Source organism: Heptranchias perlo, chromosome 10 (genome assembly GCF_035084215.1).
Source record: "Heptranchias perlo isolate sHepPer1 chromosome 10, sHepPer1.hap1, whole genome shotgun sequence".
NCBI lineage: Eukaryota > Metazoa > Chordata > Chondrichthyes > Hexanchiformes > Hexanchidae > Heptranchias > Heptranchias perlo.
Window position 1 is genome coordinate 80,741,865 of NC_090334.1, and position 144,179 is coordinate 80,886,043.

At 46.7% G+C, this 144,179-nt stretch overlaps 1 protein-coding gene across 1 annotated transcript; it reads left to right on the forward strand.

Moving 5' to 3' along the window:
• The first annotated feature begins 1,972 nt into the window (after window positions 1–1,972).
• On the forward strand, window positions 1,973–120,359 carry LOC137326797 (uncharacterized). Its single transcript, XM_067992191.1, has 22 exons — window positions 1,973–1,985; window positions 2,604–2,774; window positions 44,931–45,113; window positions 47,240–47,347; window positions 51,230–51,377; window positions 54,124–54,906; window positions 56,362–56,521; window positions 59,299–59,425; window positions 60,635–60,735; window positions 68,992–69,119; window positions 74,613–74,670; window positions 79,189–79,284; window positions 80,799–80,921; window positions 82,014–82,091; window positions 87,240–87,416; window positions 93,049–93,133; window positions 97,314–97,397; window positions 98,911–99,069; window positions 101,408–101,465; window positions 110,164–110,378; window positions 113,798–114,047; window positions 119,720–120,359. The coding sequence occupies exons 1-22, from the start codon at window positions 1,973–1,975 to the stop codon at window positions 120,357–120,359; spliced, it is 3,945 nt and encodes a 1,314-aa protein (XP_067848292.1).
• The last annotated feature ends 23,820 nt before the right edge of the window (window positions 120,360–144,179 follow it).

Here is a 144,179-nt window from a genome sequence, read left to right on the forward strand (position 1 = left end):
TCAACCTCAGGACATCCCAAAGCACTTTACAGCCAATGAAGTGTACTCACTGTTGTAATGTATGAAACGGGGCAGCCAATTTGCGCACAGCAAGATCCCACAAACAGCAATGTGTAATGATCAGATGATCTGTTTTTTTTGTGCGATGTTGGTTGAGGGATAAATATAGGCTAGGACACTACCAAACTAACCAAACCTAAAAGGGCACAATTACCTAATGAGCCACAGCATGGAGTGATCTCTAATTTGGTACTAAATTGAGACAATGGTTTGTGTAGGAATTGGCGGAATGTTACACTGGTACAGTTGGGGGCTCTTTTAAGTTTGGAGCTGAAGCACTTTGTGGACACAGAGTAATCAAAAAGGCGAATGGAATGTTGGCCTTTATCTCAAAGGGGGCTGGAATATTAAAGGTGAGGAAGTGATGCCTAGGTCAGACCCCATCTGGAGTACTGGGTCCAATTCTGGGCAGGGTCATGGAAGGGATACAGTGCAGATTCACCAGAATGATACCGGGAGCTTAAAGGGTTAAATTATGAGGACAGGTTGCATAAACTTGGATTGTATTCCCTTGAATTTAGAAGGTTGAGGGGTGATCTGATCGAGATATTTAAAATGTTGAAGGGATTCAATACTGTAATTGGAGAGAAACTATTTCCTCTGTTGAGGGAATCCAGAACAAGGGGGGTCAATTGAAATTTTCAAGACTGAGATAGATAGACTTTTGTTGGATAAGGGTATCGAGGGATATGGAGCAAAGACGGGAGAATGGAGTTAAGATACAGATCAGTCATGATCTGGTTGAACGGCGGAACGGGCTCGAGGGGCTGAATGGCCGACTCCTGTTCCTATGTAAGTGAGTTTTACTCTGTATCTAACCTGACCTGGAAGTGTTTGATGCTGACGACGGCTGTCTGAACAGGAAAAGTGTTCCATTGCCGAGCACTAACTTTGGTGAGCAAAAAACAAAACTTAAAAGGAGCACTGTGAGATTAGTGCCAAGGAATGAAAGACTCCAATTCAGGCCTCTCGCGTAGCCCTGATTTTAATCGCTCCACCATTGGTGGCCTAGGCCCTAAACTGTGGAATTCCCACCCTAAACCTCTCCGCCTCTCTACCTCTCTCTCCCCCTTTAAGACGCTCCTTAAAACCTGCCTCTTTGACCAAGCTTTCGGTCACCTGTCCTAATATCTCCTTATGTGGCTCAGGGTCAAATTTTGTTTGATAATCGCTCCTGTGAAGCTCCTTGGGATGTTTTACTACATTAAAGGCGCTATATAAATGCATGCTGTTGTTTTACATTCAGACACCCAGCGTCAACATCAAGCAGGTAAAGCACGTCCAAATGCAGTTTAAAGTTCCCTCTACTCTACCCCAGCAATGTGCCCTAACTCTGCCCTCTTCAAGTGCACCCTCCACTGTGCAAGTGTGGCCTTTATATGTCCAACCAGAGTTGGGAACCCCAGTGCCACTCTCCAACCATCCAATAGGTGTGTACGTGTATCCTGGGATGGCTGACACCTCCAATACTTGCTTTCCTTTCCCTCCCCGTGCGGTGATCATTGCACAAAATGGATTCCTATCACTGCTCAGTGCAGCAGGCGGGGGCCGTATTTGCCCTGGCTCCACGCACTGTGTTCTCCCAAAGAACCACAGCCTCAAAGCCGTTCAGTCTAAATTGCCCCTGGTTTTAATTGGAAATCACACACGGAGAAGCCACATGATATGTGGGAAATGGAAACTGACACACTGGTCCAGTGGAGGTGGGGCTTTTCTGGGGTTGGGACTGAGGCACATTGTTAGGGCAGGGTAAGGGGAGCATTACTCTGTATCTCACCCGTGCTGTCCCCGCCCTGGAAATATCTTTAATGTGTTCTATTCCATTCTCCTGCCCTGAAATCTTTCACCTTAATAAGCACAAATATTGACCATACAATAGTGTAAAAAGTATCTCTCTCCCGGCAGGCCGAAGATGTATACGTCAGGTTGATGAGAAAGCATTTTCCGCAGGTTTTTACAGGTTAGTCACCCATGTCCTCGGTCGGTGCTTCGATTAAAACCATTCAGTAAAAGAAAGGTGGAGTTTCAGCTACAATGAATCAGAGTTTGTGAAGTTTATCTCTGTCCGTGTACATGAGCAGCTCTGCAATGTTCCATTGCCCCCTGATCTCCATGGTCAAATCAGGAATATTATAATTTGAACACAAGTATGGATGGAAGTCATGAGATATCACTGAAGAAAGCACTTGAGCACTCCATAAATTCAAATATGAAGCCTGCTCAGAGCATTCGATATGTTTGATACGGAGTGGGGGTGGGGGTGGGGGGCACTTGGAATGTTCCAATGTATTTGATACGGGGGGAGGCTCTGGGAATGTTCCATGTGTTGATACTTGGTGATACTTGGAGGATTCCAGACATTGAGCAAGAAAAAGCCCTTTAGCCCACCAACCTCATTGCTTCCACGGACCATGTACAGTCAACACAATCGTGGACTCAAACCTCATTTACTTTCCCAAGAGAATTGTTTGACAGGACTTAAAAATCCAGCTTTTCAAATGTTATAGTCAGCCACAGAACTTTTTGTCTCTTGTGTTTTTTAGCTGGAGAAAAGGCCAATCCAGCAGATGTGGGAGTTAGAGTGAAGCATAAGGGTCATTTCTTTCTGCCTTCGACGGGTAACGATTATGAAGATGAAATAGAAGAATTCCCGCAGGACTCTGATGTTGAATGTGATGAAAGAGATATTCCACTGACAGCCAAAACTTCTAAATGTAGGACATAGTTTTCTAAATTCTGTTGAATGCTTTATATTTAAACCTTTAACAATATGTTTCTATTTGTGTAATCTTTCTGGCTTCCCTCGCTACGAACCCTGACTCTTCACCCGAGTTTCTCAATCAACATGAAAAGTTTTGCATGTTAAGCACACTAACTTCCTGCAACTTTCTGTGTCACACTTTCTCCTTCACACTTACTTCCTATAACTTTCCGAATCACACTTTCTCCTTCACACTCACTTCCTGTAACTTTCCTCACCACATTTTCTCCTTCACACTTACTTCCTGTAACACTTTCCTCATAACACTTTCTCCTTCACACTGACTTCCTGTAACACTTTCCTCATCACACTTTCTCCTTCACACTTACCTCCTGTAACTTTCCGTGTCACACTTTCTCCTTCACACTTACCTCCTGTAACACTTTCCTCATCACACTTTGTCCTTCACACTTACTTCCTGTAACTTTCTGTGTCACACTTTCTCCTTCACACTTACCTCCGGGAACACTTTCCTCATCACACTTTCTCCTTCACACTTACCTCCTGTAACATTCCGTGTCACACTTTCCCCTTCACACTCACTTCCTGTAACACTTTCCTCATCACACTTTCCCCTTCACACTCACTTCCTGTAACACTTTCCTCATCACACTTTCTCCTTCACACTTACCTCCTGTAACTTTAATCATCAAACTTTCTCCTTCACACTTACTTCCTGTAACTTTCAGTGTCACACTTTCTCCTTCACACTTACCTCCTGTAACTTTCCTCATCACACTTTCTCCTTCACACTCACTTCCTGTAACTTTCCGCACCACATTTTCTCCTTCACACTTACTTCCTGTAACACTTTCCTCATCACACTTTCTCCTTCACACTTACTTCCTGTAACTTTCCGTGTCACACTTTCTCCTTCACACTAACATCCTGGAACACTTTCCTCATCACACTTTCTCCTTCACACTTACTTCCTGTAACGTTCCGTGTCACACTTTCTCCTTCACACTTACCTCCTGCAACACTTTCCTCATCACACTTGCTCCTTCACACTTACCTCCTGTAACTTTCCGTGTCACACTTTCTCCTTCACACTGACCTCCTGTAACACTTTCCTCATCACACTTTCTCCTTCACACTTACCTCCTGTAACATTCCTCATCAAACTTTCTCCTTCACACTTACCTCCTGTAACTTTCCTCATCACACTTTCTCCTTCACACTTACTTCCTGTAACTTTCAGTGTCACACTTTCTCCTTTACACTTACCTCCTGTAACTTTCCTCATCACACTTTCTCCTTCACACTTACTTCCTGTAACTTTCAGTGTCACACTTTCCCCTTCACACTTACCTCCTGTAACTTTCCTCACCACACTTTCTCCTTCACACTTACCTCCTGTAACTTTCCTCATCACACTTTCTCCTTCACACTTACCTCCTGTAACTTTCCTCACCACACTTTCTCCTTCACACTTACCTCCTGTAACTTTCCTCATCACACTTTCTCCTTCACACTTACCTCCTGTAACTTTCCGTGTCAAACTTTCTCCTTCACACTTACCTCCTGCAACTTTCCTCATCACACCTTCTCCTTCACACTTACTTCCTGTAACTTTCAGTGTCACACTTTCCCCTTCACACTTACCTCCTGTAACTTTCCTCACCACACTTTCTCCTTCACACTTACCTCCTGCAACTTTTCTCATCAGACTTTCTCCTTCATTCTCACTTCCTGTAACTTTCCTCATCACACTTTCTCCTTCACACTCACTTCCTGGAACACTTTCCTCATCACACTTTCTCCTTCACAATTACTTCCTGTAACTTTCCTCATCACACTTTCTCCTTCACACTCACTTCCTGGAACACTTTCCCCATCACACTTTCTCCTTCACACTGACCTCCTGCAACGTTCCTCATCACGCTTTCTCCTTCACAATTACCTCCTTTAACTTTTCTCATCACACTTTCTCCTTCATTATCACTTCCTGTAACACTTTCCTCATCACACTTTCTCCTTCACACTTACTTCCTGTAACTTTCCTCACCACACTTTCTCCTTCACACTTACTTCCTGGAACACTTTCCTCACCACACTTTCTCCTTCACACTTACTTCCTGCAACACTTTCCTCATCACACTTTCTCCTTCACACTTACCTCCTGTAACTTTCCTCATCACACTTCCTCCTTCACACTTACCTCCTGTAACTTTACGTGTCAAACTTTCTCCTTCACACTTACCTCCTGTAACTTTCCTCATCACACTTTCTACTTCACACTCACTTCCTGTAACACTTTCCCCATCACACTTTCTCCTTCACACTTACCTCCTGTAACTTTCCGTGTCACACTTTCTCCTTCACACTCACTTCCTGCAACACTTTCCTCATCACACTTTCTCCTTCACACTTACTTCCTGGAACACTTTCTTCACCACACTTTCTCCTTCACACTTACTTCCTGTAACACTTTCCTCATCACACTTTCTCCTTCACACTTACTTCCTGTAACTTTCAGTGTCACACTTTCCCCTTCACACTTACCTCCTGTAACTTTCCTCACCACACTTTCTCCTTCACACTTACTTCCTGTAACTTTCAGTGTCACACTTTCTCCTTCACACTTAACTCCTGTAACTTTCCTCATCACACTTTCTCCTTCACACTTACCTCCTGCAACTTTTCTCATCACACTTTGTCCTTCATTCTCACTTCCTGTAACTTTCCTCATCACACTTTCTCCTTCACACTCACTTCCTGGAACACTTTCCTCATCACACTTTCTCCTTCACACTTACTTCCTGTAACTTTCCTCATCACACTTTCTCCTTCACACTCACTTCCTGGAACACTTTCCTCATCACACTTTCTCCTTCACACTTACCTCCTGTAACTTTCCTCATCACACTTTCTCCTTCATTCTCACTTCCTGTAACACTTTCCTCATCACACTTTCTCCTTCACACTTACTTCCTGTAACTTTCCTCACCACACTTTCTCCTTCACACTTACTTCCTGGAACACTTTCCTCACCACACTTTCTCCTTCACACTTACTTCCTGCAACACTTTCCTCATCACACTTTCTCCTTCACACTTACCTCCTGTAACTTTCCGTGTCACACTTTCTCCTTCACACTTACTTCCTGCAACACTTTCCTCATCACACTTTCTCCTTCACACTTACTTCCTGTAACTTTCCTCATCACACTTTCTCCTTCACACTTACTTCCTGCAACACTTTCCTCATCACACTTTCTCCTTCACACTTACCTCCTGCAACACTTTCCTCATCACACTTTCTCCTTCACACTTACTTCCTGCAACACTTTCCTCATCACACTTTCTCCTTCACACTTACCTCCTGTAACTTTCCGTGTCACACTTTCTCCTTCACACTTACTTCCTGCAACACTTTCCTCATCACACTTTCTCCTTCACACTTACTTCCTGTAACTTTCCTCACCACACTTTCTCCTTCACACTCACTTCCTGTAACACTTTCCCCATCACACCTTCTCCTTCACAATTACCTCCTGTAACTTTCCTCATCACACTTCCTCCTTCACACTTACCTCCTGCAACTTTACGTGTCAGACTTTCTCCTTCACACTTACCTCCTGTAACTTTACGTGTCAGACTTTCTCCTTCACACTTACCTCCTGTAACTTTCCTCATCACACTTTCTACTTCACACTCACTTCCTGCAACACTTTCCTCATCACACTTTCTCCTTCACACTGACTTCCTGGAACACTTTCTTCACCACACTTTCTCCTTCACACTTACTTCCTGTAACACTTTCCTCATCACACTTTCTCCTTCACACTTACTTCCTGTAACACTTTCCTCATCACACTTTCTCCTTCACACTGACTTCCTGTAACTTTCCTCATCACACTTTCTCCTTCACACTTACTTCCTGTAAATTTCCGTGTCACACTTTCTCCTTACGCTTACCTCCTGCAACTTTCCTCATCACACTTTCTCCTTTACACTCACTTCCTGTAACACTTTCCTCATCACACTTTCTCCTTCACACTTACCTCCTGCAACTTTCCTCATCACGCTTTCTCCTTCACACTTACCTCCTGTAACTTTCCGTGTCACACTTTCTCCTTCACAATTACCTCCTGTAACTTTCCTCATCACACTTTCTACTTCACACTCACTTCCTGCAACACTTTCCTCATCACACTTTCTCCTTCACACTTACTTCCTGGAACACTTTCTTCACCACACTTTCTCCTTCACACTTACTTCCTGCAACACTTTCCTCATCACACTTTCTCCTTCACACTTACTTCCTGCAACACTTTCCTCATCACACTTTCTCCTTCACACTTACTTCCTGTAACTTTCAGTGTCACACTTTCTCCTTCACACTTAACTCCTGTAACTTTCCTCACCACACTTTCTCCTTCACACTTACCTCCTGTAACTTTCCTCATCACACTTTCTCCTTCACACTTACCTCCTGTAACTTTCCGTGTCAAACATTCTCCTTCACACTTACCTCCTGTAACTTTCCTCATCACACTTTCTACTTCACACTCACTTCCTGCAACACTTTCCTCATCACACTTTCTCCTTCACACTTACTTCCTGGAACACTTTCTTCACCACACTTTCTCCTTCACACTTACTTCCTGTAACACTTTCCTCATCACACTTTCTCCTTCACACTTACCTCCTGTAACTTTCCGTGTCACACTTTCTCCTTCACACTTACTTCCTGCAACACTTTCCTCATCACACTTTCTCCTTCACACTTACTTCCTGTAACTTTCCTCATCACACTTTCTCCTTCACACTTACTTCCTGCAACACTTTCCTCATCACACTTTCTCCTTCACACTTACCTCCTGCAACACTTTCCTCATCACACTTTCTCCTTCACACTTACTTCCTGCAACACTTTCCTCATCACACTTTCTCCTTCACACTTACCTCCTGTAACTTTCCGTGTCACACTTTCTCCTTCACACTTACTTCCTGCAACACTTTCCTCATCACACTTTCTCCTTCACACTTACTTCCTGTAACTTTCCTCACCACACTTTCTCCTTCACACTCACTTCCTGTAACACTTTCCCCATCACACCTTCTCCTTCACAATTACCTCCTGTAACTTTCCTCATCACACTTCCTCCTTCACACTTACCTCCTGCAACTTTACGTGTCAGACTTTCTCCTTCACACTTACCTCCTGTAACTTTACGTGTCAGACTTTCTCCTTCACACTTACCTCCTGTAACTTTCCTCATCACACTTTCTACTTCACACTCACTTCCTGCAACACTTTCCTCATCACACTTTCTCCTTCACACTGACTTCCTGGAACACTTTCTTCACCACACTTTCTCCTTCACACTTACTTCCTGTAACACTTTCCTCATCACACTTTCTCCTTCACACTTACTTCCTGTAACACTTTCCTCATCACACTTTCTCCTTCACACTGACTTCCTGTAACTTTCCTCATCACACTTTCTCCTTCACACTTACTTCCTGTAAATTTCCGTGTCACACTTTCTCCTTACGCTTACCTCCTGCAACTTTCCTCATCACACTTTCTCCTTTACACTCACTTCCTGTAACACTTTCCTCATCACACTTTCTCCTTCACACTTACCTCCTGCAACTTTCCTCATCACGCTTTCTCCTTCACACTTACCTCCTGTAACTTTCCGTGTCACACTTTCTCCTTCACAATTACCTCCTGTAACTTTCCTCATCACACTTTCTACTTCACACTCACTTCCTGCAACACTTTCCTCATCACACTTTCTCCTTCACACTTACTTCCTGGAACACTTTCTTCACCACACTTTCTCCTTCACACTTACTTCCTGCAACACTTTCCTCATCACACTTTCTCCTTCACACTTACTTCCTGCAACACTTTCCTCATCACACTTTCTCCTTCACACTTACTTCCTGTAACTTTCAGTGTCACACTTTCTCCTTCACACTAAACTCCTGTAACTTTCCTCACCACACTTTCTCCTTCACACTTACCTCCTGTAACTTTCCTCATCACACTTTCTCCTTCACACTTACCTCCTGTAACTTTCCGTGTCAAACATTCTCCTTCACACTTACCTCCTGTAACTTTCCTCATCACACTTTCTACTTCACACTCACTTCCTGCAACACTTTCCTCATCACACTTTCTCCTTCACACTTACTTCCTGGAACACTTTCTTCACCACACTTTCTCCTTCACACTTACTTCCTGTAACACTTTCCTCATCACACTTTCTCCTTCACACTGACTTCCTGTAACTTTCCTCATCACACTTTCTCCTTCACACTTACCTCCTGCAACTTTCCCCATCACGCTTTCTCCTTCACACTTACCTCCTGTAACTTTCCGTGTCACACTTTCTCCTTCACAATTACCTCCTGTAACTTTCCTCATCACACTTTCTCCTTCACACTTACCACCTGTAACTTTCCGTGTCAGACTTTCTCCTTCACACTTACCTCCTGCAACTTTCCCCATCACGCTTTCTCCTTCACACTTACCTCCTGTAACTTTCCGTGTCACACTTTCTCCTTCACACTTACCTCCTGTAACTTTCCTCATCACACTGTCTCCTTCACACTTACCTCCTGTAACTTTCCTCATCACACTTTCTCTTTCACACTTACCTCCTGTAACTTTCCTCATCACACTTTCTCCTTCACACTTACCTCCTGCAACACTTTCCTCATCACACTTTCTCCTTCACACTTACCTACTGCAACTTTCCTCATCACACTTTCTCCTTCACACTTACCTCCTGTAACTTTCCGTGTCACACTTTCTCCTTCACAATTACCTCCTGTAACTTTCCTCATCACACTTTCTCCTTCACACTTACCTCCTGTAACTTTCCGTGTCACACTTTCTCCTTCACAATTACCTCCTGTAACTTTCCTCATCACACTTTCTCCTTCACACTTACCTCCTGTAACTTTCCGTGTCAGACTTTCTCCTTCACACTTATCTCCTGTAACTTTCCTCACCACACTTTCTCCTTCACACTTACCTCCTGTAACTTTCCTCATCACACTTTCTCCTTCACGCTGACCTCCTGTAACTTTCCTCATCACGCTTTCTCCTTCACACTTACCTCCTGTAACGTTCCGTGTCACACTTTCTCCTTCACACTTACCTCCTGTAACTTTAATCATCAAACTTTCTCTTTCACACTTACTTCCTGTAACTTTCAGTGTCACACTTTCTCCTTCACACTTCCCTCCTGTAACTTTCCTCATCACACTTTCTCCTTCACACTCACTTCCTGTAACTTTCCGCACCACATTTTCTCCTTCACACTTACTTCCTGTAACACTTTCCTCATCACACTTTCTCCTTCACACTTACTTCCTGTAACTTTCCGTGTCACACTTTCTCCTTCACACTAACATCCTGGAACACTTTCCTCATCACACTTTCTCCTTCACACTTACTTCCTGTAACTTTCCGTGTCACACTTTCTCCTTCACACTTACCTCCTGCAACACTTTCCTCATCACACTTTCTCCTTCACACTTACCTCCTGTAACTTTCCGTGTCACACTTTCTCCTTCACACTGACCTCCTGTAACACTTTCCTCATCACACTTTCTCCTTCACACTTACCTCCTGTAACATTCCTCATCAAACTTTCTCCTTCACACTTACCTCCTGTAACTTTCCTCATCACACTTTCTCCTTCACACTTACTTCCTGTAACTTTCAGTGTCACACTTTCTCCTTTACACTTACCTCCTGTAACTTTTCTCATCACACTTTCTCCTTCACACTTACTTCCTGCAACACTTTCCTCATCACACTTTCTCCTTCACACTTACCTCCTGCAACACTTTCCTCATCACACTTTCTCCTTCACACTTACTTCCTGTAACTTTCCTCACCACACTTTCTCCTTCACACTCACTTCCTGTAACACTTTCCCCATCACACTTTCTCCTTCACACTTTCCTCCTGTAACTTTCCGTGTCACACCTTCTCCTTCACAATGACCTCCTGTAACTTTCCTCATCACACTTTCTCCTTCACACTCACTTCCTGGAACACTTTCCTCATCAGACTTTCTCCTTCACACTTACCTCCTGCAACTTTCCTCATCACATTTTCTCCTTCACACTCACTTCCTGTCACACTTTCCTCATCACACTTTCTCCTTCACACTTACCTCCTGCAACTTTCCCCATCACGCTTTCTCCTTCACACTTACCTCCTGTAACTTTCCGTGTCACACTTTCTCCTTCACAATTACCTCCTGTAACTTTCCTCATCACACTTTCTCCTTCACACTTACCACCTGTAACTTTCCGTGTCAGACTTTCTCCTTCACACTTACCTCCTGTAACTTTCCGTGTCAAACTTTCTCCTTCACACTTACCTCCTGTAACTTTCCTCATCACACTGTCTCCTTCACACTTACCTCCTGTAACTTTCCTCATCACACTTTCTCTTTCACACTTACCTCCTGTAACTTTCCTCATCACACTTTCTCCTTCACACTTACCTCCTGCAACACTTTCCTCATCACACTTTCTCCTTCACACTTACCTCCTGCAACTTTCCTCATCACGCTTTCTCCTTCACACTTACCTCCTGTAACTTTCCGTGTCACACTTTCTCCTTCACAATTACCTCCTGTAACTTTCCGTGTCACACTTTCTCCTTCACAATTACCTCCTGTAACTTTCCTCATCACACTTTCTCCTTCACACTTACCTCCTGTAACTTTCCGTGTCAGACTTTCTCCTTCACACTTATCTCCTGTAACTTTCCTCACCACACTTTCTCCTTCACACTTACCTCCTGTAACTTTCCTCATCACACTTTCTCCTTCACGCTGACCTCCTGTAACTTTCCTCATCACGCTTTCTCCTTCACACTTACCTCCTGTAACGTTCCGTGTCACACTTTCTCCTTCACACTTACCTCCTGTAACTTTAATCATCAAACTTTCTCCTTCACACTTACTTCCTGTAACTTTCAGTGTCACACTTTCTCCTTCACACTTCCCTCCTGTAACTTTCCTCATCACACTTTCTCCTTCACACTCACTTCCTGTAACTTTCCGCACCACATTTTCTCCTTCACACTTACTTCCTGTAACACTTTCCTCATCACACTTTCTCCTTCACACTTACTTCCTGTAACTTTCCGTGTCACACTTTCTCCTTCACACTAACATCCTGGAACACTTTCCTCATCACACTTTCTCCTTCACACTTACTTCCTGTAACTTTCCGTGTCACACTTTCTCCTTCACACTTACCTCCTGCAACACTTTCCTCATCACACTTTCTCCTTCACACTTACCTCCTGTAACTTTCCGTGTCACACTTTCTCCTTCACACTGACCTCCTGTAACACTTTCCTCATCACACTTTCTCCTTCACACTTACCTCCTGTAACATTCCTCATCAAACTTTCTCCTTCACACTTACCTCCTGTAACTTTCCTCATCACACTTTCTCCTTCACACTTACTTCCTGTAACTTTCAGTGTCACACTTTCTCCTTTACACTTACCTCCTGTAACTTTTCTCATCACACTTTCTCCTTCACACTTACTTCCTGCAACACTTTCCTCATCACACTTTCTCCTTCACACTTACCTCCTGCAACACTTTCCTCATCACACTTTCTCCTTCACACTCACTTCCTGTAACACTTTCCCCATCACACTTTCTCCTTCACACTTACCTCCTGTAACTTTCCGTGTCACACCTTCTCCTTCACACTTACTTCCTGTAACTTTCCTCATCACACTTTCTCCTTCACGCTCACTTCCTGGAACACTTTCCTCATCAGACTTTCTCCTTCACACTTACCTCCTGCAACTTTCCTCATCACATTTTCTCCTTCACACTATCTTCCTGTCACACTTTCCTCATCACACTTTCTCCTTCACACTTACCTCCTGTAACTTTCCTCATCACACTTTCTCCTTCACACTTACCTCATGTAAATTTTCTCATCACACTTTCTCCTTCACACTTATCTCCTGTTACTTTCCTCATCACACTTTCTCCTTCACACTTCCCTCCTGTAACTTTCCTCATCACACTTTCTCCTTCACACTTACCTCCTGTAACTTTCCGTGTCACACTTTCTCCTTCATACTTACCTCCTGTAACTTTCCTCATCACACTTTCTCCTTCACACTCACTTCCTGTAACACTTTCCTCACCACACTTTCTCCTTCACACTTACTTCCTGTAACTTTCCTCATCACACTTTCTCCGTCACACTCACTTCCTGTAACACTTTCCTCATCACACTTTCTCCTTCACACTTACCTCCTGTAACTTTCCGTGTCACACTTTCTCCTTCACACTTACCTCCTGTAACTTCCCTCATCACACTTTCTCCTTCACACTTACTGCCTGTAACTTTCAGTATCACAATTTCTCCTTTACACTTCCCTCCTGCAACTTTGCTCATCACACTTTCTCCTTCACACTCACTTCCTGGAACAATTTCCTCACCAGACTTTCTCCTTCACACTTACCTCCTGTAACTTTCCTCACCACATTTTTTCCTTCACACTTACTTCCTGTAACTTTTCAAATCACACTTTCTCCTTCACACTCACTTCATGTAACACTTTCCTGATCACACTTTCTCCTTCACACTCACTTCCTGTAACTCTTTCCTCATCACACTTTCTCCTTCACACTTACCTCCTGTAACTTTCCTCATCACACTTTCTCCTTCACACTCACTTCCTGGAACACTTTCCGAACCACTCTTTCTCCTTCACACTTACCTCCTGTAACTTTTCTCATCATACTTTCTCCTTCACACTTACCTCCTGTAACTTTCCGTGTCACACTTTCTCCTTCACACTCACTTCCTGGAACACTTTCCCTATCACACTTTCTCCTTCACACTGACCTCCTGCAACTTTCCTCATCACGCTTTCTCCTTCTCAATTCCCTCCTGTAACTTTCCTCATCACACTTTCTCCTTCATTCTCACTTCCTGTAACACTTTCCTCATCACACTTTATCCTTCACACTTACTTCCTGTAACTTTCCTCACCACACTTTCTCCTTCACACTTACTTCCTGCAACACTTTCCTCATCACACTTTCTCCTTCACACTTACTTCCTGTAACTTTCCTCATCACACTTTCTCCTTCACACTTACTTCCTGCAACACTTTCCTCATCACACTTTCTCCTTCACACTTACCTCCTGCAACACTTTCCTCATCACACTTTCTCCTTCACACTTACTTCCTGTAACTTTCCTCACCACACTTTCTCCTTCACACTCACTTCCTGTAACACTTTCCCCATCACACTTTCTCCTTCACACTTACCTCCTGTAACTTTCCGTGTCACACCTTCTCCTTCACAATTACCTCCTGTAACTTTCCTCATCACACTTTCTCCTTCACACTCACTTCCTGTAACACTTTCCTCACCACACTTTCTCCTTCACACTTACTAACTGTAACTTTCGTTATCGCACTTTCTCCTTCACACTGACCTCCTGTAACTTTCCGTGTCACACTTTCTCCTTCACACGTACCTCCTGCAACTTTCCTCATCACACTTTCTCCTTCACACTTACTTCCTTTTCCTTTCCATGTCACACTTTCTCCTTCACACTTACCTCCTGTAACTTTCCGTGTAACACTTTCTCCTTCACACTTAGTTCCTGTAACTTTCTGTGTCACACTTTCTCCTTCACACTTCCCTCCTGTAACACTTTCCTCATCACACTTTCTCCTTCACACTTACTTCCTGTAACTTTCCTCACCTCATTTTCTCATTCACACTTAGTTCCTGGAACTTTCTGTGTCACAAATTCTCCTTCACACTTACCTCCTGTAACTTTCCTCATCACACTTTCTCCTTCACACTTACCTCCTGTAACTTTCCGTGTCACACTTTCTCCTTCACACTTACCTCCTGTAACTTTCCTCAGCACACTTTCTCCTTCACACTTACCTCCTGCAACTTTCCTCATCACGCTTTCTCCTTCACACTTACCTCCTGTAACTTTCCGTGTCACACTTTCTCCTTCACAATTCCCTCCTGTAACTTTCCGTGTCACACTTTCTCCTTCACAATTACCTCCTGTAACTTTCCTCATCACACTTTCTCCTTCACACTTACCTCCTGTAACTTTCCGTGTCAGACTTTCTCCTTCACACTTATCTCCTGTAACTTTCCTCACCACACTTTCTCCTTCACACTTACCTCCTGTAACTTTCCTCATCACACTTTCTCCTTCACGCTGACCTCCTGTAACTTTCCTCATCACGCTTTCTCCTTCACACTTACCTCCTGTAACGTTCCGTGTCACACTTTCTCCTTCACACTTACCTCCTGTAACTTTAATCATCAAACTTTCTCCTTCACACTTACTTCCTGTAACTTTCAGTGTCACACTTTCTCCTTCACACTTCCCTCCTGTAACTTTCCTCATCACACTTTCTCCTTCACACTCACTTCCTGTAACTTTCCGCACCACATTTTCTCCTTCACACTTACTTCCTGTAACACTTTCCTCATCACACTTTCTCCTTCACACTTACTTCCTGTAACTTTCCGTGTCACACTTTCTCCTTCACACTAACATCCTGGAACACTTTCCTCATCACACTTTCTCCTTCACACTTACTTCCTGTAACTTTCCGTGTCACACTTTCTCCTTCACACTTACCTCCTGCAACACTTTCCTCATCACACTTTCTCCTTCACACTTACCTCCTGTAACTTTCCGTGTCACACTTTCTCCTTCACACTGACCTCCTGTAACACTTTCCTCATCACACTTTCTCCTTCACACTTACCTCCTGTAACATTCCTCATCAAACTTTCTCCTTCACACTTACCTCCTGTAACTTTCCTCATCACACTTTCTCCTTCACACTTACTTCCTGTAACTTTCAGTGTCACACTTTCTCCTTTACACTTACCTCCTGTAACTTTTCTCATCACACTTTCTCCTTCACACTTACTTCCTGCAACACTTTCCTCATCACACTTTCTCCTTCACACTTACCTCCTGCAACACTTTCCTCATCACACTTTCTCCTTCACACTCACTTCCTGTAACACTTTCCCCATCACACTTTCTCCTTCACACTTACCTCCTGTAACTTTCCGTGTCACACCTTCTCCTTCACAATTACCTCCTGTAACTTTCCTCATCACACTTTCTCCTTCACACTCACTTCCTGGAACACTTTCCTCATCAGACTTTCTCCTTCACACTTACCTCCTGCAACTTTCCTCATCACATTTTCTCCTTCACACTCACTTCCTGTCACACTTTCCTCATCACACTTTCTCCTTCACACTTACCTCCTGTAACTTTCCTCATCACACTTTCTCCTTCACACTTACCTCATGTAAATTTTCTCATCACACTTTCTCCTTCACACTTATCTCCTGTTACTTTCCTCATCACACTTTCTCCTTCACACTTACCTCCTGTAACTTTCCTCATCATACTTTCTCCTTCACACTTACCTCCTGTAACTTTCCGTGTCACACTTTCTCCTTCATACTTACCTCCTGTAACTTTCCTCATCACACTTTCTCCTTCACACTCACTTCCTGTAACACTTTCCTCACCACACTTTCTCCTTCACACTTACTTCCTGTAACTTTCCTCATCACACTTTCTCCGTCACACTCACTTCCTGTAACACTTTCCTCATCACACTTTCTCCTTCACACTTACCTCCTGTAACTTTCCGTGTCACACTTTCTCCTTCACACTTACCTCCTGTAACTTCCCTCATCACACTTTCTCCTTCACACTTACTGCCTGTAACTTTCAGTATCACAATTTCTCCTTTACACTTCCCTCCTGCAACTTTGCTCATCACACTTTCTCCTTCACACTCACTTCCTGGAACAATTTCCTCACCAGACTTTCTCCTTCACACTTACCTCCTGTAACTTTCCTCACCACATTTTTTCCTTCACACTTACTTCCTGTAACTTTTCAAATCACACTTTCTCCTTCACACTCACTTCATGTAACACTTTCCTGATCACACTTTCTCCTTCACACTCACTTCCTGTAACTCTTTCCTCATCACACTTTCTCCTTCACACTTACCTCCTGTAACTTTCCTCATCACACTTTCTCCTTCACACTCACTTCCTGGAACACTTTCCGAACCACTCTTTCTCCTTCACACTTACCTCCTGTAACTTTTCTCATCATACTTTCTCCTTCACACTTACCTCCTGTAACTTTCCGTGTCACACTTTCTCCTTCACACTCACTTCCTGGAACACTTTCCCTGTCACACTTTCTCCTTCACACTGACCTCCTGCAACTTTCCTCATCACGCTTTCTCCTTCTCAATTCCCTCCTGTAACTTTCCTCATCACACTTTCTCCTTCATTCTCACTTCCTGTAACACTTTCCTCATCACACTTTATCCTTCACACTTACTTCCTGTAACTTTCCTCACCACACTTTCTCCTTCACACTTACTTCCTGCAACACTTTCCTCATCACACTTTCTCCTTCACACTTACTTCCTGTAACTTTCCTCATCACACTTTCTCCTTCACACTTACTTCCTGCAACACTTTCCTCATCACACTTTCTCCTTCACACTTACCTCCTGCAACACTTTCCTCATCACACTTTCTCCTTCACACTTACTTCCTGTAACTTTCCTCACCACACTTTCTCCTTCACACTCACTTCCTGTAACACTTTCCCCATCACACTTTCTCCTTCACACTTACCTCCTGTAACTTTCCGTGTCACACCTTCTCCTTCACAATTACCTCCTGTAACTTTCCTCATCACACTTTCTCCTTCACACTCACTTCCTGTAACACTTTCCTCACCACACTTTCTCCTTCACACTTACTAACTGTAACTTTCGTTATCGCACTTTCTCCTTCACACTGACCTCCTGTAACTTTCCGTGTCACACTTTCTCCTTCACACGTACCTCCTGCAACTTTCCTCATCACACTTTCTCCTTCACACTTACTTCCTTTTCCTTTCCATGTCACACTTTCTCCTTCACACTTACCTCCTGTAACTTTCCGTGTAACACTTTCTCCTTCACACTTAGTTCCTGTAACTTTCTGTGTCACACTTTCTCCTTCACACTTCCCTCCTGTAACACTTTCCTCATCACACTTTCTCCTTCACACTTACTTCCTGTAACTTTCCTCACCTCATTTTCTCATTCACACTTAGTTCCTGGAACTTTCTGTGTCACAAATTCTCCTTCACACTTACCTCCTGTAACTTTCCTCATCACACTTTCTCCTTCACACTTACCTCCTGTAACTTTCCGTGTCACACTTTCTCCTTCACACTTACCTCCTGTAACTTTCCTCAGCACACTTTCTCCTTCACACTTACCTCCTGTAACTTTCCGTGTCACACTTTCTCCTTCACACTTACCTCCTGTAACTTTCCTCATCACACTTTCTCCTTCACACTTAGCTCCTGTAAATTTCTTCATCACACTTTCTCCTTCACACTTACCTCCTGGAACTTTTCTCATCACACTTTCTCCTTCACACTTACCTCCTGTAACTTTCCGCGTCACACTTTCTCCTTCATATTTACCTCCTGTAACTTTCCTCATCACACTTTCTCCTTCACACTCACTTCCTGTCACACTTTCCTCACCACACTTTCTCCGTCACACTTACCTGCTGTAACTTTCCGTGTCACACTTTCTCCTTCACACTTACCTCCTGTCACACTTTCCTCATCACACTTTCTCCTTCACACTTACCTCCTGCAACACTTTCCTCATCACACTTTCTCCTTCACACTCACTTCCTGTAACACTTTCCCCATCACACTTTCTCCTTCACACTTACCTCCTGTAACTTTCCGTGTCACACCTTCTCCTTCACAATTACCTCCTGTAACTTTCCTCATCACACTTTCTCCTTCACACTCACTTCCTGGAACACTTTCCTCATCAGACTTTCTCCTTCACACTTACCTCCTGCAACTTTCCTCATCACATTTTCTCCTTCACACTCACTTCCTGTCACACTTTCCTCATCACACTTTCTCCTTCACACTTACCTCCTGTAACTTTCCTCATCACACTTTCTCCTTCACACTTACCTCATGTAAATTTTCTCATCACACTTTCTCCTTCACACTTATCTCCTGTTACTTTCCTCATCACACTTTCTCCTTCACACTTACCTCCTGTAACTTTCCTCATCATACTTTCTCCTTCACACTTACCTCCTGTAACTTTCCGTGTCACACTTTCTCCTTCATACTTACCTCCTGTAACTTTCCTCATCACACTTTCTCCTTCACACTCACTTCCTGTAACACTTTCCTCACCACACTTTCTCCTTCACACTTACTTCCTGTAACTTTCATCATCACACTTTCTCCGTCACACTCACTTCCTGTAACACTTTCCTCATCACACTTTCTCCTTCACACTTACCTCCTGTAACTTTCCGTGTCACACTTTCTCCTTCACACTTACCTCCTGTAACTTCCCTCATCACACTTTCTCCTTCACACTTACTGCCTGTAACTTTCAGTATCACAATTTCTCCTTTACACTTCCCTCCTGCAACTTTGCTCATCACACTTTCTCCTTCACACTCACTTCCTGGAACAATTTCCTCACCAGACTTTCTCCTTCACACTTACCTCCTGTAACTTTCCTCACCACATTTTTTCCTTCACACTTACTTCCTGTAACTTTTCAAATCACACTTTCTCCTTCACACTCACTTCATGTAACACTTTCCTGATCACACTTTCTCCTTCACACTCACTTCCTGTAACTCTTTCCTCATCACACTTTCTCCTTCACACTTACCTCCTGTAACTTTCCTCATCACACTTTCTCCTTCACACTCACTTCCTGGAACACTTTCCGAACCACTCTTTCTCCTTCACACTTACCTCCTGTAACTTTTCTCATCATACTTTCTCCTTCACACTTACCTCCTGTAACTTTCCGTGTCACACTTTCTCCTTCACACTCACTTCCTGGAACACTTTCCCTGTCACACTTTCTCCTTCACACTGACCTCCTGCAACTTTCCTCATCACGCTTTCTCCTTCTCAATTCCCTCCTGTAACTTTCCTCATCACACTTTCTCCTTCATTCTCACTTCCTGTAACACTTTCCTCATCACACTTTATCCTTCACACTTACTTCCTGTAACTTTCCTCACCACACTTTCTCCTTCACACTTACTTCCTGCAACACTTTCCTCATCACACTTTCTCCTTCACACTTACTTCCTGTAACTTTCCTCATCACACTTTCTCCTTCACACTTACTTCCTGCAACACTTTCCTCATCACACTTTCTCCTTCACACTTACCTCCTGCAACACTTTCCTCATCACACTTTCTCCTTCACACTTACTTCCTGTAACTTTCCTCACCACACTTTCTCCTTCACACTCACTTCCTGTAACACTTTCCCCATCACACTTTCTCCTTCACACTTACCTCCTGTAACTTTCCGTGTCACACCTTCTCCTTCACAATTACCTCCTGTAACTTTCCTCATCACACTTTCTCCTTCACACTCACTTCCTGTAACACTTTCCTCACCACACTTTCTCCTTCACACTTACTAACTGTAACTTTCGTTATCGCACTTTCTCCTTCACACTGACCTCCTGTAACTTTCCGTGTCACACTTTCTCCTTCACACGTACCTCCTGCAACTTTCCTCATCACACTTTCTCCTTCACACTTACTTCCTTTTCCTTTCCATGTCACACTTTCTCCTTCACACTTACCTCCTGTAACTTTCCGTGTAACACTTTCTCCTTCACACTTAGTTCCTGTAACTTTCTGTGTCACACTTTCTCCTTCACACTTCCCTCCTGTAACACTTTCCTCATCACACTTTCTCCTTCACACTTACTTCCTGTAACTTTCCTCACCTCATTTTCTCATTCACACTTAGTTCCTGGAACTTTCTGTGTCACAAATTCTCCTTCACACTTACCTCCTGTAACTTTCCTCATCACACTTTCTCCTTCACACTTACCTCCTGTAACTTTCCGTGTCACACTTTCTCCTTCACACTTACCTCCTGTAACTTTCCTCAGCACACTTTCTCCTTCACACTTACCTCCTGTAACTTTCCGTGTCACACTTTCTCCTTCACACTTACCTCCTGTAACTTTCCTCATCACACTTTCTCCTTCACACTTAGCTCCTGTAAATTTCTTCATCACACTTTCTCCTTCACACTTACCTCCTGGAACTTTTCTCATCACACTTTCTCCTTCACACTTACCTCCTGTAACTTTCCGCGTCACACTTTCTCCTTCATATTTACCTCCTGTAACTTTCCTCATCACACTTTCTCCTTCACACTCACTTCCTGTCACACTTTCCTCACCACACTTTCTCCGTCACACTTACCTGCTGTAACTTTCCGTGTCACACTTTCTCCTTCACACTTACCTCCTGTCACACTTTCCTCATCACACTTTCTCCTTCACACTTACTTCCTGTAAAATTCCGTGTCACACTTTCTCCTTCACACTTACCTCCTGCAACTTTGCTCATCACACTTTCTCCTTCACACTTACTTACTGTAACTTTCCGTGTCACACTTTCTCCTTCACACTAACCTCCTGTAACTTTCCGTGTCACACTTTCTCCTTCACACTTACCTCCTGTTACACTTTCCTCATCACACTTTCTCCTTCACACTTACTTCCTGTAACTTTCCGTGTCACACATTCTCCTTCACACTTACCTCCTGTAACCTTCCTCACCACATTTTCTCCTTCACACTTATTTCCTGTAACTTTCTGTGTCACACTTTCTCCTTCAAACTTCCCTCCTGTAACACTTTCCTCACCACACTTTCTCCTTCACACTTACCTCCTGTAACTTTCCGTGTCACACTTTCTCCTTCACACTTACCTCCTGTAACACTTTCCTCATCACACTTTCTCCTTCACACTTACTTCCTGTAACTTTCCGTGTCACACTTTCTCCTTCACACTTACCTCCTGCAACTTTCCTCATCACACTTTCTCCTTCACACTTACTTCATGTAACTTTCCGTGTCACACTTTCTCCTTCACACTAACCTCCTGTAACTTTCCGTGTCACACTTTCTCCTTCACACTTACCTCCTGTAACAGTTTCCTCATCACACTTACTCCTTCACACTTACTTCCTGTAACTTTCTGTGTCACACTTTCTCCTTCACACTTACCTCCTGTAACTTTCCTCGTCACACTTTCTCCTTCACACTTACCTCCTGTAAATTTCCTCATCACACTTTCTCCTTCACACTTACCTCCTGCAACTTTCTGTATCACACCTTCTCCTTTACATTTACCTCCTGTAACTTTCCTCATCACACTTTCTCCTTCACACTCACTTCCTGTAACACTTTCCTCATCACACTTTCTCCTTCACACTTACCTCCTGTAACTTTCCTCATCACACTTTCTCCTTCACACTTACTTCCTTTAACTTTCCATGTCACACTTTCTCCTTCACAATTACCTCCTGTAACTTTCCGTGTCACACTTTCTCCTTTACACTTAGTTCCTGTAACTTTCTGTGTCACACTTTCTCCTTCACACTTACCTCCTGTAACACTTTCCTCACCACACTTTCTTCTTCACACTTACTTCCTGTATATTTCCACATCACACTTTCTCCTTCACACTTATTTCCTGTAACTTTCCTCACCTCAGTTTCTCCTTCACACTTAGTTCCTGTAACTTTCTGTGTCACACTTTCTCCTTCACACTTCCCTCCAGTAACACTTTCCTCACCACACTTTCTTCTTCACACTTACTTCCTGTATATTTCCACATCACACTTTCTCCTTCACACCTACTTCCTGTAACACTTTCCTCACCACACTTTCTCCTTCACACTTACCTCCTGTAACTTTCCGTGTCACACTTTCTCCTTTACACTTACCTCCTGTAACACTTTCCTCATCACACTTTCTCCTTCACACTTACTTCATGTAACTTTCCGTGTCACACTTTCTCCTTCACACTTACCTCCTGTAACTTTCCTCATCACACTTTCTCCTTCACACTTACCTCCTGTAAATTTCGTCATCACACTTTCTCCTTCACACTTACCTCCTGTAACTTTCCTCATCACACTTTCTCCTTCACACTCACTTCCTGTAACACTTTCCTCATCACACTTTCTCCTTCACACTTACTTCCTTTTCCTTTCCATGTCACACTTTCTCCTTCACACTTACCTCCTGTAACTTTCCGTGTAACACTTTCTCCTTCACACTTATTTCCTGTAACTTTCTGTGTAACACTTTCTCCTTCACACTTCCCTCCTGTAACACTTTCCTCATCACACTTTCTCCTTCACACTTACTTCCTGTAACTTTCCTCACCTCATTTTCTCATTCACACTTAGTTCCTGGAACTTTCTGTGTCACAAATTCTCCTTCACACTTACCTCCTGTAACTTTCCGTGTCACACTTTCTCCTTCACACTTACCTCCTGTAACTTTCCTCAGCACACTTTCTCCTTCACACTTACCTCCTGTAACTTTCCGTGTCACACTTTCTCCTTCACACTTACCTCCTGTAACTTTCCTCATCACACTTTCTCCTTCACACTTAGCTCCTGTAAATTTCTTCATCACACTTTCTCCTTCACACTTACCTCCTGGAACTTTTCTCATCACACTTTCTCCTTCACACTTACCTCCTGTAACTTTCCGCGTCACACTTTCTCCTTCATATTTACCTCCTGTAACTTTCCTCATCACACTTTCTCCTTCACACTCACTTCCTGTCACACTTTCCTCACCACACTTTCTCCGTCACACTTACCTGCTGTAACTTTCCGTGTCACACTTTCTCCTTCACACTTACCTCCTGTCACACTTTCCTCATCACACTTTCTCCTTCACACTTACCTCCTGCAACACTTTCCTCATCACACTTTCTCCTTCACACTCACTTCCTGTAACACTTTCCCCATCACACTTTCTCCTTCACACTTACCTCCTGTAACTTTCCGTGTCACACCTTCTCCTTCACAATTACCTCCTGTAACTTTCCTCATCACACTTTCTCCTTCACACTCACTTCCTGGAACACTTTCCTCATCAGACTTTCTCCTTCACACTTACCTCCTGCAACTTTCCTCATCACATTTTCTCCTTCACACTCACTTCCTGTCACACTTTCCTCATCACACTTTCTCCTTCACACTTACCTCCTGTAACTTTCCTCATCACACTTTCTCCTTCACACTTACCTCATGTAAATTTTCTCATCACACTTTCTCCTTCACACTTATCTCCTGTTACTTTCCTCATCACACTTTCTCCTTCACACTTACCTCCTGTAACTTTCCTCATCATACTTTCTCCTTCACACTTACCTCCTGTAACTTTCCGTGTCACACTTTCTCCTTCATACTTACCTCCTGTAACTTTCCTCATCACACTTTCTCCTTCACACTCACTTCCTGTAACACTTTCCTCACCACACTTTCTCCTTCACACTTACTTCCTGTAACTTTCATCATCACACTTTCTCCGTCACACTCACTTCCTGTAACACTTTCCTCATCACACTTTCTCCTTCACACTTACCTCCTGTAACTTTCCGTGTCACACTTTCTCCTTCACACTTACCTCCTGTAACTTCCCTCATCACACTTTCTCCTTCACACTTACTGCCTGTAACTTTCAGTATCACAATTTCTCCTTTACACTTCCCTCCTGCAACTTTGCTCATCACACTTTCTCCTTCACACTCACTTCCTGGAACAATTTCCTCACCAGACTTTCTCCTTCACACTTACCTCCTGTAACTTTCCTCACCACATTTTTTCCTTCACACTTACTTCCTGTAACTTTTCAAATCACACTTTCTCCTTCACACTCACTTCATGTAACACTTTCCTGATCACACTTTCTCCTTCACACTCACTTCCTGTAACTCTTTCCTCATCACACTTTCTCCTTCACACTTACCTCCTGTAACTTTCCTCATCACACTTTCTCCTTCACACTCACTTCCTGGAACACTTTCCGAACCACTCTTTCTCCTTCACACTTACCTCCTGTAACTTTTCTCATCATACTTTCTCCTTCACACTTACCTCCTGTAACTTTCCGTGTCACACTTTCTCCTTCACACTCACTTCCTGGAACACTTTCCCTGTCACACTTTCTCCTTCACACTGACCTCCTGCAACTTTCCTCATCACGCTTTCTCCTTCTCAATTCCCTCCTGTAACTTTCCTCATCACACTTTCTCCTTCATTCTCACTTCCTGTAACACTTTCCTCATCACACTTTATCCTTCACACTTACTTCCTGTAACTTTCCTCACCACACTTTCTCCTTCACACTTACTTCCTGCAACACTTTCCTCATCACACTTTCTCCTTCACACTTACTTCCTGTAACTTTCCTCATCACACTTTCTCCTTCACACTTACTTCCTGCAACACTTTCCTCATCACACTTTCTCCTTCACACTTACCTCCTGCAACACTTTCCTCATCACACTTTCTCCTTCACACTTACTTCCTGTAACTTTCCTCACCACACTTTCTCCTTCACACTCACTTCCTGTAACACTTTCCCCATCACACTTTCTCCTTCACACTTACCTCCTGTAACTTTCCGTGTCACACCTTCTCCTTCACAATTACCTCCTGTAACTTTCCTCATCACACTTTCTCCTTCACACTCACTTCCTGTAACACTTTCCTCACCACACTTTCTCCTTCACACTTACTAACTGTAACTTTCGTTATCGCACTTTCTCCTTCACACTGACCTCCTGTAACTTTCCGTGTCACACTTTCTCCTTCACACGTACCTCCTGCAACTTTCCTCATCACACTTTCTCCTTCACACTTACTTCCTTTTCCTTTCCATGTCACACTTTCTCCTTCACACTTACCTCCTGTAACTTTCCGTGTAACACTTTCTCCTTCACACTTAGTTCCTGTAACTTTCTGTGTCACACTTTCTCCTTCACACTTCCCTCCTGTAACACTTTCCTCATCACACTTTCTCCTTCACACTTACTTCCTGTAACTTTCCTCACCTCATTTTCTCATTCACACTTAGTTCCTGGAACTTTCTGTGTCACAAATTCTCCTTCACACTTACCTCCTGTAACTTTCCTCATCACACTTTCTCCTTCACACTTACCTCCTGTAACTTTCCGTGTCACACTTTCTCCTTCACACTTACCTCCTGTAACTTTCCTCAGCACACTTTCTCCTTCACACTTACCTCCTGTAACTTTCCGTGTCACACTTTCTCCTTCACACTTACCTCCTGTAACTTTCCTCATCACACTTTCTCCTTCACACTTAGCTCCTGTAAATTTCTTCATCACACTTTCTCCTTCACACTTACCTCCTGGAACTTTTCTCATCACACTTTCTCCTTCACACTTACCTCCTGTAACTTTCCACGTCACACTTTCTCCTTCATATTTACCTCCTGTAACTTTCCTCATCACACTTTCTCCTTCACACTCACTTCCTGTCACACTTTCCTCACCACACTTTCTCCGTCACACTTACCTGCTGTAACTTTCCGTGTCACACTTTCTCCTTCACACTTACCTCCTGTCACACTTTCCTCATCACACTTTCTCCTTCACACTTACTTCCTGTAAAATTCCGTGTCACACTTTCTCCTTCACACTTACCTCCTGCAACTTTGCTCATCACACTTTCTCCTTCACACTTACTTACTGTAACTTTCCGTGTCACACTTTCTCCTTCACACTAACCTCCTGTAACTTTCCGTGTCACACTTTCTCCTTCACACTTACCTCCTGTTACACTTTCCTCATCACACTTTCTCCTTCACACTTACTTCCTGTAACTTTCCGTGTCACACATTCTCCTTCACACTTACCTCCTGTAACCTTCCTCACCACATTTTCTCCTTCACACTTATTTCCTGTAACTTTCTGTGTCACACTTTCTCCTTCAAACTTCCCTCCTGTAACACTTTCCTCACCACACTTTCTCCTTCACACTTACCTCCTGTAACTTTCCGTGTCACACTTTCTCCTTCACACTTACCTCCTGTAACACTTTCCTCATCACACTTTCTCCTTCACACTTACTTCCTGTAACTTTCCGTGTCACACTTTCTCCTTCACACTTACCTCCTGCAACTTTCCTCATCACACTTTCTCCTTCACACTTACTTCATGTAACTTTCCGTGTCACACTTTCTCCTTCACACTAACCTCCTGTAACTTTCCGTGTCACACTTTCTCCTTCACACTTACCTCCTGTAACAGTTTCCTCATCACACTTACTCCTTCACACTTACTTCCTGTAACTTTCTGTGTCACACTTTCTCCTTCACACTTACCTCCTGTAACTTTCCTCGTCACACTTTCTCCTTCACACTTACCTCCTGTAAATTTCCTCATCACACTTTCTCCTTCACACTTACCTCCTGCAACTTTCTGTATCACACCTTCTCCTTTACATTTACCTCCTGTAACTTTCCTCATCACACTTTCTCCTTCACACTCACTTCCTGTAACACTTTCCTCATCACACTTTCTCCTTCACACTTACCTCCTGTAACTTTCCTCATCACACTTTCTCCTTCACACTTACTTCCTTTAACTTTCCATGTCACACTTTCTCCTTCACAATTACCTCCTGTAACTTTCCGTGTCACACTTTCTCCTTTACACTTAGTTCCTGTAACTTTCTGTGTCACACTTTCTCCTTCACACTTACCTCCTGTAACACTTTCCTCACCACACTTTCTTCTTCACACTTACTTCCTGTATATTTCCACATCACACTTTCTCCTTCACACTTATTTCCTGTAACTTTCCTCACCTCAGTTTCTCCTTCACACTTAGTTCCTGTAACTTTCTGTGTCACACTTTCTCCTTCACACTTCCCTCCAGTAACACTTTCCTCACCACACTTTCTTCTTCACACTTACTTCCTGTATATTTCCACATCACACTTTCTCCTTCACACCTACTTCCTGTAACACTTTCCTCACCACACTTTCTCCTTCACACTTACCTCCTGTAACTTTCCGTGTCACACTTTCTCCTTTACACTTACCTCCTGTAACACTTTCCTCATCACACTTTCTCCTTCACACTTACTTCATGTAACTTTCCGTGTCACACTTTCTCCTTCACACTTACCTCCTGTAACTTTCCTCATCACACTTTCTCCTTCACACTTACCTCCTGTAAATTTCGTCATCACACTTTCTCCTTCACACTTACCTCCTGTAACTTTCCTCATCACACTTTCTCCTTCACACTCACTTCCTGTAACACTTTCCTCATCACACTTTCTCCTTCACACTTACTTCCTTTTCCTTTCCATGTCACACTTTCTCCTTCACACTTACCTCCTGTAACTTTCCGTGTAACACTTTCTCCTTCACACTTAGTTCCTGTAACTTTCTGTGTCACACTTTCTCCTTCACACTTCCCTCCTGTAACACTTTCCTCATCACACTTTCTCCTTCACACTTACTTCCTGTAACTTTCCTCACCTCATTTTCTCATTCACACTTAGTTCCTGGAACTTTCTGTGTCACAAATTCTCCTTCACACTTGCCTCCTGTAACTTTCCTCATCACACTTTCTCCTTCACACTTACCTCCTGTAACTTTCCGTGTCACACTTTCTCCTTCACACTTACCTCCTGTAACTTTCCTCAGCACACTTTCTCCTTCACACTTACATCCTGTAACTTTCTGTGTCACACTTTCTCCTTCACACTTACCTCCTGTAACTTTCCTCATCACACTTTCTTCTTCACACTTAGCTCCTGTAAATTTCTTCATCACACTTTCTCCTTCACACTTACCTCCTGGAACTTTTCTCATCACACTTTCTCCTTCACACTTACCTCCTGTAACTTTCCGGGTCACACTTTCTCCTTCATATTTACCTCCTGTAACTTTCCTCATCACACTTTCTCCTTCACACTCACTTCCTGTTACACTTTCCTCACCACACTTTCTCCGTCACACTTACCTGCTGTAACTTTCCGTGTCACACCTTCTCCTTCACACTTACCTCCTGTAACTTTCCTCATCACACTTTCTCCTTCACACTCACTTCCTGTAACACTTTCCTCATCACACTTTCTCCTTCACACTTACTTCCTTTTCCTTTCCATGTCACACTTTCTCCTTCACACTTGCCTCCTGTAACTTTCCGTGTAACACTTTCTCCTTCATATTTAGCTCCTGTAACTTTCCTCATCACACTTTCTCCTTCACACTCACTTCCTGTCACACTTTCCTCACCACACTTTCTCCGTCACACTTCCCTGCTGTAACTTTCCGTGTCACACTTTCTCCTTCACACTTACTTCTTGTAACTTTCCGTGTCACACTTTCTCCTTCACACTTACCTCCTGTAACTTTCCTCATCACACTTTCTCCTTCACACTTACCTCCTGTAAATTTCGTCATCACACTTTCTCCTTCACACTTACCTCCTGTAACTTTCCTCATCACACTTTCTCCTTCACACTCACTTCCTGTAACACTTTCCTCATCACACTTTCTCCTTCACACTTACTTCCTTTTCCTTTCCATGTCACACTTTCTCCTTCACACTTACCTCCTGTAACTTTCCGTGTAACACTTTCTCCTTCACACTTATTTCCTGTAACTTTCTGTGTAACACTTTCTCCTTCACACTTCCCTCCTGTAACACTTTCCTCATCACACTTTCTCCTTCACACTTACTTCCTGTAACTTTCCTCACCTCATTTTCTCATTCACACTTAGTTCCTGGAACTTTCTGTGTCACAAATTCTCCTTCACACTTACCTCCTGTAACTTTCCGTGTCACACTTTCTCCTTCACACTTACCTCCTGTAACTTTCCTCAGCACACTTTCTCCTTCACACTTACCTCCTGTAACTTTCCGTGTCACACTTTCTCCTTCACACTTACCTCCTGTAACTTTCCTCATCACACTTTCTCCTTCACACTTAGCTCCTGTAAATTTCTTCATCACACTTTCTCCTTCACACTTACCTCCTGGAACTTTTCTCATCACACTTTCTCCTTCACACTTACCTCCTGTAACTTTCCGTGTCACACTTTCTCCTTCATATTTACCTCCTGTAACTTTCCTCATCACACTTTCTCCTTCACACTCACTTCCTGTCACACTTTCCTCACCACACTTTCTCCTTCACACTTACTTCCTGTAACATTCCGTGTCACACTTTCTCCTTCACACTTACCTCCTGCAACTTTGCTCATCACACTTTCTCCTTCACACTTACTTACTGTAACTTTCCGTGTCACACTTTCTCCTTCACACTAACCTCCTGTAACTTTCCGTGTCACACTTTCTCCTTCACACTTCCCTCCTGTTACACTTTCCTCATCACACTTTCTCCTTCACACTTACTTCCTGTAACTTTCCGTGTCACACATTCTCCTTCACACTTACCTCCTGTAACCTTCCTCACCACATTTTCTCCTTCACACTTATTTCCTGTAACTTTCTGTGTCACACTTTCTCCTTCAAACTTCCCTCCTGTAACACTTTCCTCACCACACTTTCTCCTTCACACTTACCTCCTGTAACTTTCCGTGTCACACTTTCTCCTTCACACTTACCTCCTGTAACACTTTCCTCATCACACTTTCTCCTTCACACTTACCTCCTGCAACTTTCCTCATCACACTTTCTCCTTCACACTTACTTCATGTAACTTTCCGTGTCACACTTTCTCCTTCACACTAACCTCCTGTAACTTTCCGTGTCACACTTTCTCCTTCACACTTACCTCCTGTAACAGTTTCCTCATCACACTTACTCCTTCACACTTACTTCCTGTAACTTTCTGTGTCACACTTTCTCCTTCACACTTACCTCCTGTAACTTTCCTCGTCACACTTTCTCCTTCACACTTACCTCCTGTAAATTTCCTCATCACACTTTCTCCTTCACACTTACCTCCTGCAACTTTCTGTATCACACCTTCTCCTTTACATTTACCTCCTGTAACTTTCCTCATCACACTTTCTCCTTCACACTCACTTCCTGTAACACTTTCCTCATCACACTTTCTCCTTCACACTTACCTCCTGTAACTTTCCTCATCACACTTTCTCCTTCACACTTACTTCCTTTAACTTTCCATGTCACACTTTCTCCTTCACAATTACCTCCTGTAACTTTCCGTGTCACACTTTCTCCTTTACACTTAGTTCCTGTAACTTTCTGTGTCACACTTTCTCCTTCACACTTACCTCCTGTAACACTTTCCTCACCACACTTTCTTCTTCACACTTACTTCCTGTATATTTCCACATCACACTTTCTCCTTCACACTTATTTCCTGTAACTTTCCTCACCTCAGTTTCTCCTTCACACTTCGTTCCTGTAACTTTCTGTGTCACACTTTCTCCTTCACACTTCCCTCCAGTAACACTTTCCTCACCACACTTTCTTCTTCACACTTACTTCCTGTATATTTCCACATCACACTTTCTCCTTCACACCTACTTCCTGGAACACTTTCCTCACCACACTTTCTCCTTCACACTTACCTCCTGTAACTTTCCGTGTCACACTTTCTCCTTTACACTTACCTCCTGTAACACTTTCCTCATCACACTTTCTCCTTCACACTTACTTCATGTAACTTTCTGTGTCACACTTTCTCCTTCACACTTCCCTCCAGTAACACTTTCCTCACCACACTTTCTTCTTCACACTTACTTCCTGTATATTTCCACATCACACTTTCTCCTTCACACCTACTTCCTGTAACACTTTCCTCACCACACTTTCTCCTTCACACTTACCTCCTGTAACTTTCCGTGTCACACTTTCTCCTTTACACTTACCTCCTGTAACACTTTCCTCATCACACTTTCTCCTTCACACTTACTTCATGTAACTTTCCGTGTCACACTTTCTCCTTCACACTTACCTCCTGTAACTTTCCTCATCACACTTTCTCCTTCACACTTACCTCCTGTAAATTTCGTCATCACACTTTCTCCTTCACACTTACCTCCTGTAACTTTCCTCATCACACTTTCTCCTTCACACTCACTTCCTGTAACACTTTCCTCATCACACTTTCTCCTTCACACTTACTTCCTTTTCCTTTCCATGTCACACTTTCTCCTTCACACTTACCTCCTGTAACTTTCCGTGTAACACTTTCTCCTTCATATTTACCTCCTGTAACTTTCCTCATCACACTTTCTCCTTCACACTCACTTCCTGTCACACTTTCCTCACCACACTTTCTCCGTCACACTTACCTGCTGTAACTTTCCGTGTCACACTTTCTCCTTCACACTTACTTCATGTAACTTTCCGTGTCACACTTTCTCCTTCACACTTACCTCCTGTAACTTTCCTCATCACACTTTCTCCTTCACACTTACCTCCTGTAAATTTCGTCATCACACTTTCTCCTTCACACTTACCTCCTGTAACTTTCCTCATCACACTTTCTCCTTCACACTCACTTCCTGTAACACTTTCCTCATCACACTTTCTCCTTCACACTTACTTCCTTTTCCTTTCCATGTCACACTTTCTCCTTCACACTTACCTCCTGTAACTTTCCGTGTAACACTTTCTCCTTCACACTTAGTTCCTGTAACTTTCTGTGTAACACTTTCTCCTTCACACTTCCCTCCTGTAACACTTTCCTCATCACACTTTCTCCTTCACACTTACTTCCTGTAACTTTCCTCACCTCATTTTCTCATTCACACTTAGTTCCTGGAACTTTCTGTGTCACAAATTCTCCTTCGCACTTACCTCCTGTAACTTTCCGTGTCACACTTTCTCCTTCACACTTACCTCCTGTAACTTTCCTCAGCACACTTTCTCCTTCACACTTACCTCCTGTAACTTTCCGTGTCACACTTTCTCCTTCACACTTACCTCCTGTAACTTTCCTCATCACACTTTCTCCTTCACACTTAGCTCCTGTAAATTTCTTCATCACACTTTCTCCTTCACACTTACCTCCTGGAACTTTTCTCATCACACTTTCTCCTTCACACTTACCTCCTGTAACTTTCCGTGTCACACTTTCTCCTTCATATTTACCTCCTGTAACTTTCCTCATCACACTTTCTCCTTCACACTCACTTCCTGTCACACTTTCCTCACCACACTTTCTCCGTCACACTTACCTGCTGTAACTTTCCGTGTCACACTTTCTCCTTCACACTTACCTCCTGTCACACTTTCCTCATCACACTTTCTCCTTCACACTTACTTCCTGTAACATTCCGTGTCACACTTTCTCCTTCACACTTACCTCCTGCAACTTTGCTCATCACACTTTCTCCTTCACACTTACTTACTGTAACTTTCCGTGTCACACTTTCTCCTTCACACTAACCTCCTGTAACTTTCCGTGTCACACTTTCTCCTTCACACTTCCCTCCTGTTACACTTTCCTCATCACACTTTCTCCTTCACACTTACTTCCTGTAACTTTCCATGTCACACATTCTCCTTCACACTTACCTCCTGTAACCTTCCTCACCACATTTTCTCCTTCACACTTATTTCCTGTAACTTTCTGTGTCACACTTTCTCCTTCAAACTTCCCTCCTGTAACACTTTCCTCACCACACTTTCTCCTTCACACTTACCTCCTGTAACTTTCCGTGTCACACTTTCTCCTTCACACTTACCTCCTGTAACACTTTCCTCATCACACTTTCTCCTTCACACTTACTTCCTGTAACTTTCCGTGTCACACTTTCTCCTTCACACTTACCTCCTGCAACTTTCCTCATCACACTTTCTCCTTCACACTTACTTCATGTAACTTTCCGTGTCACACTTTCTCCTTCACACTAACCTCCTGTAACTTTCCGTGTCACACTTTCTCCTTCACACTTACCTCCTGTAACAGTTTCCTCATCACACTTACTCCTTCACACTTACTTCCTGTAACTTTCTGTGTCACACTTTCTCCTTCACACTTACCTCCTGTAACTTTCCTCGTCACACTTTCTCCTTCACACTTACCTCCTGTAAATTTCCTCATCACACTTTCTCCTTCACACTTACCTCCTGCAACTTTCTGTATCACACCTTCTCCTTTACATTTACCTCCTGTAACTTTCCTCATCACACTTTCTCCTTCACACTCACTTCCTGTAACACTTTCCTCATCACACTTTCTCCTTCACACTTACCTCCTGTAACTTTCCTCATCACACTTTCTCCTTCACACTTACTTCCTTTAACTTTCCATGTCACACTTTCTCCTTCACAATTACCTCCTGTAACTTTCCGTGTCACACTTTCTCCTTTACACTTAGTTCCTGTAACTTTCTGTGTCACACTTTCTCCTTCACACTTACCTCCTGTAACACTTTCCTCACCACACTTTCTTCTTCACACTTACTTCCTGTATATTTCCACATCACACTTTCTCCTTCACACTTATTTCCTGTAACTTTCCTCACCTCAGTTTCTCCTTCACACTTAGTTCCTGTAACTTTCTGTGTCACACTTTCTCCTTCACACTTCCCTACAGTAACACTTTCCTCACCACACTTTCTTCTTCACACTTACTTCCTGTATATTTCCACATCACACTTTCTCCTTCACACCTACTTCCTGTAACACTTTCCTCACCACACTTTCTCCTTCACACTTACCTCCTGTAACTTTCCGTGTCACACTTTCTCCTTTACACTTACCTCCTGTAACACTTTCCTCATCACACTTTCTCCTTCACACTTACTTCATGTAACTTTCCGTGTCACACTTTCTCCTTCACACTTACCTCCTGTAACTTTCCTCATCACACTTTCTCCTTCACACTTACCTCCTGTAAATTTCGTCATCACACTTTCTCCTTCACACTTACCTCCTGTAACTTTCCTCATCACACTTTCTCCTTCACACACACTTCCTGTAACACTTTCCTCATCACACTTTCTCCTTCACACTCACTTCCTGTAACACTTTCCTCATCACGCTTTCTCCTTCACACTTACCTCCTGTAACTTTCCTCATCACACTTTCTCCTTCACACTCACTTCCTGCAACACTTTCCTCACCACACTTTCTCCTTCACACTTACCTCCTGTAACTTTTCTCATCACACTTTCTCCTTCACACTTACCTCCTGGAACACTTTCATCATCACACTTTCTCCTTCACACTTACTTCCTGTACCTTTCCGTGTCACACATTCTCCTTCACACTTACCTGCTGTAACTTTCCTCATCACACTTTCTCCTTCACACTTACCTCCTGTAACTTTCCGTGTCACACTTTCTCCTTCACACTTACTTCCTGTAACTTTCCTCACCACATTTTCTCCTTCACACTTATTTCCTGTAACTTTCTGTGTCACACTTTCTCCTTCACACTTCCCTCCTGTAACACTTTCCTCACCACACTTTCTTCTTCACACTTACTTCCTATATATTTCTACATCACACTTTCTCCTTCACACTTCCCTCCTGTAACACTTTCCTCACCACACTTTCTCCTTCACACTTACCTCCTGTAACTTTCCGTGTCACACTTTCTCCTTCACACTTACTTCCTGTAACACTTTCCTCGTCACAATTTCTCCTTCACACTTACCTCCTGTAAATTTCCTCATCACACTTTCTCCTTCACACTTAGTTCCTGTAACTTTCTGTATCACACTTTCTCCTTCACACTTCCCTCCTGTAACACTTTCCTCACCACACTTTCTTCTTCACACTTACTTCCTGTGTATTTCCACATCACACTTTCTCCTTCACACTTACTTCCTGCAACACTTTCCTCACCACACTTTCTCCTTCACACTTACCTCCTGTAACTTTCCGTGTCACACTTTCTCCTTCACACTTACCTCCTGTAACACTTTCCTCATCACACTTTCTCCTTCACACTTACCTCCTGTAACTTTCCTGATCACACTTTCTCCTTTACACTTACTTCATGTAACTTTCCGTGTCACACTTTCTCCTTCACACTAACCTCCTGTAACTTTCCGTGTCACACTTTCTCCTTCACACTTACCTCCTGTAACACTTTCCTCATCACACTTACTCCTTCACACTTACTTCCTATAACTTTCTGTGTCACAAATTCTCCTTCACACTAACCTCCTGTAACTTTCCTCATCACACTTTCTCCTTCACACTTACCTCCTGTAACTTTCCGTGTCACACTTTCTCCTTCACACTTACCTCCTGTCACTTTCCTCATCACACTTTCTCCTTCACACTTACCTCCTGTAACTTTCCGTGTCACATTTTCTCCTTCACACTTACCTCCTGTAACTTTCCTCATCACACTTTCTCCTTCACACTTCCCTCCTGTAAATTTCCTCATCACACTTTCTCCTTCAAACTTACCTCCTGTAACTTTCTGTATCACACTTTCTCCTTCACATTTACCTCCTGTAACTTTCCTCATCACACTTTCTCCTTCACACTCACTTCCTGTAACACTTTCCTCATCACACTTTCTCCTTCACACTCACTTCCTGTAACACTTTCCTCATCACGCTTTCTCCTTCACACTTATCTCCTGTAACTTTCCTCATCACACTTTCTCCTTGACACTCACTTCCTGCAACACTTTCCTCATCACACTTTCTCCTTCACACTTACCTCCTGTAACTTTTCTCATCACACTTTCTCCTTCACACTTCCCTCCTGTAACACTTTCCTCATCACACTTTCTCCTTCACACTTACTTCCTGTATCTTTCCGTGTCACACTTTCTCCTTCACATTTACCTCCTGTAACTTTCCTCATCACACTTTCTCCTTCACACTTACCTCCTGTAACTTTCCTCATCACACTTTCTCCTTCACACTTACCTCCTGTAAATTTCGTCATCACACTTTCTCCTTCACACTTACCTCCTGTAACTTTCCTCATCACACTTTCTCCTTCACACTCACTTCCTGTCACACTTTCCTCATCACACTTTCTCCTTCACACTCACTTCCTGTAACACTTTCCTCATCACGCTTTCTCCTTCACACTTCCCTCCTGTAACTTTCCTCATCACACTTTCTCCTTCACACTCACTTCCTGCAACACTTTCCTCACCACACTTTCTCCTTCACACTTACCTCCTGTAACTTTTCTCATCACACTTTCTCCTTCACACTTACCTCCTGCAACACTTTCCTCATCACACTTTCTCCTTCACACTTACTTCCTGTACCTTTCCGTGTCACACATTCTCCTTCACACTTACCTGCTGTAACTTTCCTCATCACACTTTCTCCTTCACACTTACCTCCTGTAACTTTCCGTGTCACACTTTCTCCTTCACACTTACTTCCTGTAACTTTCCTCACCACATTTTCTCCTTCATACTTATTTCCTGTAACTTTCTGTGTCACACTTTCTCCTTCACACTTCCCTCCTGTAACACTTTCCTCACTACACTTTCTTCTTCACACTTACTTCCTGTATATTTCCACATCACACTTTCTCCTTCACACTTACTTCCTGTAACTTTCCTCACCTCAGTTTCTCCTTCACACTTAGTTCCTGTAATATTCTGTGTCACACTTTCTCCTTCAAACTTCCCTCCTGTAACACTTTCCTCATCACACTTTCTCCTTCACACTTCCCTCCTGTAACACTTTCCTCACCACACTTTCTCCTTCACACTTACCTCCTGTAACTTTCCGTGTCACACTTTCTCCTTCACACTTACTTCCTGTAACACTTTCCTCACCACACTTTCTCCTTCACACTGACCTCCTGTAACTTTCCGTGTCACACTTTCTCCTTCACACTTACCTCCTATAACACTTTCCTCATCACACTTTCTCCTTCAGACTTACTTCCTGTAACTTTCCGTGTCACACTTTCTCCTTCACACTTACCTCCTGTAACTTTCCTCATCACACTTTCTCCTTCACACTTACTTAATGTAACTTTCCGTGGCACACTTTCTCCTTCACACTAACCTCCTGTAACTTTCCGTGTCACACTTTCTCCTTCACACTTACCTCCTGTAACACTTTCCTCATCACACTTTCTCCTTCACACTTACTTCCTGTAACTTTCTGTGTCACAAATTCTCCTTCACACTTACCTCCTGTAACTTTCCTCATCACACTTTCTCCTTCACACTTACCTCCTGTAACTTTCCATGTCAGACTTTCTCCTTCACACTTACCTCCTGTCACTTTCCTCATCACACTTTCTCCTTCACACTTACCTCCTGTAACTTTCCGTGTCACACTTTCTCCTTCACACTTACCTCCTGTATCTTTCCTCGTCACAATTTCTCCTTCACACTTACCTCCTGTAAATTTCCTCATCACACTTTCTCCTTCACACTTAGTTCCTGTAACTTTCTGTATCACACTTTCTCCTTCACACTTCCCTCCTGTAACACTTTCCTCACCACACTTTCTTCTTCACACTTACTTCCTGTGTATTTCCACATCACACTTTCTCCTTCACACTTACTTCCTGCAACTCTTTCCTCACCACACTTTCTCCTTCACACTTCCCTCCTGTAACTTTCCGTGTCACACTTTCTCCTTCACACTTACCTCCTGTAACACTTTCCTCATCACACTTTCTCCTTCACACTTACCTCCTGTAACTTTCCTCATCACACTTTCTCCTTTACACTTACTTCATGTAACTTTCCGTGTCACACTTTCTCCTTCACACTAACCTCCTGTAACTTTCCGTGTCACACTTTCTCCTTCACACTTACCTCCTGTAACACTTTCCTCATCACACTTACTCCTTCACACTTACTTCCTATAACTTTCTGTGTCACAAATTCTCCTTCACACTAACCTCCTGTAACTTTCCTCAGCACACTTTCTCCTTCACACTTACCTCCTGTAACTTTCCGTGTCACACTTTCTCCTTCACACTTACCTCCTGTCACTTTCCTCATCACACTTTCTCCTTCACACTTACCTCCTGTAACTTTCCGTGTCACATTTTCTCCTTCACACTTACCTCCTGTAACTTTCCTCATCACACTTTCTCCTTCACACTTCCCTCCTGTAAATTTCCTCATCACACTTTCTCCTTCAAACTTACCTCCTGTAACTTTCTGTATCACACTTTCTCCTTCACATTTACCTCCTGTAACTTTCCTCATCACACTTTCTCCTTCACACTCACTTCCTGTAACACTTTCCTCATCACACTTTCTCCTTCACACTCACTTCCTGTAACACTTTCCTCATCACGCTTTCTCCTTCACACTTATCTCCTGTAACTTTCCTCATCACACTTTCTCCTTGACACTCACTTCCTGCAACACTTTCCTCATCACACTTTCTCCTTCACACTTACCTCCTGTAACTTTTCTCATCACACTTTCTCCTTCACACTTCCCTCCTGTAACACTTTCCTCATCACACTTTCTCCTTCACACTTACCTCCTGTAACTTTCCGTGTCACACTTTCTCCTTCACACTTACCTCCTGTCACTTTCCTCATCACACTTTCTCCTTCACACTTACCTCCTGTAACTTTCCGTGTCACACTTTCTCCTTCACACTTACCTCCTGTAACTTTCCTCATCACACTTTCTTCTTCACACTTACCTCCTGTAAATTTCCTCATCACCCTTTCTCCTTCACACTTACCTCCTGCAACTTTCTGTGTCACACTTTCTCCATCACATTTACCTCCTGTCACTTTTCTCTTCACACTTTCTCCTTCACACCCACTTCCTGTCACACTTTCCTCATCACACTTTCTGCTTCACACTCACTTCCTGTAACACTTTCCTCATCACGCTTTCTCCTTCACACTTAACTCCTGTAACTTTCCTCATCACACTTTCTCCTTCACACTCACTTCCTGTAACACTTTCCTCACCACACTTTCTCCTTCACACTTACCTCCTGTAACTTTTCTCATCACACTTTCTCCTTCACACTTACCTCCTGGAACTTTCCGTGTCACACTTTCTCCTTCACACTTACCTCCTGTAACTTTCCTTATCACACCTGCTCCTTCACACTCACTTCCTGTAACACTTTCCTCACCACACTTTCTCCTTCACACTTACTTCCTTTAACTTTCCATGTCACACTTTCTCCTTCACACTTACCTCCTGTAACTTTCCGTGTCACACTTTCTCCTTCACACTTAGTTCCTGTAACTTTCTGTGTCACACATTCACCTTCACACTTCCCTCCTGTAACACTTTCCTCACCACACTTTCTCCTTCACACTTACCTCCTGCAACTTTCCGTGTCACACTTTCTCCTTTACACTTACCTCCTGTAACACTTTCCTCATCACACTTTCTCCTTCACACTTACTTCCTGTAACTTTCCGTGTCACACTTTCTCCTTCACACTTATCTCCTGTAAATTTCCTCATCACACTTTCTCCTTCACACTTACCTCCTGTAACTTTCTGTGTCACACTTTCTCCTTCACATTTACCTCCTGTAACTTTCCTCATCACACTTTCTCCTTCACACTCACTTCCTGTAACACTTTCCTCATCACACTTTCTCCTTCACACTCACTTCCTGTAACACTTTCCTCATCACACTTTCTCCTTCACACTCACTTCCTGTAACACTTTCCTCATCACACTTTCTCCTTCACACTCACTTCCTGTAACACTTTCCTCATCACACTTTCTCCTTCACACTCACTTCCTGTAACACTTTCCTCATCACACTTTCTCCTTCACACTCACTTCCTGTAACACTTTCCTCATCACACTTTCTCCTTCACACTCACTTCCTGTAACACTTTCCTCATCACGCTTTCTCCTTCACACTTACCTCCTGTAACTTTCCTCACCACACTTTCTCCTTCACACTCACTTCCTGTAATACTTTCCTCATCACACTTTCTCCTTCACACTCACTTCCTGTAACACTTTCCTCATCACGCTTTCTCCTTCACACTTAACTCCTGTAACTTTCCTCATCACACTTTCTCCTTCACACTCACTTCCTGTAACACTTTCCTCACCACACTTTCTCCTTCACACTTACCTCCTGTAACTTTTCTCATCACACTTTCTCCTTCACACTTACCTCCTGGAACTTTCCGTGTCACACTTTCTCCTTCACACTTACCTCCTGTAACTTTCCTTATCACACCTGCTCCTTCACACTCACTTCCTGTAACACTTTCCTCACCACACTTTCTCCTTCACACTTACTTCCTTTAACTTTCCATGTCACACTTTCTCCTTCACACTTACCTCCTGTAACTTTCCGTGTCACACTTTCTCCTTCACACTTAGTTCCTGTAACTTTCTGTGTCACACATTCACCTTCACACTTCCCTCCTGTAACACTTTCCTCACCACACTTTCTCCTTCACACTTACCTCCTGCAACTTTCCGTGTCACACTTTCTCCTTTACACTTACCTCCTGTAACACTTTCCTCATCACACTTTCTCCTTCACACTTACTTCCTGTAACTTTCCGTGTCACACTTTCTCCTTCACACTTATCTCCTGTAAATTTCCTCATCACACTTTCTCCTTCACACTTACCTCCTGTAACTTTCTGTGTCACACTTTCTCCTTCACATTTACCTCCTGTAACTTTCCTCATCACACTTTCTCCTTCACACTCACTTCCTGTAACACTTTCCTCATCACACTTTCTCCTTCACACTCACTTCCTGTAACACTTTCCTCATCACACTTTCTCCTTCACACTCACTTCCTGTAACACTTTCCTCATCACACTTTCTCCTTCACACTCACTTCCTGTAACACTTTCCTCATCACACTTTCTCCTTCACACTCACTTCCTGTAACACTTTCCTCATCACACTTTCTCCTTCACACTCACTTCCTGTAACACTTTCCTCATCACACTTTCTCCTTCACACTCACTTCCTGTAACACTTTCCTCATCACGCTTTCTCCTTCACACTTACCTCCTGTAACTTTCCTCACCACACTTTCTCCTTCACACTCACTTCCTGTAACACTTTCCTCATCACACTTTCTCCTTCACACTCACTTCCTGTAACACTTTCCTCATCACGCTTTCTCCTTCACACTTAACTCCTGTAACTTTCCTCATCACACTTTCTCCTTCACACTCACTTCCTGTAACACTTTCCTCACCACACTTTCTCCTTCACACTTACCTCCTGTAACTTTTCTCATCACACTTTCTCCTTCACACTTACCTCCTGGAACTTTCCGTGTCACACTTTCTCCTTCACACTTACCTCCTGTAACTTTCCTTATCACACCTGCTCCTTCACACTCACTTCCTGTAACACTTTCCTCACCACACTTTCTCCTTCACACTTACTTCCTTTAACTTTCCATGTCACACTTTCTCCTTCACACTTACCTCCTGTAACTTTCCGTGTCACACTTTCTCCTTCACACTTAGTTCCTGTAACTTTCTGTGTCACACATTCACCTTCACACTTCCCTCCTGTAACACTTTCCTCACCACACTTTCTCCTTCACACTTACCTCCTGCAACTTTCCGTGTCACACTTTCTCCTTTACACTTACCTCCTGTAACACTTTCCTCATCACACTTTCTCCTTCACACTTACTTCCTGTAACTTTCCGTGTCACACTTTCTCCTTCACACTTATCTCCTGTAAATTTCCTCATCACACTTTCTCCTTCACACTTACCTCCTGTAACTTTCTGTGTCACACTTTCTCCTTCACATTTACCTCCTGTAACTTTCCTCATCACACTTTCTCCTTCACACTCACTTCCTGTAACACTTTCCTCATCACACTTTCTCCTTCACACTCACTTCCTGTAACACTTTCCTCATCACACTTTCTCCTTCACACTCACTTCCTGTAACACTTTCCTCATCACACTTTCTCCTTCACACTCACTTCCTGTAACACTTTCCTCATCACACTTTCTCCTTCACACTCACTTCCTGTAACACTTTCCTCATCACACTTTCTCCTTCACACTCACTTCCTGTAACACTTTCCTCATCACACTTTCTCCTTCACACTCACTTCCTGTAACACTTTCCTCATCACGCTTTCTCCTTCACACTTACCTCCTGTAACTTTCCTCACCACACTTTCTCCTTCACACTCACTTCCTGTAACACTTTCCTCATCACACTTTCTCCTTCACACTCACTTCCTGTAACACTTTCCTCATCACGCTTTCTCCTTCACACTTACCTCCTGTAACTTTTCTCATCACACTTTCTCCTTCACACTTACCTCCTGTAACTTTCCGTGTCACACTTTCTCCTTCACACTTACCTCCTGTAACTTTCCTCATCACACTTTCTCCTTCACACTTACTTCCTTTAACTTTCCGTGTCACACTTTCTCCTTCACACTTACTTCCTTTAACTTTCCATGTCACACTTTCTCCTTCACACTTACCTCCTGTAACTTTCCTCATCACACTTTCTCCTTCACACTCACTTCCTGTAACTTTCCTCACCACACTTTCTCCTTCACACTCACTTCATGTAACACTTTCCTCATCACACTTTCTCCTTCACACTCACTTCCTGTAACTTTCCTCACCACACTTTCTCCTTCACACTCACTTCATGTAACACTTTCCTCATCACACTTTCTCCTTCACACTCACTTCCTGTAACAGTTTCCTCATCACACTTTCTCCTTCACACTTACTTCCTGTCACACTTTCCTCATCAAACTTTCTGCTTCACACTTACTTCCTGTAACTTTCCTCATCACACTTTCTCCTTCACACTTACTTCCTGTAACTTTCCTCATCACACTTTCACCTTCCCACTTAGTTCCTGTAACTTTCGTTATCACACTTTCTCCTTCACACTTACCTCCTGTAACTTTCCGTGTCACACTTTCTCCTTCACACTTACCTCCTGTAACTTTCCTCATCACACTTTCTCCTTCACACTTACTTCCTGTAACAGTTTCCTCATCACACTTTCTCCTTCACACTTACTTCCTGTAACACTTTCCTCATCGCACTTTCTCCTTCACACTTACTTCCTGTAACTTTCCTCATCACACTTTCTCCTTCACACTTACTTCCTGTAACTTTCCTCATCACACTTTCTCCTTCACACTTACTTCCTGTAACACTTTCCTCATCACACTTTCTCCTTCACACTTACCTCCTGTAACTTTCCGTGTCACACTTTCTCCTTCACACTTACCTGCTGTAACTTTCCTCATCACACTTTCTCCTTCACACTTACTTCCTTTAACTTTCCATGTCACACTTTCTCCTTCACACTTACCTCCTGTAACTTTCCGTGTCACACTTTCTCCTTCACACTTACTTCCTGTAACTTTTCATGTCACACTTTCTCCTTCACACTTCCCTCCTGTAACTTTCTCTTCATACTTTCTCCTTCACACTCACTTCCTGTAACTTTCCTCATCACACTTTGTCCTTCACACTTACTTCCTGTAAAACTTTCCTCACCAGCCTATTTCCTTCACACTTACTTCCTGTAACACTTTCCTCATCACACTTTCTCCTTCCCACTTACTTCCTGTAACTTTCCGTGTCACACTTTCTCCTTCACACTTACTTCCTGTCACACTTTCCTCATCACACTTACTTTCTGTCACACTTTCCTTGTCACACTTTCTGCTTCACACTCACTTCCTATAACATTTCCCTTGTCACACTTATAATGATAACGCCACTACATTTATAAAACAGCGTAGCCTCCAACTGATCATAAGCAATGCCATGGGAGATTTGTTGGGAATTAAATAGAAAAGTCCAGTTCACTCTCAGCTAGTCAAACCCTCTGCCAGGAAAGGATAGTGAGATATCATGAAGTATTTCTTTATGCAGAGGGCAAACAGCTGGTGCAGGTTGCCAGAAAGGGCAGTGGAGTCCAGGATGCAAATCATTTAAGAGACAAAATGGCAGAGTTGGTATTTTGCTGGGATGAGATCCCATGAATTAAACTGAACCTATCTTGAGACCTTGCAGACTTCAGTGTGACTTCCTCTCTCTGAAGATTACAGTGCTCTGGGTGGGTAGGGAATGTCTGTATTGTGATATATAAGGAACTGTATGGGACAGGCTAGAGGGACTAGTTGGTCTTTTCCTATCAGACATTTCCATATGTTCCTCATCTGTCATGAACTTCTGTGAAGGTGATTTATGTTTTAATTGAGAAGTTTGCTGGTAACGCTAAATAAAGAAACTTCTTCTCTCCCTCCCTTCACCCTGCAGGGTTTCAACAAAAGCTGCTTTTCCCTCGTACAACTCAGGTCGTGATTGAGGATCACTTTGGAAGGTGGGTCCGTCGGTTGCGTGAGCCTTGGGACCTTCACGGCCTGTCCACCAAGCGGAATGGACAACTGACCTGCTGGCCGCATGAGTGCGAGGTGATCAAAGAGCGCATTCGGCACATTGGTGAGTCCGGCTGGAGACTGGGAACGTGTCGGGCTATGGGTTTTCAGGAGCCTATAAATCCTTGGATCCAATCCAGAGACTCGAGCACATAATCCAAGCTGACGCTCCCAGTGCAGTACTGAGGGAGTGCTGCACTGTCGGAGGTGCCGTCTTTCGGATGAGATGTTAAACCGAGGTCCCATCTGCCTTCTCAGGTGGACGTAAAAGATCAGACGGCAATAATGGAAGAAGAGCAGGGGAGTTCTTCCTTTGGGACGTCCTGAGGTCGTGAAAGGCGCTACATAAATGCAAGTCTTTCTCTGATTAAAAACAGGAAGTTCTGCAAAGATGAGAGAGAAAAGACAGACTAATGTTTTGGGCTGCCCCTTCACCAGATCTCTCTTCACTACTCAGGTGGAGATGGATTCGTTGTGCATTTCCAGCACATCCTAGGGCAGATTTGCCTCTTACTGAACCTGGGTGTAAAGGACGGCCTGGGTCGAGGATGTAGAAGAAAACTGGGAGAGACGGACCCCACATGTGTGGTAGAGTCCACTGATTTTCCGCTCGTTTAAATTAACGAATGGAAAATCTCCTGGGCTCTGCGTCCGGCATGTGATCCCCCCTGCCCAAATTTCCTCTCTGCGCTCTGACCAGGAAATCCAATTCACGTAGGAGCAAGAACAGGAAAATCCTCCCTCTTTTTGATTTCGGATTTCCATATTTGCAGCATTTCCGGAATTCTGTTCCAGGTCCGAGCTCCCTTCCTACTGAGCTGTTATTTTGAGCTGATATTACTGCCTTTTAACCCCTTACCCGAGCTGGCATTTGGCTTCGCAATCCTGCCTCTGAGTCAGAAAAGTGGATGGTTCAAGTCCCGGAGCTCTGGCTCTGAATTCTGGGTTAAGATCCAGTGGGATATTTGTGTCTGGTGGGTGTGGGTGGCCCCCTCCCCACACTCCTTGTATGGGTTGTGGGAGCCCATAAAACCCTCTTGCTGTCTAGGACTAACCCCCCTCGCTATCGGCTGGCATAAAGATATGGAAGGTGTCTTCAAAGAGCTGGCACAGAAATGTTGGGCCGAATGGCCTCATTCTGTGTTTTAAGCTTCTTTGGTTCTCTAGCACCACAGTAAGAGGGGAGGGACAATCGATACCAACAAAGAAAATAACTGGAAATCACTAGGAGCAAAGAAACAGTCAATAAATAACAGCACCACCCACTTTCTAAGCACACATGAAGGTTTGCTGATTGAGGGAGCTGTGGACGATACCTTTTTCACTTGTTCTTAGGATGCTAGCATAGCCCTATCACAAAGCTGAGATAACCCTGCCTCCTCAAAGCATTCCTCGGCAGCAGAGGGAACAATTCCGGATCCACAGCTTCGTCATACGGCTATGGATGGAGGCCCAGAGCCTAGGGTTGCCAACCCTCCTGGAGGCTCCAGGAAATTAAGATTTACCTCCCGGGAGAAAAAAGCATGGGGAATTCTCAAAATGAGTGCTGAATGGTGAATCGGATTCATCTTGTTGTCAGCCTCTCGTTAGCTTTGTAGATTCCTAGAGGCTCTATAGTCCAGTCGGTGTTCGAAATATCATGGCAACTCGAGTCTCCCTCTCCCAACCATCTTATTGCTGCGACCTACAACACTACCTTAAGGTGAGTGCTGCAATGCGATGAAATCTCCTGGTAAACGTCCAACCAGAGTTGGCAACCCTACTAGAGGCACATAGAGCAGCGGGCCTGCATAGGGCCGCAGCTGAAAGGAGATGGACAATAGGTGGCTCCTGAGCTGCATTCCATTATTCTACAGAATACAATCAATTTAAATCGTTGCCTGTTTTCCTGCTTTGGCTGTGCTCAGTGGGAGCCCCATTCATCGCGATGTAATGACGGGTTATTGCAACCCTATCGTGGCGTAAGCAAGTAAGGATCACACCATCAGCCGACCAGTAAAAGTTCTGCTTCTCTCTTGTTTGGACGCTACAACGGGCATGATCTTCCTCAGCGTTTCCGCCCAAGTTATGTCGGCAGAGCGGAAGAAGCCCCAAGGAAACTCACCCCCAATGCGGCCCATATACTTTGAGTAGAATACAGTGCACAGCCTTCTGGTGATTCTCGACTGTTCTCTCTCTCTTCTTTTACAGTGGGTGTTTCATTAGGTCCAGAGCCTTTGTACAAAGCAACGGGGTTGGAGCGAACACCAATTTACACAGGCCCTGAAGAGGGTGAAGTGGTTTACACTGCCAATAAAGGTACGGTAATTTGAGATGTGTTCACAGTCTGTATAGAGAAGCAATGTTAAAATGTAAACAATGAAGTACTAGTACTCCAGTTTATTTACAAGGAGCTGTTCTTAGATTCTGAACTGGTCAAATAAAAGCCGATAATTTGCATCGATGTTAGGCATTGCCTGTCTCAGTGGGTAGGTAGCACCGCTGTTCTCAGTGGCTGTGGTGGTACAGGGCTTCAGCAGGGTGTTTAGTGCAGTCCTGGGCCTGTCGGGGCGATCTCCAGTTTCTGCCAGGAACGGGTATAAAGTCGGCAGAGTTGACTCATTACCCTAGAGTTGCCAACTCTGGTTGGACGTATTCCTGGGGGTTTCATCACATGACCTCCCGCCTCAAACCGCCCCGCCCAGTAAAAGAGTCTTTTCTTAAATCGCGAATATTTTTATAACCAATAAACAAAAGTGTTCAAAGAAAATGTCAAAAACACACAATTATTTTTTTTTTAATGCCCCTGTGATTTTTCTCCCTGGGCGATGCTCGCAGCAGTGTCCTGGAGATTAATCTTTAATTCCTGGAGACCCTGGGACAATCCTGGAGGTTTGGTGACCCCCTGGACTGCCTCGGTGTCAGCGTGAGGCTGGAGCCATTCCATTAATGAGGCCTCATTAACACGCAACCGACGAGCTGCAGGAGGCATGGTCATCGGTGGTGGGAGGGCGGGAAATTGGCCGGCTCCCGCTCTGAGCTGGCCGGCAGGGTGACCCAGTGAGGGCTGTTTTTAGAGCGGCCTCCAGCAGCCCCTTTAAGAAACACTGGCTAGGCCGCTCAACGCCCGGTATAACTGGGCGATAGTACCCGCGGAGCACACTCTGCCCATTTGTACCTGAGAATAGAGGACCCTGATCAGTGTATTTAAACAGCCTCAAGCCTGCTTCAGGTGGCTCGCCTGTTTACAGGCCCATCTGAAAATTGCATCAGGCAGGCTCTGGGCCTCAATAGGGCGGCCAAGGCCCTCCTCCCCGATTATCAATTGCTGGCTGAGAAACGGGTGGCTGGCAGTTGACAATCACCCCCTGATAATCGACCAAAGAGGGAAAAGGAGGCTTGCATTTATACAGCACATTGTCACATCTCTCAGAAAAGTCTCAAAGCTCTTCACGTATAATGAATGACTTTGAACTGCAGTCACTGTCGTTTTCTCTGCAAATATGGTGACCATTTTGTGCACATCAAGATCCCACAATCAGCAATGAGATGAATGATCAGTTAATCTGTCTTTTGCTGGTGTTGACTGAGGGAGGAATGTTAACCAGGACACCGGCCAGGAAGACTGCTCCTCCAGTAGTCCCATGAACTACTGAAACAGGCGGAGAGGACCTCGGTTTAACATCTCATCCAAAGGACGGGCCTATGACACTCCCTCAGTAATAGGCCCGGTTCCAGAGTGGGGCTCAATCCTGTCGCCTTCTGATTTACTGGCAAGTGTGTCACCAACTAAGCCAATCAGACCCAGGGAACATGTTCACATGAACACTGCTCCTGTTCTTCTTCAGCACTCAAATAATAACAACTTACACTTACATAATGGTCCTTGGATGAGGGAACATCTCAAGGGGATGGGGAGCTGGGCACTGAGCAGGAAGTGAGGCATTCTGAAGGCGCAGTCAGAGAGACACGGGTTTTTAGGAGGCTTTTGAAGGCAAAAGTGAAGGTAACAAGTCCAAGGGGCTTTGTAAGATAATTCCAGAGAGCAGGGACATAGTGGCTGAATGTCAGCCTCCATGGTGGAGCAGGGAACAAGCATTAATGTGGAGTTAGGGGAAAGGTAAAGTTTTGGCTGGGATGTAAGGCTGGAGAAGGTTATCCAAGTGGGGTGAAGCAGTGGAAAGATTTGGAAACAAGGGAGACGATCTAGAAGCTGATTTGCTGGGGTACAGGATGGGTGATGGATGCGTGGAAGGGACCCTGAGCTGCAGAGTTCTAGACGAGCTTGAGTTTGTCAGGGTTTCAATTAGCAAAGAGAGCATCAGAGAAAAAGATTCTTGAGTTGATGAAGAAATGGACATTCAGCAACAGAGGAGATGTAGTAGGGGGAAAAGCGAACAATAAAACTACTGAATACAACTGCTAAATGTGTCCATAACTCAAACTAGATCAAGGTCAGCATAGTGAAAGGATTTGAAATTTAGAATTCTATGACTGAGGTCTCGCCAATATCGATCTGCTTAATTGGTGCAGATGGAGTAAGCCATTGGTTGCACCTCTTTGAGATTCCTGATTCGCCGTTATGCTCCCTGCGATGTATTCAAATTACTTTTCCAAGAAATTTTGGAGTAAGTTTGCAACAGGAAGATCGGGGCATGAAATGGTGTGATTAAAGGCAGGCGTACCATTCCGGGAAATCCTGGGCCAATAGGTGAAATTGGATCTTGTCTCGTCCGTTTCTCAGGCGCGAAATGGGGGCAAAGGTCCAATTGCACGTGACTGTTTCCCGCACCCTGAGGGCGCCTGAAATAGATTCGACGCCATGCTGCCTCGGGCGATATTTATTGACGTCCCTGGCGACTGCCTTAAACAGGCATTCGGCCCCTTGCACATGCTAATGAGGGGCCTAACACCTGTTTGAATTCCTCTCTCTGAAATTGGTCAGAAACCGAGTGGAGCATGTGCCGGGGCCTGCCGAGTCTTTAAAGAGAGTGCTCCTCCTGCCCCAGGACCTAGCCGAGGGCCGCCGCCTGTGTCACAGCTGTCCCAAATTGGTCCAGAGGATACCAGCAAGCTCTCTCAGGAGTCCCTACAGGGGCCCGCTACTCTCTGGAATTATTCAGACCAGGCCCAATTTTGGATGAGCCTCGGTCGTGAGCGCACCGACCATTTTGGGCCTGAAAGTGGCCTTAATGAATTCCTTCCCCACTCTGACTTTTATCAATGGCAGGTGCAAGTTCTCCAGTGCCTTACACTGTGCACATAACATACACTAAACCTAACACACAAGGATGGGTTTTAGCTAAGAATTAAATATATCAAGAAAGAGCAGAGGTTTTATTTTACTTTAATCAATTATTTTGAATTCATGAATTTAAATAAATTCACCTGCGTCGTTATTCTTCAGTCTAAGCTGCTGAGGCGAGAAAATCGGTGTAAATTCAGGAAATTTGCCATCGCCGTTTCGGCAAGGGTATTGGCGGAGCGGCGCAAAAGTCTCGGGAAATTTTGGCGCCGCGTGAGTGATGACGTAGCTCACCAACGCCATAATTTCCTGAGACCTTTACGCTGTAAGGCGAACCCCAATGCCGTAGATGCGCCAATCCAAATGGTGCGAGCTTCCAGGAAACTCTGGGCCAATGTAATTAGCCATGTACCCGAGGAAAATTAGAGGGTTCCAGTGCCTGATTGGTATCCAGGACATTAGGTGAGGACGGTTTCAGGCTCGGCTGTGATCTCACCCCAACTCCCTCCCTGCGCGCCCCCCCCCACTGCTCTCGCTCCCCGTGGTAAAAAGCGCCTGCTACCAACAAGGTGAGCACACGACTGATAACCACTTGGGTGAGGTAGCAGACTGTGGCCAGTACCTTTAGGAGTGGAGCGGACAAAAATAATTGAGAGGGAAGGCAAAAAAAAAAGAGAATTAAACTGATTGCTTTTATGCTTTAGGGCAAATTTTCTGAGCACACACTCCCGGTTCGGAGCATTGCCTGTGGGGGAGCAGTGGGGGGGGGGGAGCATGTCAGGAAATTACCGGTGCGCACAATGGACCGAAAATCGCCGCTGCACGTGTAGAGATTTTTCGACGTGTGCTCCCGGCAGACGATGCTCCCCACCGGGTGCTTGCAATCGCAGAATTTGCTCTTTCATGTCAAAATAGAAGGAACTGAAAGTAAAGCCTGTGATGTGTTTATCTTGCAGCCTATTTGGAACCCTACTTTACCTATTCCCGAGTGAGCGGCAGTCCCCAGCCCCTGAAGCAAGCAGCCGTTAACCTCGACAAGCAAAAAAACACACTGATATTTGAGGCCCGATTTGAGAGTGGGAATCTGCAGAAAGTTTTTAAAGTGTGCGTAAGAATTTTCCATAGACCGCGAGGGGAAGTATTGACCTCTGGTACCTAAGCGCATTGAGGTCTGCAACGTACGCCTTCCCCAAGTGGGGTTGAAACCCACTGTAGGCCAACGATTTGTGTTATGGGGCCTGTCAAACTCCCTTCATGTGCAACTTCCGACTGGAAGCCCAGGTTAGGGCGACTTATCTTTGAATATCCGTGTGTCAACCGTGGCTCAGTGGGTCGCACTCTTGCCCCTGAGCTGGAAGGTCATGGGTTCTAAGCCCTGCTCCAGAGGCCGGGCTGTTACTCCAGTGCAGTACTGAGGGAGTGCTGCAGTGTCAGAGGTGCCGTCTTTCAGATGGGATGTCAAACTGAGGCCCCATCTGCCCTCTCAGATGGATGTAAGAGATCCCACGGCACTATTTCGAAGAGGAGCAGGGGAGTTCTCCCCAGTGTCCTGGCCAATATTTCACCCACATCATTAAAACAGATTATTTGGTCATTGCTGGTTGTGGGATCTTGCTGTGCACAAATTGGCTGTGGCATTTCCTACATTACAACAGTGACTACACTTCATTGGGATGTCCTGAGGTTGTGAAAGGCGCTGTATAAGTAAGATTTCTTTCTTTCCTCCACTGGGGAAGGTTGCAGTTTAGGGGTTGTGGTTGAATCTTACAGTAAGTTGTGTCTCTGTGGTTTCATTGTTGTGCTCCTGGGGTAATATTTGTGTAGGGACAGTGTGGCTGTGTGTCTGGGAGCATATCGCATGTGCGAGCCCAGGATCTCCTGTCCATGCCTCAAAAACGGTGGGCAGGGCGCTTCGATTTTTAGGAAATGTGCTTTCGGGTGGGTATGGCTTCCTGCTGCCTGCAGGACTTGGACAACTACCTGCACAGTGTGTGTGTGTGTGTGTGTGTGTGCCTGTTGAGATCGGGAGAGTACAAGACAAATTCCATGCTTCCAAATGGGATGGAGCTCTCCGGAGATAAGGTTAAAGCGCTGTAGCCCTGATTGCTATACCACTGTAGCCCTGATTGTTATGCACTGGAGCCCTGATTGTTATGCACTGGAGCCCTGATTGTTATGCAATAGAGCCTTGATTGTAATGCACTGGAGCCCTGATTCTGCAGCACTGGAGCCCTGATTCTGCAGCACTGTAGCCCTGATTGTTATGCACTGGAGCTCTGATTCTGCAGCACTGTAGCCCTGATTGTTATGCACTGGAGCCCTGATTCTGCAGCACTGGAGCCCCGGTTGTTATGCAATGGAGCCCTGATTGTTATGCAATGGAGCCTTGATTGTTATGCACTGGAGCCCTGATTACTGCAGCACTGGAGCCCTGATTGTTATACCATAAAGAGCAAAAGAATAACTAAGGAAAGAGTAGGGCCTATTAGAAACCAAAAAGGTAACCTGTGTGTGGAGGCAGAAGATGTGGGTATGGTTCTCAATGAATACTTTGCGATGGTCTTCACAAAAGAGAGGGACAATGCAGAGATTGTAGTTAAGGAGGAGGAGTGTGAAATATTGGGTGGGATAAACATAGTGAGAGAGGAAGTATTAAAGGGTTTAGCATCTTTGAAAGTAGATAAATCGCCAGACCCGGATGAAATGTATCCCAGGCTGTTAAGAGAAGCAAGGGAGGAAATAACGGAGGCTCTGAGCATCATTTTCCAATCCTCACTGGCTACAGGCATGGTGCCGGAGGATTGGAGGACTGCTAACATTGTACCGTTGTTTAAAAAGGGAGAAAGAGATAGACCGAGTAATTACAGGTCAGTCAGTCTAACCTCGGTGGTGGGCAAATTATTGGAAACAATTCTGAGGGACAGCATAAATCGTCATTTAGAAAGGCACGGGTTAATCAAGGACAGTCAGCACGGATTTGTTAAGGGAAGGTCATGTCTGACTAACTTGATTGAATTTTTTGAGGAGGTAACAAGGAGGGTCGATGAGGGTAACGCTTTTGATGTAGTCTACATGGATTTTAGCAAGGCTTTTGACAAGGTCCCACATGGCAGACTGGTCAAAAAAGTAAAAGCCCATGGGATCCAAGGGAAAGTGGCAAGTTGGATCCAAAATTGGCTCAGTGGCAGGAAGCAAAGGGTAATGGTTGATGGGTGATTTTGCGACTGGAAGGCTGTTTCCAGTGGGGTTCCGCAAGGCTCAGTACTGGGTCCCTTGCTTTTTGTGGTATATATTAATTATTTGGACTTGAATGTAGGGGACTTGATCAAGAAGTTTGCAGATGATACAAAAATTGGCCGTGTGATTGATAGTGAGGAGGAAAGCTGTAGACTGCAGGAAGATATCAATGGACTGGTCAGGTGGACAGAAAAGTGGCAAATGGAATTCAATCCGGAGAAGTGTGAGGTAATGCATTTGGGGAGGGAAAACAAGGCAAGGGAGTACACAATAAATGGGAGGGTACTGAGAGGCATAGAGGAACCTTAGATTCCTTAGATATTGTGTATCTAACCACCATTCAATTTGGGCAAATTGCTAATCACGACGAAAGTCATTGGCCTTTGCAGTAAGCGAGTTTTGGTGGACTAATGCTTAACACGTTTGCTTGCAATTCCTTTATCTGCGCCATCAAACTATTTATTTTGAACTAGTTATTTTAACACCTCCGGCAAATGAATGTCACTGAGAGTTTGTTGGCCCATATTCGCACAGCCTAATTTCTTGGCCTTTGTGCGCTCAACTTTTTTACTGCCTCTTAATCTGCTGGTTGTTTTCCCTTCTACTTCTGCAGAGGGAACCGTGAATACAACCTGATCTTACGCACGGATCTCTACACGGCAAAGCACACTCAGTGGTACTACTTCCGGGTGCAGAACACGCGCGTGGCCGTCCCCTACCGCTTCACCATCATCAACCTGATGAAGCCCACCAGCCTGTACAACATGGGAATGAAGCCCTTGATGTACTCCACCAAGGAGGCCAACCTGTGCCAGGTGGGGTGGCGTCGGGTGGGCAGCCAGATCAAATACTACAAGAACAACTACGGCGATGAGAAACGCCAGTATTACTCGCTCACCTGGACGTTCCAGTTCCCTCACGATGCAGACACTTGCTACTTCGCCCACTGCTACCCTTACACCTACTCTGATCTCCAGGACTACCTGATGGACGTAGCCAACGATCCAGTCCGGTCCAGTTACTGCAAAATCCGGGTGCTGTGCCGGTCACTCGCGGGGAACATGGTTTACGTCCTGACCGTGACCAATCCTTCCGAGACCCCCGAGGCAGCGGCGGGAAAGAAGGCGGTGATCCTGACCGCCCGCGTCCACCCGGGCGAGACCAACAGCTCCTGGATGATGAAGGGTTTCCTCGACTGCCTGCTTGGCAATTCGGTGGACGCCAAGCTGCTGCGGGACGTGTTCATGTTCAAAATCGTGCCGATGCTGAACCCCGACGGGGTCATCGTAGGGAATTACCGGTGCTCGCTCTCCGGTCAGGACCTAAACCGGAAGTACCGGTCCTTTTTGAAGGAGCACTACCCTCCTGTGTGGTACACCCAGAAACTGATCAAACGGTGAGAGGGAACGATGCGTGTACTGTGCGTTAGAAGATGGAGGGTAGCTCCATCACCACTCCCCCACCCCCTCCATCCAGCCCAGGTCATATTTCAGCTGGTAATGGTAAAGGCATTGTCCAGTGTAGAATTGACCATTCAGACCAGGAAGGTCTAAAGTACAACTGCTGGTCCGTGCTCGAGCTGGCCAAACTCAGCTGAGGGTGGTGCCATTGGGAGGGAATGTGCTGGCCTCAGCCCGATGGGGTTCAGGCTGAATTGCGGCCTGTACAGCAAGGGACCATAGGAGAGATACAGAGGCAGAGCATGGTATGCAGAGAGAGAGAGAGAGAGGGACAAAGTGGTAGGGACAGTAAGAGAGCAAGTTGGACATAGTGAAACAAGGAGAAAGTACAACCCAGCTCTGCCTCATGGCAGGGGCAATGCTGCAGGAGGTGCAGTATAAAAAGTACATCACCTTTTTATAAAAAGACTTTCAATTTCCTACCTCAACAAAGATACTCCATTTTGGGTCTGATCTCCTCCAGGATGCTCTGGTGACATCACTGCCTCATAAAACACTCTCAGGGAAGGTACAGCACGGGTTAGATACAGAGTAAATCTCCCTCTACACTGTCCCATCAAACACTCCCAGGGCAAGTACAGCACGGGTTAGACACAGAGTAAAGCTCCCTCTACACTGTCCCATCAAACACTCCCAGGGCAGGTACAGGAAGGTTAGATACAGAGTAAAGCTCCCTCTACACTGTCCCATCAAACACTCCCAGGGCAGGTACAGCACAGGTTAGACACAGAGTAAAGCTCCCTCTACAAACACTCCCAGGGCAGGTACAGCACAGGTTAGATACAGAGTAAAGCTCCCTCTACACTGTCCCATCAAACACTCCCAGGGCAGGTACAGCACAGGTTAGATACAGAGTAAAGCTCCCTCTACACTGTCCCATCAAACACTCCCAGGGCAGGTACAGCACGGGTTAGATACAGAGTAAAGCTCCCTCTACCCTGCTGTAGCCTTAAAAGAGCATTGTCTGCTGGACCAGTATGATATTTCCCACACCCCACACCAGCCATCAGATGTTCAACTTGCGAACCGGGTGTAAACCCGGCCTTGTGGATCGGACGCCCGTTATACGAACCGCCTGATAGTCCTTTGCACTGCAATCGATAGAAATGGAAATCGGATGGTTCCAAAACAGGCGGCCGATCAGATCCAGGCAAGTTGAAGATCCACCCTCGTGTGTCCTCTCCAAATTAGATTGCCTTTTAGTACCTGATGAGGAGTAGTTTTTTACAGTGACCCCAAAGCCACTAAGAACTGGGCTGAAATTTCCCAAACCTGGAGCCTTTTAATGCTAGACGGGGTGGGCGGTGGGTGGTGGTGTTTCTGGGGTGGGGGGGGGGAGAGGTTTGGCCTGCTCCATTCCCTCTGTTCTTACCATTCTGGCTTATTTTCAGGTTGGTTGCGGAGCGGACGGTTTTTCTTTACTGTGACCTCCACGGACACAGCAGGAAGCAGAACATCTTTGTGTATGGCTGTCAGAGAAGGCACTCGGTATCATCATGTGTTAAGCAGCGAGTCTTCCCTCTCATGCTCAGTAAGAACTGCTTTAACAAGGTACAGTCCAACGATGCCCGCTCCTCTTTGCCGGTTTTTCATGCCTCCCTTTCCACCTATCCCCCTTTAGCTACTCACACTGTGTCTCGTACATGAAACAATATCTCAGTGAGTGAGTGGTCAATCTATGGGACAGGCTCCCTAGGGAGAGGGTGGAAGCAGATGATTCATTCAAATACAAATTTTGGGATATGAATAATTTGAAACATGACATGCAGTATTAAGGAAGTGCAGCATTTTTCAAGTTCTGTCCTTCAGACGGGACATCAAACTGAAGCCCCCCTGCCCGCCCCCCCGCCCTCCCCCCCCCTCCCCGTCTGCCTGTCCCACGATCCAGGTTGATGTTAAGGATCCCATGGCACTACTTGAAGAAGAGCAGAGAGTTGTCCTGGTGTCCTGGGCCAACCTTCCTCCCTCAACCAAACAAGGCAAGGGAGGACACAATAAATGGGAGGATACTGAGAGGTGTAGAGGAAGTGAGGGACCTTGGAGTGCATGTCCACAGATCCCTGAAGGTAGCAGGACAGGAAGATAAGGTGGTTAAGAAGGCATACTGGATACTTTCCTTTATTAGCCGAGGCATAGAATATAAGACCAGGGAGGTTATGCTGGAACTGTATAAAACACTAGTTAGGCCACAGCTTGAGTACTGCATACAGTTCTGGTCACCACATTACAGAGGAGATTTACGAGGATGTTGCCAGGACTGGAGAATTTTAGCTATGAGGAAAGATTGGATAGGATGGGGTTGTTTTTCTTTGGAACAGAGGAGGCTAAGGGGAGGTTTAATTGAGGTGTAGAAAATTACGAGGGGCCTAGATAGAGTGGACAGGGAGGACCTATTTCCCTTAGCAGAGAGGTCGATAACCAGGGTGCGTTGACTTAAAGTGATTGATAGAAGGGGAATTGAGGAAAAAAAATTTCACCCAGAGGGTGGTGGGGGTCTGGAACTCACTGCCTGAAAGGGTGGGAGAGGCAGAAACTCTCAACTCATTCAAACGGTGCCTGGATCTGCACCTGAATTGCTGTGACCTACAAGGTTACGGACTAAGTGCTGGAAAGTGGGATTAGGCTGAGTGGCTCATTTTCAGCCGGCGCGGACACGATGGGCCGAATGGCCTCCTTCCATGCCATAAATTTTCTACGATTCTTTGACCACCAAAAATCAGGGTCATCTCATTACAGTTTGTGGGATTTTGCTGTTTGCAAAGATACAAATTTGCCTGCATAATAACACTCACTGCACTTCAAAGTTACCCCTTGTACATGAATTGCCTTGGGGCATTGCTGGGAGATGTGATAAAACACTTTGGGGGTCATTTTGACTTATGGAAATAAAAATCAGGAGAGGTGTATACCCAAAGTCAAAATGACTCCCAATATCAACACAAGTCTTTTTGTTTCCATCAGGGACCAGCTGAAGGATTAATTAATCTTTCTGAATACAGATTCCAGATTTTCATCAATCACAGTTTTTTCTTTTTATCTCAAACATAGAAGCCACATGGGGTAAAAAGAGAAAACTGCAGTGCAGGGATGGGAGCAGTACTGGTTCACACTTCAGGTCAGGGCAGGCTGTTGGAGTAGTTCCTTTCCTGCACTGTACCTGGCACGCACTGCTAGGTAATCGCACTTACTTAATTAGGGTACGACAGTGGTTATGTTACTGGACTAGTGATCCAGAGGGAGTGAGTTCAAATCTTCAGAACTTGAATTCAGTTAAAGATCAATCAATCAATCTGGAAATAAAAACAAAAGCTAATATCAGTAGAAGTGACCATAAAGCTGTCGGATTGTTGTAAAAATCCAACTGGTTCACTAATGTTCTTTCGGGAAGGAAATCTGCCGTCCTTACCCAGTCTGGGCATATACGTGACTCCAGTCCCACACCAATGTGGTAAACTCCACCCTCTGAAGTGGGCTAGCAAGCCAAAGTTGTATGAAACTGCTACAAAGAATAAATGGACGACATTGGTTCAAGAAGAAGGCCTGTTACATCACCTTCTCAGGGCAACTAGGGGTGGGCAATAAATGCCCAACTAGGGGTGGGCAATAAATGCCCAACTAGGGGTGGGCAATAAATGCCCAACTAGGGGTGGGCAATAAATGCCCAACTAGGGGTGGGCAATAAATGCCCAACTAGGGGTGGGCAATAAATGCCCAACTAGGGGTGGGCAATAAATGCCCAACTAGGGGTGGGCAATAAATGCCCAACTAGGGATGGGCAATAAATGCCCAACTAGGGATGGGCAATAAATGCCCAACTAGGGGTGCCCAAGAATGAATTTTTAAAAAGCACTGGTTGCCACCCCACCCTTGATAAATACAAAATAGGACTGGAACAAATGGTCTGGATCAAGGCCAGGTTGGCTAATGTAGAATATTCAATGTGCTTAAAGTTAACTGCTTTCTTTAGCTCACTGGTTGACATGGGAAATTAGAAACAGGAGGAGGCCATTCAGCCCCTCAAGCCTGTTCCGCCATTCAATTAGATCATGTACCTCAACTCCATTTACCCGCTTTTGCTCCATGTCCCTTGATACACTTGCCTATTGAAATATCAATCTCAATTTTGAAAGCTTAATACTCTGAGTTAATTTCCCGTCTATGCTCTGTTACTGCAAGCTGCTTATTTGAAACCAGATAGTGATTGCGTTAAAATAACACGGGTGGGAGTTTGCTAAAAACTGTCCACATTGAACCTTCAAATGTTTCTTCCTACAGTCTGATCATAGCACAAGTGTGATCTTTTACCTGCTGGCTGCTTTTCATTCTAGTTCTCCTTACAAAGCTGTAAATTCCACGTTAGGCGGGAGAAGGAAGGAACGGGCCGTGTGGTGGCGTGGAGGATGGGCGTCACTAACAGTTACACACTGGAAGCGACTTTCTGTGGCTCCACGTTAGGTAAGAGCAGTGTGTCGGAGCGGAACCTCCTCAATTTGTTTATGGGATTAGAAAGCAGGGGTATCGTAAATCTGAGGGTAAAGGGATAAAGGGGCGTGTGAAGGGAGCCTGAGGATAGGGAGGGACAGATATACTAATTTATACAAATATACCATTATTACATAATTATAGAGTAGACCTGGGACCATTTTCTCTAGAAAAGAGAAGGCTGAGGGGTGACCTAACAGAGGTCGTTAAAATTATGAATAGGTTTGAGAGGGTAGACATAGAGAAGATGTTTCCACTCTAGGGGCCATAAATATAAGATAGTCACTAATAAATCCAGTAGGGAGGCTAATTCAGGAGAAACTTCTTTACCCAGAGAGTGGTGAGAATGTGGAACTCGCTCCCACAAGGAGCAGCTGAGGTGAATAGCAGAGATGCATTCAAGGGGAAGCTGGATAAACACATGGGGGAAAAAGGAATAGAAGGATATGCTGATAGGGTGAGATGAAGTAGGGAGGGAGGAGGCTCGTGTGGAGCATAAACACCGGCATAGACCAGTTGGGCCGAATGGCCTGTTTCTGTGCTCTAAATTCTATGTAATGTTAAGCCTGGTCTCAGCATAGTGGGGTCGATTTATAACCCCAACCACCTGGGGGAAACCTGACAGGTGAGCAGTTAAAAACAAGCAGGTTACTGACCCGCTCAGTCCGTTTGTGACATTAACCTGGTTTTGCAAGTGGAAGAGATGAGCGCCTAAAGCAGGTGGGAGCCTCATAAATTAATGCAAATCGGGGTCCTATTATGTCAATACACCGTGGCTTTCTACCCCCCTACTAAATATTCGGGGGAGTTCTTCCCCCCCCCCCCCGCCCCGGTCTAGACCCCTAGATGGGCTGCTCTTCTGCTGCTATCGACCAGGTACACCTGATGAGACTCAGGGTACTTGTGTCGATGGAACTCCTGACTGAGGGCCGAGGAGCAGGAGCTGCTTGCCTTGAGGAGTCCCTGCCCTTGGCCCTGACCCCATTATGTCAATGGCCTCGTAGGAGTACAGGAAACTCACAATTAAGGCCAGGACCCGGAGTATCTGGATCATGGCTGCGTTTGCAGCTGTTCCGTTTAGACTGCCAGCGAACATATGGTGGGAGGCCCACCCCCACCCCGAGCAAAACCAGATACTGAAGAGAAGCTGCGCGAGTCTTTACTCCGATTGTTTTATTCCAGGGAACAGGAAGAACATTCATTTCAATGTAAACGATCTGGAGTTGGTGGGCTTTCAGTTCTGTGACACCCTGTTGGACTACTGCGATCCTGATCCATCCAAGGTAACATTGTCATTTGAAGAATGAAAAGGTGTTAATGTAGCCTGCCTGTGGAGATTAAATTAAAGGGGACGTGCATTCTAAGCTTCTCCATATTCCTAAATGTTACAAAGGGAGGTGTTTGTCTATTTATTGGACTTTCTTCATTGCCCATCCATGTTAGGTTTAGGATTAAGTCTTTTTACCCAGAGAGTGGTGAGAATGTGGAACTCGCTACCACAAGGAGTAGATGAGGCGACTAGCATTGATACATTTAAGGGGAAGCTAGATAAACACACGAGGGAGAAAGGAATAGAAGGATATGCTGATAGGGTGAGATGAAGTAGGGAGGGAGGAGGCTCGTGTGGAGCATTAACACCGGCATGGACCTGTTGGGCCGAATGGCCTGTTTCTGTGCTGTACATTCTATGTAAGTCCAGAGAGGATAAAAATAGTCTCTCTGTCTAATGGACCTATTAAATGCTACAGTGTGTTAGAACAGATATTGGACCTGTCTTTGAGCATAGAGGCAGTCTGCCTGGTTGAAGCCTGCTCTTTCACCTCTGAATTTGGACGTAGCCTAATGTCTCCTGATCTGAAATAATTTCCAGTCCTCTGTGAAATGAGTTTGGATCTTCTAGTTTTCAGTTAATAAGGGTCCACTACACAGACTGAGCACATGGTTTAGAGGGTGAAACTGCTACACTGACTGTATAGGGTTTTGTTGTAAGGTTAGGTTTTAGGGAACCATATTGTTGAGACGGCACGAGTGACATTCAAATGGTGCAACATACTTCCAACCGTCTCAGGCCTCAGCAAAACTGAAACTATCACCGCGTAAAGTTGGAGAAGGAAATGAAGGATGAAGTTGGGAGTGACCAGCCATGGCAGAGAAGGGGAATGCTTTCGTAGAACTAGATGTCCGCTTTGACTCAGTGGTAGCGCTCCTACCTCTGAAGGTTTGGGTTTAAGTCTCACTCTATTGACTTGAGCACATAATCCATGCTGACACTCCAGTGCGGTACTGAGGGAGTGCTGCAATGTTGGAGGTGCCGTCTTTCGGATGAGACGTTATGTCGAGGCCCCGTCTGCCCTCTCAGGTGGACATAAAAGATCCCACGGCCACTATTCGAAGAAGAGCAGGGGAGTTCACCTGGTGTCTTGGCCAGTATTTTTCTCTCAACCAACATAAAACAGTTTATCTGATCATTTATCTCATTCCTGTTTGTGGGATCTTGCTCTGCACAAATTGGCTTCCACGTTTCCTACATTACAACAACGACTACCCTTCAAAAGTACTTCATTGGCTATAAAGCGCTTTGGGATGCCCTGACTCTGTGAAAGGCATGATATAAATCCAAGTACTTTCTTTCGTTAACAGTTCCATGTAATTGAAATGTTGATTAATGACACAGAATGAACATGCGAAAACAAAGAACGTGGAAAGATTATTCCTTTCATTAAGTCCCTTTCCATCATTGACCTTCTACAATCCCCTTGCTCACAGAATCAACCCAATACACCTATCCTCTTATTCAAAATATTTTCCCCAAAAATTATAACCTCTTTTCCTGAAGGGACTGACTCATGCTCAGCTGCTGAGTGTCCTCTAGTAGCTCACCGCAGACCCTCCAACCTCACATCCCAATATCTACCCAATCTCACACCCCAATATCTACCCAATCTCACACCCCAATATCTACCCAATCTCACATCCCAATATCTACCCAATCTCACACCCCAATATCTACCCAACCTCACATCCCAATATCTAATCAACCTCACATCCCAATATCCACACAATCTCACATCCTAATATCTACCCAATCTCACATCCCAATATCTACCTAACCTCACATCCCAATATCTACTCAACCTCACATCCCAATATCTACCCAATCTCACATCCTAATATCTACCTAACCTCACATCCCAATATCTACCTAACCTCACATCCCAATATCTACCCAACCTCACTCACATCCCAATATCTACCCAATCTCACATCCTAATATCTACCTAACCTCACATCCCAATATCTACCTAACCTCACATCCCAATATCTACTCAATCTCACATCCCAATATCTACCCAAACTCACATCCCAATATCTACCCAAACTCACATCCCAATATCTACCCAAACTCACATCCCAATATCTACCCAACCTCTCATCCCAATATCTACCCAATCTCACATCCCAATATCTACCCAATCTCACATCCTAATATCACCCTAACCTCACATCCCAATATCTACCCAATCTCACATCCCAATATCTACCCAATCTCACATCCCAATATCTACCCAATCTCACATCCTAATATCTACCCAATCTCACATCCCAATATCTACCCAATCTCACACCCCAATATCTACCCAAACTCACATCCCAATATCTACTCAACCTCACATCCCAATATCTATCCAATCTCACACCTCAATATCGACCCAATCTCACATCCCAATATCTACCTAACCTCACATCCCAATATCTAACCAACCTAACAACCCAATGTCTACCCAATCTCACATCCCAATATCTACCTAACCTCACATCCCAATATCTACCTAACCTCACATCCCAATATCTACCTAACCTCACATCCCAATATCTACCCAATCTCACACCCCAATATCTACTCAATCTCACATCCCAATATCTACCCAACCTCACATCCCAATATCTACTCAATCTCACATCCCAATATCTACCCAATCTCACATCCCAATATCTACCCAATCTCAGACCCCAATATCTACCCAATCTCACATCCCAATATCTACCCAAACTCACATCCCAATATCTACCTAACCTCACATCCCAATATCTACTCAACCTCTCATCCCAATATCTACCTAACCTCACATCCCAATATCTACCCAAACTCACATCCCAATATCTACCCAATCTCACATCCCAATATCTACCCAACCTCACATCCCAATATCTACTCAACCTCACATCCCAATATCTACCCAATCTCACATCCCAATATCTACTCAACCTCACATCCCAATATCTACCCAACCTCTCTTCCCAATATCTACCCAATCTCACATCCCAATATCTACTCAACCTCACATCCCAATATCTACCCAACCTCTCTTCCCAATATCTACCTAACCTCACATCCCAATATCTACTCAACCTCACATCCCAATATCTACACAATCTCACATCCTAATATCTACCCAATCTCACATCCCAATATCTACCTAACCTCACATCCCAATATCTACTCAACCTCACATCCCAATATCTACCCAATCTCACATCCTAATATCTACCTAACCTCACATCCCAATATCTACCTAACCTCACATCCCAATATCTACCCAACCTCACTCACACCCCAATATCTACCCAATCTCACATCCTAATATCTACCGAACCTCACATCCCAATATCTACCTAACCTCACATCCCAATATCTACTCAATCTCACATCCCAATATCTACCCAAACTCACATCCCAATATCTACCCAAACTCACATCCCAATATCTACCCAACCTCTCATCCCAATATCTACCCAATCTCACATCCCAATATCTACCCAATCTCACATCCTAATATTTACCTAACCTCACATCCCAATATCTACCCAATCTCACATCCCAATATCTACCCAATCTCACATCCCAATATCTACCCAACCTCACATCCCAATATCGACCCAATCTCACACCCCAATATCTACCCAATCTCGCATCCCAATATCTACCTAACCTCACATCCCAATATCTACTCAACCTCACATCCCAATATCTACCCAATCTCACATCCCAATATCTACCCAATCTCAGACCCCAATATCTACCCAATCTCACATCCCAATATCTACCCAATCTCACATCCCAATATCTACCCAATCTCACATCCCAATATCTACCCAATCTCACACCCCAATATCTACCCAACCTCACATCCCAATATCTACTCAACCTCACATCCCAATATCTACCCAATCTCACACCCCAATATCGACCCAATCTCACATTCCAATATCTACCTAACCTCACATCCCAATATCTACCTAACCTCACATCCCAATATCTACCTAACCTCACATCCCAATATCTACCCAATCTCACACCCCAATATCGACTCAATCTCACATCCCAATATCTACCCAACCTCACATCCCAATATCTACTCAATCTCACATCCCAATATCTACCCAATCTCACATCCCAATATCTACCCAATCTCAGACCCCAATATCTACCCAATCTCACATCCCAATATCTACCCAACCTCACTCACATCCCAATATCTACCCAATCTCACATCCTAATATCTACCTAACCTCACATCCCAATATCTACCTAACCTCACATCCCAATATCTACTCAATCTCACATCCCAATATCTACCCAAACTCACATCCCAATATCTACCCAAACTCACATCCCAATATCTACCTAACCTCACATCCCAATATCTACTCAACCTCTCATCCCAATATCTACCTAACCTCACATCCCAATATCTACCCAAACTCACATCCTAATATCTACTCAACCTCACATCCCAATATCTACCCAATCTCACATCCCAATATCTACTCAACCTCACATCCCAATATCTACCCAACCTCTCTTCCCAATATCGACCCAATCTCACATCCCAATATCTACTCAACCTCACATCCCAATATCTACCCAACCTCACATCCCAATATCTACCCAAACTCACATCCCAATATCTACCTAACCTCACATCCCAATATCTACCCAAACTCTCATCCCAATATCTACCCAACCTCACATCCCAATATCTACCCAAACTCACATCCCAATATCTACCTAACCTCACATCCCAATATCTACCCAAACTCATATCCCAATATCTACCCAAACTCACATCCCAATATGTACCCAATCTCACATCCCAATATCTACCCAAACTCACATCCCAATATCTACCCAATCTCACATCCCAATATCTCCCCAATCTCACATCCTAATATCTACCCAAACTCACATCCCAATATCTACCCAATCTCACATCCCAATATCTACCCAATCTCACATCCTAATATCTACCTAACCTCACATCCCAATATCTACCCAATCTCACATCCCAATATCTACCCAATCTCACATCCCAATATCTACCCAAACTCACATCCCAATATCTACCCAATCTCACACCCCAATATCTACCCAATCTCACACCCCAATATCTACTCAATCTCACATCCCAATATTTACCCAACCTCACATCCCAATATCTACCCAAACTCACATCCCAATATCTACCCAATCTCACATCCCAATATCTGCCCAAACTCACATCCCAATATCTACTCAATCTCACATCCCAATATCTACCCAAACTCACATCCCAATATCTACCCAATCTCACATCCCAATATCTACCCAAACTCACATCCCAATATCTACCCAATCTCACATCCCAATATCTACCCAAACTCACATCCCAATATCTACCCAAACTCACATCCCAATATCTACCCAACCTCACATCCCAATATCTACCTAACCTCACATCCCAATATCTACCTAACCTCACATCCCAATATCTACCCAAACTCACATCCCAATATCTACCCAATCTCACATCCCAATATCTACCCAATCTCACACCCCAATATCTACCCAACCTCACATCCCAATATCTACCCAATCTCACACCCCAATATCTACCCAATCTCACATCCCAATATCTACCCAACCTCACATCCCAATATCTACCTAACCTCACATCCCAATATCTACCCAAACTCACATCCCAATATCTACCCAAACTCACATCCCAATATCTACCCAATCTCACATCCCAATATCTACCCAATCTCACATCCCAATATCTATCCAACCTCACATCCCAATATCTACCCAACCTCACATCCCAATATCTACTCAACCTCACATCCCAATATGTACCCAATCTCACATCCCAATATCTACCCAACCTCACATCCTAATATCTACCCAACCTCACATCCAAATATCTACCCAACCTCTCATCCCAATATCTACTCAACCTCACATCCCAATATCTACCCAACCTCTCTTCCCAATATCTACCCAACCTCTCTTCCCAATATCTACCCAACCTCACATCCCAATATCTACCCAATCTCACATCCCAATATCTACTCAACCTCACATCCCAATATCTACCCAACCTCTCTTCCCAATATCTACCTAACCTCACATCCCAATATCTACTCAACCTCACATCCCAATATCTACCCAATCTCACATCCTAATATCTACCTAACCTCACATCCCAATATCTACCTAACCTCACATCCCAATATCTACCCAATCTCACATCCCAATATCTACTCAACCTCACATCCCAATATCTACCCAAACTCACATCCCAATATCTACCCAATCTCACATCCCAATATCTACCTAACCTCACATCCCAATATCTACCCAACCTCACATCCCAATATCTACCCAAACTCACATCCCAATATCTACCCAACCTCACATCCCAATATCTACTCAACCTCACATCCCAATATCTACCCAAACTCACATCCCAATATCTACCCAACCTCACATCCCAATATCTACCCAACCTCACATCCCAATATCTACCCAAACTCACATCCCGATATCTACCCAACCTCACATCCCAATATCTACTCAACCTCACATCCCAATATCTACCCAAACTCACATCCCAATATCTACCCAACCTCACATCCCAATATCTACCCAACCTCACATCCCAATATCTACCCAAACTCACATCCCAATATCTACCCAAACTCACATCCCAATATCTACCCAATCTCACATCCCAATATCTACCCAATCTCACATCCCAATATCTACCCAACCTCACATCCCAATATCTACACAAACTCACATCCTAATATCTACCTAACCTCACATCCCAATATCTACCTAACCTCACATCCCAATATCTACTCAATCTCACATCCCAATATCTACCCAATCTCACACCCCAATATCTACCCAAACTCACATCCCAATATCTACCTAACCTCACATCCCAATATCTACCCAAACTCACATCCCAATATCTACCTAACCTCACATCCCAATATCTACCCAAACTCACATCCCAATATCTACCCAATCTCACATCCCAATATCTACCCAAACTCACATCCCAATATCTACCCAAACTCACATCCCAATATCTACCCAAACTCACATCCCAATATCTACCTAACCTCACATCCCAATATCTACCCAAACTCACATCCCAATATCTACCCAATCTCACATCCCAATATCTACCCAACCTCTCATCCCAATATCTACCGAACCTCACATCCCAATATCTACCCAAACTCACATCCCAATATCTACCTAACCTCACATCCCAATATCTACCCAAACTCACATCCCAATATCTACCCAAACTCACATCCCAATATCTACCCAACCTCTCATCCCAATATCTACCCAACCTCACATCCCAATATCTACCCAACCTCTCATCCCAATATCTACCCAACCTCACATCCCAATATCTACCTAACCTCATATCCCAATATCTACCCAACCTCTCATCCCAATATCTACCTAACCTCACATCCCAATATCTACCCAACCTCTCATCCCAATATCTACCTAACCTCACATCCCAATATCTACCTAACCTCACATCCCAATATCTACCCAACCTCTCATCCCAATATCTACCTAACCTCACATCCCAATATCTACCCTAACTCACATCCCAATATCTACCCAAACTCACATCCCAATATCTTCCTAACCTCACATCCCAATATCTACCCAAACTCACATCCCAATATCTACCCAATCTCACATCCCAATATCTACCCAACCTCACATCCCAATATCTACCCAATCTCACATCCCAATATCTATGCCTTATACCCTTACTATTCATTTCAACATCTATCTCATCTCATATTCTTCACCCTCAAGACCATCCAACCTCACAACCCATATTCTTCATCCCGACACCTATCAAACCTCACACCCAACACTTTCATCCTGAAATCTATCCAAACGCATTTCCCATGCTATTACCCCAATATCTATCTTACCTGACATCCAATGCTATTTTCCCATCTGTCTAATCTCTCTTCCCACATCAACAACATCCATCGACATTCCCTTATCCACCACGCTAGTGACCTCCTCAAAAAATTCAACTGGATCACACCGATGGAAAAGAATATTATGTTGGGTGTAAAACAGGCTGCCAATTCGTTATCACCCGTTTTGCGCTATGGTTGAAGACCATTTACACCCTCATTTAATTGATTCTGTGTCTCCTCTCCAGTACATCCAATGCACCAAACAGTTGCAGAATCAAATAAAAGAAGATATTGCTTCCAAAATGGAGATTCCTTGTGCTGGATATGATTCTGATACATCGCTCAGCAATATCCTGTCCTGTATTGAATCCAGGTACATGACTATATTTCTTTACTGGTTACGGTAATGACTTGATGGGTAAGGTCTCCTTCACTTTCTGTACATTTAACCTAATATTATTCACCGCTGTTTTGCAAAGGGTAACAATATCAACCAATGCCTTCGTCTCAGGAATTATAGAGTGCTTTGTACCATGTATTGATGGGTTGCCAGTCTGCACGTATGATCCCTCACACAGTGAGCTCCTGATTTCCATCTTGCCAAGTGACAGTCCAGGCACATGCCGTGTGGAAGCTGGTATTACACTGTTTCCGAACAGTAGTCTCTTGCCTATTTTTCTTGCTGGAGAGTAAGAGAAGGAGAAGGAACAGCACCTGATCTCGGCCCGATGAACATCCTGCCCCAGGCACATGGTTGGTGCTTCAGTATCATGTTCAAAAATTTAAAAAGTTTAACACCTTGGAAGATCTTTAGTGTACAAAATCTGTCCTTGCCCCGTACGGTCACTCATAGAGTCACTCACCAGCTTAGATTTATCTGAATTGAAGGAAAAGGTTGTCTGGGGATTTGTACTATGTCGGGTATTCTGTCCTTCACAAACCTGCTGCCAGCTTAATATTTTTTGTAGTTGAGAATTCCCCGGTGAAGGCCCGAGGCTCCCAGTGCAGGACACCAACAAGGGCTAAAAAAAAAGTAAAAGAGAAGACGGGAAAGTAGTGGTTAGATGGCGGCAAGTTTGGGTTTCAAAGAGCTGTAGATTGTGGGGGGAAGGATTGACCGAGGGAGGTGAGGAGTTCCACGGCTTCTGATCGCAGGAAAGAATGAATTACAGTAGGAATCGGTGCGATGGGTTTTGATTTTAACACAGCGAGGATGCATGAAGAATGTTCCTCCATATCCCTAGATATGCATGCATGTCCTGACATAGAGTCATAGAAATTACAGCACAAAAGGAGGCCTTTCAGCCCATTGCATCTGTGCTGTTACTAACTCTTCAGCTGAATTTATCTCTTCGAATCCCATTTCCTTGCCTGTTCCCCTTTTTACTTTTATATTCTTCATTTTCAAATACTTATCCAGTTCCCTTTTAAATGATTGTAAACAATTTTACAACACCAAGTTATAGTCCAACGATTTTATTTTTAATCCCACAAGCTTTCGGGGGCTTTCCCCTTCCTCAGGTGGTGTGGAAGTGACCACCTGAAGAAGGGGAAAGCCCCCGAAAGCTTGTGGGATTAAAAATAAAATCGTTGGACTATAACTTGGTGTTGTAAAATTGTTTACAATTGTTAACCCCAGTCCATCACCGGCATCTCCACATCATGGCTTTTAAATGATGTTCCAGTCTCTTGCTGCAAGAGCCACTTGTGATAAAGTGTTCCCTGTTTCTTCTAATGTCCCCCTCCTGATAATCGTCAGTCTGTAACCCCTTCTAATGTCCCCCTCCTGATAATCGTCAGTCTGTAACCCCTTCTAATGTCCCCCTCCTGATAATCGTCAGTCTGTAACCCCTTCTAATGTCCCCCTCCTGATAATCGTCAGTCTGTAACCCCTTCTAAGGTCCCCCTCCTGATAATCGTCAGTCTGTAACCCCTTCTAAGGTCCCCCTCCTGATAATCGTCAGTCTGTAACCCCTTCTAATGTCCCCCTCCTGATAATCGTCAGTCTGTAACCCCTTCTAATGTCCCCCTCCTGATAATCGTCAGTCTGTAACCCCTTCTAATGTCCCCATCCTGATAATCGTCAGTCTGTAACCCCTTCTCATGTCCCCATCCTGATAATCGTCAGTCTGTAACCCCTTCTAATGTCCCCCTCCTGATAATCGTCAGTCTGTAACCCCTTCTAATGTCCCCCTCCTGATAATCGTCAGTCTGTAACCCCTTCTAAGGTCCCCCTCCTGATGATCGTCAGTCTGTAACCCCTTCTAATGTCCCCCTCCTGATGATCGTCAGTCTGTAACCCCTTCTAATGTCCCCCTCCTGATAATCGTCAGTCTGTAACCCCTTCTAATGTCCCCCTCCTGATAATCGTCAGTCTGTAACCCCTTCTAATGTCCCCCTCCTGATAATCGTCAGTCTGTAACCCCTTCTAATGTCCCCCTCCTGATAATCGTCAGTCTGTAACCCCTTCTAATGTCCCCCTCCTGATAATCGTCAGTCTGTAACCCCTTCTAAGGTCCCCCTCCTGATGATCGTCAGTCTGTAACCCCTTCTAATGTCCCCCTCCTGATAATCGTCAGTCTGTAACCCCTTCTAATGTCCCCCTCCTGATAATCGTCAGTCTGTAACCCCTTCTAATGTCCCCCTCCTGATAATCGTCAGTCTGTAACCCCTTCTAAGGTCCCCCTCCTGATAATCGTCAGTCTGTAACCCCTTCTAATGTCCCCCTTCTGATAATCGTCAGTCTGTAACCCCTTCTAATGTCCCCCTCCTGATAATCGTCAGTCTGTAACCCCTTCTAATGTCCCCCTCCTGATAATCGTCAGTCTGTAACCCCTTCTAATGTCCCCCTCCTGATAATCGTCAGTCTGTAACCCCTTCTAATGTCCCCCTCCTGATAATCGTCAGTCTGTAACCCCTTCTAAGGTCCCCCTCCTGATAATCGTCAGTCTGTAACCCCTTCTAATGTCCCCATCCTGATAATCGTCAGTCTGTAACCCCTTCTAATGTCCCCCTCCTGATGATCGTCAGTCTGTAACCCCTTCTAATGTCCCCATCCTGATAATCGTCAGTCTGTAACCCCTTCTAATGTCCCCCTCCTGATGATCGTCAGTCTGTAACCCCTTCTAATGTCCCCCTCCTGATAATCGTCAGTCTGTAACCCCTTCTAAGGTCCCCCTCCTGATAATCGTCAGTCTGTAACCCCTTCTAATGTCCCCATCCTGATAATCGTCAGTCTGTAACCCCTTCTAATGTCCCCCTCCTGATGATCGTCAGTCTGTAACCCCTTCTAAGGTCCCCCTCCTGATGATCGTCAGTCTGTAACCCCTTCTAATGCCCCCCTCCTGATAATCGTCAGTCTGTAACCCCTTCTAATGTCCCCCTCCTGATGATCGTCAGTCTGTAACCCCTTCTAATGTCCCCATCCTGATAATCGTCAGTCTGTAACCCCTTCTAATGTCCCCCTCCTGATAATCGTCAGTCTGTAACCCCTTCTAAGGTCCCCCTCCTGATGATCGTCAGTCTGTAACCCCTTCTAATGTCCCCCTCCTGATGATCGTCAGTCTGTAACCCCTTCTAATGTCCCCCTCCTGATAATCGTCAGTCTGTAACCCCTTCTAATGTCCCCCTCCTGATAATCCTCAGTCTGTAACCCCTTCTAATGTCCCCATCCTGATAATCGTCAGTCTGTAACCCCTTCTAATGTCCCCCTCCTGATGATCGTCAGTCTGTAACCCCTTCTAATGTCCCCATCCTGATAATCGTCAGTCTGTAACCCCTTCTAATGTCCCCCTCCTGATAATCGTCAGTCAGTAACCCCTTCTAATGTCCCCCTCCTGATGATCGTCAGTCTGTAACCCCTTCTAAGGTCCCCCTCCTGATAATCGTCAGTCTGTAACCCCTTCTAATGTCCCCCTCCTGATAATCGTCAGTCTTTAACCCCTTCTAATGTCCCCCTCCTGATAATCGTCAGTCTTTAACCCCTTCTAATGACCCCCTCCTGATAATCGTCAGTCTTTAACCCCTTCTATCCTGTACCCTTTCCATTTCTCCATCTCCATCCTATAATGGAGTCATTTCCTATTTTCCTTTTTACTACCCTTCTATACACTTTTATTTTTGCTTTAATCTCTCGATTTACCCATGGAACTGCTGCCTTTGATTTGCTCCTAGTCACCCGGAATATCCTGGAAAATGTCAGTGTAACTATTGTAAACAATTTTACAACACCAAGTTATAGTCCAACGATTTTTATTTGAAATCTACAAGCTTTCGGAGGTTTCCTCCTTCCTCAGGTAAATGTTCAGGAGCTCCTTGAAGCCTACGCATTTATAATTGTAAACAATTTTACAACACCAAGTTATAGTCCAGCAATTTTATTTTAAATTCACAAGCTTTTGGAGGCTTCCCCCTTCGTCAGGTGACGAAGGGGGAAGCCTCCGAAAGCTTGTGAATTTAAAATAAAATTGCTGGACTATAACTTGGTGTTGTAAAATTGTTTACAATTGTCAACCCCAGTCCATCACCGGCATCTCCACATCATGACTACGCATTTATACATCACAGAACAATACATGGTGTTTACAGACTGCCCCTGCAACTGCCCGTTGCCAAGGCAATCACCGTGTTCAGACAGAGAGGTGTCACCTGCAGAACCCCCGAATACACATTCAACAAGAAAACAAACAGGAATAAAAAACAGGGAGAGAGAGAGAGGCAGAAACGTCCGGAAGGCAGAGAAAGCCAGCAAATGACCCGTTATATTAAAAACAGATAGCTTTTGTTCGCTAGTGGGGTAACGTGTAGCGTGACATGAACCCAAGATCCCGGTTGAGGCCGTCCTCATGGGTGCGGAACTTGGCTATCAATTTCTGCTCGACGCTTTCTCTGCCTTCACATCGTTCACCTGGCGAAGGGGGAAGCCTCCGAAAGCTTGTGAATTTAAAATAAAATTGCTGGACTATAACTTGGTGTTGTAAAATTGTTTACGATTTATGCTGAGACATCCTTATGCGCGAATTTCCTCGATCATTTGCATTGTTCCCCAGTAAAGTCTGCTAAAACCCCACTTAGCTCATTAACAGAGCTCCGCCTCTCCGTGCAAAAGGCCAAAGCATGTGAGTTTTCTGCATTTACGCTCGTTCTGAATGGCTATAAATTTACACACAAAAATTTAGGCGCAGAAGCAAGACCTGACATTACCATTTCTGGTGCTTTTTAGCCATTTTTTTGTGATTTTTTTAATTTCTCCTTATTGAGTCCTGCACTGTATTTTCTAGATCTTTAAATGCTTTTTTATGGTATCAAAATGCTTTACATTAAAAAAAGAAACACTTTCACAATTGCTAAAACATGCTGTGCCAGAGTAGAAAGATAGAACTTGCATTTATACAGCGTCTTTCATAACCTCAGGATGTCTCAAAGTGCTTTACAGCCAATGAAGTATCTTTGAAGTGCAGCCACTGTTGCAATGTCGGAAAGGCGGCAGCTAATTTGCGCACAGCAAGATCCCACAAACAGCAATGAGGTAATGACCAGATAATCTGCTTGTTTCAGTGATGTTGGTTGCAGAATAAATATTGGTCAGGATGCAGGGGAGAGCTCCCCTACCCTTCTTTGAAGTAATATCATGGAATCTTTTACATCCAGCTGAGAAGGTAAGCAATACCTTGGTCTCATCTGAAAGACAGCACATCACTCCCTTAGTACTGTACTTAAACGTCTGCCTAGATTATGTGCTCCAGTCTCTAGAGTAGGAATTGAACCCACAACCTTCTGATGCAGAGGTAAGAGTGCTACCCATGGAGCCATGGAACGCAAGTTGTTGTTAGTGAAATGCTCATTGCCTTTTCCTCTCTCGTTTCAGCACCACTGGCTCAAACAGCTCCGAGTCCGATGACCTGTCTTTGCATTATATAACCGAGGTACGCACTGAATGGCTGCTTATCCCCTGGGAAGGTTGTCGCTCCGCTCAACAAAGACGCCTACTTTTTCTTGATTTACCTCCTTCTCTCCTACTGCTGTCAACCTCGGTGGTGGCAGATGCTCCGAAAGACATTGCCTGCTGTGTCATTGAGTGTAATGGTTATGGTACTGGACTGTTAATCCAGAGACCTGGACTAATAATCTAGATTTGAACCTGAGTTCAAATTCCCACCATGGCACCCCAGGAAAATTTGAATTCAGTTTAAAAAAAAAACCTGGAAATATAAATCTGGTCTCTGTAAAAGTGATCATGAAGCTTTCGGATTGTTGTAAAAACCCGACTGGTTAGAATCATAGAATCATAGAAGTTACAACATGGAAACAGGCCCTTCGGCCCAACATGTCCATGTCGCCCAGTTTATACCACTAAGCTAGTCCCAATTGCCTGCACTTGGCCCATATCCCTCGATACCCATCTTCCCCATGTAACTGTCCAAATGCTTTTTAAAAGACAAAATTGTACCCGCCTCTACTACTGCCTCTGGCAGCTCGTTCCAGACACTCACCACCCTTTGAGTGAAAAAATTGCCCCTCTGGACCCTTTTGTATCTCTCCCCTCTCACCTTAAATCTATGCCCCCTCGTTATAGACTCCCCTACCTTTGGGAAAAGATTTTGACTATCGACCTTATCTATGCCCCTCATTATTTTATAGACTTCTATAAGATCACCCCTTAACCTCCTACTCTCCAGGGAATAAAGTCCCAGTCTGTCTAACCTCTCCCTGTAAGTCAAACCATCAAGTCCCGGTAGCATCCTAGTAAATCTTTTCTGCACTCTTTCTAGTTTAATAATATCCTTTCTATAATAGGGTGACCAGAACTGTACACAGTACTCCAAGTGTGGCCTCACCAATGCCCTGTACAACTTCAACAAGACATCCCAACTCCTGCATTCAATGTTCTGACCAATGAAACCAAGCATGCTGAATGCCTTCTTCACCACCCTATCCACCTGTGACTCCACTTTCAAGGAGCTATGAATCTGTACTCCTAGATCTCTTTGTTCTATAACTCTCCCCAACGCCCTACCATTAACGGAGTAGGTCCTGGCCCGATTCGATCTACCAAAATGCATCACCTCACATTTATCTAAATTAAACTCCATCTGCCATTCATCGGCCCACTGGCCCAATTTATCAAGATCCCGTTGCAATCCTAGATAACCTTCTTCACTGTCCACAATGCCACCAATCTTGGTGTCATCTGCAAACTTACTAACCATGCCTCCTAAATTCTCATCCAAATCATTAATATAAATAACAAATAACAGCGGACCCAGCACCGATCCCTGAGGCACACCGCTGGACACAGGCATCCAGTTTGAAAAACAACCCTCGACAACCACCCTCTGTCTTCTGTCGTCAAGCCAATTTTGTATCCAATTGGCTACCTCACCTTGGATCCCATGAGATTTAACCTTATGTAACAAGATTTAACCTTATGTAACAATTCCATTTAGGGAAGGAAACCTGCCGTCCTTACCCGGTCTGGGCCTATATGTGACTCCAGTCTCCACACCAACGTGGTTGATCAGTGGTATCAAACTGCTAAAAAGAACACCACAAAGACTGCAGCAGTTCAATAAGACGATCCCCCCACCATTTTATCAGGATAACTAGGGACGGGGAATAAATGCTGGCCTTGCCAGGGAGACCACATTCCGAGAATGAATAAAATAAAAGTTACGCAGACCAGAAGGTCCCAGGTTGCACCCTGGTCCGTGCTGAGTTCACTGGTCTCAGTCAGTCTGTAGTCGGGGTGTTGCCCCAATTAGCCTCTGTGCCCCTGGGCTAGTGAAGGGAAAGTCACTTGGCGTTCCCGCTCCTGAACGATATCCAGTGTGAGTGTACCGGCCTCGAGTGAGGACAGGATTGGGTCTGGTTGTGATCCACTGCATGATCGAACCCCTTGCTGATCCTCACTGCTTAAGCTCATATGTGAGGTGTGCCCACTTGGTTGAGGCACCAGAGGGATGCAGGAAGTTTGGGATTTGTATCCCAATCCGGATCATGCCTTTTAGAGGACAAATGAGAAAACCTCGGTAGTGTTTTGCACCATGGACCTTGGCCCAGCTACAACTAATTAACGTCTCATTAATGTTTCAAATGTAAGGGTTTTGATAAAGTAAATAAGGAGAAACTGTTTCCAGTGGCAGAAAGGTCGGTAACCAGAGGACACAGGTTTAAGGTAATTGGCAAAAGAGCCAGAGGTGAGATGAGGAGAATTTTTTTTACGCAGCGAGTGGTGATGATCTGGAATTCACTGCCTGAAAGGGCGGTGGAAGCAGATTCAATAATAATTTTCAAAAGGGAATTGGATAAATACTTGAAGCAGAGAAAATTACAGGGCTATGGGGAAAGAGCACGGAGAGTGGGACTAATTGGATAGCTCTTTCAAAGAGCCGCCACAGGCACGATGGGCTGAATGGCCTCCTCCTGTGCTGTATGATTCTATGATTCTATGTCAAGGTGTTGCACAGTTTAGAACTCGAGGGAGTGGAGGTGGTGTCTTCGGGCTCAGTCAAAGAGCTAGTTTTAAGGAAGCTATTGAAGGTGGGGAGAGAGGTGGTGAGGCAGAGTGGCTTAGGGAGGGAGTTCCAGAGTTTGGGGGTGAGATGGCTGAAGTTCCTTCCACTGATGGTGGAACTGAGTGAAGGGAGAGCACAGTAAACCAGAGTTCGAAGAGTGGAGGATGCAAGTAGCAACACACAGCTGGGGGAAGTTGCAGAGATAGGGAGGAGCAACATCATGGAGGGATTTGTAGTCGAGGACAAGGGATTTTGTCAAAGCACTAAGAGACAGGGAGAAAATGGAGGACGTCAAGGACAGGGATGATGGGTGAGCAGGACTTTGTGTGGGGCAGGATGTAGGTGGAGGAGTTTTGGATGAGTTGGAGTTTATGGAGAGTGCAGTTTGGGAGGCCTGTGAGAAGAACGTTAGAAAAGTCTAGTCTAAAGGTGAGAAGGACATGAATGAGGATTCTAATGGCAGTGGGGGTGAGGTAGGGGCAGAACCGGGCAATATTTTGATGAGGAACGTAAGCCATCTTAGCGATGGACTGGATGTGGGTTTGAAGCCCAGGTCAGGGTTGAGCAGGACATTGAACAGGATGGCCTCAGCTTAGTATCTCAACCAAAGATAAACACACGAATGCACTGAGCGGCTAAGTAGATAATTTATTGCCCAGTTTTCTTTCCTTCCCTTTGTGTCCTTGTGAATCCGATACAAGTCCCTGACAAAGGGTGTGCGTAATACTGAGGGACACTGTCATGATGCACCACTTGACTGCAATTATCTATTTTTATAGATCAGTAGCAGCAGGAGTGATTGATCATTGAAACAATGCATTGCAAGGCTGTTGTAAGAATATCGAGTTTTTCTCAAGGAATGATTTACATGGTTACCTGGATTAACTAAAACATTTACACAGCTCCCCTGGTGACTCAGCTGGTTAAATGCCACAAGTAGATGACTCATGTGGACCAGAAGGTCCCAAGCTTGATGCCCAGTTGGCTGATCTCAGCCAGCTTGACTGTAGAAGTGACACAACTGGCCTCAGTGTCACTGGGTCAGGGAGAGTAAATCATCTAAATAGAAAGAAAGGCTTGCATTTATATAGCGCCTTTCATGACCTCAAGACGTCCCAAGGTGCTGTACAGACAATTAAGTACTTTTGAAGCGTAGTCGCTGTTGTAACGTGGGAAATGCAGCAGCCGATTTGCACACAGCAAGATCCCACAAACAATGAGACAATGACCAGATAATCTGTTTTAGTAATATTGGTTGAGGGATAAATATTGGCCAGGACACCAGGAAGAACTCCCCTGATCTTCTTTACTATAGCAGCCGTGGGGTCTTTTACGTTCACCTGAGAGGGTAGACGGAGCCTCGGTTTAAAGCCTCATCCAACAGTGCAGCACTCCCTCAGTACTCCCTCAGTACTGCACTGGAGTGTCAGCATAGATTTCTGTGCTCAAGCCTCTGGACTGGGGCTTGAATCCACAGCCCTCTGACTGAAAGGTGAGAGCGTGCTACCCACTGAGCCACAGCTGACATATCCTCATTACTGTCCAACAACTCCACTGGAATTGCACATGTGTGGAGAACGGTTGAAGGCAATAGTTGGGCTCAGTTGTGATGCCTCTGTAGTTGAATAGCCAATCGGCTGGGGTGAATACACTTTTGCATAATTTTGGCAGGTTCCCTGGGCTTCGCCAGAGAGTCCGTCTCGGGAAGGGGCGAGAGAGATTGACTGCAGCAGGTCTATCATAGCGCCATGTGGCTCTGTACTCTGGTTCTAGCATCATGGTGTGTTGTTATTTAGTGGAGCTGAATACTTAGGGCACCGTTACACTCAGAATGTATGAAGAGATACACTGGTCTTGGCGATTAGATAACTCTGACTGCATTGTTTGAACGATGAACAAGTCACCTCGTCCTCTTCTCTTTCTTCGCAGGATGTGCCAAAGAGAAAAAAACAATTGAAAACCAAAAAAGAGAGACAAAATTCCTACTTGATCCGCCATGTGTTGGATACTGCAAAGCATTACCAGGTGAGGAATCTCAGAGAGAGAGAGAGAGTACTTGGAGCACTATGTACAGTTCAGTTCAACAGAGACATACATGCATTGTATGCAGAGCAGAGTTGAGGAGAAATTTTTTTACACAGCGAGTTTTAGTTGTCTGGAACACACTGCCTGAAAGGGCGGTGGAAGCAGATTCAAGAGTAACTTTCAAAAGGGAACTGGATAAATACTTGAAGGGGAAAAAATTGCAGGGCTATGGAGAAGGGGCAGGGGGAGTGGGACGAATCAGATAGCTCTTTCAAAGAGCCGGCACAGACACGATGGGCTGAATGGCCTCCTTCTGTGCTATAAGAGAAAGAAGGACGATCTCAAGTATAAAGGGGATGAGCTATGAGGAAAGATTCAACTGGATTCTGATAGGGTTAGATGAAGTAGAGAGGGAGGAGACTCGTGTGGGGAATAAACACCGGCATGGACCTGTCGGGCTGAATGGCCTGTTTCTGTGATGTGCATTTTATGTAATTCAATAGATCTGGTAATTTGTGGGCTGGCGCTTGAAATCATGACCATGAAATCTGCCGGACTGTTCCAAAAACCCGGCGGGTTCCTTAAGCAATGGGAACGTGCCATCCCTACCTGGTCTGGTCAACCTGTAACTCCAGTCCCACACTACGTGGTTGACTCTTAATGCCTTCAGGGCAACCAGTTACAGGCAATAAATACTGGCTTGTAGGTGTCGTCCATCTCCCAAAGTACAAGTAAAAAAAAGATAAGATACTAATACATAGGAAACGTTAACCCTCAATACTATTTCAAGTGTGATTGGTAAAAGAACCAAAGGTGACATGAGGAAAAACCTTTTTACACAGCGAGTGGCTATGATCTGGAATGCACTGCCCGAGGGGGTGGTGGAGGCAGATTCAATCATGGCCTTCAAAAGGCAACTGGATAAGTACATGAAAGGAAACAATTTGTAGGGCTACGGGGAAAGGGCAGGGGAGTGGGACTAGCTGGATTGCTCTTGCATAGAGCTGGTGCAGACTCGATGGGCCAAATGGCCTCCTTCTGTGCTGCGACCTTTTTATGATTCTATGATTTTATAAGTTAAATCACGACTGCAAGACAAGGGATGGAAAACCATGGGGGGAGGTGTCGATTTCTGTGCCCAAATTTTTGATGTGCGCTCCTGTTGTGAAAAGCCGGGAGAGCTAATTTGTAAATTTTGCCACTTTAGAGGGTATGGTTGTGTAATGGTTGTGGTACAGGACTAATAACCCAGAGGTCATGAGTTTAAATCCCACAGTGGCACCAGGTAAACTGGCCATTTCAAGCTGCCAGATTGACGTAAAAACCCAACTGGTTCATTAATGTCCTTCAGGGAAGGGACATGCCACCCCTACATGACCTGGCTTACAGTCCCACACTATGTGGTTAACTCTTAATTTCTTCAGGCAATGTAGAGATGGGCAAAAATGCTGTCTTGCCAGTGTCATCCCACACCCTGAGAACAGATGAAAATTCTCATCATGTATTGTGTTTAGTTTGTACAACAACCACAGGCGCCCAAGAAACCCGAACAGACACATGGAGAAAACCATCTCGGCCGCCCATTTCAAGGCCCCTATCAAAACGGTGGTGACCTGGACTCAGGTGTAAACGGGGTGGTAAGTGCTGCATTGCTATTTTAATCATGCCAGCGCTCCATTTCTGCTTGGCGTAGAGGATGAAATTCAGTCCAAGAGTCTTTAGTGTGGCCAGCCCAGGAGCCAGAACACTGGACATATTGATTAACTCTTCGAGAGCCCCATATGTGCCTATATTTCCCCACCGCCCCCACCCCCCCAAGCCCACACCGTCACATTGCCCTCTTACACTCTACCCCACAGGTCTACTTGTACTTCTGTTGCTTGGCTGAAAGCGAAGGCTCAACACCCAGCACTTTGCAGCTCTACATCCAGCTCACAAGAGAGATCCAGGGTGGGCGGGGGTCTGATGCTGCCCGCCCTCCCGCCACATAATGAGATGTTCAAACTGCCTGGGGGGGGTCAAGAAGTTATCCATCGAACGCAATGTGTAGTTGGCTCATTTCTAGTATGGAACAGAACCACAGGATTCAGTCCAATCACTGGTCCACATGGACAGTGACCATGAATTGGAAACCCAATCAATTTAAGTGTTGAAGTGCACACATGGAATGGTAGAAATTAGAGCTGGTGATATTGACAGAGAAACATTTCTTGTGCCCATATACCATTCTTACAATCATAGAATCATAGAAAATTGACGGTGCAGAAGGAGGCCATTGGGCCCATCGTGACCGCGCTGGCCGGAAATGAGCCACCCAGCCTAATCCCACTTCTGATTGTTGTTTTATTGGAGTCGATAATCCATTTCAGGTTATCGCCTCCTATTAAAATGACTGACAGAAGGATGTCAGAAGAACATGTTAAATGTTTGTCCGCAACTATCGGCAACCCTGTATCCCTTAAATGATTATTCTCCCCTTTTCCCTTTTCCAAGTCTCTGAATGCCACATCTCAACCCAGCCCAGAGGGCACGTGCATGACCTCTTTGACCCATTGACATTGCCCAGAACTGGGCAATGGTGGGTACACTGTACCACTCCATGGCATAGTGCACTGCACCACGCTGTGCTGTGCCATGGCCCACCTCCATCTATCCTCTCCTCTTTTTGTTTGTATTACACTGACTGTCTCGACTATAAACCTTGTTCAGTAAAGTTTGTTCCTCAGCAGCAGGAATGTTCGAGAAATGGTGGCAAACGCAAAAGGACAGAGGATGTACAGAGCGTCAATCGTCAGACTCACCAAAAGGTTTGGACATTCTTCAGTATTCAGATAAAAATGTTGCAAATTCTGGATTTTTACCACTCCTCGGGTGAATATTCGTGTGACCGCTTCCATCAAGCATGAGGTGGGCGGAGTGAGTCGATAATGCTCCTCCTGACCCCTCCAAAAATCATTTACAAACCTGTTTTATAATGGAGCGGTCCCTTTAAGGACCACTAGACAACGTTGAACGCCCATTGATACTTCAAAGTTGCATCAGGGTCCCACTGAGGTCATGGGACCCCGAATTGCCTGGGTTGACGAGGGTCCTGCCTGTTCCCGGTGGGCGGCTGGGCTGCCCACTTCAAGGCCCCCACCAATATGGTGGTGACCCGGGCATCGGCACCAATGGGGTGGTAAGTGCTGCGTTGCTATTTTAATCCCGCAAATGCCCCGTTCCTGCCTGGCGGAGAGGATGAAAATCAGTCCCCTGTGTGGGCAGGCCAGGAGCCCGAATGCTGGACGTATTGATTGACTCCTTGGGAGCGGAGCTGGGCTGATATCTACCCGAATGGAATAGACACCGTGCTGTACCACAGTTAGCGCTGATTCCCTGGCCCACGCTCTTTGAATGCCTCTCTGCTGTGAGCATGGGATTGGTGAATTTAACCATGGAGTGAGATAATCAAATACTCCATGGCCTGTTAATTCCTGTGCGCCTGAGGCTGAAAAGTGATTGTTTGGCAGCAGGCCAGGGTGGGACAGTAGAGACTTTATCCCCAGTTTTAACTTCTGAGCCCAGCGAGAAGCGGGGAGGGAATGGGTCGGGGGATTGGGTCGTTGCCCAATTTACACCCCGTTTGATTTTACGCTCCAATGAAGTCAAGTTCAGTGCAGCCTGCACATTTCAGCAGCAGACTGGAGGACAGCCAGGTAACGATGGAGCAGTGTGTGCCTCACTCACTCACTCTCAAGTCAATTTCACTGCACCTCTTACCAATCTTGTTATCATACTTTTCAAGAATGTCTCCAGCAGGACCCTTTGGAGCAAGCAGCCAAACGAGGTAGCAGGGCACGGCACCCCGGCAGAGAAGAGGCCGTGAACCTCTTGGGGAGGTCTGCTTTTGTTGTGGGAGATGGCTAACACGGGTGACCTGCCATCGCTGTGAAGCCCCACACAGACACAACCATTCACCCCCTTCGCTGCCTCCCTAATCCCAAGGGGTGAAACTCATCTATTCTTCCCTCTTTTCCTCCAGATCCACCACAGCAATGTGGGGAGTGGGGTGGGTGGGTGGGGGGAACAGGAGGAGGTAGATGATGAGGAGGACAAGGAGGAAGAACAGAAATGCATCTGCCTCCTTGTCAGCTATGATGATGAGGAGGAGGATGATGATGAAGGAGATGATGGCGGCCTGCAGCCCATCCAGAGATCTCCTGGCCCATGTTCCTCTATCCCAATTCTCCCCACTCTGTGTCATTGTTCCTTAATCCCAGATACCAGCTTAGATACTTTCACCAGATGGCAATTAGATAGTGATAGTGAGAATGTGGCACCTTCCCAGCGGAGGCTCAGGAGAAGGCTGCCCATGTGTTCAGAGTTATGGGATCCCAAACTCATGGGTAGAAGGCTGTTGGAGGAACATCACAGCTATGTGCAGGGTCTGAGGTCAATCTCCGAGGATGTGCAGCAACTGACAGGTGAGACTCTCGAGTCAACACTCTGCCTTGTGGCAACATCTCGGAAGTTTTTGTGTTAGTTGCAGGAACCAATGGGGCGTGTGGCAGCTTCACTGGAATCAGCAACAGATCCCCAGCTAAGAAGTGGCCAGGGACCAGATATAATCATAGAATGATACAGCACAGAAGGAGGCCATTCGGCCCTTCGTGCTTGTGCCGGCTCTTTGAAAGAGCTATCCAATTGGTCCCACTCCCCTGCTCTTTCCCCATAACCCTGCAAATTTTCCCCCTCCTTACTAACATTTGGGGACTTGTGCCAAAATTGGGAGAGCTGTCCCACAGACTAGTCAAGCAACAGCCTGACATAGTCATACTCACAGAATCATATCTTTCAGCCAACGTCCCAGACTCTTCCATCCCTGGGTATGTCCTGTCCCACCGGCAGGATAGACCCACCAGAGGTGGCAGTACAGTGATATACAGTCAGGAGGGTCATGGCCCTGGGAGTCCTCAACATTGACTCTGGACCTCATGGCATCAGGTCAAACATGGGCAAGGAAACCTCCTGATGATTACCTCCTTCAGCTGATGAATCAGTCCTCCTCCATGTTGAACACCACTTGGAGGAAGCACTGAGGGTAGCAAGGGCACAAAATGTACTCTGGGTGGGGGACTTCAATGTCCATCACCAAGAGTGGCTCGGCAGCACCACTACTGGCCGAGTCCTGAAGGACATAGCTGCTAGACTGGGCCTGCGGCCTGCGGCAGGTGGTGAGCGAACCAACACGAGGTGAAAAACTGACTTGACCTCGTCCTCACCAATCTATCTGTCACAAATGCATCTGTCCATGACAGTATTGGTAGGAGTGACCACTGCACGGTCCTCGTGGAGACTAAGTCCCATCATCGCACTGAGGACACCATCCAACGTGTTGTGTGGCACTACCACCGTGCTAAATGGGATAGATTCAGAACAGATCTAGCAGCTCAAAACTGGGCATCCATGAGGCGCTGTGGGCCATCAGCAGCAGCAGAATTATATTCCACCACAATCTGTAACCTCATGGCCCGGCATATTCCTCACTCTACCATTACCAACAAGCCAGGGGATCAACTCTGGTTCAATGAGGAGTGTAGAAAAGCATGCCAGGAGCAGCACCAGGCATACCGAAAAATGAGGTGCCAACCTGGTGAAGCTACAACTCAGGACTACATGCATGCTAAACAGCGGAAGCAACATGCTATAGACAGAGCTAAGCGATTCCACAACCAACGGATCAGATCAAAGCTCTGCAGTCCTGCCACATCCAGTCGTGAATGGTGGTGGACAATTAAACAACTAACGGGAGGAGGAGGCTCTGCAAACATCCCCATCCTCAATGGTGGCGGAGTCCAGCACGTGAGTGCAAAAGACAAGGCTGAAGCGTTTGCAACCTTCTTCAGCCAGAAGTGCCGAGTGGATGATCCATCTCGGCCTCCTCCCGATATCCCCACCATCACGGAAGCCAGTCTTCGGCCAATTCGATTCACTCCACGTGATATCAAGAAACGGCTGAGTGCACTGGATACAGCAAAGGCTATGGGCCCCGACAACATCCCAACTGTAGTACTGAAGACTTGTGCTCCAGAACTAGCTGCACCTCTAGCCAAGCTGTTCCAGTACAGCTACAACACTGGTATCTACCCGACAATGTGGGAAATTGCCCAGGTATGTCCTGTCCACAAAAAGCAGGACAAATCCAATCCGGCCAATTACCGCCCCATCAGTCTACTCTCAATCATCAGCAAAGTGATGGAAGGTGTCGTCGACAGTGCTATCAAGCGGCACTTACTCACCAATAACCTGCTCACCGATGCTCAGTTTGGGTTCCGCCAGGACCACTCGGCTCCAGACCTCATTACAGCCTTGGTCCAAACATGGACAAAAGAGCTGAATTCCAGAGGTGAGGTGAGAGTGACTGCCCTTGACATCAAGGCAGCATTTGACCGAGTGTGGCACCAAGGAGCCCTAGTAAAATTGAAGTCAGTGGGAATCAGGGGGAAAACTCTCCAGTGGCTGGAGTCATACCTGGCACAAAGGAAGATGGTAGTGGTTGTTGGAGGCCAATCATCTCAGCCCCAGGACATTGCTGCAGGAGTTCCTCAGGGCAGTGTCCTAGGCCCAACCATCTTCAGCTGCTTCATCAATGACCTTCCCTCCATCACAAGGTCAGAAATGGGGATGTTCGGTGATGACTGCACAGTGTTCAGTTCCATTCGCAACCCCTCAGATAATGAAGCAGTCCGAGCCCGCATGCAGCAAGACCTGGACAACATCCAGGCTTGGGCTCATAAGTGGCAAGTAACATTCGCGCCAGATAAGTGCCAGGCAATGACCATCTCCAACAAGAGAGAGTCTAACCACCTCCCCTTGACATTCAACGGCATTACCATCGCCGAATCCCCCACCATCAACATCCTGGGGGTCACCATTGACCAGAAACTTAACTGGACCAGCCATATAAATACTGTGGCTACGAGAGCAGGTCAGAGGCTGGGTATTCTGCGGCGAGTGACTCACCTCCTGACTCCCCAAAGCCTTTCCACCATCTACAAGGCACAAGTCAGGAGTGTGATGGAATACTCTCCACTTGCTTGGATGAGTGCAGCTCCAACAACACTCAAGAAGCTCGACACCATCCAAGATAAAGTAACCCGCTTGATTGGCACCCCATCCACAACCCTAAACATTCACTCCCTTCACCACCGGCGCAGTGTGTACCATCCACAGGATGCACTGCAGCAACTCGCCAAGGCTTCTTCGACAGCACCTCCCAAACCTGCGACCTCTACCCCCTAGAAGGACAAGAGCAGCAGGCACATGGGAACAACATCACCTGCACGTTCCCCTCCAAGTCACACACCATCCCGACTTGGAAATATATCGCCGTTCCTTCATTGTCGCTGGGTCAAAATCCTGGAACTCCCTTCCTAACAGCACTGTGGGAGAACCGTCACCACACGGACTGCAGCGGTTCAAGAAGGCGGCTCATCACCACCTCCTCGAGGGCAATTAGGGATGGGTAATAAATGCTGGCCTCGCCAGCGACGCCCACATCCCGTGAACGAATAAAAAAAAGTCCCACTCCAATGGCTTGAGCCCATAATCCAGGCTGACACTCCCAGCGTATTGCTGAGGGAGTGCTGCACTGTTGGAGGCGCCGTCTTTCGGATGAGACTTCAAACTGAGGCCCCGTCTGCCCTCTCAGGTGGATGTAAAAGATCCCACAGCACTATTTGAAGGAGAGCAGGGGAGTTCTCCCTGGAGTCCTGGTCAATATTTATCCCTCAATCAACATCACTAACACAGATGATCTGGTCATTATGTCATTGCTGTTCATGGGATCATACTGTGTGTGAATTGGCTGCTGTGTTTCCTACATTACAACAGTGCTTCATTGGCCGTGAAGTGTTTTGGGAAGTCCTGAGGTCGTGAAAAGGAGCTATATAATTGCAAGTCTTTCTTTCTTATAGGTACAGTCAACAATGACTCTTTGCCAGGTGCAAGCTGCCATGATAGGAGCACCACCTCAGCCCCATAACCTTTTCGTAGAGCTTGAGAATAAAAACGAGCGTGAGCAACCAACCGCCTCCTGCTATCATGGCCCTCAGGTTGTACCTCGGAGAAACACTACAATACATGAAAGAAAGGTACTTGTGGGCAGTCGAGGAAGCACGGTGTTCGGGAAGAGTAGGCTTGCATTCAGATTGGACTCTGTTGCAACAAAATAGACTGCGCACTGACATGGCCACTTTGTCATTCATGGCGGTTACAGTCATACGGGAGAGAGAGGCCATAGGATTACAAACCAGGGGGGAGGGTTGGAGGAGGTGCAGCCAGCCAACCACACCCAACAGTTCAGGGCATGGCAGACAAAGAAAGCTTAACCCTCACCTCACAAACCGATTTTGAAAAGGGAGCTCATCCTGGAAGAGTGTGTTCAGTCTTGCAGGGGCATGTGGGGTGCTTGATCAGAAGGTTCTTCACCACACCTTGTGCTGGACAGAATGGCCTTATCTGTCTTGCCCACGCAACGGGGAGACATGAGAGGCCAATGGAACGGAAGTCAGACAGGCTCTATAATGGGTGGGTGAAGTGGGAAATGACTGCCAATATCCAGTTTGTGTGCCAAGGTCGAGGGGGGGGGAGCGCATTGTTGTATCTCTTGGATTACGCCATCATTTAATTAGATATTGGAAAGTGTGAATCCAGTCTCCCCATGTAAGGGGCATGGCATTCACCGACAAGAGAGGCTGAAACCTCTAAACCCCAGGTGGTAACCACAGCAGTCCCAGATTTCTAACACCTCCTTGCTCTAGATTTTATGGGACCCCCTATTTTAGGATACTCTCTCAGCTGTGTCCCAACTTATTTGTGCCTTAATTCTTAGGTAAGCCTTTGAGAACGTGCCCAGGATTATGGGCAGAACTAACTTTCTGTTGATTGTTTTAAGCTACTGGAATTATCGTTTGCCTCCCTCCTCCGCTAAAAAAAAATAGAGCATCACAACTTCAGAGCTAGTGTTAAGTTTAAATTGTTTAGCGAATTTGTTTCATGATAGACAAACAAGACAATAAGAAACAGTGACAAGATACTTTTAGATACTTATAGTAGAAACTCTTATCGTCTAATTCCTCAAAAGGAAAATAATCAGAAGGCTGCAATTGAATGTCCTTTACCCCATTACTCCAATGGACCAACTGATCTCCCGCCAAAATTATGGCTGGGATTGGGAGAACCCCCACGGAAATTCTACCCCTCTATGAATCATAGAGTCATACAGGGCAGGAGGCCATTTGGCCCATCGTACCTCCTGTTTGAAAGAGCTATCCAATTAGTCCCACTCCCCTACTCTTTCCCCATAGTGTATTGTGACTGAGTTTAAAGGGACAGCCCACCACGCCTAAACTAAGCAACAAAATACTTTATTTTTGTCACAGGTAGGGTAAATTGTGCAAATTGTGTGTTAGACCTTGCTAGTCTCTTCCCTATATATAAAATTATAGGCGTATAAGGCTGGCTACAGCATTCTGCAATGGCAGTTATAGCTTGTAGCTAAACCTGGGCCGTTCTAATTTTCTCCCAAAGGTCCCCATAATAAGAACATAAGAACATAAGAAATAGGAGCAGGAGTAGGCCAATCGGCCCCTCGAGCCTGCTCCGCCATTCAATAAGATCATGGCTGATCTGGTCCTAACCTCAAATCTAAAATCATGTCCAATTTCCTGCCCGCTCCCCGTAACCCCTAATTCCCTTTACTTCTAGGAAACTGTCTATTTCTGTTTTAAATTTATTTAATGATGTAGCTTCCACAGCTTCCTGAGGCAGCAAATTCCACAGACCCACCACCCTCTGAGTGAAGAAGTTTCTCCTCATCTCAGTTTTGAAAGAGCAGCCCCTTATCCTAAGATTATGCCCCCTCGTTCTAGTTTCACCCATCCTTGGGAACATCCTTACCGCATCCACCCGATCAAGCCCCTTCACAATCTTATATGTTTCAATAAGATCGCCTCTCATTCTTCTGAACTCCAATGAGTAGAGTCCCAATCTACTCAACCTCTCCTCATATGTCCGCCCCCTCATCCCCGGGATTAACCGAGTGAACCTCCTTTGTACTGCCTCGAGAGCAAGTATGTCTTTTAAGTATGGACACCAAAACTGTATGCAGTATTCCAGGTGCGGTCTCACTAATACCTTATATAACTGCAGCAATACCTCCTTGTTTTTATATTCTATCCCCCGAGCAATAAAAGCCAACATTCCGTTGGCCTTCTTGATCACCTGCTGCACCTGCATACTAACCTTTTGATTTACTTGCACTAGGACCCCCAGATCCCTTTGTACTGCAGTACTTTCCAGTTTCTCGCCATTGAGATAATAACTTGCTCTCCGATTTTTCCTGCCAAAGTGCATAACCTCACATTTTCCAACATTGTATTGCATCTGCCAAATCTCCGCCCACTCACCCAGCATGTCTATATCCCCTTGTAGGTTTTTTATGTCCTCCTCACTCTCTACTTTCCCTCCCATCTTTGTATCATCTGCAAACTTTGATATGTTACACTCGGTCCCCTCCTCCAAATCGTTAATATAGATTGTAAAGAGTTGGGGACCCAGCACCGACCCCTGCGGAACACCACTGGCTACTGGTTGCCAGTCCGAGAATGAACCATTTATCCCAACTCTCTGCTTCCTGTTAGATAACCAACCCTCCACCCATGCCAGAATATTACCCCCAATCCAGTGATTCTTTATCTTGAGCAATAATCTTTTATGTGGCACCTTGTCGAATGCCTTCTGGAAGTCTAAATACACTACATCCACTGGTTCCCCTTTATCCACTCTGTACGTTATATCCTCAAAGAACTCAAGCAAATTTGTCAGACATGACTTACCCTTCGTAAAGCCATGCTGACTTTGTCCTATTAAATTATGTTTATCCAAATGTTCCGCTACTGTCTCCTTAATAATAGACTCCAAAATTTTACCCACCACAGATGTTAGGCTAACTGGTCTATAATTTCCAGCCTTCTGCCTACTACCCTTTTTAAATAACGGTGTTACATTAGCAGTTTTCCAATCTGCCGGGACCTTTGCCGAGTCCAGAGAATTTTGGAAAATTATTACCAAAGCATCCACAATCCCTACTGCCACTTCCCTCAAGACCCTGGGATGTAAGCCATCAGGTCCAGGGGATTTATCCGCCTTGAGTCCCATTAATTTACTGAGTACCAATTCCTTAGTGATTTTAATCGTATTTAGCTCCTCCCCCCCTAGAGCCTCTGAGTTCTTGAGCAGTGAAGGAAATGCTGCCATTTACGAGGGACCTGCTTCCTATATTCTCTTTGATTACCGAGGATAAGTGGACATTGAAGTTTTATTGCGTAAATAAAGGCCTTACTTAAGAAAAAAAATCTGCATTTGTAATGGGGGTGAACTTCCTCCGGGCGTCTCTTGCTCCGACGTTGTAACTTTGGCAGAAACCCTGTTCATGCTGCAATCTAAGGTTGCCAACTCTGGTTGGAAGTATTCCTGGAGGTTTCATTACAACTGCTTTGCCCAGTCAAACACCCTTTTTTCCCATCTCCAATATTTTTATAACAAACAAAAAAATGTGAAAAGAAAATGAAAAAAAAACACAATTTTTTTTAATGCCCGTATAATTTTTCTCTTGGGCTGCTCCTAGCAGTGTCCAGGAGATTAATCTTAAATTCATGGAGACTCCAGGACAATCCTGGAGGGTTGGCGACCCTAGTGCAAGCTGGGGTTTCTACAGACATTAGGGCAGCGGAGCGGGAGAAGTTCTGAGGAAATTCACCCCCATAGTTTCTTAATGTGTCTCTCAGAAGCACCACAAAGCATTTCATACATAATTAATTACTTTGAAGGCAATGACAGTTGTTACGTGGGTAAAGGTGGCGGCCATTTTGCACACTGCCACAAACCCCAAATAGCGGTGAGATCAGTTAATCTGCTTTTGTTTTGAAATCTTGTTTTTTGAGGTTTTGTTTTGTGATTGGTGGTGAGGGATGTGATGCAGGGGTGGTCATTGCTTTGAATGCTGGAGGAGGGAGGAGAGGGACTGCGACCAGATATAATGCAAGAGATGGGGAAAGGGGGCGCTGTACTCACCTTTGCTGATCTTGTAAGGTCATTGAACTTCTTTATGCACTGGATCCAGGTCCTTGGGGTGATGCACCTGCAACTAACTTCCTCTACCACCTCTAAGCAGGTTTTCTTAGCGAGGCTGGCGGGCATCTTCTTCCCACTTTAAGGGAAACGCACAACCCTCCTGGCCTTGACCTCTGCCAACAACACCTCCAGGGAGGCGTCTGAAAACCTTTGTGTAACCTTTGCCCTCATTGCAGTCATTCCCAACCTCTAGCAGAATCAAAATCATAACTGAATATGGTGTTTAAAATTCAGAGAATGCAATCTCCCTTTAAGAGGTATATTCACCCTTTAAATACGCTGCCTCAGGACTCCTGCCGGAAATTGCACGACAAAGGTGGGTGGGCAGCCTACTGGCCGAAGCAATTGGTCAGCCAGCCAGTCAATCATATTATAATCAGGCCTGGCCGCTAAAATCGCGTTGATGGCGTAGTTCAGGTGAGCTGCCCTCCTCGACCTCGCCCCCCCGCCCCAATGTGCCAATCTGGCTCTCCGTCAAAATCGCCCCCACTGTGTTGGTTTGTCTTGATTGGAAGTTGGATCTGATTAGTACAAAGTCTCACTGTGATGATGCTGTCAGGGAGTATAAATGTTCTTCTAAAACACCTACAATAACCTGAGCAAGATCAGATAATGTTTGTCACAATCGTAACAGTATGATGACTGAGTTCCTTGGCTCAGTGGTAGCCCTCTTGCCTTTGAGTCATGAAGGTTTTGGGTTCAAGCCTCACTTAGAAAAGGGTACGGTAGCATAGTGGTTATGTTACTGGGCTAGTAATCAAGAGGCCTGGACTAAAATCCAGAGTCATGAGTTCAAATCCCATCACAGCAGCTGGTGAATTTAAATTCAATTAATTAAAAAATAAAAAATCTGGAATTAAAATACTAGTATCAGTAATGATGGCCATGAAACTACCAGATTGTCATAAAAACCCATCTGGTTCACTAATGTCCTTTAGGGATGGAAGCCTGCTGCCCTTATCTGGTCTGGCCTATATGTGACTCCAGACCCACAGCAATGTGGTTGATTCTTAATTGCCCTCTGAAATGGCCCAGCAAGCCTCTCAGTTGTAAAATCTCGCTACGAAAAGTCAAGAAGGCGGCTCACCACCACCTTCTCAAGGGCAATTAGGGATGGGCAATAAATGCCAGCCTTGCCAGTGACACCCACTTCCTGTGAACGAATAACAAAAAAAAACTCCAGGACTCAAGCACCTAATCTAGACTGACTCTTCAGTGCAGTACTAAGGGAGTGCTGCACTGTCAGAAAGTGCCACCTTTCGGTTGAGATATTAAACCGCGACCTTGCCTACTTGTCCAGGTGGATATAAAAGATGCCATGGCACTATTTGAATTAACTTAAATGGTCAGAAAATCACAGGGAGCATATGCTGAAATTTTTGACATGCAGTCCAGGTGAATGAGTCTCTCCACTGAGAAGCAAAAAATCAGAAAACTACCTCTTAACAGCAGGAAATGTAAATGGCTAATGAGATTACTACAGGGCAACAGCAGTCGAAGAGGGCCGCGGTCAAAGGCAGATCGGGTTGGATGTTGGATTACAGCACAGTGGCCCTGATTCTTTGACTTATCTTTACCTCAACTCTGCAGGCTGGGCTCGGGACAAGTGAAGATTCTATGTACGAGGGCTGTGTGTCTGGTGGACTAAGCATGAGACTACATCACCCTACAAATAGTAAGACACCAGCTTTGTGTTTGGTAGTGACCTGAGATAACTGATAACGTAAAAAGATAGGGTCAAAGCAAATGTTGGAGGGGAAGGAGTAATTCTGTCAAAACTCTAAAAAAACGTAAGAACAGGCCATTAAATCTCATCCTTCTCGTACCCCAGTGTTGCAATGGTAACAATCAACCTCATCGTGAACATACGGAAAGATTTAATCTCTATTATTGCACCCAACAGATTAATCCAATAATTTTTCATGGAGTAATTGCCATTTTAAAGCAATTCCTGACTAATTTGAATTTATGGTCTCTGCCCTACATTTCCAGCTGAATTTAAAGTAATAGTCTTAGTTTAATCTGCCTATACCATATAATGATATGGATAGTCCTCTGACTCGCTGGCCTTTTGCTCCCCCTTCATCCCACCATTGGTGGCAGAGCCTACAACCTTCTGGGTCCCCCTCTCTGGAGTGCTTTCCCTAAGCCTCTCCACCTCCCTGTCCCCCTCTCGAGTGCTCTCCCTAAGCCTCTCCACTTCCCTGTCCCCCTCTCTGGAGTTCTCTCCCTAAGCCTCTCCACCTCCCTGTCCCCCTCTCTGGAGTTCTCTCCCTAAGCCTCTCCACTTCCCTGTCCCCCTCTCTGGAGTTCTCTCCCTAAGCCTCTCCACCTCCCTGTCCCCCTCTCTGGAGTGCTCTCCCGAAGCCTCTCCACCTCCCTGTCCCCCTCTCTGGAGTGCTCTCCCTAAGCCTCTCCACCTCCCTGTCCTCCTCTCTGGAGTTCTCTCCCTAAGCCTCTCCACCTCCCTGTCCCCCTCTCTGGAGTTCTCTCCCTAAGCCTCTCCACCTCCCTGTCCCCCTCTCTGGAGTTCTCTCCCTAAGCCTCTCCACTTCCCTGTCCCCCTCTCTGGAGTGCTCTCCCTAAGCCTCTCCACCTCCCTGTCCCCCTCTCTGGAGTGCTCTCCCTAAGCCTCTCCACCTCCCTGTCCCCCTCTCTGGAGTGCTCTCCCTAAGCCTCTCCACCTCCCTGTCCCCCTCTCTGGAGTGCTCTCCCTAAGCCTCTCCACCTCCCTGTCCCCCTCTCTGGAGTGCTCTCCCTAAGCCTCTCCACCTCCCTGTCCTCCTCTCTGGAGTGCTCTCCCTAAGCCTCTCCACCTCCCTGTCCCCCTCTCTGGAGTGCTCTCCCTAAGCCTCTCCACCTCCCTGTCCCCCTCTCTGGAGTGCTCTCCCTAAGCCTCTCCACCTCCCTGTCCCCCTCTCTGGAGTGCTCTCCCGAAGCCTCTCCACCTCCCTGTCCCCCTCTCTGGAGTGCTCTCCCTAAGCCTCTCCACCTCCCTGTCCCCCTCTCTGGAGTTCTCTCCCTAAGCCTCTCCACCTCCCTGTCCCCCTCTCTGGAGTGCTCTCCCGAAGCCTCTCCACCTCCCTGTCCCCCTCTCTGGAGTTCTCTCCCTAAGCCTCTCCACCTCCCTGTCCCCCTCTCTGGAGTTCTCTCCCTAAGCCTCTCCACTTCCCTGTCCCCCTCTCTGGAGTGCTCTCCCTAAGCCTCTCCACCTCCCTGTCCCCCTCTCTGGAGTGCTCTCCCTAAGCCTCTCCACCTCCCTGTCCCCCTCTCTGGAGTGCTCTCCCTAAGCCTCTCCACCTCCCTGTCCCCCTCTCTGGAGTGCTCTCCCTAAGCCTCTCCACCTCCCTGTCCCCCTCTCTGGAGTGCTCTCCCTAAGCCTCTCCACCTCCCTGTCCTCCTCTCTGGAGTGCTCTCCCTAAGCCTCTCCACCTCCCTGTCCCCCTCTCTGGAGTGCTCTCCCTAAGCCTCTCCACCTCCCTGTCCCCCTCTCTGGAGTGCTCTCCCTAAGCCTCTCCACCTCCCTGTCCCCCTCTCTGGAGTGCTCTCCCTAAGCCTCTCCAGCTCCCTGTCCCCCTCTCTGGAGTGCTCTCCCGAAGCCTCTCCACCTCCCTGTCCCCCTCTCTGGAGTTCTCTCCCTAAGCCTCTCCACCTCCCTGTCCCCCTCTCTGGAGTTCTCTCCCTAAGCCTCTCCACTTCCCTGTCCCCCTCTCTGGAGTGCTCTCCCTAAGCCTCTCCACCTCCCTGTCCCCCTCTCTGGAGTGCTCTCCCTAAGCCTCTCCACCTCCCTGTCCCCCTCTCTGGAGTGCTCTCCCTAAGCCTCTCCAGCTCCCTGTCCCCCTCTCTGGAGTGCTCTCCCTAAGCCTCTCCACCTCCCTGTCCCCCTCTCTGGAGTGCTCTCCCTAAGCCTCTCCACCTCCCTGTCCTCCTCTCTGGAGTGCTCTCCCTAAGCCTCTCCACCTCCCTGTCCCCCTCTCTGGAGTGCTCTCCCTAAGCCTCTCCACCTCCCTGTCCCCCTCTCTGGAGTGCTCTCCCTAAGCCTCTCCACCTCCCTGTCCCCCTCTCTGGAGTGCTCTCCCTAAGCCTCTCCAGCTCCCTGTCCCCCTCTCTGGAGTGCTCTCCCTAAGCCTCTCCACCTCCCTGTCCCCCTCTCTGGAGTGCTCTCCCTAAGCCTCTCCACCTCCCTGTCCCCCTCTCTGGAGTGCTCTCCCTAAGCCTCTCCACCTCCCTGTCCCCTTCTCTGGAGTTCTCTCCCTAAGCCTCTCCACCTCCCCTGTCCCCCTCGTTACAAAACACATTCCTCTGGTCAAACCTCTGACCAGCTCTCCAAACCTCTCCTTGTTTTCATTATACCTTAATAATACCTCAGTTAGAGTACAGACAAAAATAGGAAATACAGGAGGATTTTTTTTTAGTAAGTATGTAAAATAGATTACCGGCACGGGAGGTGAAACAAGAGACCTTGGTGGAAGGACCTGGACAGTTTCTTGTCAATAAATGTCAGGGTTATTAGCAATGCACCAAGGGAATACTGTGGATAGGTGGGCTAGATGGGGGAGTCCAGAACAAGGGGGCATAACCTTAAAATTAGAGCTAGGCCATTCAGGGGTGATGTCAGGAAACACTTCTTCACACAAAGGGGAGTGGAAATCTGGAACTCTCCCACCCCTCCCCCACCCCCACTCCAAAGAAAAGCTGTGGATGCTGGGGGACAATTGAAAATTTCAAAACTGAGATTGATGGGTTTTTGTTGGGTAAGGGTATTAAGGGACATGGAACTAAGGCAGGTAAATGGAGTTAAGATACAGATCAGCCATGATCTAATTGATGGCGGAACAGGCTCGAGGGACTGAGTGCCCTACTCCTGTTCCTATGTTGCTAGATGTACCTAAGATTTTCTCCTGCCTGAAACTGTTACTGTGTTAACTAGGAGTACAGTACCTACGTCACCTTGGGGTCCTACTTTACCCTGAGCTGAGCTTCTGACTCCATATCCTCTCCATCACCAAGACTGCCTACTTCCATGTCCGTAACCTCGCCCGTCTCCGCCCCTGCCTGAGCTCATCTGTTGCTGAAACCCTTATCCGTGCTTTTGTTACCTCTAGACTCGACTACTCTAATGCTCTCCTGGCTGGCCTCCCGTCTAACACCATCCATAAACTTGAGCTCATCCAAAACTCTGCTGCCCGTATCCTAACTCGCACCAAGTCCTGTTCAACCATCACCCCTGTGCTCACTGACCTACGTTGGCTCCCATTTTGGGAATGCCTTGATTTTAAAATTCTCATCCTTGTTTTCAAATCCCTCCATGGCCCTCGCCCCTCCCTAGCTCTGTAACCTCCTCCAGCCTCACAACCCTCCGAGATCTCTGCATTCCTCCAATTCTGGCCTCTTGCGCATCCCCGATTTTAATCGCTCCGCCATTGGCGGCCGTGCCTTCACCTGCCTAGGTCCTAAGCTCTGGAATTCCCTCCCTAAACCTCTCTACCTCTCTCTCCTCCTTTAAGACGCTCCTTAAAACCTATCTCTTTGGCCACGCTTTTGGTCACCTGTCCTAATGTCTCCTTATGTGACTTGGTGTCAAATTTTGTTTGATAATCGCTCCTGAGAAGCGCCTTGGGACGTTTTTGCAAGTTATTGTTGAGATCCAAAGGACCCCGTGGCATTTTTCAATCCTGATCACACTGCACTGGGGTGACGAGTGATGCAAGCCCAGATTGATTTCTTGAGCTTTGCAGTAATACAGAAGTGACAGTACAACTGCACCCATGCACAGTTGCCTAGGAGATGCTGTGCAAAATAATACTGAACAACCATCACTGAAAAGATTTCTGTTGCTTCTTATCTCTTTGCAGCTGTCACGAAGAAATTCTATCAGAATTCAGCATCTATCTTTTCAACTCATATCTACAAGAGGCATTTTAATAATTCCAAATATGGTGAGTTGAATTCATGATGTGGAGATGTATGGGAGGAGCGGGAGGAATGTTTATCAGTTTGAGCAGATAAAGACTCGTCTTGAATTTAGTGCTAATCCCTCAGATTGTTTACATAAGGCCTGATACAGGGACTGGGAATATCTGGCATCTCGACCAACGGCCTTGCTTCATGTGCGATGCTGGACAGTGAGCGCCTGCAGGCTATTCGAACGTGGGGGCCAGCATATTGAAAATTTCAAAACTGGAATCGATGGGTTTTGTTGGGTAAAGGTATTAAGGGTTACCGAACCAAGGCGGGCGGATGGAGTTAAGATACAGATCAGCCATGATCTCATTTGAATGGCGGAACAGGCTCGAGGGGCCGAATGGCTGCCTCCTGTTCCTATGGCCTCTCCCAGAATCCGTACTGGTGCGCTTTCATGTTATTGGATGCGGATGCTGAGCCCTTCCCTCCCCAGCACTGAAGCACTGCTTCTCCCGCTGCCTGGGTCAGATCAGCTAACTCGGCACAGAGCACGGATGGAACCTCACACCTTCCTCGTCGGTATGGGTCCATGATGGGTAGCAATCCATTTACAATAGAGCTATCGGTATTTATTTCCCATTGTTGACCCAAGATGAGGTAACCTAAGTTACCTACTGAACCGATGGTGGGGTCACTCTGGCATCATGGGCCTGCTCACCTGGTCCTTGTGACATTGCCTGTGGTGACCTCTTCTTCACAGAGTTCAATAGGTAAACTAACTCTTTCTTTTGATTTAAGGCTATTTCGTATCTTTTGTGTGTGATTGAAGCAGGGACTGTGTCAGTCTTTTTAAGAAAGGTTAAGTTAGAAAGGTGGTTGAAGGAAAGGGGGATAAAGGGATATGGGAATTGGACAGGCGCATGTGGATGGTAAACACCAACATAGGCTGGTTCGGCCAAATGGCCTGCTTCCGGGGTAGTAATTTCTATGTAAAACCTTTTGTGCTGATTAAGATAAGGGATTTTGGTGCGAGGGAATGGAACATTTTCCAGGATCAGCATCAAGCACTCCCCAGACAGGCACAGCACAGTAAGGTGCAGAGTAAAGCTCCCTCTATTCTGCACCAAACTCACTCTACCCCACCACTATTTCCCACACCAGTCCTCCTGTGTCCTCTCTCAGCGAGAGCCAATTAGTGTCCAGCAGGGAGCAATGTGGAACTGTGGCCCCGTCTCTGCTAGGAACTGGATTGAGAATAATCAATGCTCAGTGTTGATTGCACGTTACAGCCAACAGAGAGAAACTTTCATACCATCAACCTGGGCTGGATTTGAACTGAGATCCAGAGGTAAACAATCAGAGTCTAACCCACTGCAGCCCCCCAGACCTCTCTTACTTGGTTTTGAGCTAAATAAAATACTAAAAGAGCTGATGTCAGACTGCTCCCACACATGCTGCTGTCACCTACAATCTGCACACACCCATACACACTCTAGACTCTGAGGAATACGTTCAGGCAAAAATGTGACTTTTTCTTTCACCCTTTAGAATTTGAGTGGGTGCCGAGAAGCCAGCCTGCCATCCAGGAAAAAGCTCACTCGAAACCACGATCGGATATGTTTCCAATGTGTTTCCTTCCTGCTAAAAATACAAAGCTTCCTGTTATTGACCACGTGCAGAACAGGGACTGGACGACAGCCAGAAGGGGTAAGGGAAAACCCCAGGAGTTTGTGTGTCGCCCAGTAAGATTGTTTGAAGTGTATCGATGTGTTAATGCCCCAGTCCCTCGTGACCTGCTGGGTCAAAATAAAATCCTGCAGATATTTAATCACCAGGAGCCATCTGATAGGCCAGTCTGTAGTCTATGCTGTCTTCCATAGTCACGTAATTCACAAATTGTATAGATTCAGAAAGCCGTGAATTTACACTGCACGCTCAGAAACCCTCTGTTGCTCTGCTTGCCACTGATTGGATGTTGCCATAAAAGAACTTGCTCAGGACATCTCAAAGCACTTCACATTGAAGAAATACTCTTCAAGTCTAGTCACTGTTGATATGTTGGCAAACATGGCAGCCAATTGCAAACAACAAATAAGATGAAATGTTAGTTAATGGGGTAGAAGTTGGTTTGTGTTGTGTCCGTTTATCGTGCATTAATAGCAGTGGGACGGCCCTTGCACAATTTGCGTTTCGGCCACATCTAAATTCGTTGGGCTCATTTTTTAGGCATCACGGGCGGCCTCCTTAAAACAGGCATTAGGCCCCTAGGGATATGTTAATGAGGGGCCTAACACCTGCTTAAGGACCCCTCTGGGAAATCTGGGAGGGTGCAGGGCCATCCGTATACTCATAGGAAAGGCTAAACGGAAAAAAGACCATGGTCCAGCTACTTCGCCTGGTAGTCACATGATACAATGATGATGGAGTTATTGACTAATCACAGCAATCAATCTCTATCAATGAGTCTACAACAGACCCAGACATGAGGTGAGGAAACCCCCCAGTGGTGGAGAGCTCTGGGAACCATAGGTCCAAAGTCACCTGTTCCTCCCGAGCCTGTTACACTCACCACATCGTGTCTCAAATTACTCAGATACTGGATTCGAAAATGTTATTTTCTGAAAGAAATCAATCTAATTTGCATTTGAATGAATCAACGCTAACTCCTTCCACCCTCTCCCTGGGGAGCCTGTTCCTTAGATTGACCACTCGCTCAATGAAATATTGGTTCCACAGATTAGTTTTGAATTTATCCCCCTTCAAGCGCAGGCCGCGTCCTCTGGTTCATCCTTCTGGACAAGGTGAAACAGCTCGTCATGGTCAACGTTATCTAGTCCCTTTAGAATCCTAAAAACTCCAGGTGGCTGTTTTGCCCTGTAAGGGCACGTTAATGGTGCCCAGCCCCAGCAGCGGCCTGGAGAATCGGAGTGGCACCATGCAACTCCAAAGGCTGATTGGTGGCCCGGAAGGGACGAAGGTAAGGAGACAAAATGGGACCTAATGGGAGCACTGAGCCATTAGAGTTAGGGTAATCAATCCCACCCGGGATGCAAAGGCTCTGGAGCCTTTCCTGGGGCCTCAGCGGGACTCATGGGACTCAGCTGTCAGGTCCGTCTGGCCATCGGCCTCTGTTCCACCCAGAGCCCGATTGGAATTTTGGATCCCATGAGAAGAGTAAGAGAAAAGATGAAGTAAATCGAGAAGGTTTGGTTTGTTTTGGTGAAACTAAGCTTGGGCGTTAAATTCTTGCAGATTGTAGAAGGAAAGGGACACTGAGCAGTCCCACAGTTTTGAGGTCCTGGGATTGAATGCAGGTTGTTGAAGAATAATATGTAGGGCAACAAATTTGGAAGTTTACGAGGGACAAGAAAGGAAAGGTCAGAATGGCAATGATTGTAGTAGTATTGATAAAACAGCAGGAGAGGAGAACGACAGCAATGGAGAGAGAGGAGAAGGCTCAGGCTTGTTCTTGTATTAGGAAGAAGAACTTGCATTTCTATAGCGCCTTTCACGACCCTAGGAAGTCGTGAAACGCTTTGCACCAATGAAGCGCAGTCACTGTTGTAATGTAGGAAATGCAGCAGCCAATTTGTGCACAGCAAGCTCCCACAAACAACAACGATAATGACCAGATAATCTGTTTTTAGTGATGTTGGTTGAGGGATAAATGTTGGCCAGGACACCAGGGAGAACTCCCCCTGTCACATGATCTTTTATATTTACCTGAGGGGGGTAGGCAGGGCCTCACTTTGATGTCTCATCCGAAAGACGGCACCTCGAAGAGTGCAGCACTCCCTCAGTACTGCGCTGGAGTAAGCAGCCTGGATTATGTGCTCAGGTTTCTGGAGTGGGGCTTGAACCCATGACCTCCGTGACTCAGAGGCGAGAGTGCTACCCACTGTGCCACGGTTGACAGTGTAAGAACACCATTGCTGCTTCAATCCCAATATCCACAGGGCACTGCACTGGGTTGACAAGTGGCTACCTGAACGAGGAGAAAACATGTTTTTTATCTGATTTCCTGGCTTTTGCTTTTTTTTTACAGAAACTTTCTATAAAATTCTCGCTGTGCCTCCATCCATCCTAGTAGCAGGCAGCTTCAGGTAAGTGTGAACTTTAAATTGCTGGTGTGATTTTCGTAGTTATAGAAACTTGAGTACAGAAGGGGGGTCTTTGGCAGGTTGTGCCTGTCCCACATCAGAATCATCTGCTCCAGTCACCCTCCCATTTCCTTTCTCCTTTTAATATTTTTCTTCTTCAACTGTTTACCTGATTCCCTTTTAAACATTTTGATTGAGTCAGCTTCAGATAGCCACCATGGTAATGTAGTCCACATTCTAACCATAGAATCATAGAACGGTTACAACACAGGAGGAGGCCATTCAGCCCATCGAGCCTGTGCCGGCTCTTTGTAAGACCAATCCAGTTAGTCCCACTCCCCTGTTCTTTCTCCGTAGCCCTACATATTTATTCCCTTCAAGTGTTTATCAAATCCCTTTTTGAAAGTCACGATTGAATCTGCTTCCACCACCCTTTCAGGCAGCACATACCATATTGTAACTCCTCGCTGCGTAAAAGAGCTTTTCCTCATGTCGCCTTTGGTTCTTTTGCCAATCACCTTAAATCTGTGACCTCTGGTTCTCGACCCTTCCGCCAATGGGAACAGTTTCTCTTCATTTACTTTATCTAAACCCTTTATGATTTTGAACACTTCTATCAAATCTGCTCTTAACCTTCTCTGCTGTAAGGAGAACAACCCCAGCTTCTCCAGTCTCTCCACGTAACTGAAATCCCTCATCCCTGGAACCATTCTAGTAAATCTTTTCTGCACCCTCTCTAAGGCCTTCACATCTTTCCTAAAGTGCGGTGCCCAGAATTGGACACAATACTCCAGAAGTAGGCCATTCAGCCCCTCGTGCCTGCTCCGCCATTTGATAAGATCATGGCTGATCTGCGATCTAACTCCATATACCTGCCTGTGGCCCATATCCCTTAATACCTTTGGTTGCCAAAAAGCTATCCATCTCACATTTAAATTTAGCAATTGAACTAGTATCAATTGCCGTTTGTGGAAGAGAGTTCCAAACTTCTACAACCCTTTGTGTGTAGAAATGTTTTCTAATCTCGCTCCTGAAAGGTCTGGCTCTAATTTTTAGACTGTGCCCCCTACTCCTAAAATCCCCAACCAGCGGAAATAGTTTCTCTCTATCCACCCTATCTGTTCCCCTTAATATCTTATAAACTTCAATCAGATCACCCCTTAACCTTCTAAACTCTAGAGAATACAACCCCAATTTGTGTAATCTCTCCTCGTAACTTAACCCTTGAAGTCCGGGTATCATTCTAGTAAACCTACGCTGCACTCCCTCCAAGGCCAATATGTCCTTCCGAAGGTGCGGTGCCCAGAACTGCTCACAGTACTCCAGGTGCAGTCTAACCAGGGTTTTGTATAGCTGCAGCATAACTTCTGCCCCCTTGTACTCTAGTCCTCTGGATATAAAGGCCAGCATTCCATTTGCCTTCATGATTATTTTCTGCACCTGTTCATGACACTTCAATGATCTATGTACCTGAACCCCTAAGTCCCTTTGGACATCCACTGTTTTTAACTTTTTACCATTTAGGAAGTACCCTGTTCTATCCTTTTTTGATCCAAAGTGGATGACCTCACATTTGTCGACATTGAATTCCATTTGCCACAGTTTTGCCCATTCACCTAATCTATCAATATCGCTTTGTAATTTTATGTTTTCATCTCCACTGCTTACAATGCCACCAATCTTTGTGTCATCGGCAAACTTAGATATGAGACTTTCAATGCCTTCATCTAAGTCGTTAATAAATATTGTGAATAATTGAGGCCCCAAGACAGATCCCTGCGGGACTCCACTAGTCACATCCTGCCAATGTGAGTACCTTCCCATTATCCCTACTCTCTGTCGCCTTTTGCTCAGTCAACTTCCTAACCAAGTCCGTACTTTTCCCTCGATTCCATGGGCTTCCATCTTAGCTAACAGTCTCTTATGTGGGACCTTATCAAATGCCTTCTGGAAGTCCATATAAATAACATCCATTGACATTCCCCTGTCCACTACTTTAGTCACCTCTTCAAAAAATTCAATCAGGTTTGTCAGGCACGACCTACCTTTCACAAATCCATGCTGGCTCTCTCTGATTAACTAAAAATTCTCGAGGTGTTCAGTCACCCTATCCTTAATTATAGACTCCAGCATTTTCCCCACAACAGATGTTAGGCTAACTGGTCTATAATTCCCTGGTTTCCCTCTCTCTCCTTTGTTAAAAGCGGAGTGACATGTGCAATTTTCCAATCTAGAGGGACAGTTCCTGAATCTAGAGAACTTTGAAAGATTATAGTTAGGGCATCTGCAATGTGCTCACCTACTTCCTTTAAAACCCTGGGATGGAAACCATCTGGTCCTGGGGATTTGTCACTCTTTAGTGCTATTATTTTCTTCATTACTGTTGCTTTACTTATGTTAATTTTATCGAGTCCCTGCCCCCGATTCAATATCAGTTTTCTTGGGATTTCCGGCATGCTATCCTCTTTTTCTACAGTAAATACTGACGCAAAGTAATTGTTCAACATGTCCGCCATTTCCCCATTGTCAATGACAATATCCCCACTTTCAGTTTTTAAGGGGCCAACACTGCTCCTGACCACCCTCTTTTTCCTAATATAACTATAAAAGTTCTTCATATTGGTTTTGATATGCCTTGCTAGTTTCTTTTCATACTCTCTTTTTGTAGCTCTTACTGTCTGTTTTGTGACCCTTTGTTGATCTTTGTATCTTTCCCATTTGCCAGGATCTGTGCCATTTTTTGCCTTTTTGTATGCCCTTTCCTTGTGTCTTAAACTGTCCCTGACCTCCTTAGTTGTCCATGGCTGTTCTTTTTTGGCAAGTAGAGTTCTTGCCCCTCAGGGGTATGAACCGATTCTGTATCTCGTTAAATGTTTCTTTAAACATTTCCCACTGATCATCAGTCGTTTTACCCATTAACAGATTTGCCCAGTTTACTGTGGACAGTCTCTGTCTCATCGCATTGAAGTCGGCCTTACCCAAGTCTAGAATCTTAGCAGCTGATTCACTTTTTTCCCTTTCAAACACTACATTGAACTCGATCATGTTATGATCGCTATTGGATAGATGTTCACGCACAGTTCAGCCGTTAACTAAATCTGGTTCATTACTCATTACTAAATCTAGTATGGCTTGCCCCCTTGTTGCCTCTAGGACATACTGCTGTCGAAAACTATCCCGGACACACTCAAGAAATTCGTTACCTTTCTGACAGTTGCTAGTCTGCTTTTCCCAATCTATGTGAATGTTAAAGTCCCCCATTAAGACCACTATGCCTTTCTTACACGCTTGTCTAATCTCTGCATTTATACAATCTAGCACTTCAGAGCTGCTGCCAGGGGTCCTATACACAACTCCCACTATAGTCTTAGATCCTTTCCTATTTCTCAATTCAACCCATAAGATCTCTGTTGGCTGCTTACCTCTCGTTATATCCCCCTTTATCATTGAAGTGATTTCATCTCTAATCATTAAGGCTACTCCTCCCCCTCTTCCATTTTCCGTATCTCTCCTGTCGACCTTATAACCTGGTATAATTAGTTCCCAATTATTCCTTATACTCCGTGCATTTGTATATAGAACTCTTAGTTGGGCCACACACCCTAGCCTGATCTTCAGCTTTGATGCTGGGTTAATCGCCTTACGCCTTCTAGTTTTTATTTTATCTGTCGTGCCTAAAGTACACTTTCTTTCCGCTGCTTTACGCTTTTCCCTCTCACTTGTTCTTGAACAACTGTTTGTACTATTTGTATTGTAAATTTCCCCTGGGTCTTCCCCACTCTTGCTGCTCTCAACTTTATTCCCTTCTGACTCCCTGCTCAGGTTCCCATCCCCCTGCCACTCTAGTTTAAACCTTCCCCAACAGCACTAGCAAACACCCCCGCGAGGACATTGGTCCCGGTCCTGCTCGGGTGTAACCTGTCCAGCTTGTACAGGTCCCAATGTCCCAGGAATCTAAATCCCTCCCTCCTACACCATCCCTGCAGCCATGCATTCATCCGGTCTATTCTCCTGTTCCTATACTCACTAGCATGTGGCACTGGTAGTAATCCTGAGATCACTACCTTTGAAGTCCTGCTTTTTAATTTATCTCCGAACTCATTAAATTCACCTTGCAGGACCTCATCCCTTTTTTTACCTATGTCGTTGGTACCAATATGGACCACGACTACTGGCTGTTCACCCTCCCCCTCCAGAATGCCTTGCAGCCGCACCGTGACATCCTTGACCCTAGCACCAGGGAGGCAACATACCATCCTGGAGTCACGTTTGCAGCCGCAGAAACGCCTATCTGTTCCCCTTACAATTGAATCCCCTATCACTATAGCCCTGCCACTCTTCTTCCTCCCCTCCTGTGCAGCAGAGCCACCCGTGGTGCCCCGAACTTGGCTCTTGGTGCTTTCCCCTGATAAGCCATCTCCCCCAACAGCATCCAAAACGGTATATCTGTTTGAGAGGGAGATGGCCCCAGGGGACTCCTGCTCTACCTGCCTAGTCCTTTTACTCTGCCTGGCGGTCACCCATTTCCTTTCTGCCTGCGTAATCTTTACCTGCGGTGTGACCACCTCACTGAACGTGCTATCCACGATAGTCTCAGCATCGTGGATGCTCCACAGTGAATCCACCCGCAGCTCCAGCTCCGAAATACGGTTAGCCAGTAGCTGCAGCTGGACACACTTCCTGCACACATGGTCGCCAGGGACACTGGTCGTGTCCATGACTTCCCACATAGTGCAGGAGGAGCATATCACGGGTGCGAGCTGTGCTGCCATGACTTGCCTTAGACTCTGAGACTCTCCTCCCATTCTAGGTCTCTCCTATTATACTGTGCTCACCTCTCGGACTCTCCTGCCTCACCTGTGACGTCACACTCTTGTTGCAGGTCTGCTGTTGCTTTTATTCCCCACTCTCAGTCTTCTACTCTCAGGTCCACTGCCGCTCTGGGGAAAAAGTTATGAAAAGCAAGGGCAAAGCAGCACCTCCTCCCCCACTTCACCGAACTCCCACACTCACCAAACTCTCAGCAGTTCACTCTGTCCTGCCGCACACCGTGCTGTCGCACCGACAGGCCCCTGTATTTCTACAGTTTGTGACTCAGATGAGTCAGGCCTGCCCCACCTTCAGGTACCAGTTTAATCTCGCGAACCAATTAACTTACTACAGCAGCTCTCTCTGCTGAAGCCTGACAGAAACTTAAAAATTTAAACTTTAAAATTGAACTTAAACAGTTGAAAGCAATATGCACTAGATTTTAAAGAAATTAACTCTTAAACTCCCACACTTACCAAACTCACACTGTGTTGTCCGCACACCGTCTCATCATAACTGGATTCCCTCATCCCAAGTATCATCCTGGTGAATCTATGTTGCACCGTTTTCCATGTCATCCAATATCCTTTCTATAATGTGATGTCCGAAACTGCACACAGTACAACAGCTGTAGACCAATTAATGTCTTCTCCAGATTCATCATCACCTCCTTCAGAGTGCTGCTTGGGGGATAATATGTCACCACCTCTCACAGTTCTTGGCTCTCCTCATGGCGGAGAAGATCCCTAGATTCTGTGACCTGAGGTCAGCTGTATTGGTTGCGAGCCGGGTTGGAGGAGGTGGCGGTGCTCTGAGTACCCTGGATGTGTTGTGTGACTAGCCAAGCCTGGCCAGGTGCCAATCTGCTAAAAACGCCTCACTTTTGTATTCAATGCCCCCATATATAAAACCTAATATCATCTTTGCTTTTTTAATTGCTTTTCCTACCTGTAATCCTGTTTTTAAAGATCTGTGCATCTCTACCCTTAGACCTCTCTGTTGCCCCCCCTTCAGTGAGTGCCTCTTTGTGCCACTGGCTACTCGTTGTGAAGTTAAGATTGTGCCCCATTCTCTGCCCAGTTGCGTGTGTGTGAGCGATTGCCCCAAGCATGAATTTCAGATGAAGTTGGAGAAGAATGAGCCCCCCCTCTCCTGAAATTGTCTCCTGACCCCAACTGCCTGGCCAAACATCATTAACATTTGTATGCTGCCTATCAGACACTCCCAGGCACGGGTCCATTGTCTGACTCCACCTCCCTCTCCCAAAACTTGGTCTAACCCCTTGCCAAAAGCCACTGGGGATTAAATTGGTTAATCCCCAAAAATGGGCGCGGGGATCGCGGTGGGCGATTACTATTTCAGTGATTGCTGCGTGCAGCCAGTGCTACCTGCGCTGTTCAGTGGCTGTGCTCACCAGCAGGGGGGCCCAGATATCGCGAGTGGCTAGCACTATTCAAAGGCAGCCTGCACCTCTTAAAGGGAAGGTGCACTGTGGCTGCAGGAAATAGTGGAAGTCAGTGGTAAGTGAATCTGTGCTGCAATATAGTGAAGCACGGAGATGATGGGAACTCTGGAATTTTTAATGAGCAACAACTGGGCTGCTCAAAGTTTGTGGGACCTTGAGATTTGCAAAATATAAGATACGGGTCCGCACGGAGATCAGACATCGCACACGTAAAACACAGATGCAGGTCCCACACTTATGTTTACAAACTGTTGAGTTCCTTCAAAGCATCGAATAAAGGTTGCACATAACTACAGCCCCCATCACCCACATACCAACAAACTCTTTCAATCAGTACTCAACTCTTCCAATCAGATGCTTCCTCTCACCCTCATACATTACCACTGTTGCAAGCCGCACACCCACAGGTCACACATACACTGGCAGCTATTCAACCATGACAGCCACATCACCCAAACATCTTGCAGGACACTCACCGACACACATCCCGCTTTCTTGCAGGAGAAGGTGGCGCATCGCAGGAGGCAGCAAGTGGCAGTGGCTTCATGGAACATGAACCTGCTGTCCTCTCTCAGGATGACAGCATTTCTGTCCCACCCCCGCCTCTCCACCAGTGCCCTTGCTGTTGCCTGTCAGCTAGTCAGCCCACTCCCTGTAGAGTATTGAAACTTTATTATAGGAACAGGAGTAGGCCATTTAACCCCTCAAGCCTGTTTCGCCATTGACTTCCCACTTCACTCATGGTTGATCTGTGACCTAACCCCATATACCCGCCTTAGCCCCATATCCCTTAATACCTTTGATTAACAAAAATCCATCAATCTCAGATTTAATATTAACAATTGAGCTAGCATCAACTGCCGTTTGTGGAAGAGAATTCCAAACTTCTACCACCCTTTGTGTGTAGAAATGTTTCCTAACTTCACACCTGAAAGTCCTGCTCTAATTTTTAGTCTCTGTCCCCCAGTCCTAATATTCAAGTATAGGAGACCTCCAAAAACAGGTACAAATGCATCAGCAGCCAGAAGCGCTAATCCAGCCACTAACCTGTAACTCCTGCACGATCCCTTTAAATAGCGCTGGTGGGGGGATCGTCCAGGCTGTTTAAGACCTGTTCAGCTGTGCGAAGTTGAGACTGTGCGTTGGCTGGAGTTCCAAATTCACATCTGCCCCTTTAAATCAGTTTTGCACACTGATCGACAGCATAATCTCCCTACCTTATATGGTGCTGGCGTTCGTTAAACGTGCGTGCACAAATGCCTTTACCATTATGGCGTCCTGCGCACATCACGCTGGTCGTGGGCACCACTTTGTGTCCTTGGGTGTCCGTGTAGTGCCTACACAATGGGCGCTAGGGGGCCCAATTTACCCCCCATTAACTCGACAAAAGTACTTTGTAGTTGTTATCTAAGCAAATACACCAGCCGCTTTGCATGTAGATGATTGACTGGTCAATTTGTTTTTGGTGGTGGATGGTTGACCAGGACATTGGGAGAACTCCCAGATTTTCTTTGAATAGTGTCACAGGATCTTTAACATCTGCCTGAACTGACAAACAGAGCTTCAATGTAAGGTGCCATCCCGAGGACAAAACCTCCGACAATGCAGCACTCTGTACCCTGTGTCGGCCCAGATATTTTTTCAATTCTTGGGATGTGGGCATCGCTGGCAAGGCCGTCATTTATTGCCCAGTTTGCCCTTATACAACTGAGTGGCTTCAGAGGGCAGTTAGGAGTCAACCACGTTGGTGTGGGACTGGAGTTGGGTATTGTCCCAGACCAGGTGAGGATGGCAGGTGTCACTCCATTGGTGAACTAGTTGCGTATTTATGACAATCCCACAGCTTCATGACCACTTTTTACTGATAACCAGCTTTTTATTCCCATTTTTTTTTTAACTGAATTCAAGTTCTCAAATTGCCATGGTGGGATTTGACTCAAATTCTCTGGATTACTAGCCCGGTAACATAACCACCACATTCCCCTGCCCATGTGATCATGATCTTAACTCCTAGAGTCGAGCTTGAACCTACAGCCTTCATGATTCTAAGGTACAACCAACTGAGCTAAGCTGACACTCAGCACTTTATATATCGTAATGATTCAACCAGGAAAGTGAATTTTATATCGAATTTACAGCACAGAGACAGGCCATTCAGCCGGTGTTCATGCTCCACCCGAGCCTCCTCCCACTCTGTTTATTTCATCTCACCCTATCAGCATATCTTTCTATTCCTTTCTCCCTCATGTGTTTATCCAGCTTCCCTTTAAATGCATCAAATTTTACGATTTTACAAATGACTGTTTCCCCCACTTCGCTCCAAGTAAATAAAGTCTACACTGAGGTTGTTGTAAATGTTAGAAATCCAGGTTCTGGTGTTAATTATCAACAGGCTGTTTAATGTATTTACTCACAACTATCTTACAGCAGTGAAACCACCCCCTCGACCACCAACTCCCAGTCCGTACAGGATTCAGCTCGCGTGGAGCAGGAACATTCACAGGACGCGGATCCCAATCATCAAGAGGAGGTGTGTTTAGTTGAAAGCTCATCCCCAATCTCCTCAGTCAGCTCACCTGGTTTGGCCAGTAGCAGATTAGGAAATAGGAGCAGAAGCTATCGGCCTTACTCTGGGAAACAAGGTAATGTCTCCTCCAGGCTGGCCTTCTCTCTTTGTTCAGGAACTCTCTTTGTGCAGGAGTACACTTTTTTAAGTGGGGTATCGAGAGATGTAATTTTAATTCATTAACGTTAATTAATAAGAGCATTATAACTTTGCTGGATCCTGCCCTCACTTGATGTCCACTCATACGCACTTTCCAGCAGCAATCACACAAAGACTGTGCTGGTGTTATTCTCCACATGAGCCGCCTAGTTTAATTCCTACCCTCTTGCTTGCTCCCACCACCTTTTAATATTTCTCTTGTTCAAGCAATTAATTCCCCTTTAAAAGTATTTATGTACTCTGTTTCAACAATGGTTTTTGGCAGGGAAATGGTTTGTAGCAGCACTGTGGGAGAACCTTCACCACACAGACTGCAGAGGTTCAAGAAGGCGGCTCACCACCACCTTCTCAAGGGCAATTAGGGATGGGCATTAAATGCCGGCCTCGCCAGTGACGCCCACATCCCATGAACGAATAAAAAAAATTCTGACCGCCCTCCGTGTGAAGAACTTTTCTCTAACTGTTTCCAACCCTTCCTCAATCCAGGCAATAGCTGTTTATCCAAACTCTTTGTTTCTTGCCTGTCAGCCATCTTTCTATCCATACTGCTACAGGGTGGTTTTAGACCCTGCCCGTTGGGTGGGAAAGACGCCTGCTGGAAATCGACGGGGTCCTTCCTCAAAAGTGCAGATCGGGCTCTGATTGAGGCCCGACTGCTATTTTAACCAATGGCCAGAGAGGGGAAGCTGTTCGGATTTGAGGCCAAAGAGGTAAATTCTTAAACTCTGCCCCATCCCCATTTCTGAAATCCCCTCCCCGCGACTGATCCGAGTGCCGGGGGTTGTTCCTTCGGTCCCCGCTGGCAACCTCCCGACATTCCGCTCCTGCCCGCCGGCTAGCTGCCACTTCCTGACAGTTTCTGGTGGGCAACTGACTGGGGACATGCCGATGAGGCCTCACGCTGCTGAGGTCAGGAGAGTTTGCTGCCCTCCTTGGCTCCCGTCTGCCCAATTCCCACCTGGAGTTAAAGTCAGGGCTAATATCTCCTCTTATATCATATGCCAAAACGTTTCTAACAAGCCCTCTGTGAAGCATCTTATCGAATGGCTTCTGAAAATCCTTACCCACTACACCTACTGTATTCCCTTCCAAAACTGCTAAATTTGTTAAATGTGATTTGAATGACTCTGTGCTGGATTTGTCCTTCATTAACCCATGGATTTCTAATCTCTCACTAATTTTATTTGTATTATGAATTTTAAGAGTTTGCACACAATTGATGTTAGACTAGCTGGCCTATATTTACTCCGTTTATCTCTCCCTTGTAGAACAAAGGTGTTACATTGGCTAGCTTCCAGTCCCACGGCACAATTTGCATATTTAAGGGGGTTGGGGAGTTTATTGCCAAAGCCTCTGCTATCTCCTCTCTGACTTCCCTCAACATCCCAGGGTGTGTGCCATCAGAACCTGGTAACTTATCCACCTTGACTTCTGCTAATGTTTTATTACAATCAATTCCATCTCCACCTTTGTTCCATATTATCCTTCATTCTCACTTAATCTATGTCCCAACTCCTGAAACTCTTTTTGCAGGTCCTGACACTTCTGGCTGGTCCCCCTCTTCTCCAAGAGATTCTGCACTTACTCTGTTACGTTCCTTACCCTGGCACCTGGGAGGCAACATTCGAGATTCATGTTTATGAAGTGTATGTCTATCCCGCTATCAAATCTCCCACTACCATTGCGTCCTGCACTCAACTCACAACTCACTCCCTCCACCACCGGCGCACTGTGGCTGCAGTGTGTACCACCCACAGGACCCACTGCAGCAACTCGCCAAGGCTTCTTCGACAGCACCTCCCAAACCCGCGACCTCTACCACCTAGAAGGACAAGAGCAGCAGGCACATGGGAACAACACCACCTGCACGTTCCCCTCCAAGTCACACACCATCCCGACTTGGAAATATATCGGCCGTTCCTTCATCGTCGCTGGGTCAAAATCCTGGAACTCCCTTCCTAACAGCACTGTGGGAGAACCTTCACCACATGGACTGCAGCGGTTCAAGAAGGCGGCTCACCACCACCTTCTCAAGGGCAGTTAGGGATGGGCAATAAATGCCGGCCTCGCCAGTGATGCCCACATCCCATGAACGAATAAAAAAATAACCCCAAACCCCTTGTGTAACCACTTTTTTCATGGTGCTGTGGCCTTGCTCGTGGCTGCCCTTCCATGAGGAGTTATTAAGACACTAATCAGGAGATGGCACCCTGACTTATTTTTCCTCTACCTAGACCAAATGCTGCTCTGGCTGAGAATCAGCCAGGCATTGAACCCGGAACCTTCCTTGACTTGTATCCTGAGGCGTTTGGTTGGTCTGCCAATCACACCTTTGTTGTGGGTATGAATTTTTTTTTTTGGCATGTGAACTTTTGAGCTCACCAAGGTGAGGGAGGTTGGTGCTGGGGAATGGAACCCTCGTTATTTCAAACAGCAAGGCCCTGATCTTCCACGGGCAGTGATCCCAGTGGTTACACCGGGGTCACGTCCGCTGGTGCGCTCCAGCGCTGACCCTGTCGGAGTTCGCGGGGTCAGCGGGAGGTCGCCATGTTTGCGTGGTGCGGGTGGCTGTAAGTGCCAATTCGGTACATCCTTGACACCTACCTACCCCGTGCCGGTGGGACTTCGGTTAAGAAGGTGGTTTGACCAGTCCCCTGCTCCCTGCTCCTCACTCCCAACCCTGGCATTGGTCCAATCAGCTCCCAAGCAAGGGCCCCAATCCAGTATCCATTTTTTTAAAGAAAAATGTTGTCTTCTTCAGGAGTCTCCATTTTTGGACCCCACTGGTGGGGCTCATCTTATGGAGGCTCTGTCTCAGTAGCCCCCCCCCCCACCCAACCCCGCCATTACCACTGTCACTTGCCTTGTAAGCGGCAGATGGAAGTTCCGCCCCTTACAAGACAAACAGAAAACTCCCAGAAATGGTGGAGACCTAACATAATCGGGTGTCCGCTGTTTCCTCGGAGGTTCAGCAGGTGACCGGCAACCCGGCTCTCCCCCAACCAGGAAATTTCAGGGTTGGCACGATGGGCCGAATGGCCTCCTCCTGTGCTGTACCTACTATGATAGTGCTTGATGCTGACACTATCAGGTCAGGAATAGCATGGTGAGATGCAGGGCAAAGCTCCCTCTCCAGTGCCCTATCTGTGTGTTTCAGTTTAGAGTCGAGCACCTCTACTGCATGTTAGGATGTGAGGTGAGGACAGGTTTGGATTCAGTAGTGATAACCCCCACGTATGAAGAGCCTGCTGTCTTTCACTGCCTAGGTTCACACATCATTGAGTGGCTCTGATTTTACTTCAGTTTTTGTGACACTTTTTTTTTCTCCTTTCTCAGTTTTCAGTGAGGAGCAAGCGGACATCTTAGATAGTGCAAACAGGAGGATGAGGAACACATGGGAAGGAGTGAAGAACCAGCCTGGATCAGATCAAAGGACTGCATTTACACATATGTGGCAGAGCACAGACTCACACAACAGTCAGTCTGCAAGTAAGCAGCTATCAGGAGATGTCTCCCGCACCTTGTCAGCGATGTCAAAATATGAACCAGAATTAAGCACCAGCAAAACGTCACTCACTAAAAACAGGTGAGGGAAACATCTGGTCAGTTGCTCTGGTTCTTCTACCAATCTAGTCACTATGATACCTGTGTATCCATTCCCAGTTGCCTTCCTAGGCCTTGTGTGTTCTGCTAGCCACCCATCTAGCACATTCGATCTGCATGTACCCCTTCCTATTGGAAAAATCACCATTAGGCAGTCCCCTAGTCCAATGTTGTCCAGTACGTTAGCCACTAACCACATACGGTTAATTTGGAATCTGGATGTGGCTAATTGCAATTCTGATTAGCAAATAAAAAATGAGTAACAAACATCGTCACTGAGCGTGTGATCTCATTTCACACGTGTACTTTAACCTTTTTGTGCATTTGTTGGTAAAATGGTGAGATGAAGTGTAAAGTATGGGTGTTTCTTATCATTATGAATGCTTTACTTCATTGGCTATTAAATGCTGGCAGATGTTTGTTAAGTAGATTTACACATGTGAAGTTTATTTACCTAAATTGTCTGTAAAGTTAGTGCATGTGACTAAAGTAATGTTGCCATAGCCGCATCTGTGGCCAGTCAGCAATTTCTATTGGACAGCACTGTCGTAGTCACTATATATGGCTGAGTTTGCATCCCTAGCTGCTCTGAGAGTGTATACACACCCCTAGCTGCTCTGATAGTGTATATACACACCCCTAGCTGCTCTGATAGTGTATACACACCCCTAGCTGCTCTGATAGTGTATATACACACCCCTAGCTGCTCTGATAGTGTGTACACACCCCTAGCTGCTCTGATAGTGTATATACACACCCCTAGCTGCTCTGATAGTGTATATACACACCCCTAGCTGCTCTGATAGTGTGTACACACCCCTAGCTGCTCTGATAGTGTATACACACGCCAGCTGCTCTGATAGTGTATACACACCCCCAGCTGCTCTGATAGTGTATACACACCCCCAGCTGCTCTGATAGTGTATACACACGCCAGCTGCTCTGATAGTGTGTACACACCCCTAGCTGCTCTGATAGTGTGTACACACCCCTAGCTGCTCTGATAGTGTATACACACCCCCAGCTGCTCTGATAGTGTATACACACCCCCAGCTGCTCTGATAGTGTTTACACACGCCAGCTGCTCTGATAGTGTATACACACGCCAGCTGCTCTGATAGTGTATACACACGCCAGCTGCTCTGATAGTGTTTACACACGCCAGCTGCTCTGATAGTGTATATACACACCCCTAGCTGCTCTGATAGTGTATATACACACCCCTAGCTGCTCTGATAGTGTATATACACACCCCTAGCTGCTCTGATAGTGTGTACACACCCCTAGCTGCTCTGATAGTGTATACACACGCCAGCTGCTCTGATAGTGTATACACACCCCCAGCTGCTCTGATAGTGTATACACACCCCCAGCTGCTCTGATAGTGTATACACACCCCCAGCTGCTCTGATAGTGTATACACACCCCCAGCTGCTCTGATAGTGTATACACACCCCCAGCTGCTCTGATAGTGTATACACACGCCAGCTGCTCTGATAGTGTATACACATCCCTAGCTGCTCTGATAGTGTGTACACACCCCTAGCTGCTCTGATAGTGTATACACACCCCCAGCTGCTCTGATAGTGTATACACACCCCCAGCTGCTCTGATAGTGTATACACACGCCAGCTGCTCTGATAGTGTATACACACGCCAGCTGCTCTGATAGTGTATACACATCCCTAGCTGCCCAACCCTGCATGTACCCTGATAACTGTATGCCAACCCCACTAGCTCCGTTCCTCACCAGGTACACATCTCTATCCACCCTCTGACCCTATGTACATATCCCTCTATACATACGTATAGTGGGATATAATTACTGTAATATAATAGTGGGGGCTCCAAAGTACAGTATTATGGCTCAAGAGTGGATATTGAAGATATTGATTGGAAGATCCAAGGGTCTATGTCCTGATTGCTGATTGGCATTGGTACCAGGGGGATCTGGTAAACACTAACTTAAGCTTGGAGAAAGTTCTTTGGAAGTGAACTGAAAAGAGGTGAAAAATATATTCTCTCTTCTTCAGTGATAGCCAAGTCTGAATGCAGGTTAACCCTGTGATGAATAAGATGTCTAAACATTTCCCCTACATGGTTCAGATCTCCGAGTGAAACATTAGGGCTTTCCTTTATCTCATGTGTGGCAATCCAGGACTAAACTGTGTGATGGGTTTGTGGCAAAAAGGGGAAATAATTGCAAGGAGAAATGATTGCAGCCTACATTGACCTGCTGCTCAGCACCCTGGAGTGGTGTTAACCTTATGGAAGAGATGTTGCTTTTACCTGGATTAGGCAGTAGGTACTCACTAAGACAGGTGTGCAGCACTGGATTCAGATGTCTGGAGCACAAATGTGTTTATCACGTTGCAAGCTGTCCTGTGTAAGTCTTTCCACCACACTGAAGGCAGATGTCTATTATAAAGCTGATAAGGAAATTCTGAGGATTAGGATAAGAGCTGCTCGCGGGCAGAATATTCGCCTGTATGATTTGTCATCCACTAAATATATTAATGTTACACTTCCTCATATGATGCTCAAAAGGACCTGCTTCCGATGCCTCTTTTGTGCCATTGTTGAGAAAGTACCAAACAGCCAACCAAATGAATATAGACACAAAATAAACACCTATCTGATGTATGAGATGTATGACAGTCCCTGCTGCTGTATAAGTACTCAGTCCACAACACTAGCCACTCTGCTACAGGTGCTCTGTACATTAATAATCACTAACTGCCACGGATGGTAGTTTAGGACCTTGTATGGAATGCAGTGTTACACTGAGCATAGAAATATCCTTCTGCAATCTGTCCACGGTCCCGCACTGTCATAACTTGGTAGTTTGGGTCCTGGGCACCCGAGTGCACACCCATTATATCCTTGGTTCAGTGCTATCATGAATGGGCTGCAGTCAGGCGAATAGCTGCTGCTGAAGTTTTGCACCTCCACCTGGTGGGACCACTGCTCAGTGGGTATGGAGAGGGTGATGATCATTCTTCTACACATTTGATAGTGGGTTGGGCTGCTCTCCATGTCACTCGTGAGAAGCTACTTGCTGTCTCCCAAGCAAGGGCTTAGACCTGCCCTTGTTAGTTGTCTAATGACTAACTGGTTACTATCCTCCTTGGAGTAAGGTAAGCCGGGTCTCCTTGAGGTTGAGGTGGTTCCAAGGTACACCTATAGGAACATAGAACATAGGAACAAGAGTAGGCCATTCAGCCCCTCGTGCCTGCTCCGCCATTTGATAAGATCATGGCTGATCTGTGATCTAACTCCATATACCTGCCTTTGGCCCATATCCCTTAATACCTTTGGTTGCCAAAAAGCTATCTATCTCACATTTAAATTTAGCAATTGAGCTAGTATCAATTGCCGTTTGCAGAAGAGAGTTTCAAACTTCTACAACCCTTTGTGTGTAGAAATGTTTTCTAATCTCGCTCCTGAAAGGTCTGGCTCTAATTTTTAGACTGTGCCCCCTACTCCTAGAATCCCCAACCAGCGGAAATAGTTTCTCTCTATCCACCCTATCTGTTCCCCTTAATATCTTATCATCTTCGATCAGGTCACCCCTTAACCTTCTAAACTCTAGTGAATACAACCCCAATTTGTGTAATCTCTCCTCGTAACTTAACCCTTGAAGTCCGGGTATCATTCTAGTAAACCTACGCTGCACTCCCTCCAAGGCCAATATGTCCTTCCGAAGGCGCAGTGCCCAGAACTGCTCACAGTACACCAGGTGTGGTCTAACCAGGGTTTTGTATAGCTGCAGCATATCTTCTGCCCCCTTGTACTCCAGTCCTCTAGATATAAAGGCCAACATTCCATTTGCCTTCTTGATTATTTTCTACACCTGTTCATGACACTTCAATGATCTATGTACCTGAACCCCTAAGTCCCTTTGGACATCCGCTGTTTTTAACTTTTTACCATTTAGAAAGTACCCTGTTCTATCCTTTTTTGATCCAAAGTGGATGACCTCACATTTGTCTACATTGAATTCCATTTGTCACAGTTTTGCCCATTCACCTAATCTATCAATATCGCTTTGTCGTTTTATGTTTTCATCTACACTGCTTACAATGCCACCAATCTTTGTGTCATCGGCAAACTTAGATATGAGACTTTCGATGCCTTCATCTAAGTCGTTAATAAATATTGTGAATAATTGAGGTCCCAAGACAGATCCCTGCGGGACTCCACTAGTCACATCCTGCCAATGTGAGTACCTTCCCATTATCCCTACTCTCTGTCGCCTTTCGCTCAGCCAACTTCCGAACCAAGTCCATACTTTTCCCTCGATTCCATGGGCTTCCATCTTAGCTAACAGTCTCTTATGTGGGACCTTATCAAATGCCTTCTGGAAGTCCATATAAATAACATCCATTGACATTCCCCTGTCCACTACTTTAGTCACCTCTTTAAAAAATTCAATCAAGTTTGTCAGGCACGACCTACCTTTCACAAATCCATGCTGGCTCTCTCTGATTAACTGAAAATTCTGGAGGTGTTCAGTCACCCTATCCTTAATTATAGACTCCAGCAATTTCCCCACAACAGATATTAGGCTAACTGGTCTATAATTCCCCGGTTTCCCTCTCTCTCCTTTCTTAAAAAGCGGAGTGACATGTGCAATTTTCCAATCTAGAGGGACAGTTCCTGAATCTAGAGAACTTTGAAAGATTATAGTTAGGGCATCCGCAATGTGCTCACCTACTTCCTTTAAAACCCTGGGATGGAAACCATCTGGTCCTGGGGATTTGGACTCTTTAGTGCTATTATTTTCTTCATTACTGTTGCTTTACTTATGTTAATTTTATCGAGTCCCTGTCCCCGATTCAATATTAGTTTTCTTGGGATTTCCGGCTTGCTATCCTCTTTTTCTACTGTAAATACTGACGCAAAGTAATCGTTCAACATGTCCGCCATTTCCCCATTGTCACCTGATGATGAAAGATTGGAACTGAGTCAATCCTCTGTGGTAGACTTGGTAAACTAATACCTGAACCAGGCACGTCTGTGGTAGGGATGTTAGGGGCATTGTTGCTAACTGACAAACCAAGCTGGCTCACTGAGGGGACTTGGAGGGATAGACCGGTCACCAGAGGCTGGGGTTCTTCCTAATTGGCTCCAGATAACCATGCAAGCTCATGACCCAACAGGTCTGCTGGTTGTAGCTGGACAAGCAGCCAGAAAGCTCATCAGTGTTCTCTGTTGGTAAATGATTTGGTATTAGCTGGTTGAACTTCTGCAGTACCGAGGTGTACTTTGCCAATGTGCTATGGGGAGAGTGCGTGCACTCATAAAGAGCATTCGAGAATTCTACTCGTGTAGTTTTCTCGGTAGTTTGGAGATGGGTGATGGCTTTCCAGGCCAGTCAGACACCCGGCCAACCAAAATTAAATAGACACACATGCCGGCACTTAAACTCACACAAATATAATCTCCCTACATTCAAAGTATAAACTGCATGAAGATACACAAACTGTACATAACACAGAGGATGCATTCCATCACATCACTGTGCCACAAGGCTTAACCTAACTGTGGATTTTATTGTAGTTCTTAACCAGTATGTAAGTTCCTTTGCTGCTACTTGTAATGCAGTGGATGCTGTAAAGATTTATTGTGCTAAATGCAATATTGAATCCACAGAACACGATCTGCTGCCTCCAAACCAGTACTGTACAATCCTTTGGACTTCTCGCCTATCGCATGTGGGCATGAAGAGGAAGTGGTAAGAAAGGGGCGTTCGGTACTGTTACAGCAACAACACTGGGTCACATCCCCGGTGGATAAACAGCAAGGACTCTCCAGTTACTCTCTGCACAATGGGAATGACGCGCGCCAACAGAGGCAAAGCCTGAAAATGAGTCCTGAGGAAAGCCAGCACAAATTCCACGTGAAATCAGAGAGCTCCTCGTTGGGCCTGAAGAGGGGGCTGAGAGTCAGAGGAGGTAGAGCTCCATCCCATCAAAATACCAGGATTCAGCATAACAGTGTTGAGCAGGGTCATGGTGAGGCCAACACTCTGCCGAGTACCCACACTGGGGAAGTGGCAGAAATTCCAATATCCGACTTATTGGAATCTCTGGAAAAGCAGCTTGGCACATTCTCCCTGGCAAACAGAAACCACTTCAGCTGTCACGACGGACAGGGTCAGGACCTGAGAAATTTTACCTCAAGTACCTCCGTACCAACCGCTATCTCTGGCAAACCAGACTGCAGTTCACTCGCCTGGGGAGAGGGGATTTGTGCCTTAGGCTCGAGTAAGGTTAACCACACCAATAAATAGACTAGTTTAAATAATTAATTGCTCATTTAGCATCAGATTTCTCCACATACATAAATCTCACTTCAGGTTGTTTAGTTCAGCAAAGGGCAGGCATATAACAGAACAGTTTACGTACACAACAGCAATATAGCCAAAAAATATATATGATGTGGAGATGCCGGTGATGGACTGGGGTTGACAAATGTAAAGAATCTTACAACACCAGGTTATAGTCCAACAGTTTTATTTGAAAATCACAAGCTTTCGGAGATTATCTCCTTCGTCAGGTGAGTGAGTGGGATTCCTTGAACTTTATAGTCAGAGAACAATACCTGGTGATTACAGATAATCTTTCCAACTGCCCGTTGTCAAGGCAATCAAAGTGTTCAGACAGAGAGGTGTTACCTACAGGACCACTGAATATACAAACGGCCAGAACAAAAGACAGAGAGAGAGAGGGAGAAACATCCGAAAGGAAGAGAAAGACAGAGAATGACCCGTTGTATTAAAAACAGATAACTTTTTTTCGCTGGTGGGGTTACGTGTAGCGTGACATGAACCCAAGATCCCGGTTGAGGCCGTCCTCATGGGTGCTCACCCACAATCAGTCTATTGTCTGCCAAGCTGGCAGCTACAGATCATCGGCAGCTGTGGTACATCTCCCGCTAAGGTTTCATCTGCCCGATCATCGGCTCCTAAGGGTTCATCTGTTGCTGAGGGTTCATCGGCTTTTAAAGGCTCATCTCCCCGGGGGGTTTGGTTTATATCCCCTTCTAATTCACAGCTAAGTCCTCTCATCTTGCAATGCCGTCTCATTATTAAATTTGTCCCATCTTCTCCAATAAACTGCCGTTTATTTTCCATTTCCGTAGCACCTGCTCATTCTAAGTGCAGCCCCGTTGTGCCTAGAACCATCTGTTCCCTTTCAAGAGGGAATGGCCAAATTAAGAAGGGGCTCATTCAGCAATGTTGCAACGGTAGGGACAGTATTCTGGAAGAAGTGCCCTCATCAAGATACAAACCTATCTTGTGATCTTGAGTGACATGTCCATATTTACACACTTATACCTAGTGTAAGCAATCACATGCAGTACTCATTAGTGGAAAAGTAAGCACTTATTGTGTGTTCCACAGAATAGTTCATAGAGCAAGCTAACTCCCTATTAATTGAATGTCCAGTGAGGTTGGAGAGTCCCACTCCCTGTTCGATTCGGGTTGTTAGCTCTTAACTGACTGCTTAGATGGACACGCAACAAAAAAAAATTTGGAAAGAGGAAACTGGGACTGTATTTATCTGCAACCGAGCACTGTACCCAAGCACAATACACACACCAGGCGTACCCCATCCACCCTCCAGGAATCAGGACAAGCTATCAGAGAGGAAATTCCGTCTTCCGCAAGCAATTGAACCCCTTGTGGTAACTAATGGGAAGAAGAGCAATCAGGTGACTCTAGCTCAGTGTTAGCGGAGTACGGAAGTGAACCTAGAACAAAGCCAACTTCTGAATCCAGAATGAACTGAAATTCCATTTGTGGAGTAATGGTCATTGGCGACCTGGCACCAGACACCAGGCAACTCCAGATGAAATCAATGAAGTTTCTTTTTTATAATATTCATCAATATATTTAAACTTGTTGCTCAGTTGTACCTCAATAATAAATGTCACCTAAAAGAAAGAAAGTGACATCAACTTTCTGGGAAATTAGATTGTTAGATTGAACACTCCCTCTTGCTGTTCATAACTCATTCATGTGTGTCTGTGTCTGTGAGACACGATCACTCTGTATCAGCTCGGCTCAATTGGTAGTAATCTTACTTCTGTGCCAGGAGTTGTGGGTTCTGTCCTTCTGACCAGGTTATTAAACCAATGCCCCATCTGCCCATTCAGGTGGACATTAAAGATCCCATGGCACTGTTCAGAAGAAGAGTGGGGAGTTCGTCCCGATATCCTGGCCGAACTTCCTCCCTCAACCAACACTCCATAAACTAATTAATTATCCGTTCATCTGATTGCTGTTTGTGGAATGAGGCTGCTGCAGAATGGCTGCTGCATTTACCCACACAACAGTCATTGTACTCCAAAAAGGAATTCATTACATGAAACACCATGAGCTGATTTTGATGATGTTATGAAACATAAAACAATTGTAAGAGCTTCTACAAGTATGTAAAAAGGAAGAGAGTAGCAAAAGTAAACATGGGTCCCTTAGAGGTGGAGACAGGAGAAATTATAATGGGGAATCAGGAAATGGCAGAGACATTAAACAAATATTTTGAATCTGTCTTCACAGTAGAAGACACTATAAGCATTCCAGAAATAATGGGGAACCAAGAGTCTAATGAGAGTGAGGAACTTAAAACAATTACTATCAGTAGAGAAAAAGTACTGGACAAACTAGTAAGACTAAAAGCCGACAAATCCCCTGGACCTGATGGCCTAGATCCAAGGGTTCTAAAGGAGGTGGCTGCAGAGATAGTGGATGCATTGGTTGTGATCTTCCAAAATTTCCCAGATTCCAGAACGATCCCAGTGGATTGGAAGGTAGCAAATGTTAGCCCGCTATTCAAGAAAGGATGTAAGGAATCTTACAACACCAGGTTATAGTCCAACAATTTTATTTTAAAATCGCAAGCTTTCGGAGATTATCCCCTTCGTCAGGTGAGTGAGTGAATAAGAGGTTCTCGAATCGCATATCTTATATTAGGCTGGGACACCATCACACCAATCAAAGGTGTCGTTGGTGTTCAGACAGGTTAGCCACGGAAAACAGTAGGTCCCAGTATGCTGAATACACATTGTGTCAAATTACACAGACAGAGAGAAAGAGACCCGAAAGGCAGAGAGAGAGAGAGAATATTAAAAACAGATAACTTTTTTTCCCCTTGCTGGTGGGGTTACGTGTAGCGTGACATGAACCCAAGATCCCGGTTGAGGCCGTCCTCATGGGTGCGGAACTTGGCTATCAATTTCTGCTCGACGATTTTGCGTTGTCGTGTGTCTCGAAGGCCGCCTTGGAGAACGCTTACCCGAAGATCGGTGGCTGAATGTCCTTGACTGCTAAAGTGTTCCCCGACTGGGAGGGAACCCTCCTGTCTGGCGATTGTTGCGCGGTGTCCGTTCATCCGTTGTCGCAGTGTCTGCATGGTCTCGCCAATGTACCATGCTCTGGGGCATCCTTTCCTGCAACGTCTGAGGTAGACAACGTTGGCCGAGTCACAGGAGTATGAACCATGTACCTGGTGGGTGGTGTCCTCTCGTGTGATGGTGGTATCCATGTCGATGATCTGGCATGTCTTGCAGAGGTTACCGTGGCAGGGTTGTGTGGTGTCGTGGACGCTGTTCTCCTGAAAACTGGGTAATTTGCTGCGAACGATGGTCTGTTTGAGGTTGGGTTCAAGAAAGGAGAGAGAGAGAGAAAACAGGGAACTCCAGGCCAGTTAGCCTGACATTGGTCGTCGGGAAAATACTGGAATCCATTATTAAGGAAGTGGTAACAGGACACTTAGAAAATCATAATATGATTAGGCAGAGTCAACATGGTTTTATGAAAGGGAAATCATGTTTGACAAATTTATTAGAGTTTTTTGAGGATGTAACTAGCAGAGTAGATAAAGGGGAACCAGTGGATGCTGTATATTTAGATTTTCAAAAGGGATTCGATAAGGTGCCACATAAAAGGATGTTACACAAGGTAAAGGCTCATGGGGTTGGGTGTAACATATTAGCATGGATAGAGGGTTGGTTAACGGACAGAAAACAGATAGTAGGAATAAATGGATCATTTTCAGGTTGACAGGCTATAACTAGTGGGGTGCCGCAAGGATCAGTGCTTGGGCCTCAGCTATTTACAATCTATATTAATGACTTAGATGAAGGGACCGAGTGTAATGTATCCAAGTTTGCTGACAATACAAAGCTAGGTGGGAAAGTAAGCTGCGAGTAGAACACAAAGAGACTGCAAAGGGATATAGACAGGTTAAGTGAGTGGGCAAGAAGGTGGCAGATGGAGGAAATGTGGGGAAATGTGAGGTTATTCACTTTGGTAGGAAGAATAGAAAAACAGAATATTTTTTAAATGGTGAGAAACTATCAAATGTTGGTATTCAGAGAGACTTGGGTGTCCTTGTACACAAAACACAAAAAGTTAGCATGCAGGTACAGCAATCAATTAGGAGAGCAAATGGCATGTTGACCTTTATTGCAAAGGGGTTGGAGTACAAGAGTAAGGAAGTCTTACTACAGTTGTAGAGGGCATTGTTGGGACCTCACCTGGAGTACTGTGTACAGTTTTGGTCTCCTTATCTAAGGAAGGATATACTTGCCTTAGAGGTGGCACAACGAAGGTTCACTAAATTAATTCCCAGGATGAGAGGGTTGTCCCATGAGGAGAGGTTGAGTGGAATGGGCCTATACTCTCTGGAGTTTAGAAGAATGAGAGGTGATCTCATTGAAACATATAAGATTCTGAGAGGGCTTGACAGGGTAGATGCTGAGAGATTGTTTTCCCTGGCTGGAGAGTCTAGAACCAGGGGGCATGGTCGCAGGATAAGGGGTCAGCCATTCAAGACTGAGATGAGGAGGAATTTCTTCATGCAGAGGGTTGTGAATCTTTGGAATTCTCTACCCCAGGTGCTGAGTCATTGAATATAGTCAAGGCTGAGATCGATAGATTTTTGGACTCTAGGGGAATCAAGGGATATGGGGATTGGGCGGGAAAGTGGAGTTGAGGTCGAAGATCAGCCATGATCTGATTGAATGGCGGAGCAGGCTCGAGGGGCCGTATGGCCTACTCCTGCTCCTATTTCTTATGTTCTTAATCTTTCTAAGTACCCCTACTGTGCATATGAGTTTAAATGTGGGCATCCATTTGGCTGTGCCTGTGACTGACTGTGAGTGGTTGTGAATGAGTGGGTAACAATCTGACTGTGTGCATGTGTGGGAGTGATAATGTAACCGTTACTCTGTGTTACTCCATGTGACTGTAACTCTGCGTATATGTGTGTGACTGTGTGTATATCAGAGTGTGAGAGTTTTTATGTTTATGTATGTGCTCCCGAGTATGATTCTATGATTCTAGGAAGAATAAAGAGGCCTAATACTGTTTGGATAATAAGAGCTAGAACTACGGCTGTGTAACACCCATTGTGTAGACGCTGTGCGGCCTCCTGAGGTCCCAAAATGACCTTTGGAATGCGCATGCACACTTCTAGCGTGACGTGCGCTGGACGCCATCTTGGTAAAGGGGTTCGCGCAGGCGCAGATAACGAACGCCGGCTGCATATAAAGTAAGGAGAATATGCGTCAGATCAGTGGGCAATGCTGATTTAAAGGGATAGATACCATTTTGGCACTTAACGATACAGCCAACGCCCTGTCTTAACCACGACCAGCTAAACATGTCATAGACGGCCTGGAGGACCCCCCACCATGGCTATTTAAAGGGACCATACAGGATTTGCAGGTTTGTTGCTGGATTACTGCTTCTGGCTGCTGATACATTTGTACCTGTTTTTGGCGGTCTCCTATACTTGAATACTAGGACTGGGGGACAGAGCCTAATATTTAGAGCCAGGACTTGCAGGAGCGAAGTTAGGACACGCTTCTACACACAAAAGGGTGCGAGAAGTTTGGAACTCTCTTCTGCAAACGGCAGTTGATGCTAGCTCATTTGTTAATTTTAAATCTGAGATTGATAGATTTTTGTTAACCGAAGGTATTAAGGGATATGGGGCTAAGGCGGGTATATGGGGTTAGGTCACAGATCAACAATGATCTCATTGAATGGCGGAACAGGCTCGAGGGGCTAAATGTCACTGCCACTTGCTGCCTCCTGTTATGTGCCACCTTCTCCTGAAAGAAAGTGGGACGTGTGTCTGGGTGATGTGCCTGTCATGGTTGAATAGCTGCCAGTGTGTGTGACCTGTGAGTTGTGGGTGGGCGGCTTGCAACAGTGGTAATGTGTGAAGGTGAGAGGAAGCATCTGATTGGAAGAGTTGAGTATTGATTGAAAGAGTTTGTTGGTGTGTGGGTGATGGGGGGTGTAGTGCGTGGAGCAGTGGTGCAGTTGGTAGGAGATGTCACTTGACAGTTGACCTCACTCACCTTGACCACTCGTGTCAAAGCATTGAACTTCTTCCTGCACTCATCCATGTTTGTGATGCTATGCGCCTGGCATTGACTTTGTCCCCTACTGCCTTGGAAGCATATGTCTGGAGGGCCTCTTGCTCCCCCCCACCACTGAGATAGGAAGCCCCTCCCTCTGTCCACCTCTTGCACCAAGGCTTCTAGTGTATCAGCAGAGAACCTTGGAGCATGCACTCTCACAGGCCTGGTACAAACTCAGAACGGCAAATTGGTGAAGTCTGGTGTGCAGATTGGAGGATGTGGGATTTAGTAGTGCACAATCTTTATTCAATGTTTTAACATATCTCAACAGTTTGTAAACATAGGGATGGAACCTGCACCTGTGTTTAACGCGTGCGATGTCTGATCTCCATTCAGACTCCATGCGGACCCTAACTTATATTTTGCACATAAGAGGTGCAGGCTGCCTTTAAGAGGTGCAGGCTGCCTTTAAGAGGTGCAGGCTGCCTTTAAGAGGTGCGAGCAACTCACACGATATCTGGGCCCCCCCTGCTGGTGAGAAGTGAGACCCTGGTGAGAACAACGCAGACAGGCCTGGCTGCTGTCGACCATCAGGTAAATGACCAGACAGCATGAATCTCACCTGGGTTAATCGCACACCACAATGCCCGCACCCGGATTTGGGGGTTAACCAATTTAACCCCCTAAGTGTCTTAGTGGGGGAGAGGAACAAAGGGATCTAGGGATACACGTTAACAAATCACTAAAAGTAGTGACACAAGTTAATAACGCCATAAAAAAAGCAAACCAAACACTGGGGTTCATTTCTTGAGGGATAGAGTTGAACAGCAGAGAAGTTATGTTGAACTTGTGTGGGGTTCAAAGCCCCTTTTAAACAAAGACATTTAGAAACCTGCAATCACAGTAATGCGGGAAACGGTGTTCCCACAAATCCTGTTTTTCCCTCAGTGACACTGATGGTATTGGAGAATCCTGAGTTTCGGGATCGGAGACATTGTACTGCGGATCGACATCTCGATTATTAAACACATAAGCGAGATTGATAATATCGAGCTTAAAAGGTTGTCAGGCTTTCAAAACACAAAGGTGTTTGGAAACACGAGCTTTTCAACACCACAGGGGGAAATGTAAGAAAAGGCAACAAGGACGGACATCAAAGGCTTCGGATCGGGAAGGCAATGATAGGTGTGAAAAAAACAGGGGCCTCTCATTCCTATCTGGTAATCTGTTCAAAGGACTGGGATTTGTAAAACATCAAACTGTATTGCACCCGACATATGGTCAAATGGTACAAGGAATGGATTTAACACCATTGAAGCATCAAAATTGGAGACATCAGGACCATTGAGAATGTCTGGGCGATGAAATGTGAGGGGCCATCTCTACATGAAAGGCCATAAACAGAGAGAGTAAAGGGGCGTTTCACAGCCCAGCGTTCGAGCACATGGTCCTTTCGACATCAAAGGGTCTCCAGTCACATGATCAAAGCCCAAACTGTCAATCATTGGCGAATGTTAATGATTGAGGCACAGCAACAGGGAGTGATTGGACAATAAGAATGACCCTCCCCCCATCTTACATCCTATTGGTAAAAAACAATATAAAAGACTTTGAGAGAAGAACAGTCTCGTCACCACTCGACAGTCACGAGGAAATCACACTGCAGTCACCAGGAACACACACTGCAGTCACCAGGAACTCACACTGCAGTCACCAGGAACTCACACTGCAGTCACCAGTAACTCACACTGCAGTCACCAGGAACACACACTGCAGTCACCAGGAACTCACACTGCAGTCACCAGTAACTCACACTGCAGTCACCAGGAACTCACACTGCAGTCACCAGGAACTCACACTGCAGTCACCAGTAACTCACACTGCAGTCACCAGGAACTCACACTGCAGTCACCAGGAACACACACTGCAGTCACCAGGAACTCACACTGCAGTCACCAGTAACTCACACTGCAGTCACCAGGAACTCACACTGCAGTCACCAGGAACACACACTGCAGTCACCAGGAACTCACACTGCAGTCACCAGGAACTCACACTGCAGTCACCAGTAACTCACACTGCAGTCACCAGGAACTCACACTGCAGTCACCAGGAACACACACTGCAGTCACCAGGAACTCACACTGCAGTCACCAGGAACTCACACTGCAGTCACCAGGAACACACACTGCAGTCACCAGGAACTCACACTGCAGTCACCAGGAACTCACACTGCAGTCACCAGGAACACACACTGCAGTCACCAGGAACTCACACTGCAGTCACCAGGAACTCACACTGCAGTCACCAGGAACACACACTGCAGTCACCAGGAACTCACACTGCAGTCACCAGGAACTCACACTGCAGTCACCAGGAACTCACACTGCAGTCACCAGGAACACACACTGGAGTCACCAGGAACTCACACTGCAGTCACCAGGAACTCACACTGCAGTCACCAGCGACTCACACTGCAGTCACCAGGAACTCACACTGCAGTCACCAGGAACTCACACTGCAGTCACCAGGAACACACACTGCAGTCACCAGTAACTCACACTGCAGTCACCAGGAACTCACACTGCAGTCACCAGGAACACACACTGCAGTCACCAGGAACTCACACTGCAGTCACCAGGAACACACACTGCAGTCACCAGGAACTCACACTGCAGTCACCAGGAACTCACACTGCAGTCACCAGGAACTCACACTGCAGTCACCAGGAACTCACACTGCAGTCACCAGGAACACACACTGCAGTCACCAGGAACTCACACTGCAGTCACCAGGAACTCACACTGCAGTCACCAGGAACTCACACTGCAGTCACCAGGAACTCACACTGCAGTCACCAGGAACTCACACTGCAGTCACCAGGAACACACACTGCAGTCACCGGGAACTCACACTGCAGTCACCGGGAACTCACACTGCAGTCACCGGGAACTCACACTGCAGTCACCGGGAACTCACACTGCAGTCACCAGGAACTCACACTGCAGTCACCAGGAACACACACTGCAGTCACCAGGAACTCACACTGCAGTCACCAGGAACTCACACTGCAGTCACCAGGAACTCACACTGCAGTCACCAGGAACTCACACTGCAGTCACCAGGAACTCACACTGCAGTCACCAGGAACTCACACTGCAGTCACCAGGAACACACACTGCAGTCACCAGGAACTCACACTGCAGTCACCAGGAACTCACACTGCAGTCACCAGGAACACACACTGCAGTCACCAGGAACACACACTGCAGTCACCAGGAACTCACACTGCAGTCACCAGGAACACACACTGGAGTCACCAGGAACACACACTGCAGTCACCAGGAACACACACTGCAGTCACCAGGAACACACACTGCAGTCACCAGGAACACACACTGCAGTCACCAGGAACTCACACTGCAGTCACCAGGAACACACACTGCAGTCACCAGGAACACACACTGCAGTCACCAGGAACACACACTGCAGTCACCAGGAACTCACACTGCAGTCACCAGGAACACACACTGCAGTCACCAGGAACACACACTGCAGTCACCAGGAACTCACACTGCAGTCACCAGGAACTCACACTGCAGTCACCAGGAACACACACTGCAGTCACAAGGAACTCACACTGCAGTCACAAGGAACTCACACTGCAGTCACCAGGAACTCACACTGCAGTCACCAGGAACTCACACTGCAGTCACCAGGAACTCACACTGCAGTCACCAGGAACACACACTGCAGTCACCAGGAACTCACACTGCAGTCACCAGGAACACACACTGCAGTCACCAGGAACACACACTGCAGTCACAAGGAACTCACACTGCAGTCACCAGGAACTCACACTGCAGTCACCAGGAACTCACACTGCAGTCACCAGGAACACACACTGCAGTCACCAGGAACTCACACTGCAGTCACCAGGAACTCACAATGCAGTCACCAGGAACTCACACTGCAGTCACCAGGAACTCACACTGCAGTCACCAGGAACTCACACTGCAGTCACCAGGAACTCACACTGCAGTCACCAGGAACACACACTGCAGTCACCAGGAACTCACACTGCAGTCACCAGGAACACAGACTGCAGTCACCAGGAACTCACACTGCAGTCACCAGGAACTCACACTGCAGTCACCAGGAACACACACTGCAGTCACCAGGAACTCACACTGCAGTCACCAGGAACTCACACTGCAGTCACCGGGAACACACACTGCAGTCACCAGGAACTCACACTGCAGTCACCAGGAACTCACACTGCAGTCACCAGGAACTCACACTGCAGTCACCAGGAACTCACACTGCAGTCACCAGGAACTCACACTGCAGTCACCAGGAACACACACTGCAGTCACCAGGAACTCACACTGCAGTCACCAGGAACTCACACTGCAGTCACCAGGAACACACACTGCAGTCACCAGGAACACACACTGCAGTCACCAGGAACACACACTGCAGTCACCAGGAACTCACACTGCAGTCACCAGGAACACACACTGCAGTCACCAGGAACTCACACTGCAGTCACCAGGAACTCACACTGCAGTCACCAGGAACACACACTGCAGTCACCAGGAACACACACTGCAGTCACCAGGAACTCACACTGCAGTCACCAGGAACTCACACTGCAGTCACCAGGAACACACACTGGAGTCACCAGGAACTCACACTGCAGTCACCAGGAACTCACACTGCAGTCACCAGGAACTCACACTGGAGTCACCAGGAACTCACACTGCAGTCACCAGGAACTCACACTGCAGTCACCAGGAACTCACACTGCAGTCACAAGGAACACACACTGCAGTCACCAGGAACTCACACTGCAGTCACCAGGAACTCACAATGCAGTCACCAGGACCTCACACTGCAGTCACCAGGAACTCACACTGCAGTCACCAGGAACTCACAATGCAGTCACCAGGAACTCACACTGCAGTCACCAGGAACTCACACTGCAGTCACCAGGAACTCACACTGCAGTCACCAGGAACTCACACTGCAGTCACCAGGAACACACACTGCAGTCACCAGGAACTCACACTGCAGTCACCAGGAACTCACACTGCAGTCACCAGGAACTCACACTGCAGTCACCGGGAACTCACAATGCAGTCACCGGGAACTCACACTGCAGTCACCAGGAACACACACTGCAGTCACAAGGAACTCACACTGCAGTCGAACATCATGGAAGAAGAAGAGGACCTCGTGAACTAAAGAGCTGATCATCCTTCAGGCCTCGATAAACAAAATCCTAGTTTAAAGGCTGTACGTGTATTAATGATTTGCCTGATGTGTGGATGAGTTGTTAAATCATTCCGTAATAACGTTGCGAATTATTCAGTGTATAGTGGGATTTTATAAAGGAAAATCATTTGTATGGTTTGATTTTGCTTCATGAATGCTCGTGGGAATTATAACGTCATTAAATAATTACTTTTGATTAACAAAACTACCGTGAGTGAGGGTGACATTCTTTGCTTGACTATTTATCCAGTTCCAAGAATCACAGGAGATATGGCATACCCTACACTAGTGTAAAACCTTGGTTAGACCACACTTGGAGCAATGTGTACAGTTCTGGTCTCCAGATTATATAAAGGATGTAGAGGCACTTATAATAAAATGAATTCTGAAATCACCTTGGTGTTTGGAGTCTAAGAGTGGTAACATTGTCAATGGCATTGCATAAAGATATAAAGAGCGGGAGTCAGAGGCCCCAGTCGGAGATAAAGAGCGGGAGACACAGGCCCCAATCGGAGATAAAGAGCGGGAGACGGAGGCCCCAATCGGAGATAAAGAGCGGGAGACGGGAGTCCCAATCGGAGATAAAGAGCGGGAGACACAGGCCCCAATCGGAGATAAAGAGCGGGAGACGGAGGCCCCAATCGGAGATAAAGAGCGGGAGACGGGAGTCCCAATCGGAGATAAAGAGCGGGAGACACAGGCCCCAATCGGAGATAAAGAGCGGGAGACGGGAGTCCCAATCGGAGATAAAGAGCGGGAGTCGGAGGCCCCAAACGGAGATAAAGAGCGGGAGACGGAGGCCCCAAACGGAGATAAAGAGCGGGAGTCGGAGGCCCCAATCGGAGATAAAGAGCGGGAGTCGGAGGCCCCAATCGGAGATAAAGAGCGGGAGACGGGAGCCCCAATCGGAGATAAAGAGCGGGAGACGGGGGCCCCAATCGGAGATAAAGAGCGGGAGACGGAGGCCCCAATCGGAGATAAAGAGCGGGAGACGGAGGCCCCAATCGGAGATAAAGAGCGGGAGACACAGGCCCCAATCGGAGATAAAGAGCGGGAGACACAGGCCCCAATCGGAGATAAAGAGCGGGAGACGGAGGCCCCAATCGGAGATAAAGAGCGGGAGACACAGGCCCCAATCGGAGATAAAGAGCGGGAGACACAGGCCCCAATCGGAGATAAAGAGCGGGAGACGGAGGTCCCAATCGGAGATAAAGAGCAGGAGACGGGCGTCCCAATCGGAGATAAAGAGCGGGAGACGGAGGCCCCAATCGGAGATAAAGAGCGGGAGACGGAGGCCCCAATCGGAGATAAAGAGCGGGAGACGGAGGTCCCAATCGGAGATAAAGAGCGGGAGACACAGGTCCCAATCGGAGATAAAGAGCAGGAGACGGAGGTCCCAATCGGAGATAAAGAGCGGGAGACGGAGGCCCCAATCGGAGATAAAGAGCGGGAGACGGAGGTCCCAATCGGAGATAAAGAGCGGGAGACACAGGTCCCAATCGGAGATAAAGAGCGGGAGACGGAGGTCCCAATCGGAGATAAAGAGCGGGAGACGGAGGTCCCAATCGGAGATAAAGAGCGGGAGACGGAGGCCCCAATCGGAGATAAAGAGCGGGAGACGGAGGCCCCAATCGGAGATAAAGAGCGGGAGACGGAGGTCCCAATCGGAGATAAAGAGCGGGAGACACAGGTCCCAATCGGAGATAAAGAGCAGGAGACGGGAGCCCCAATCGGAGATAAAGAGCGGGAGACGGAGGCCCCAATCGGAGATAAAGAGCGGGAGACGGAGGCCCCAATCGGAGATAAAGAGCGGGAGACACAGGTCCCAATCGGAGATAAAGAGCAGGAGACGGGCGTCCCAATCGGAGATAAAGAGCGGGAGACGGAGGCCCCAATCGGAGATAAAGAGCGGGAGACGGAGGCCCCAATCGGAGATAAAGAGCGGGAGACGGAGGTCCCAATCGGAGATAAAGAGCGGGAGACACAGGTCCCAATCGGAGATAAAGAGCTGGAGACGGGAGTCCCCAATCGGAGATAAAGAGCAGGAGACGGAGGCCCCAATCGGAGATAAAGAGCGGGAGACGGAGCCCCAATCGGAGATAAAGAGCAGGAGACGGAGGCCCCAATCGGAGATAAAGAGCGGGAGACGGAGCCCCAATCGGAGATAAAGAGCAGGAGACGGAGGCCCCAATCGGAGATAAAGAGCGGGAGACGGAGGCCCCAATCGGAGATAAAGAGCGGGAGACGGAGGCCCCAATCGGAGATAAAGAGCGGGAGACACAGGTCCCAATCGGAGATAAAGAGCGGGAGACGGAGGCCCCAATCGGAGATAAAGAGCGGGAGACGGAGGTCCCAATCGGAGATAAAGAGCGGGAGACGGAGGTCCCAATCGGAGATAAAGAGCGGGAGACGGGAGCCCCAATCGGAGATAAAGAGCGGGAGACGGAGGCCCCAATCGGAGATAAAGAGCGGGAGACGGAGGCCCCAATCGGAGATAAAGAGCGGGAGACACAGGTCCCAATCGGAGATAAAGAGCGGGAGACGGAGGCCCCAATCGGAGATAAAGAGCAGGAGACGGAGGCCCCAATCGGAGATAAAGAGCGGGAGACACAGGTCCCAATCGGAGATAAAGAGCTGGAGACGGGAGTCCCCAATCGGAGATAAAGAGCAGGAGACGGAGGCCCCAATCGGAGATAAAGAGCGGGAGACGGAGGCCCCAATCGGAGATAAAGAGCGGGAGACGGAGGCCCCAATCGGAGATAAAGAGCGGGAGACGGAGGTCCCAATCGGAGATAAAGAGCGGGAGACGGAGCCCCAATCGGAGATAAAGAGCAGGAGACGGAGGCCCCAATCGGAGATAAAGAGCGGGAGACGGAGCCCCAATCGGAGATAAAGAGCAGGAGACGGAGGCCCCAATCGGAGATAAAGAGCGGGAGACGGAGGTCCCAATCGGAGATAAAGAGCGGGAGACGGAGGCCCCAATCGGAGATAAAGAGCGGGAGACACAGGTCCCAATCGGAGATAAAGAGCGGGAGACGGAGGCCCCAATCGGAGATAAAGAGCGGGAGACACAGGTCCCAATCGGAGATAAAGAGCAGGAGACGGGCGTCCCAATCGGAGATAAAGAGCGGGAGACGGAGGCCCCAATCGGAGATAAAGAGCGGGAGACGGGAGCCCCAATCGGAGATAAAGAGCGGGAGACGGAGGCCCCAATCGGAGATAAAGAGCGGGAGACGGGAGCCCCAATCGGAGATAAAGAGCGGGAGACACAGGTCCCAATCGGAGATAAAGAGCAGGAGACGGGCGTCCCAATCGGAGATAAAGAGCGGGAGACGGAGGCCCCAATCGGAGATAAAGAGCGGGAGACGGGAGCCCCAATCGGAGATAAAGAGCGGGAGACGGAGGCCCCAATCGGAGATAAAGAGCAGGAGACGGAGGCCCCAATCGGAGATAAAGAGCGGGAGACGGAGGCCCCAATCGGAGATAAAGAGCGGGAGACGGAGGCCCCAATCGGAGATAAAGAGCAGGAGACACAGGCCCCAATCGGAGATAAAGAGCGGGAGACGGAGGCCCCAATCGGAGATAAAGAGCAGGAGACACAGGCCCCAATCGGAGATAAAGAGCGGGAGACGGAGGCCCCAATCGGAGATAAAGAGCGGGAGACGGAGGCCCCAATCGGAGATAAAGAGCGGGAGACGGAGGCCCCAATCGGAGATAAAGAGCGGGAGACGGGAGCCCCAATCGGAGATAAAGAGCGGGAGACGGAGGCCCCAATCGGAGATAAAGAGCGGGAGACGGAGGCCCCAAACGGAGATAAAGAGCGGGAGACGGAGGTCCCAATCGGAGATAAAGAGCGGGAGACGGAGGTCCCAATCGGAGATAAAGAGCGGGAGACGGGAGCCCCAATCGGAGATAAAGAGCGGGAGACGGAGGCCCCAAACGGAGATAAAGAGCGGGAGACGGAGGCCCCAATCGGAGATAAAGAGCGGGAGACGGAGGCCCCAATCGGAGATAAAGAGCGGGAGACGGGAGCCCCAATCGGAGATAAAGAGCGGGAGACGGAGGCCCCAAACGGAGATAAAGAGCGGGAGACACAGGCCCCAATCGGAGATAAAGGGGTCGATTTTCGGATGGCCGAGCGGGTGTGTTGGGGGTGGGGGTGCTCGTAAAATCGGGGAATCCCGGAGCAGGTCCGGAGCCCGGCTCCAACACGCCCACTTCCGGGTTCCCCAGTGACGTGTTAGGGTTTGCACGCAGCTCCCGCATGCGGGACTCCCACCGATAATTAAAGGAGGTGGGATGCTGCTTTCGATAGTTAGTTAGATAGTTGAGGTACTTGACAGACCTCATTGAGGGGAGATTTTGGCAGGGGTGCAATTTTCATGGATCCTCAGCGTGTTTCCCGTGCTGTGGGAAACACTCCCTGTTGGAGCAGACGTGTTTCAGTCAGCAGACAGTGGGAGATGCAAAGGACTTTTTGACAGTTGGGGGGAAAACCTCATTTATTGCAGCCGGGCACTCTGTCACTTCAGACAAAGTTTTGGCTGCAACACCTTTGTCTTTCCACTCAAAATTATTAATTTATACCCTAAACTCTGTTGTGCAAACACATTTACCTACTTTGCGGACCCCCTCAAACTCACACCATCAGGATGGGAGGGGGGCGCCATGGCTGCATTCATCACTTCATCCGAGGACGACCAACATCACCAGCCTCGCCAGGCACACCGTCCACCTCCGCCACGTGGAGCTCCACAACACAGTGCTGCGCCACAGGCACCTGCACAAAATAGTCGTGGAACTACACCTACACCCACTGTAGGGTGACCCAATGGGTGGCATCAGGTGTGGGTGTTCATGGTGAACCTCATGAAAGGGACTTATTACACAAGCCAGTCAAGAATGGCCAAGACGTGGCAGTAGTGGTGACAATATAATATTTAATGTGAGTTGAACCAAAATCAAATATAAATAAAAAACATGACAAACCGTCAAACACCCTTGTGCATCCCGTTTGTGCTCATGAAACCATTGCCTTACGCTTCCTGCTACTCATACGTGATGCAACCCCTGTGGCTGCAACAGAGGCTGTGGCAGATTGGGTGAGAGTGACCATGAAAGAGATGCATCAGAGGGTGAGTATGAGACAGAGCCATGACATTGTATGAGGATTGGGTTGAGTGGTAGTGGTGGGATGAGTACTGGGGAGGTGAGTAAGTGCAGGTAAGTTGAGGATGAGCTTTGAGTGGGTGTGAGGGGTGATGTGATAGAGTAGTGTTGGCAGTGCAGAAGGAGTTGTGGGGTGGGGGCGGTGATGTGGAAGACGGAGTGTAGGAGAATCAATAAGTGTACTCACTTTGACTGACCTAGTTAGGTCATTGAAGCGCTTCCTGCACTGTATGCAGGTGCGGGAGACGTCGCAGTTGCTGCTGACCTCCTCTGCCACCTTGAGCCAGGCCTTCTTGGTGGCAGAGGCAGGCCACTTCCTCCCATCCGCTCGGTAGAAGATCTCTCCCCTCCTCCTCACCCCATCCAGTAAGACCTGGAGTGAGGCATCAGTAAACTTGGGGGCAGCCTTTCCCCTGGTCTGCTCCATGCTGTAATTTTGGATGTTTGCTGCAGGAGCAGCATTGGAGGACTGCCCCTTTAAATAGGGCTCCTCCAGCTGACAGCCTGTGATGTGGGTGCGCAGTCCGCCTCCTGCGCAGGTTTCCAATGGGAGACTCGGAAGCCACGGTAAGTGGCTTCAATTTACTTGCAATTGCATGGGGAACCCACCGATTTTACTGGGCAGGTTTCCCACGCGCCCAGTCGACCCCCCGCTGCCAAACCCGCCTCCCTGGTAATATCGGTGGCACAGAGCAGGAGTCAGAAGCCCCAATCGGAGATAAAGAGCGGGAGACGGAGGTCCCAATCGGAGATAAAGAGCGGGAGACGGAGGCCCCAATCGGAGATAAAGAGCGGGAGACGGAGGTCCCAATCGGAGATAAAGAGCGGGAGACGGAGGCCCCAATCGGAGATAAAGAGCGGGAGACACAGGACCCAATCGGAGATAAAGAGCGGGAGACGGAGGCCCCAATCGGAGATAAAGAGCGGGAGACGGAGGTCCCAATCGGAGATAAAGAGCGGGAGACGGAGGCCCCAATCGGAGATAAAGAGCGGGAGACGGAGGTCCCAATCGGAGATAAAGAGCGGGAGACGGAGGTCCCAATCGGAGATAAAGAGCGGGAGACACAGGCCCCAATCGGAGATAAAGAGCGGGAGACGGAGGCCCCAATCGGAGATAAAGAGCGGGAGACGGAGGCCCCAATCGGAGATAAAGAGCGGGAGACGGAGGTCCCAATCGGAGATAAAGAGCGGGAGACGGAGGTCCCAATCGGAGATAAAGAGCGGGAGACGGAGGCCCCAATCGGAGATAAAGAGCAGCAGACGGAGGTCCCAATCGGAGATAAAGAGCAGGAGACGGAGGTCCCAATCGGAGATAAAGAGCAGCAGACGGAGGTCCCAATCGGAGATAAAGAGCGGGAGACGGAGGTCCCAATCGGAGATAAAGAGCGGGAGACGGAGGCCCCAATCGGAGATAAAGAGCGGGAGACAGAGGCCCCAATCGGAGATAAAGAGCAGGAGTCGGAGGCCCCAATCGGAGATAAAGAGCAGCAGACGGAGGCCCCAATCGGAGATAAAGAGCAGCAGACGGAGGCCCCAATCGGAGATAAAGAGCAGGAGACGGAGGTCCCAATCGGAGATAAAGAGCGGGAGACGGAGGTCCCAATCGGAGATAAAGAGCGGGAGACAGAGGCCCCAATCGGAGATAAAGAGCAGGAGACGGAGGTCCCAATCGGAGATAAAGAGCGGGAGACGGAGGTCCCAATCGGAGATAAAGAGCAGGAGACGGAGGTCCCAATCGGAGATAAAGAGCGGGAGACGGAGGTCCCAATCGGAGATAAAGAGCAGGAGTCGGGAGTCCCAATCGGAGATAAAGAGCGGGAGACGGAGGTCCCAATCGGAGATAAAGAGCGGGAGACGGAGGCCCCAATCGGAGATAAAGAGAAGGAGACGGAGGTCCCAATCGGAGATAAAGAGCAGGAGTCGGGAGTCCCAATCGGAGATAAAGAGCGGGAGACGGAGGTCCCAATCGGAGATAAAGAGCAGGAGACGGAGGTCCCAATCGGAGATAAAGAGCAGGAGTCGGGAGTCCCAATCGGAGATAAAGAGCGGGAGACGGAGGTCCCAATCGGAGATAAAGAGCGGGAGTCGGAGGACCCAATCGGAGATAAAGAGCGGGAGACGGAGGCCCCAATCGGAGATAAAGAGCGGGAGACGGAGGTCCCAATCGGAGATAAAGAGCGGGAGACGGGAGCCCCAATCAGAGATAAAGAGCGGGAGACACAGGCCCCAATCGGAGATAAAGAGCGGGAGTCGGAGGTCCCAATCGGAGATAAAGAGCGGGAGACGGAGGTCCCAATCGGAGATAAAGAGCGGGAGACGGGAGCCCCAATCGGAGATAAAGAGCGGGAGACGGAGGCCCCAATCGGAGATAAAGAGCGGGAGACGGGAGCCCCAATCGGAGATAAAGAGCGGGAGACGGAGGCCCCAATCGGAGATAAAGAGCGGGAGACGGAGGCCCCAATCGGAGATAAAGAGCGGGAGACGGAGGTCCCAATCGGAGATAAAGAGCGGGAGACGGAGGCCCCAATCGGAGATAAAGAGCGGGAGACGGAGGCCCCAATCGGAGATAAAGAGCGGGAGACGGAGCCCCAATCGGAGATAAAGAGCGGGAGACGGAGGCCCCAATCGGAGATAAAGAGCGGGAGACGGAGCCCCAATCGGAGATAAAGAGCGGGAGATGGGAGCACCAATCGGAGATAAAGAGCGGGAGACGGAGGCTCCAATCGGAGATAAAGAGCGGGAGACGGGAGCCCCAATCGGAGATAAAGAGCGGGAGACGGAGGCCCCAATCGGAGATAAAGAGCGGGAGACGGAGGTCCCAGTCGGAGATAAAGAACGGGAGACGGAGGCCCCAATCGGAGATAAAGAGCAGGAGACGGAGGCCCCAATCGGAGATAAAGAGCGGGAGACGGAGGCCCCAATCGGAGATAAAGAGCGGGAGACGGAGGTCCCACTCGGAGATAAAGAGCGGGAGACACAGGCCCCAATCGGAGATAAAGAGCGGGAGACGGAGTCCCAATCGGAGATAAAGAGCAGGAGACGGAGGCCCCAATCGGAGATAAAGAGCGGGAGACGGAGGCCCCAATCGGAGATAAAGAGCGGGAGACGGAGGTCCCAATCGGAGATAAAGAGCAGGAGACGGAGGCCCCAATCGGAGATAAAGAGCGGGAGACGGAGGCCCCAATCGGAGATAAAGAGCAGGAGTCGGGAGTCCCAATCGGAGATAAAGAGCGGGAGACGGAGGCCCCAATCGGAGATAAAGAGCGGGAGACGGAGGCCCCAATCGGAGATAAAGAGCGGGAGACGGAGGCCCCAATCGGAGATAAAGAGCGGGAGACGGGAGCCCCAATCGGAGATAAAGAGCGGGAGACGGAGGTCCCAATCGGAGATAAAGAGCGGGAGACGGAAGCCCCAATCGGAGATAAAGAGCGGGAGACGGAGGTCCCAATCGGAGATAAAGAGCGGGAGACGGAGGCCCCAATCGGAGATAAAGAGCGGGAGACGGAGGCCCCAATCGGAGATAAAGAGCGGGAGACGGAGGCCCCAATCGGAGATAAAGAGCGGGAGACGGAAGCCCCAATCGGAGATAAAGAGCGGGAGACGGAGGCCCCAATCGGAGATAAAGAGCGGGAGACGGAGGTCCCAATCGGAGATAAAGAGCGGGAGACACAGGCCCCAATCGGAGATAAAGAGCGGGAGACGGAGGCCCCAATCGGAGATAAAGAGCGGGAGACGGAGGTCCCAATCGGACATAAAGAGCGGGAGACGGGAGCCCCAATCGGAGATAAAGAGCAGGAGTCGGGAGTCCCAATCGGAGATAAAGAGCGGGAGACGGAGGCCCCAATCGGAGATATAGAGCGGGAGACGGAGGCCCCAATCGGAGATAAAGAGCGGGAGACGGAGGCCCCAATCGGACATAAAGAGCGGGAGACGGAGGTCCCAATCGGACATAAAGAGCGGGAGACGGGAGCCCCAATCAGAGATAAAGAGCGGGAGACGGAGGTCCCAATCGGACATAAAGAGCGGGAGACACAGGCCCCAATCGGAGATAAAGAGCGGGAGACGGAGGCCCCAATCGGAGATAAAGAGCGGGAGACGGAGGCCCCAATCGGAGATAAAGAGCGGGAGACACAGGCCCCAATCGGAGATAAAGAGCGGGAGACGGGAGCCCCAATCGGAGATAAAGAGCGGGAGACGGAGGTCCCAATCGGAGATAAAGAGCGGGAGACGGGAGTCCCAATCGGAGATAAAGAGCGGGAGACGGAGGCCCCAATCGGAGATAAAGAGCGGGAGACGGAGGCCCCAATCGGACATAAAGAGCGGGAGACGGAGGTCCCAATCGGAGATAAAGAGCGGGAGACGGGAGCCCCAATCAGAGATAAAGAGCGGGAGACGGAGGTCCCAATCGGACATAAAGAGCGGGAGACACAGGCCCCAATCGGAGATAAAGAGCGGGAGACGGAGGCCCCAATCGGAGATAAAGAGCGGGAGACGGAGGCCCCAATCGGAGATAAAGAGCGGGAGACACAGGCCCCAATCGGAGATAAAGAGCGGGAGACGGGAGCCCCAATCGGAGATAAAGAGCGGGAGACGGAGGTCCCAATCGGAGATAAAGAGCGGGAGACGGGAGTCCCAATCGGAGATAAAGAGCGGGAGACGGAGGCCCCAATCGGAGATAAAGAGCGGGAGACGGAGGCCCCAATCGGAGATAAAGAGCGGGAGACGGAGGCCCCAATCGGAGATAAAGAGCGGGAGACGGAGGCCCCAATCGGAGATAAAGAGCGGGAGACGGAGCCCCAATCGGAGATAAAGAGCGGGAGACGGAGGTCCCAATCGGAGATAAAGAGCGGGAGACACAGGCCCCAATCGGAGATAAAGAGCGGGAGACGGAGGTCCCAATCGGAGATAAAGAGCGGGAGACAGAGGCCCCAATCGGAGATAAAGAGCGGGAGACGGAGGTCCCAATCGGAGATAAAGAGCGGGAGACGGAGGTCCCAATCGGAGATAAAGAGCGGGAGACGGAGGCCCCAATCGGAGATAAAGAGCGGGAGACGGAGGTCCCAATCGGAGATAAAGAGCGGGAGACGGAGGCCCCAATCGGAGATAAAGAGCGGGAGACGGAGGCCCCAATCGGAGATAAAGAGCGGGAGACGGGAGTCCCCAATCGGAGATAAAGAGCGGGAGACACAGGCCCCAATCGGAGATAAAGAGCGGGAGACGGAGGTCCCAATCGGAGATAAAGAGCGGGAGACGGAGGCCCCAATCGGAGATAAAGAACGGGAGACAGAGCCCCAATCGGAGATAAAGAGCGGGAGACAGAGCCCCAATCGGAGATAAAGAGCGGGAGACAGAGCCCCAATCGGAGATAAAGAGCGGGAGACAGAGGCCCCAATCGGAGATAAAGAGCGGGAGACGGAGGCCCCAATCGGAGATAAAGAGCGGGAGACGGAGGTCCCAATCGGAGATAAAGAGCGGGAGACGGGAGCCCCAATCGGAGATAAAGAGCGGGAGACGGAGGTCCCAATCGGAGATAAAGAGCGGGAGACAGAGCCCCAATCGGAGATAAAGAGCGGGAGACGGAGGTCCCAATCGGAGATAAAGAGCGGGAGACGGAGGCCCCAATCGGAGATAAAGAGCGGGAGACGGAGGTCCCAATCGGAGATAAAGAGCGGGAGACGGGAGCCCCAATCGGAGATAAAGAGCGGGAGACGGAGGTCCCAATCGGAGATAAAGAGCGGGAGACAGAGGCCCCAATCGGAGATAAAGAGCGGGAGACGGAGGCCCCAATCGGAGATAAAGAGCGGGAGACGGAGGTCCCAATCGGAGATAAAGAGCGGGAGACGGAGGTCCCAATCGGAGATAAAGAGCGGGAGACGGGAGTCCCAATCGGAGATAAAGAGCGGGAGACGGAGGCCCCAATCGGAGATAAAGAGCGGGAGACGGAGGCCCCAATCGGAGATAAAGAGCGGGAGACGGAGCCCCAATCGGAGATAAAGAGCGGGAGACGGAGGTCCCAATCGGAGATAAAGAGCGGGAGACACAGGCCCCAATCGGAGATAAAGAGCGGGAGACGGAGGTCCCAATCGGAGATAAAGAGCGGGAGACGGAGGCCCCAATCGGAGATAAAGAGCGGGAGACGGAGGCCCCAATCGGACATAAAGAGCGGGAGACACAGGCCCCAATCGGAGATAAAGAGCGGGAGACGGAGGCCCCAATCGGAGATAAAGAGCGGGAGACGGGAGTCCCAATCGGAGATAAAGAGCGGGAGACAGAGGCCCCAATCGGAGATAAAGAGCGGGAGTCGGTGGCCCCAATCGGAGATAAAGAGCGGGAGACGGGAGTCCCCAATCGGAGATAAAGAGCGGGAGACACAGGCCCCAATCGGAGATAAAGAGCGGGAGACGGAGGTCCCAATCGGAGATAAAGAGCGGGAGACGGAGGCCCCAATCGGAGATAAAGAACGGGAGACAGAGCCCCAATCGGAGATAAAGAGCGGGAGACAGAGCCCCAATCGGAGATAAAGAGCGGGAGACAGAGCCCCAATCGGAGATAAAGAGCGGGAGACAGAGCCCCAATCGGAGATAAAGAGCGGGAGACGGAGGTCCCAATCGGAGATAAAGAGCGGGAGACGGGAGCCCCAATCGGAGATAAAGAGCGGGAGACAGAGGTCCCAATCGGAGATAAAGAGCGGGAGACAGAGCCCCAATCGGAGATAAAGAGCGGGAGACGGAGGTCCCAATCGGAGATAAAGAGCGGGAGACAGAGCCCCAATCGGAGATAAAGAGCGGGAGACGGAGGTCCCAATCGGAGATAAAGAGCGGGAGACGGAGGCCCCAATCGGAGATAAAGAGCGGGAGACAGAGCCCCAATCGGAGATAAAGAGCGGGAGACGGAGGTCCCAATCGGAGATAAAGAGCGGGAGACAGAGCCCCAATCGGAGATAAAGAGCGGGAGACGGAGGTCCCAATCGGAGATAAAGAGCGGGAGACGGAGGCCCCAATCGGAGATAAAGAGCGGGAGACGGAGGTCCCAATCGGAGATAAAGAGCGGGAGACGGGAGCCCCAATCGGAGATAAAGAGCGGGAGACGGAGGCCCCAATCGGAGATAAAGAGCGGGAGACGGAGGTCCCAATCGGAGATAAAGAGCGGGAGACGGGAGTCCCCAATCGGAGATAAAGAGCGGGAGACGGGAGCCCCAATCGGAGATAAAGAGCGGGAGACGGAGGCCCCAATCGGAGATAAAGAGCGGGAGACGGAGGTCCCAATCGGAGATAAAGAGCGGGAGACG

Coding starts and splice junctions, on each gene's coding strand:
- LOC137326797 (XM_067992191.1), top strand. Junction 56,522..59,298: donor GTAAGAACTGCTTTAACAAG/GTACAGTCCAAC, acceptor TTTTCATTCTAG/TTCTCCTTACAAAGCTGTAA. Junction 87,417..93,048: donor CTACAATACATGAAAGAAAG/GTACTTGTGGGC, acceptor TCAACTCTGCAG/GCTGGGCTCGGGACAAGTGA.